The sequence below is a fragment of the Falco rusticolus genome, chromosome 12, assembly GCF_015220075.1.
Source record: "Falco rusticolus isolate bFalRus1 chromosome 12, bFalRus1.pri, whole genome shotgun sequence".
NCBI lineage: Eukaryota > Metazoa > Chordata > Aves > Falconiformes > Falconidae > Falco > Falco rusticolus.
The window spans coordinates 19,277,130-19,421,308 of NC_051198.1; the positions used below are offsets into that span (position 1 = coordinate 19,277,130).

The 144,179-nt window shown below is 39.4% G+C and overlaps 3 long non-coding RNA genes across 4 annotated transcripts; all 3 read right to left on the bottom strand.

The window, feature by feature from the left end:
• Window positions 1-9,647: 9,647 nt before the first annotated feature.
• LOC119155901 lies at window positions 9,648-16,085 on the bottom strand. The gene is made up of 3 exons (XR_005106907.1): window positions 15,160-16,085; window positions 14,921-14,991; window positions 9,648-12,052 (listed from the first exon to the last, which is right to left on the bottom strand). It is a non-coding gene; the product is annotated as an uncharacterized LOC119155901 (long non-coding RNA).
• A 12,843-nt stretch (window positions 16,086-28,928) lies between these two features.
• LOC119156124 lies at window positions 28,929-88,967 on the bottom strand. 2 transcript variants are annotated; one of them, XR_005106979.1, is made up of 10 exons: window positions 87,762-88,967; window positions 81,086-81,313; window positions 78,322-78,399; window positions 78,002-78,143; window positions 75,892-76,086; window positions 74,776-74,962; window positions 54,500-74,576; window positions 51,899-52,010; window positions 33,928-35,037; window positions 28,929-32,161 (listed from the first exon to the last, which is right to left on the bottom strand). It is a non-coding gene; the product is annotated as an uncharacterized LOC119156124 (long non-coding RNA). The 2 variants fall into 2 exon arrangements; XR_005106978.1 differs by having other exon boundaries at window positions 54,500-74,962.
• A 33,407-nt stretch (window positions 88,968-122,374) lies between these two features.
• LOC119155976 lies at window positions 122,375-138,056 on the bottom strand. The gene is made up of 3 exons (XR_005106939.1): window positions 137,973-138,056; window positions 126,523-126,595; window positions 122,375-122,497 (listed from the first exon to the last, which is right to left on the bottom strand). It is a non-coding gene; the product is annotated as an uncharacterized LOC119155976 (long non-coding RNA).
• Window positions 138,057-144,179: the final 6,123 nt, after the last annotated feature.

A 144,179-nucleotide genomic window follows, 5' to 3' on the forward strand; every position in this document is an offset into this window, starting at 1 on the left:
TAGCACACATGCGGGCCTTCTTATCAGATTAGCTACAGTTGTCACAGATTAGTTCACCCTGTGAAGGAGCCGCAAAGGTACCTTTGACCATCCATTCAAAAGAGCCAGAATGGTTTTTTTTCTTGTCGTTGACCATCAGAGTGCAAAGCAAAATACAGGGAAACTCTCACTCTCTCTGGTAAAAGGATAACTAAAGGATAGGTGTTCGGGTGGACTACACAGCTACACAGAGAGACATTAATGGATACCTAATATTCATCTAGACAATATTTATTTAACCCCTTAAAAACATTTATGTGTTTTCTTTCCTTACCATTGTCAATAGTCTTTTGAAAAATGACCTTTCTGAAGCTCAAAGTTGCTTTTTTAATGTTTTGCTTCTCCTTCACCCCCCCCCCCCCCTTTTTTTTTTTTAAATTACAGTTAATTTGCAGTGTGGTTCAGTGATCACTATTCTGCAGATCAGGGGTAGGGGAGAGGAAAAGACTTGCTAGTAACTACTTACAGTATTTATTTAAACCATCTTGCTCCTTAAAAGGTTGTGATAGCTGGTAAAACAAACAATGACTCAAAATACCTTCAGCATGACTTCCAGTCTACCCAGGCGTTAAGACTGAGCCTAGAGAAGACATAACACCTTGGAATTGTAGTAATAGCAGAGATTTCAACAGTCTGTGAATGAACTTGGTGGTAAAGGAGGTCTAGAAAGTTACAAAAACATATAGCTGAAATCGCTGGTTAGCATTCACACCTTTGGCACAAAAAAATTATGGAAGGAAATTGTGGTGAGGAAGGAATGAAGCAATTCCTTACACCTCTGTGCTTTCTAGGGGAGGTGTTCCACATTCTTGCTGCCAGGTGTAGCACATTACTGTGCTCAGCTTGAGCTTGCCCACCTCTGCAAATGAGCTGTACTGCCTGTTTATGGGAGACAGAGGAGATAAACCTAACTGGTATTCTCTTTGTCATACAGGTGAACTGTGAGAACAGACCTGTGACCTCTACTCATTGGTCTGGTGCAGAATGTTTTACCTAGGAAATGAAGAAGTCAAAAACTGAACCGTGACTTCTCTGACTGCAGGTAACCAAACTGCATTATCGTTAGTAGGACTTTAATTGATAACTCTTCATTCAGCTTCTTCTGCAAATGCTGGAGCACAATCTTAGCGGTATTGTTTACCAGTATGTTTCTCTGCACAGGCTTAAACCTGGCTGATTTGATGTGCTCTGTTTGTAAACAGTAGAAAGTACAATAGATCATTTGTAAGGGCGCTAGCACATTACTAGAGGCTGGATTTCGGTGCTTCTGAGCAAACAGCCTGACTATGTATTCTCGAGTGCATGCAATCTTGCTCTCCTAAGACTACAACTTTAGGCTCAGAGCAAGGACTTTTTGGTCCTGGAATGATTTCTGACAGCTAAAGCCTAAAATACTCCCAATCTAGTTTGACTTGCTTTGCAGATCCTGTTGAAGTGCAACAATATTTCTGCTACAGTAATTTTTATTTTATTGTTTTGAAATCATAGTGTCACACTAATAAGAAAGGACTGTGAAGGATGGGGCAAAACCATCCCTTACAGCCCTATGTCAAGAAAACTGATGTTACTGATGGTGCTTCCCAGCTCTAAATTATAAATAACTCCAATTTATGGTCTAGATACTGAGACAATAGCCGTAACAGCAAAGTGGGGCGTATGTGGGAGAAATCAAGCAGTTGCACCTTCCTTTTGCTTTAAGTGGCTGCATCTTAGTTGACGAAAACAGTCTCCATGCTATAAAGTTACCAGAAAAGTTCATTGTGACATCTGTTTCTTCTTTTGTCAGATAGGACAGTAAAACCTTACATTATTAATTTCCTGTGTTGTTTTCTGATAAAAAACATCAGTGTTTATATTTTTATATTTCCACATGCACCTAGTTCAGTATGGTCATTTTAAAATTCTATTTTTTTTATTTTTATAAATATATATATCTATGGTATTTCCTGATTTGTTCCAGTTTTGAATTTCTCTTTTGTAAAGGTGTGATATGAAAACGAGCAGTGAAAGTAGAATTTTAGTTTTTGAATTATTTCCCTATCAATCTAGAAATTATTTTCTGTGTTTCTCTGAAAAATAGTTTTTCAGTCCTCCACTGACACCTTTCAAACGCCCCCACTGTGAGTGTATGTAGTTTATGCACTGACTTCAGTCGTTAATCTGAATTTAGCAAAGCCATTTTGTTGACGATCCTTGTGTCTTTATCCCAATGCAAGGAAATATCTGCAGAGCTAAAGGCATAAACCCACACTAATTACATCTCTCCTGCTTCCTTAAGTAAGCACATAACAAGTCTGGCCCAGAGTATGGGTCTTCTGTTTCTATTAGCTATTGATACTGTGCTGTCCCAAGTGTCACCTGCCTTGCCAGTGTGAGTAAAGACGAGTCTGAGTTCAAGAGACCCTGTTGAATGTGAAAGTGCGTATTTTCACACAGTCCTCTTGACTAATTGAGTGTGTGCTGTCTGCACGAATGTATTTTGATGCTGAGAAAGTAATTCAGAGTATTTTCCAGAACTCGGACTCAAATCCACAGTAATCTTCCATGCTCCTAAAGAAAAACTCAACCTCAGTCTACTAAATGTTTGATTTTGAGTCTAAATGATTAAAAAGTCTGTCTTGCTTGCCTTGAGCAAAACAGACTAGAGTTGAGACCTGTGGCATTTTATGCTTTGATTCATGTAACTAAGTCCCTGGCAGCCAACCCTGCATCTCGCTTCTTTTATGACATGACAGCTTTCTCTCCTGCAATCCCAGGCAGCATGGCAGCCTGGTCTGTGAGTTACCGATACAGTCACAACATATAGCATGGGGGGTCAGAAAATGGTGGGGAGGTAATGCCATTTCAGATGGAGATGGAGAGCTGCTGCCTGCTGTCATCTGTGCATGGAGAAAGAGCAAGGCTGGACAGCATGCTCCCTGGCAGGAGTCAAGCATCATTGCCTCCCTCCCTTGGCCCTGTCACCTCCCTACTTGCTTTTGTCACCTCAACTGGTCTGGCACACTGGTAGTGAAGCAACTCGACATGTCTGTGTGACACACAGCTTTGACCCTTCTTCAGTTACTTGATGCAGCTTATAAAAGAAACTTCTTGGCTTTGGTCATTTTATGACCTTGTCAAAAGCAACGCACAATTTTATTTGAAATATTCATGAACTTTAAAAAACTAATTTCTATCAAAATATTAACAAAACATTATTGATATTTTTTGTTGTTGTTGTCCTTACTTGTTTCAACAAGAATCTCCTTTATTTTAAGACACTGGATTAACAGACTTCATCAAACCTGAACAGTAAATCAATTATTTTAAATACAGGAGAGCTGCTTCACTTACAACAAGTCTTTCCCATGTTGATGAACGCCTGCAGGCTTCATGGCTGCTGGCCTGGTCTGGGGAGTCTTGATCTAATTGATAATGTTGCTTATTTTAAGAATACTGGCTATGCAAATCCTGACGCTCGGTGTACAGATTTGCATTCCAGTACTTGGGGTGCTCTGTAAGGGTGCACATGGCTGGTATGCTGACTCTCAAAGCACAATGGGAATTATGGATATGTGTCTCTGGGCCAACAATTATTTCCATGTGCTTGCTAAATGAGTGCAGGGAGGGAAAGCTTTCCTCTTGTTTAGTCTTTATCACTGATTTCAGTGCTGTATTGCATTTTAATGCAAACCTCCCCCACCATCACTACTTCAACCCAGCCATGTCAGATATCTATTTGCCTGGCTTTCATTAAAACACTAGTGCATGCATGACTAGCTCTAAGTTCACAGGGCCGGAGGGCATCTTTGCTGAAGCTGGAGTTGTTAGTAAATTACTTGCTGCACTTTGTGAAGCGCTAGAAGTAACTAAGCACCTAATGAATGAGTACCTAAACAATACAGTTGGTCAAACTATTCCCACTATTCTTTTTTGCTAGTGGAAGTAAATAAATAGTAAATGTTTTTTTCAATTGCTATATATTGTTGGCAGCTCAGACTCGCTATCATATGTGTGTAGGTTCACAGGGCTAAAGAATATCATACTAGTGTTAGTGCCCTGTCTAGCTATCAAAAGCAACAGGTCTGTAGGCAGACTTAGGCTTTCCCTTCTGGCAGAATAGGCTGGGCTACAAAAATAACAGTATGAGAGCAACAGCTGGCTTAGTCACATAATACTCTGCTATATAGTCTGGATTTCTTGTTTTCATTTCACTTTCCTTTGTTTTAGAGACAAAAAAGGAAGCCCTTGGGGGAAAAGACTTCCAAGTTTATTGCTTGACCAAAGTTAGCTGACTCCAACATCAGCAGCCTTTATTAACTGGAGCTGTAACATTTCTTTCTCTGAATGTAACATTGACACTGGCCCCTCTGTTCAGCCGCAGAACCAGTACCAAACAGACTCTGGTGCAGGGCAGCAGGCTTTCTCATGCAGCTTTCCCAACAGTTGTAGTGTCATCTGCCATGGACTACCCCTAGGGTTAATAGATAAATCACTCTGTACAGGCATAAACATCCTAGACTCTGCCTTTAGACTGCCCAATTAGGTATCACTCTGTGCTGTGTGGCTTCTATTTTAGGAAACGGTTTGAGATCACCAAACTGTTCTTCGCATGGAAGCAACAAGCATTTGCAAGTGCCAGCTCTACTATGGTTTGAAATCTGTGGCCTCTATCAGAGACTGGTAGAGCTACCATATGCATGGGAAAGGGGAGAGCTGGATTTGCAGTGGCAGCTCCTCTGTCAAGTGACAAGTACTCCTACTTATCCCACTCCTACACTGGACTGTGCTAGCTGAGGGCAGCCCAGTTACTGAGTCAGCTGCAACAGCCATCTCGGTTTAGTGCACCGTTCTTATGGAAAAGAAACAGTGATCTCCTGATCAGCCATATCAATAGGTAAAGCAAGATAGCGAAGAAAATACTCCCTGCACACATAAAGCAATTTAAAAATTATTGCTGAAAAGGACACTTTTTAGTTCATAACACTGGCCCCAAATTAGACTGTATTACTGTCGCTAAACAGGCCATTTCTATTGCTTCAGTCCTTTGATGGAAGATCACATAAAAGGACAATGAAATGCAGAGTAACACTAGAAATTTTATCCAAGGGTATACTGTATATTGGTGATAGATGACTAAAATTTTTTAAGCCTTCATAGCATTATGCAGCTCAGCAGAGTGTGATACACTGTCTTCTTTCTTTTGCTTTTTATGGCTGAGCTATATGAACAGCCACCTGGGTCCCTGGAGCAGCAAGTTAGATATTTCGTCTATAAGGTCACTTTTGTTATCATATATGGTGTTGCAAGGAAATTTCCAACTTAGTTTCAAAATAGCTTTAGCAGAACATAAGATTCAAGCCAAGAAAGCCGCCTCCTCCTTTTCCCAGCTTCTGTCAACACCCGATCAGGGGTCTGCAACCTAAACCCAACTAGTGTAGTTGGCTAGCTCATTTTTTTTATTTCTCCAGGGACAAAAGCAGACTTCATCACTAAGGTAATGTCCCTCCCTTCCTGCAGTGATTGAGGTCTAGAAACCTTCCTTTTAGGTGCATCACATAATCTAGATTTTTGCTTTCTGTACTTGGGTTAGGCATGCAGCATATATTTCAGTTAAAACAAACACTGCTCCCAATATATCCGGCTTGTTCTTTTGACACAGTTTCTTGAACGGATTTTACTTGCCAGCTAGCCATCAAAAGGTTGGGGAAAAGATAAATGTTTATTTGGCTAAGCTGTACTGTGCTAGATACTTCATAGTGGAGCCACTTTTTGTTTTCTCATACTAGATCTAAAGTGTTTTGCTATAAATTTATCCTTATAGGTTTTTTATTTGTCTGAGTCTATGTTAAAAATAGAAACAGGTACTGATCATTGCCTCTATAGATCTGGTTGCTGACAAACTGCAAATAAGTCTTCATGCAAGATCACAGATCAGGCTCCTCTTCCCTACTCAGCAGGCAGCTGAATCTGGATGCAAGTACTGGATCCCTGAGCCCTGAAGTTTCCCTGTGACTGGTTAGGCTCAAACAGTTTTCTTTGGCCTTTCAAAGACTTCTTGAAGATCTGTCTTTTTTCCTCCCTAGACTTCAGTCATGATACTGTTTGAGGTGTTCTTATTTGGAGAGGCAGCTGTTCATTGATTTTCAGGTTTTCTTTTCTCTGATACCAATCAGCTGATTAATTTTACTCTGACATCTTCAATAGTACACCAGTTTCATTAGATACATGAAATTCAAACTATTTTATAGAGAGTCTACATTCACAACTGCCCCATCACTCGACTAGAGGGTCATAGAGACAAGCCTAGTTTTTAGAGGAATTGAGTATCAAAGAAATCAAAGGGAGCCCTGAATTTTCTAATTTGACATTTTACTGATATTGCAGGATAAAGAGCACCACGTTCTTGTCCTTGCTCAGTTTTGTAAATAAACACCTCTATATACAAACTGAAGTGCAGAAGCCGGACGTTGAACAAAATTGAACTCAAACTGACTGTGACAGTGGAGGAAGTTTAGGAAAAAGTAGAAGGTTTTGGGGAAGATAATAGGTAGTGGCAGAGATAATTTATAATGCATCTTCTTTCTGAAAAGAATTTTTAAAAAATCAAAACAACAAGAACAAAAAAAAAAACCCAGAAAAAAAAAAAAAGATTGCAGTGGAGAAGGTTGCTATAGTGAGAGTAATCTTACGACCTAATGTGTGAGTGCTCTCAAAAGACTGGATGTTCCAGTTCAGTGAAGCAAGATGGCCCCCTGCAGTATTGTTAGCCCCCTCACAAAGAAATTTTGCTTCTGATCTAGGAACATCACTGTACAAAACACTAACAAATCTGCTGTGGTTTACCATTAGTTTCACTCAAAACACAAGGTTAACATTCTTTGCTTTAAAACATCAGTCAAAAATAGAAGTCCTTGGTTACCAACTTTACTCCCTATGCTTTCATACGCCTCCTGCATGGTTCTGACATGAGACTGAAACAAAATTGGTTTTAGAGTAATACCTCCTTTGCTCTCTCAAAGTTGTGTGTAAAGTTTGCAATAGGGTAATAGCAAAGACTAAAAAGAAAGTCTTGCCAGAGTTCTGAAGCCAGGAGAGAAGTAAAACTTCTTCATTCATGAGAAGGTGAATTTCTGAAAAAAAGTACTGTGCTCCACATGCATTTGGAATAGGAATGTTGATGTGCATTGTGTGCACGAAAACCTTTTTATTTCTTCCATCCTATTACATTTCCCTGACATTAGTGAGAATAAGATAGCATACTCTTTTGAAAAGAGGGTTTCATAGTATATTGGTATTTTGGTAACGTTTGGGGCTTTCCAGTTATCAAATTCTTTTCATGGACACAATAAATCAGTATAAATCATGTGTATTGTTTTTTCTGCTTTAGAACTTGGACATATAATGAAGCTGTATATATATAAACAATATATATCTGTAACCCGTGCCTGATAATATGCAGCAAAATGCAGAATTTACTGTTTGTTTAGTTATGAAGGGATACTCAGTTAGCTTCCCTCTGAAGTACATGAGATTTCTTTGACTGCCATCTGCAACTTAAAGCATCGATCCAGGTCACACATTTCAAAAGCTGGAAAAAGGAAAGGAGGACCAGATAAAAAGGGACTCAAATATTTCATTAGCAATTAAATGCAATATTTCATAAGGTTTGTGGAGTCAAATAAATTCCTTCCCTAATCTTGTTTCCTCTCCCCCCACCTCCGCCCCTGCTTTCTATGCCTCTATGATTTCCATCACTATTACATGCAAGGCAGTAATGCTATGCCTAGTGTTTGACAGAGACGTGCCAGATGACCAGAAGTAAAAGCATTAGAAAAGAAGGCTGTCTTATAATAACTCTAATTCATGCTTTAGCTTGTTCCCATCAGATTTCCAACCTAACTTGGAAAATAAAAATGGGCTTAGGAAGTTTGAATGAGTGTAAACTTTAACAAAAATTAATTTCCTCTCTACCTCTAAATGCTGAACTTAACACATCGCTCACAGAAACGCACCCAAGCTCTAAAGAATCAGTGTTGTGAGGTCTGTGTGGCCTTCTGCAGGCTGCTTTGGTGTGGGAGCTTGGATTGTTTTTGACCCTGTGACACTGAATGGCCAAGAGCTTCCATGCAAGCACAATGGTGCTGTTAGTGCCCATTACTAAAAGCCTTCTTGTTTCTTTCAACTGCTCACAGGCCTCCTAAACAATGAAAGAAATCCATACATCATTAATAAGGAGATTTAATTTAAATTCTGCTCTAAGAGAATTCTCAGATATCCTCCTCGTTTATTTTTTTTTTTTTTTAAGTGAAAATTGCTGAAGTCTGATGTAAGGCAGAATCTTAATTTAGAGAAGTGTTGGGCCTTGTTTAGGAATGCCTGGAAACTAGTGGGAATTGTAATCATAGAGCAAACTGGAAAGCAGTACTGGTATACCAGTGGGCAGCTCCCATGGAATGAAAGCTTGCTGAGCATGGAGATATGTCAGCTAGTGAAAAGAAGTCTGTGAGCCTTCCTGTAAAATGATCTCTTTTGGCTTGAGGGATTCTATGACTTTTGTATTTCTAATGATGGTAACTTTATTTTTATTGCGACTACTTGTATTCAGAATTTCTAACATCCATTTGTCCAAATGGACTCATTTTCACTAAAAAAGGAGTTTTCTAAATTCCAACAGAAAGTTGACAAAAAAAAAAAATGGAACAGGATAGCCCATATTCACCTTTGTACTGAAAGGCCATTAATATACACATCAATAATTTTACTTCTAATTGTGAATACTTGACACAGTTAAAAATCAGCCAGTACAAAAGAATCAGGGTTATCTGTCACATGAAAATAATGTGAGTTAACTTTGCCTCAGCTTTATTTCTACTGTCTTCACTGGAATTAATTACATGAGGAATGAATGCTGATTAGGGATTTCAAAAGGTTTTATTCTGCTGTCGCTTTGAATTTGAAACCATTTAGTCATTTTGACATTTTTTAGGAAAATAAATATCAACAACAGAAGATTTCAGAGAATCCTTTAAGTTGGACTATATTGCATGAGAGATTAGTTTATATTGTTAGGATCAGTCCATCTGCCCGAGTAAGGCCAGAAACAACTAATGCTGTCTTCAGTGTAGATAAATGTTAACATCTTTAAAAGTTTAAAACAGATTCTAGCGCACATGTAATCCAGAAGGAGCCAGAATACTAATTATTAGGTGGAGAACAATAGTGCCATGCTCATTCTTCACAGGTTCAAATAAACATGCTCAATTCTTCGAGTGTGTTTTTGTAATGCAGCAGATATCTGTCTGCGTATCTATCTATGCACGCACACACACAAATATATATGAAAATGTTTAGCAAGAGACAGAAAACTCGAAAGAGAACTTCCTTTGCCATTATATTTAATTGAATGCTGTTGAATTAGAGTTATTCTGTAGTTACACTAGACTAACTCAGAGCAAAGTTTCTGTTCTAGCAGGCAGAAATTTTGTTATAGAAACTGAATTCTTACTCTAAACACATTCCTAGTACAGCTGATACATAATTCTTTTTAAGTTAGATGAATCAAATGGCTCATATAAAGCTTTTTTATATATATACAGTTATCTATAATATATATAAATAAATACAAATTTGGACATATGTATTATAGGTATCTCTCCAAGTCTGCTCTCTGTTTGTATTATGGCTTCCAACGAAGGTAGTTGCCAAAAAATTCCAGAGATCTCTTTAAGGCGCATCCAGTGATTCTTTTACCTCAGCCCCCCTGGTATCTGTAAACCTGAGCAGGGTCTTATCAAAGAAGTCACATTCAATTTAAAGATTCTTAAATTCTTTTGCAGCTGCTTTTAACATGATATGAGGGGAAGACACATCCTCAGGCCTCTGTGGAAACCTTTCTGTTTCTGGGATTCTGGAGCTTGTCTCTATGTCAGATTTTCATGCTATAAGTTAGCAAGTACATGATTACTTTACAGAGCAGTGAAATAGGATTTCTTTGCCATAAATCAGCTTAAAACAGGGAATTAAGGATACTCCTTTGATTTAATTTGTTTTGGAAATTTAGGATAGGAAAAAGTATATATACTTTTGAGGATTAAATAATTCTTTGGAATTTAGGTATGTCTGCATTAACATTTCAGTGTGGGTCAGGACAGTGCTTTTAAAGTGAGTATCTCACTTGTCGCCAGCTACCATGTGTTGATTCACATCAGAGATACCACAGACTGAATTCTTTTAGGATGTCTTTAAGCCAGAAGATACAAACATAATACACTCCAAACCACCAACTGGCAAATCAATTCACACTTGAATATTCCTTTGAATGTGTAAATAAGTTCATGTTGAGCATGTATAAGTCCTTTCTATGTTTGTTTTCACAAATATTTGAGCAACTGAGCCTCATTAGCTAGATCAGTATCAGAGCCTCGATCACAAACTCACTTGAATGAATATGCATGAAATCACCATTAGTTTTGCATTTAGAGTAATTATTCTGCACACATATTTAACCAGGAAATGGACAGTAAAGAAACCACTCAACTCATTCCCTTGAGCTCAAGTGAGAAAGGTATTTCAGGCCTGATTTCTACTGCCTTGTATCTTGTATATTTCTGCAAAATGAGTGTGAAACATTATCCATTCTGTTTTGAAAACATTTCACAACAATGAATAATGATGTTTCAGTAAGTAGTTACTTTATTCATCTGTCTGTACCTAATTCTTGCTTATGCTTAGAATGTAAACTTTTGAGAACAGGGACATACCATACTGGTACTATGCCGAGCAGAGTAGGATCTTGTTCAATGTCTGGGACTCCTATGCGTTGCTGCAGTATTACAGTGTAGTTTTGCAATGTTCAAGATGCTGGAGAATCAATCATCTCATATTTAGAATCTTGCAAATTGTAGAGGATTTATATAATCAAACTATATGTTAATATAAGACTTAAGAGAATACTGTTCGCTACAAAGGACAATCACAGATATTAATTCCATGAGTAGAAAGAAAGGCAAAATTTACCAAATAAGACAGAAGTTAGGAATTATTACCTATGCTCTGGTAAATACGTATAAGGGATGACAATATGATCATGTAATACTGTGACCAGAAATGGAGATTCTAGTATGGGAAACATTATTTTCTGCTCCCTCCCTTCCTCCTATCCTTCTCCACCCCCACTCTTTTGTTCTTTGCCATTCAGTGTTTTGGTTCAAGTTAATTAAAGATTCCTGTTGCAGCCTCCTGGAGTGAAATTCTGGCAGTATGCCCAGTGCTGCCATAGTCATGTGTAAGCAGCCCCTCCAGCGAGCTCCATAATGTCTCTAAGAAACTATACAAAGAGGAAGAAAGAAACTGAATCCAGATGGAATGGGAAATCAGATATTTCTTCCATTTGTGCTGAAATCTATGAAGGCTGCCCCATAGGCTGAAAGAAGGTAATTCACATACTCTGCAGTCTCAGGGAAAAGCATGTTTTCTCCCCCACCCCTCCGCCCTTCATTGAAGATGAATCTGTGAGAAAGCTTACAGTGAGACTGCAAACTCAATAATGCAAAACATGTTTTCTCAACTCTGCTTTACTTTGCTAGCTACAGAAAGGTGTAGGATAGACCTGTCAGGGGAACACAAAAAACAAACAAAAAAACTCAAGAGTGACTCAGGCACACAAAGACTCGTCCTAATGACAGGGTTAGGAAAGAATATGATATCCAAACCAACATTTTGACACACAATTCATATTGAAAAGAGGACTTAAGGCATTTTAAATGTCCATCAGGAGAGTAAACATGTCTAACACCCTAAGCAATAACCACATCCTGAACTGCTTGTTGTTAAAAGGCCCATTAAAAAGATTACAAAAATGTATAGTACATGCATAGTAATTTCTTGTATCTCACAGGCATAACAAAAACTAGAAATATCCCTGGAAAAGCACATATGTGGTGTACTTTGTGCTTGTGACTCTTCATCAACTTCAGTGCTTGGTTCTTAAAACGTAGCATGACACTTGGTTGGTAATTACGGAAGAATTCTCCTGTGGATTAACAACAGTATCATTAGAAATCAAAACTGTGGATATTTGCAAGTATATTTCATATATAAATTGCAATTTGCTTCATGGCAGATTCTGTGCTCGCTAGGGATATTCTGGAATTTGGTGGGGCAAAGGAATAAATCGTGGAGCAATCTGCAGTATTGCTTGGTTTCTGTATGCTTTTAATTTTATTGTCAGCACCATGTGAGTTTGTTGCTCTCTGATGGCCTGTTTAATTTTTCAGGGTTTTGATTGTTTGGGGGTGAGAGGTGTTACATGAAGGTTAAACTTTGGCAGGGCAATTATGGAAAATAAGTCTTAAACTTAACAGCTGATTTCTGTGTTAAAGGACTAACTTTTAATTGTAAAACATCAGAGCAGAGTGATTTCTTGGCAGAGAGAACAGCCTGTCGTAACAACAAGAGATGCCCATTTGAAGTGCAGACTTTGGGCAGAGGTTACGATTCAAGGTAGCAGAGTTTTAGCTGACAGTTTAGAGCAATACTTCAGGTGAAATGAACCCAATAATTGCAGTGCAGATTTCCCCAAATAGCAGGTTGACTGGAATAGCTCTGGTTCCCTGTGACAAATTGGATGTTGTGTTACCACTTTTTTTTTAAAGCAACAAAAACGGTCTAAAAAGCTGTCCAGGTGAAAGGGGTAATAGATGTATGCTGATACGTGTGTGTGTTTCTTGCCCTTTCAAACCTTTGAAGCCTGGCTGGGGTCAAATTACTCAAGCAGAACAGCTCTGTTGACAAACATGTGGTCTTCAAAAAACAATCCCAGTATGAGAGGTGCTGCTAATTTAAAATAACTGGGGGGAGGGAAAAAAAAAAAAGAGGGAAAACCACACCAGCCTACGTGAAACCCAACCCAACTGCCACCTTCCCTGCTAGCCTCCTTTTGTAAGCCTGCCTTCCCTGCCGCGTGAATCAGCCATGGTTGGGGTTAAATGGGTAGCTTTTGTCTCTTCACAATGGCCAAGAGTGACAGGTTGAGCTAAATGATTTACTGGTGGAGATGATTTGAAGGACAGAGCTGGGCAGCCTTGGGAACACACGCACAAGAAAAGGACAGTAGCGAATCAGCCTCTCCTCCCCCTCCCGCTTTCACGGTTTTGACTGAAAGATCACAGAGCGAGACTCTGACAGACACAAGGACCATTGAGAAGCTATTTTTATTACTTATCCATGGCAGCCTTGCTTTGCTGAGAACAGACCTGAGGTTAATTAACCTTTTCTTTTTTTTTTTTTAAACGTTGTTGTTTTTCTTATTGGGGATGCAAGCCTGTAAGTTGGCAGGGTCACATGCCATGGACAAAGGGAAAGTCTCTGTGTGAGACTTTAGTGCAAGAAACCTCAACAAACCCATCCCCAGCCAAAACAAAGCTCTCCACACAGAAAGGCGATGCAGTGGGGCTGCAGCAAAGGCAGCTGCTCAGAGTGGAGCAGTCCCAGCTGTTGTCAATTGGAATGTGCTAGAAACAGTGCCATCCCCCCCTCACCCCATTAAACTGCCCCAGCGGTGATGGTACCGAGCGCTAATATGGATCCCAGATTGTTTCCTGAACACTGTTTGATCTGGCTGTGTGGGCGGGAATGAACTGGTCTGTCGGGATGCGGAGCGTAGTGGAGCGCTGGCGTGCTGTGTTTTGCCTGTCTACCCACAAGCAGGCCAGGCACTCGGGGACAAGATGGCGGCCCAGCCGTGGGCCCTCAGCACCAGCTCAGGGGAAGGCAGCTGTGAGCCTCCTCTCTGCCTTCAAAGTGGGAGTGGGGCAGGTCGAGCAATCAGCTGGCAGAGCCCCTAACACAGCTGAGGCTGGCAGGGAAGAGACATGGCAGAAAACAGCTGGGAAGCACCCACTGGCCATCATGCCCACCCTCACTTTGTTGGGGCACCCACTGGGTCCTGCGTGCGGCCTACTGGTCCAGCAGCCCCCAGCACCGTCCCCAGGGAAGCTCACCTTCTCCCACTCGCAGCCCCGCTGGCTGGAAGGGACCAGCTGCAGGGCAAGCACTACTCGCTGTCCAAGGCAGTGGGCAGAATGAGGCCCAATCTATAAAGGGGACCCACAGATGGCAGCCCTGTGGCCTTTCAGTAAATGCATTACAATGCTTTCTTCAGAAGCTGTCCCTCTGAACAATCGCAAGGAAAAGTGAAAACTTTTCTTAATAGGAAAAGGACCTTTTCAGACAGTTGCAGTGAATTAGTCTGGAAAAAACCCCAAAGGCAGGGCATAGAAGATACTAAGGTTGGGTCTATGGGTAAATCCGAACTCATAAGAACCCTATTAGTTGAAAAAGGCAATGCTGTCTTCCTATTCCATATTTCATTTGGTCAGCTATTTGTGAGTTATTCCTCAAGTGCAGTGGAATAATGCATCCTGTCACAGCTTGTAACCTGAAATTGTCATGTCATCATTTGGTTCTGAGAAACCGGTAGCAACAACAAAAATTCTTCAAGTACTAATGCAAAAATGTAATTTTTCTAGTGTCTAAAACCTAATGATATCCAAAATCCTGTGAGTTGCATCCTGTGAATGTGCAGCAAAGCTTTATTCTGATATATTCAGCTAACTTCAAAAAAAGTCACTCAGCATCTTTGCTAGTTAGGGAAGAAGTTTTGAACAGTAAACCCACTGTGGGCAATAACATAGCTTTCTGCTGGCTAGCTTTCAATCATATTCTTATTTTTATAGTAATTTTAATGAAATCTTGTAGTTATTCAAAAGAAACAATAGGAACATGTGAACATGATGGCAAAGCAGCATTTCATATCAGGAAGTCTGAAAGACATGACTTGATTTAATGGAAAAGTGAAAGGATCTATAAAATGGCAACTTTAGAGAACAGAAGTGCTTACTGTTAATCTCTTGTACTGTAGAGTTGTAGTGTGCTGTCACATGATACATTTCTAATGGCCTCTTTAATGCTCTGTTGAAAATAAACACGTCTGTTTTAAAATACAAAGAGCAAAACAAACTAAATCTAAAAATACAAGAAGGAACTATGGTTGGGTTTTGGTTGTTGGGTTGTTTTTTTTTTTTTCTGTGAAAGAGAACAGTGTTCGCAGAAGATGAAGCAACTCTAAAAAAAGCTTACCCGACAGGCTTCCAAATATGGGTTTGCCACTGTAAGGATAATGGCAGGTGAAAACAGAAGAAAACTTTCTCTTCCATATCCTTCTAGCCATAATCTCTGTCACTGTCCCAGTGTGCATGGGGAGTCCTGGAATTTACTTCCTTCTTGATATCCCAGCAGACTAGGAGTACTTCAGTACATGTTGAGTAGTAGAAGGAATGGGTTTCATAAATCTTACTCTTGACCGGCTCTGTATTAACAAATGCAGTCAGAAAGATCTTGCAATTATATTTTGCAACGACTTCTGTCCAGGCTGACTTTCTGATGTTTCTCCAAGCACTTTTCTCTCTCAACTTCTGCCTCCCCACCTCAAGTCCTAGAAATGCTGCTATAAGTATCATAATCTCCAGAACAGAGTAGGTTCCCCATTTCATTCCTTATTATCATGTTATGCCAGTAGCATCACAGTTCTGCTGCTTCTCTGCTGTTTGTCCACGCCTGATGAATGCCGTGGCTGACCCCAGCTGAGTGACTAGATATAATCTGTTGGCAAACAAAAAGCATGGAATAGGACTGTATTGAGTCACCTAAAGGAGGAACAAGACTGAATCCCTACAGTCAGGGGGACGGAGGACAGTACAGGCTTCATGGGCTCTGTACTGCAGCTTCCCCCAGGCAGCTGGGCAACAGAGACCCCTCCAGCCACCTGGTGCTCGCCAGTGGCATTGGGTGGCCTCTGATGCTGACATGGGACTTGCAGGTTGGTCTGTTCCCAGCAGGGCATAATCCTGGAGCACTGCTTGGAGCCAGCACTTAGTGCTTGAGTATTACCAGCCACTTAGTTTCTTCCCATGTTCAACAATTATTTCCTTCTAGTAGATCTTTCAAAAGCCTTTCTTTACATTACAATTCTTTCATTGCCTTATAAGAGGTTACGTCACATCACAAGACCAAAAAGCACAGTGCAGCTTAGTGTAACTTGACCCTGATCTGGCATTTCTTTGTGATGTGTCATGTCAGAAATGTAAAGAAAAAGACATTGTCCTTTTCCTATTAGTTTGGGCAGCCATGTCCATTACAGGTTGCCTTACCTTCTGCCTAGAAGATGTGTGTGGTCTATGAGACTAATGAGGATTCTGTACTGGAAGTAGGAGAAATCATGTTTATGAAGCTTTCTGGAGAGTTGCACGTGAGCTTAATAGGAAGCGGACTCTGAGTTAGCGCTGCTGGGGTGGTTGTGGAGAAGCTGGCAAGAAAGGTCAGCATTTACAATTGTTGCTAAATCAGAATCAAGAGTGACGAGGGAAAATATGATAACACACTGTTTTGTCATTTCTGTAGAGTTTCTTTTTTGGCTTACTGAATTTCAACTCCTTTTGAATACACATTTTCCAAAAGGGATTTGAGACAGCCAGGAAAGGCTGAAATTACCCATAAGAATTTGAAAAGCAAGAAATTCTAGAGCATCCTAGACCCAGTAACAAAGTTCCTCCTTGTAGAGAGCCTAAGCAAGAGCAGACAAAGAGGACCTGTTATAGCCTAGACCCAGGCCTGATCATATTAAAAGGAATCACATCTGTATTAGTTTTTTCATGTGTACACAAGAAATTATTATCCCAACTCCCAATGCACAAAGTGCTGACCTGTTGTTGTTTACTGTGAGGAGTCTGTCTTTTATGTCCTCGTAGCTACAGTTTATTTACATTGAAATATCACACTCTCAAGAGCCTTGCTGCTCCCCCTGCAAGGATCAAGTACTTCTTGTTTTTAAAAGAAGACTTATCACTTTATCACCTTAGGGATGATGAGCACAAACCCCTGTTTTAAAAGGCTTATGTGATAGTAGGAATTGTGGATGGCTTTGCAGAAAAAGCATTCTAGGGGGGCCTCAAGTGCTCAGTTTTCAGTCCCGCTACTAAGCTGTTGAGTGACCTTGAGCAACTCACTTCACATTGCCGCAGCTTTGTTTTCCCTTTGATTCTTTCATTTATTTGTTTAACTTGCAATGTGTTGGAAGCCTTTCTATAGCATCCTGTGAAATAAGTCCTGATCTTATTTTGGTTGTTAGATGCTGGTACATTAAAAACAGTAAAGATAGTTTTAAGCACGTTATTAACTCTTTCCCATGTCCCTCTATCTTAGCAAACCACAGTGTCTTACTGAAGCATGTGGCCATTTTTCCTGAAATATTCTAGCAGCACATCGGTCATTTTGGGTTTCTGCTGACAGAAAAGCCTTAGGTCAGTCACATTCATTATAAAATTATGATGCAGTTGTACATATATTTTACAGCTTGAAGTCATAGGTAGTTGGATCAGTACAAGCAAGGTACTAGTAGGGCACTGGCAGAAAGAAGTAGCTGGCACAGGGGAAAGCAAGAATTTCTGTGGAGGTCCTCACAGGGAAAATACCCAAGTAAGTATGTAACAAAGCTGTACTGCGTGGGTCTTTAGATGCAAGGGGAGTTGGAGCACGATGAGTTAGGGGGAAAAAAACCAACCACATAGTCCATTAAAATAATATTTTGAAATGTGTACAAAAGTGGAAATTGTTCTGAGTTTCCATACTTACCTTCTCTGCAGGGAATAACTATTCCTATAGTCCAATGATCCAATGTCCATAGTCCCACAGGTCCAATGGTTAGCAGTTCTTCAGCTATCGGGTCTCATGCTTTTGCAGAAGAGATTATGCTCTGTATCATAATCTTCTCTTATCATCTATATTTTTCTCGGGAAGCTCAGGTATATAAGTGTACGTGAGTCATACCCCAGCTTACAATGGTATTATTAATTGAAATGTCTTGCTTCCAGTGACGTTTGGCCTTTTTCTGTGGAAAAAAGGTGAGACCTTTGTGGTTGCTACATATTACAAAAAGTATTTGAATGAATAGGACTGTTGTTATTTTGAATCTAACATCTAACTAACACTGGGTGCTTTATTTGGTAGCTCTCTTGGCCAGAAGAGGGGAAAAAACAAACAACCCCCCTCCCCCCATACCACCCCCAAAAAAACCTTTATATAATGGGTATCACCGCCAAAAAAAATTATGAAAAGCACCTGCCAGATTGCTTGTGAGACCAGGATATATAAAAGGCTGGACTTATGTAATTGGATGTTCAGTGGACTTATTAAAGTTCTACTTTAACAGGTGATTAATGTTACCCCAGAAGTGCTATTTCTCTCCATTCACTATAAAGGAAGAATAGATGGTTAATCCAGACATAGACAGCAGCATTGCAGATGGCTGTGTTTGATCAGATGAATTGACCAAAATACTCATACTTCAGACAATAAATTCCCAAGAGGTGTGTGAATTTTTTGATTCAAAAGCCTGTTAAAGTCTCTAGTCATCCTTTATTATCTCTGAAAATATCTATTCTTAAGTCATTCAAAGTAGAAACGGGGATTTCTTAGTGTTTTTCTACCTGTTTTCTAATTGTGAGTCATTGTCTCCCTTACTCATGGGGTCCTGTCCCCATTTAGCTCATTTAAGTGCATCTATGCATATGTGTACATGTGTGTAGGGGCAGTAGTGGCTCAAAGCTGCCTCAGGATTGTGAACAGAATTGATTTCTTATGCTTTGTGGATGGGGCAGCAAGAAGGGTTAGAGGTCATGCCAGAACAGGATGGGAGATGGTGCCAAGCAGGAGGGGAAAAGGGTTCCCTTTCCTTTCTCAGGTGTAACTAAAAGTGCAGCACCCTTATGCCCTCCTCAATGGTAGCAACAGCCCAGTGACCACTTTTACTGGGACTGGAGCCAGCCTGTTGAAAGTGCATGTCCATGGGCTCTGTAAGCATAGCTGTACAGGTATTTTTAGTCCTAACATACTGTTTTCTCTGTTACTCTTGGAATAAGTAAGGATATTACAGCTTTTTCTTAACATTGAAGGATTTTGACATTGATTATTTTCTGTATCAGAAGATTTAAATTAAAAATCACGCTGTCTTCTTAGATGTCTGTAATGATGGCCATGGATTGGCACATTTAAATTCTGTCAAGGACAGATGCGCTGGCTGCATATTACTCAGGCCTACCTGGACATAGAAAGTCCTAAGTTGCCTTTTTGGGCCACAGAGTTCCCAGGATGTCTAAATACAGATTTGCTCTCATGTTCAGAGATGTCCCATTCTGAGCTGGCAGTCACAGAAGTACCCCCTCACCTCTCCTGTCAGAGCTGCCCCGCTGTCTGTTCAGGCAGGTAATGCAGAGAATGGAGACAGCCTGCATGGCAGTTGGGATGGATGTGCTTGAAGTGGATTCTACTGAAAAGTAGCAAACATTTCTATGATTCTGGCTTTCAGTTTTCAAGGTGTAATGAGATCCTTTTAGTGTGAATGTGCTATAAATCCCTATGATCTATTTTAGCTGCATTACCAGAGGCAACATTTTAAAAGCTGCAAGTCAATCTGAAGTTACATCAGGGATATCAACAGTATATGAATGTGCACCTTTAAGTTAGCATAATTAGAGCTAACAGGTAAACAAACAATAGGTTATGTTATTCTTAGTGGGCTTAGAATATCTTTCAATCATTAAATATAGGCTATTACGTTATTTACAAATATTAAACAGTGATATTTTTTAAAAAGCCTGCCCTTCAGTTAGAAGTAAAATGCTTTTTTCTGTATTTTTTTAAATGTTAAAAAATAAGAATGACAAGAGAAAACTGGCTGAAGAACTCCAGGCTGTGCCCTTCTCTGCACAGCTTGAGCTCTCCCTATATTTATCTGAAGCAGATGTTCCAGGCAGGATGCACACTGCAGCCAGAGGTGAGGACAGAGGTGTACAGGACTTGAATACATTTCAGTACAGCTCCCACATCCTGTTTACACACAGTCGCTGGCCTGAGAACAACACAGGGATAAAAAAAGGAAGGTGGGGGGATGTGATAGGAAGGAACGGTTGATTGGAATCACGACACTAACACCACTGCTAGGCATGCATATCGAGAGTGCTGTACATTTGTGGTTCTCTTTGTATGTGCCGTTGCCAGCAACATTTTCTCTGCTACTTTTGCAGCTGCTGATAGGCATGCTGTCTTCTGTCATAGGGAAGGGAAAAGGAGGAGAGGGAGCAATTAATTGAAAAAAAACCCCAAAAAACAGACAGGTCACCTGCAGAGAAACTATACTTTCTCTTCGATTCAGCAATGCTACCCAGAGTCAAGAAAAAACACAGCTGGAATTCACTGAACCAACTTTTCTGTCTCATTAAAATCATGGACTGATTTTTAATAGTAGAAAGGCACTTACTGAATCACTGGTGGGCAATGAGAAATATTAATAATGCTAAGCCCCATTTAAACAGTTATCCTGCTGGAGGATGGATTTTTTCAGGCTGGAGGCTAACAGGTATTTTGATTTCTACACACATGGAGCTGTTAAAAACCCACTTTCCTGTGCACTGGACATGCATTTTCATTTTATGCCTCATTCCCAACCTACTACACATCATCCACATGTATTCCTGTTTAATGCTAGGGAGATAAGGAAAGGGCGTACTTTCCATCTCACTCCTGCCTGCCCACCCCCCCCCCCCCCCCCCCCTACATTTAAGCAAGATCACTAAGGGACAAGCTTTTTGTTGGCAAAGATTCATAAAGCTGTGAATGGCAAAAAACCAGCAGTTTTTCAAGGTTATTTTTCACAAAGTTCACAACAGGGGCTGGGAACACTGTGTATCTGTTAGATGTCCTGTAATACTATATTCTGCAGAGACTGGCTACTGGCTTCACATCTACACGGTCATGCACACATACAACATGGTGTAGTTTGAAGGACATGTACTTTCCTGTACTTAAGTGGTTTGAACTTATCAACACCACAGATCGACTGGTATCTCATCAGCTCATGTTTTAAAATGCTTGAGAGGCAGAATGTATGTGAGACGTGTTTAATGACAGAAATAATTAACTAATTTGTTTTCTTGGAACAATATAAAAGAAGCTCAAAACTTATTAAAAAGTCTGGAAATCTATAGTATTGTAGGTTATTTATTTATTTTATCTCCTACTACTTAGAATTTAAAAATGCTAAAATCCCAGCGTGAAAGTTTCTATCCTCTCAGACCAGACCATATTAATTTCTTTACCACTGCCTTTTTTTTTTTTTAAAAAAAAAAAAAAAGAAGAAAGAAACCATCTTAGAGCTTGAGACTCTTAGAGCTTGAGACTCACTCCTCTTTTTTATACATCAAGTTCCAGCAGGAGACAGAAACTTCTAAAGTATGCACTGAGATAAGCTACATTTCCCTGGATGCCTTGCTTTTCTTTGCCCTATTATATTTGGATTATTCTGTTATCAAAGCAACTACCATGGTATTAGGCCTTGATTTTCTTATGTCAAATCATCTAAAAGACCTGAAATTTGGGATCAAATTGGAAGATAGAAGGAAAATTTTAAATTCTGCTTTATTCTCAAGCATTTCTTCTAAGCTTCAATCTATTTAGCACTTGAAATCCAATCTTCAGATAAGGAACAGCCGTCAATCTCTCAGTTGCTTCCCATTTGTTTTTGTACAAGACAAACTATCAAGTTCCTTTTTCCCTGAAAAGACTATAAAAAAAAGATGAATTAAGATCTTACTGTATTATTACTAGTAATCCCAGCTCACATTTACATAGCTTTGTAATTACAATGTTTGTTAAAAGCTTTTCAAGCTCTATGTGGAAAAGGTACCACATCTATGCTAAAAAAAGCACCTATGCCAGGGTCACGCAGAGGCTGCCTGAAAAGTGATTAGTTTTGTGTTACAAAAAGGTTTAGAACACGGTGAAGCACTGTAATTGCAAGCACAGACACTATTTGGGGAAGAAGTCTATTTTATCTTTCTTGATACTTTCTGTTTCTGTATCTTTTACAGTATTTCATTGAAGAATCTGGTCTTTTGCACCAGTTTGGTGGTGGCGTCTTCTTCCTGCTGGTGTAAACTCATTCTTAAAGTTAATGAAAACTAAAAAGTCATCAAAGAAAAAATTATTACTGGCGTTACTGGTAGACAAACAGCAATATACTATTTTCTAACTTAACCTTTGGCCTTCAACCAGGGGGTATGCTTAGCAGCTTTGTGTATTACTATTGCCACTTGGAAATATTCCCAGGATGATCCCTAAGACAAAGACCTTATGAATGACAACATAATATCAAAGATGTGTGGCAAATGGAGAATGACAGTCATATTAATGGTGTAATACTAATAGCCCTTTTAAGTCAAAAAGACACTAAGAGATGAAAAAGCACTAGGGAGACAACATGAGTATCAGCTTAGTGTTGTAACACAAGTATGAGTTTTAAACCAGAATCCACTTCTATTCATCTTTTACTGGCATTTCCAAAAATGGTAAGATCATTTAGGATAAGATGCTTAGTAAAGATATGCAAGATAGCATTCTACCTATTAGTAAAAAAGGAAACTCGGCTAGGCAGCATGAACTTTGGAAATGGACATTTTATAATGGTTTTCAGCAACTGACTATCTAAAGCAATCCTCCTCATTTGGAATAAAATAATGAATCATAGCAAGATCAGAATACAACCATTTGCCATCAGAAAGGATTTCTATATCATTTGCTTATGGCAAATAGAGAAGATAATAACAGCAAGATATCAATATTTCTTTGCTGTTTCCCATTTCTACATTGCATGCCCAGAGGTCCTAGTTTACAAAGTAGAAGTTGAAAGAATTTCAGAATTGGCTTCTATTACTGTTTTGACTTTTATTCTTACCTATTTATACTGAAATGATGCACTATGGCCAGGATTCGTACCTGACTGTGCTGACAATCTTATGAGATATGAGATGGATCATTCTTTTGTTTCAAGAGCCCTGTTTTCTCATGGTTGGAATAGTTACTGAAAAGTTTCCGTAACCACCCTATCGATTCCAAGTAAGCGTCTTTGTGTTTAGCATTATAGGAAATAACTTTAATATTCATATATACCTCAGGACATCTTTCTCCTTTTTGTATTATTTATCTTGCTTCACCCAAGCTGTGTCCAAACAGTTTCCTGTCTTTGTTTTTATATCCAAGCTGATGCTTGACCTGTTGTCAATTCTCTGTTCTCTCAAATTTTTCTTATGTCTCATACTACCAATAAATGTAATCAGCTACAGTATCTTCTTGTAACCTCTTTCTCTTTGTGACTCAGTATTAATTTTTTTTTAACATATAAACCCACTTTCAGTCCCTTTTCTTGATCATGATGTTTTTTTCCTTTGTCACTAGGGCTTCACGTCTGAAATCTTCCATTTCTCATACAAAATAAAAAATGTGAAAGTGGTGAGGGAATGTTATATGGCTAGCTCATGCAAAGGGAGGATGAAGTCTTGAATGAGTCAAACATTAAGCTGGACAGTTTTGTTGGCAGAGTCTGACTGGGGTGTGCTTTATGGCCCGCAAACAGTGTATATTCACCAAGAGGTGCATCTCAATGTCTATGGCAGCCTGAGCTATCTGAATCACCTTGATCAGTAGCCCCACTTAAACACGGGATGAATTATGTGAAATAGTTTACGTTTATATTTGAATTGTACAATAAATACTTCAGATTGTAGAATTTTTGAATATTCATTTTGTAAAATCAAACCAAATTGATTGACAGTTGGAGAAAATAAGTGTTTTTACCAAACCGAAATATACTATCAATGTTTCATGGATAAATACTAGCTAATTATTAACTCTCACGTGTCCATATAAATTTGTTCAGTGAGGTTCCTGTGTAGTTGATAACACCACTGAGGTAGAATATAAATATTTTAGTAGTCCAAACAGCCACAAAAGCAATAGAAAATTGGAGGCGATTGTCCCTTACCATTGTTACCCATTTCCTGGGTAAGCTGAGGAATTCTCTTGCTCTTTCTTCAGTAGCTGAGGTGATGAGACTGAACAGGGATAGCCATCACTTTGGTGGAGGCTTAGTAGTTACAAGTTATGTAGAAAACTCTAAAAGCATTTGGCATTCATACCAGTCTGCAATAATACTGAATATTCTTCATTCTCATGAAGGGGATAACTGCTTCAATAATGCTTAATGTTCAGTTTACAGTCATTATTCTGGAATGGGAATAACTCAGAAGTACAAGTATGAATCTAGCACATCTGATGACAGCTTTAATTCCGTTAATAGCGAACTTGGCTGCTGTGAAAATTTCTTATTCTTATTGCATTTTTTCTGCAATCATATCAATTGACAGTGCACTTGACTCAGTTTAAGTTATGAGCAATACATTATTCATATTGCTCACACCCTCTGCTTGGGAACTTTACTTGTAGACTTAATTTCATGGTTAGTGAGTTCACTGTAAGAACAGTAAGGACAGATAGACAAAAGACAGAATAATTTCAGTGTGTTTAGCCTTGAAGAGCATTCTAAAATATAAAGCAAGGAAAGTTAGCAAATGCAGTGCTGCAAGTAGAAGATTACAAGCTCTGCCTGCAAAGTTTTCCTGTTTGATTGTCTTACAATTTTAGTGCAGAAAAGACAGGTTATATTCTCAAAGCAAAAGGAGTTGCCACTATATTATTAATTCTGATGAGCGCCCAATATTTGCACTTCATAAATCCAGAAGGAGGGTATGACCTCAAAAGATCATCTATTAGTACCCCATTTTCTGCCATTTCAATTCCAAGCCTCTGTCCCAAATGCAGAATAACTAACTAAATGTAGCTGATCTCTAACTTCGGTTAATGACACTTTTGATCTATGTGCCAGGAGCTGCCTTCTCTTCTTGCCTGATAAGATAAACACATCCTGTGAAATATATTAAGGTAAAACTGTTAATAGAGCAAATTATACTTACTATGCCAAGTCTTGAACAAAACCCTATTGTTAGCCAAGTATAGGTGCCTTTGAAAGAAGTAAATGCATAGTTTAAATGCACCATTAAATGTAAAGCTGAGGATATATACCAACCAGGTACAGTTACATGCATGATAACATTTTTGAGATTTATTTTAGTAGATTATTTTTAGAAAACTGCATTATAATGCATCAATGACTAGGCATTTTTAACAATACTGATCTTAGTAGTATTTTAAAACATGGGGAAATGTCATAGCTAATGGCATTGGATTACTTAGCTTTTTAATTAAGAAAGAAAAAGCCGTTGGTGGCTTTTGTAAAATTTGCATGGTAGGAAAGAGGAAAATAACAAAAAAACCTTCTGCAGTGGAAAGCTAAAATATCATAAAGAAAGAGGTCTGCTTTATATTTGTGATTTTAAAAAGATTAGTCTGTGTAGAGACTAGTATTGTTCAAAAACCATCTGCTAATTGGGGAATGGTACATGAAGGTCTCAGCCTCCTCTTCTGTGTTTTGTCATGCAGTTTTCCATTTTCTGTCCTCAGTACATTCCACAGTTTCTGCATATTCAGAGGATACTCAGCCATGTCAGCCTTCAACACACAGCTGAATTGGTCTTCACAAGGTGATCATTCACACTACACGCACCCTTGTCTAAATCTGTAACATCCACATCTATCTACCTGTACCTGTACCTAATCTGTCTTAGCTTTCCTTTAGCCACCTTATTTAGTTTTACGGATGAGATGTTACAGGCTGCCTCCTTAGGATGAGGAAGTAGATGAAGCCTTGTTTAAACAACTCAGGAAGCCTCTGTATGACAGACCCTGGTTCTTATGGGGCACTTTGCTTTCCCTGTTATCTTCTGGAAGAGCAACAAGGCAGGTTATAAGCAGCTATAGGTACTAGGTGACCCAAACAGGGATGACACATAGCTGCATCTGCTATTCACTAGCAAGGCAGAACTAGTATGGCAATACTCAGTTGACAACCTTGGCTGTAAGGACCACAAAATAGGAGTTCAAGATCCTGAAAGAGTAGCAGTTTACAAATCTTGAACTTCAGGAAAGCAGATTTAAGCTTATTCTGGAAACTAGTAGATGGGGTGCCATGGGAGGGAGCTTCACAGTGTAAAGGAACTTAGAAAAGTTTGCAGATCCTTAATGACAGTATCCTCCAGGTCTGGGAATAGTCCACCACAATACACAGGAAGGCAAGTAGATATATCAGGAGACCAGCTTGTCTAAGCAGAAAACTCATGAAAGAGTTCCAGGACAAAAAGAAGTGAAAGCTCAAATGGAGATGTCAAAGGGATGCCAAGGGGAAACAAGAATAGCCTTTAGCACTACATTAGTTAGTAAAAGGCTGAACAAGGAAAATGTGGTCTTGCTAAGCAGATGACTAAATGGGTAAAAAAATGGTTAATTAATCAGGCTTTGAAGAGCGTGAATAGTGGACTGGCCCTGCCTGGAGCTGACGTAAGTACATCAGGGTCTGTACTGGACCTGATCTGTTTAGCATCTTTAACAAGGACTTGCCAGAGGTGAATGGAGTCCATGTTCACTGAGTTTGTAAATGAAAGCAAAATGAGTGGACTAGTCAATAAAGTCTAGGGCAGAGCTGCCATTCAGAGAAACCTAGACAATTGGAAGAACAGACCGACAGGTACCTTCAGAAACTCAGCAAGGCCAGATGCCAAGTCCTGCATCTGGAAACAAATGAACTCCTGCAGCAGTACAGGATAGAGACTGACTAGGTGAGGATCATCTCTGCAGGAAAGGACTTGAGGGTCTTGGTAGCAAGATAGACATGACTAGTAGTGCACCCTGGCACAAAGGATACCAATAACATTCTGGGCTGTATCATCTGGAACACAGACAGCAGATCAAGGGAAGTGAAAGAAGTCCTTTGCTTGGCACTTCTGGGACCACATCTAAATACTAAGTGTGGTTTTGGGCCGCCCAATATGGAAAAGATGCAGTCTCTGTCCTTGGAGGTTTTGAACACCTGTCTGAATAAAGCCCTGAATAACCTGATCTGACCTCAAAGCTGAGCCTACTTTGAGAAGGAAGTTGGACTAGAGATCTCCTGAGGTCCTTCTCAGCTTGAATTATTCTCTAGTCCTATGATTAGGAGGGACAGAAAGACAAGGCTTGGAAACAGAAAAGAGAGGGTTCAGATTTGAAGGAAATATGTCCTCATTTCATGATTCTGCCTCCTACCTTCTGCACCCTAGAAAAAAAAGTGCAGAACTGACTTCCCCAGCTAGGTAAGCAGGAAAGACAATCGCCTTGCAAAACAGCTGCCAACCTAAAACCCCTCAGTAGGGGGGAGGTCCCAGGAGCACAGGGAAGTTCAGCCACGATCCCCACACTAACAAAAGGGAAATGGGTGGAAGTAAAAGCCAGCTACAGCTTTCCACCCAAGAAAGGTGTGAATAATCACTAGGAAAGTATTTCTTCCTCAGATATTTGCATATTAGCACCTTGATAACACTAAGTCTGTCTTTCCTATTAAGGAAATTTGCAAGGTTCCAAAATGCGATTTATTTTTAACACACCGTTTTATTTTGATTTTAGGCTGTTCCTGGGATTATACTAACAGTTTTCTCTTAATTTGTCTTTCAGTTTTGCAGAATGACTAACATGAACCTAGTGGCATCTGGCATAGTTCTACCAAATATAGCCTACTGATGGGATGGGAGAAAGAGATGCAGCATGTTACTGTATGTCAGACTTTCTTGAGACAGTTTCAGGTTTATTTAGCCCTTCAACGTAAACAGCAAGAAGAACGAGTAAGTGGAATCTCAAATTTTTAGAGGTAAATTTTCCTTAATATAGATTTTCCTTAATACTAGCAGCTCTGCTGTTATCTCAGCCGTGTATCAGAGGACATACTAAATCCTTGTTTGAAAACATATTTTCTACAGCCTAAGTTCAATGGCATAAAATAGAATAGAGAAAGAATAGCAGAAGGTAATGTGTGGCCAGCCATGTGATGCTATGAACAGTGTAGTTGCTTGTAAGTCAGCTGGGTACTTACAGCAATTTCCCCTGTGAGAAGGGCTATTGGTAAACACTACTAATAAAACCTTACAATAACAGTAATAATATCTTTCATTTTTAATAGTCTTCGATCCTAAAGAGGCAGCTAGTTTACTGCATGTTTTCCAACTAAAAAGGGCATTCATGTTTTATGGCCTTCATCCTATTCATCCTGCTTGCTGGCTGTTTAAGGAGAAGGAATAAACCTGCAGCTCTGGAAAACCTAAAACTGCTTCCCATTTCTATATTCCTTCTTTATTGCAGGGTCTCTGCAGGCTGTCCACACAGAGTGCTGTAGAGTGACTCTGTTTATCTCCAGTCATTGATATGATATGACACGGTATTATGTCTCTTAATGTTTGTATTATATTAGATCCTTTTATATTAAGATCTCCAGACAAGTAATCACATTCCATTGTGCTAGATGCTGTGTAGAGGTTTATCGGAATAGGCAGTCCACAGTCCAGAGAGTCCATAGTCTAAACCAGACAGGGCACTGGAAAACTTAGACATTTGATCCGATGAGAGCCTCAAACACAGGAATAGACTTTAAACAACTTACCAGATTCATACAGGAAGTCTGTGGAAGAATAGGGAACAAATAATTTCTGAACTCAGTTCTGCTTTCACACAGGATAAATTTAGAAAAGTTCAATTCTGTACTTGGGTCATGAAACAACAGAAAGTAAAGCATTGGGCTAGACTCCCTGAATGTCAGGATCATCCAAGGTTTATAAATGCTTGGCTTTAGACCAGAATATTCTAGACTATAGCCATTCATTTTCTAAAATAACTTGAGGAACCAAAAGATTTTAGCCCCAAGTTGATAGATACTCCTCTAGATAGTCCTCTAGATAGTAGTTTCTTATCAGGCTGAAGTCTATCCAGTAAATATAATATTTTACGGGAAAAGCTCTTCAAATTAAGCAGTATTTGCCATCTTTTCTTTAGATTGTTCAGCAAGATTTTAGACAGGTATGAATAAGGCTTACACAGTCTTCTCTAGACCATGTTGCAGTGCAAGCTTTCCTGCAGCCTTCACACAGACGAGAGGCTTCCTATGGCAATGCCTCAGCTTCCCCTGAGTGAAGGGAGTGAAACAGTGACACCCCTTTAGACTTCACTGCACCCCTTGTCCCAAAGTGATACCGATTGAGTCTGGGCTTTGTTTTCTTGGTTTCAGCACCCTCAAAGATCCAAACACTATGGCACACTTCTGTTTGCAAGAGGACCAAACCCAAAGTACATTAAAATGGTACAACGCTGCCTAGCAGTGATTCTGCCAAGGAAGTAACAAATCAAAGAAGGTCAGGAGAAGGTTCTAAAACAAGATTGATTTTTCAAATAAAGTGTATTTAGAAACAAATGGCCTGATCCTTTTGATTAGGCTTTTTGGGGCCCTTGAGGGAGCAGGAGTTTCTTGCTTCTGAGCTGATAGGATGGTAGAATTAGAGAGGTCAGGTGTCTCAGTTGCAATTTTCCATTTAGATTTTTAGGTCAGCCAGAAATTAATAGAGCAGATGCCACGCCAACAAGACTCACTTCTCTAAACCATATCACTGCTGCAGAAGGGTGTTGTGCTGAGCCAGCACCATTATGTTCAGGTAATTCTCCATGCAAAGAAAAGCCTCAAAGTTTTCTTTTGAAATCAGTCTTATGACTCCTGCAGCCTGAAAAAAGACAGAAGATACATACCATAGGCTAGGATCAGATCCCTATATAAATTCAATGTTGAGCAGTTTGAATGCTGACCCAGATCTTGTCCACAGTAACCTCAGTTTTCTGACCTTAGAAATCATTTAGGCAAACTTAGATGTCCAGCAGCATTCTGATGTCAGACTGGAGGAGGAATATGAAAAAGGAAGAGATCTAAACTGAATTGAACAGATATTTTAATAAATTTCAAATTTTAATGAGTTCCAATACTGAATTTCAACACAGCTATTAATATTAGTTCAAAACTCTTCCAAGTGGTGCATGTAAAGGCGATACACCTTTCACCTTTAGAAAAAGTTTTGCTTGCGAGTTTGCTGTTGTCTTGGCCTTCCAAATACCAAGTTATACCTTCTCAAATGTTCATGAGAAATGTGTCTGTAGTGGAATTTCTTTTAGATCAGACTTAATACTTGCTCCATCCAAATGAAAACAATCTTGTCTTAAGAAGCTTTTGAATTCTTCGAAAGTGGAGGGCTTTATAAATCCACAGCTGGAACAAAATGAATTGCAAACCTTTAAAAGACAGATTAAGTTTCCAAAACATGAGGACAAGTATGACCTTACTGTAAAACTATGTGTTTTAGCCTATGGGTAAAAGTGGTCATGAGGGGATTATTTATGTTTAGGTGTGTAAATAAATAGTAAGCCTTTGGACACCCTTCTCATATTTCCAGTGGAGCCTGCCAGCAGTCTTTTATTTCTGTTATGGCTTCAGGACATTAAGACCAGGAACATAGCTCAATTAGATGTTGCAAAAGCAAAAGTACCTGTGGTACCTCTCGCCTTCACATCTAAGGGTCTTGATTCAGTTGAATGTGCTTTACTTAAATATAGTGATAGTACCACAGCACTCTGGTATGCTGCTCCCAGACTAAACCATTGCTCTATGTAAAGGCAGCAGAACTGGGTTCTTGGTATTGTATCTATCTGATCATGAGAGAACTTTAATCCTACACTGGTCATGACTGTAGCTTGGAAAGAATTCTAGGGAAATTGACTTCATTTGTACAAATACTTTGCTTTGTTTTATTTGGCTGTAGAAGGAGTAAAACCATGTTGGTTATACATAGTAGATTTTGTAGAGACAAAATACTTCTGAAATAATTGAAGGTGAGCTGTAAAGACAATCAATCATGAGAAAGGCATATTCTTTTAACATTTAACTTATCCAAATCCCTTTCTGAAGTATTTTTCCATTATTTTGAAAATGTTAGAGCAATAACAACAAGAAATCCCACGCTATTATATCTTCTGAAATGACCATAACCAATCACAGACCATCATTGTTTTAATGTCTTCTGTGATGAGCATTTTTTTACACAAGGACAAGATTAATGCAGTCTGATATATATATATATATATGTATAAAATATTTGTGCTTTGCTGGAAGCTCCCTGCGTGTTTGAAAGTGCCTGCCCTAGAGTGTCAACCCTGTGCTATGCCCTGCATAGTACTTTTTTGTCCAAGTTTAGGCAGAGTGCCATAAAAATGCCACCTCAATCTTCTATGAAGTTAGATGTGATAGCATACAAGCACTTGGATGCTTCAGTATCCATCCTTTTGCATAATACTCCACTAACTCATCCAGCAATTAGGAGTTTTGTGCTTTCTTCAAGTCAGGAATGCTTGAACCCATATCTTTCACATGTTAGTGAAGTGCTTAGGCCACGAGGTATTCTGGTTAACTTGTTCTCCACTCTTTCTCTTGAAGTGCAGCCAGAAATGCTAGCATCATGGTCCAGAAGGAGTACAGCCAAGAAGAAACCTGACTCTAGCTTAAGGTTCAGATGTTCGGTTAGAAGGGGAAAAAAACCCCAGGGTTGCCAGGCACCCCTCCTTAATATGTGTGCATATAATATAACTGTTAAAACAATCTTGAGAGCAGAGTTAAGAAACATAAGGCAGCTTTCTTGGGCTATTTATTAAGGGAATGCAAGAACACTCATGTTTTATTCTGCCAACACCAAATACGATGCAACATCAAAGGTTAAAATGTGAAGCAAAAGAAGCAGTTGTGTAAGAATTTCAGAGTATAGTTATCAGAGTGCTTACAGGTATTCATTCACTGGGATATGAATGCTGCGTACTGTTCAAAGAAATAATTAAAAATAATCTTTACCCTGAAAGAAAAACAAGGAAGATTAGGAAATGAAGGTTAAGAAGAGGAAGATGACTTGCCTCAGATTAAAAAAAAACAAACCAAACAACCAGAAATAGAGTTAAAAAACTATCCCACTTTTCTGGCACCCAGCTCAGTGCCCAGCATGCCATACATACTGTATTTCCTTACCTGGATACGTTGTCATGTTTGAGATAAATTCCTGAAACCTCTGTTTGGACAAAGTCTACTCTTTCATGCAACTAGTCAAGCTATTAATGTTTTGCCTCGAGTACAGGGCTGCGTAGAGCTCCTCATCCCATGACGAGCCTTTTCCAATGAGAAATACAAACATTTTTTGACCTAGAAAGAGATTTGAGAGTTTAACCATAAAAATCAATAAAAATCTGTTTGTGGGAGAATTTTGAGTGGCCTGATGGTAAACAAAAGAACTGGTGATTTAAATCTCTAAACAGCTCCTTAGAATGGACTGTCACACAGACTTTTAGAATATAGACTATATACATATACATATAGATGTGTATATATACATGGGCAAATTCTGCTCTTCATAACTGAACAATATTCCCACTGAACAGCATAGCATTTGGCTCTTTCTGAGAATACCATTCTCTATGGAAGAAGTTAAATCCTGTCTGAAGTGCAGAATATCTTCTTGGACCTCCTTCAGCTTTATTGTATATGCAGCTAATAATTCAAGATTCAGAAAATAGAAACAAAGAAGAGGAAGCTCACCAAACATGGTTTTGCTTAAGAAACACAGAGAAAAAAATCTCCCTAAGGTATTACTAACATTGAAAGATGATGGAAATTCTTGACCTTTCAGCAGTCAGGATTATGGTTAGACTATACTGTATATGATATAATCTCTTAGTGGGACATCTTTTTAAGGGTCAGCTGCTCAAAGAAAAGGTTAATGTTTACTGGCATGCACAAAAAGGGCCCTACAAAACTTCAGCCAACTGGAAACCCTTGTCAGTTGGAAGTCTAATTAGATTAATTAAGTTTAATTATGTATAATATTTAATAACAGTTAAAGAGAAGCTAACTAATACATTTTAAATATCCTAGTCTTAAATTTATTCTCAGCCTAAAGTAGTCTATGTCATATGTACCAGTTTGAGTACTGCTGTTTCCATAGAATATATTAATACATTATGCCAAAACAGCCTTGTCTAGCATGAAAAATATGATGTGTCAATTGTTTGGTTCAAAAACTGAAAGAAAGTGAATAGTTGCTATAGCAATTATTACATCACGGATTATTTGATATATTATAATGATTCAGAACAATAACGGCTGAGGTTTTAAGCATTTTTGTCACCTGTAAAGTAAAAGCAGGGGAGGGCATATTCCTGAAAACTTAGAAACTACAGCCTTACTGCTAACACATGGTTTGAAATTGAATTCTGGACTGACAGACAGAAAATTTTCTGTCCTATTTCCAAACTGAGCGGAAAAAAAAATTCATATGGAAAGAAAGAATCAAACACATTTAAGACATATAACTATGTTTTCCAAGCTGTTCGTTACGGCTCTGTGAAAACACAGTTCTTCCCAGTTCAACAGCAGGTGTATGAGCTCTTCCTAGAACATTGCTACATTATAGATGTTTGACTTTGAAATTACCCAATGCAAAGAAAACGTAGAGCAATTTTTTGATCTGCTCTGTGTTGTGCCACACACCTTTGATTGGTATCATTTTTCTTTATAGCCCACTGGGCTTAGGTAGAGCTTACTGGAAAAACTACTGCATTTTTCCAACTGATAGGTCTGGACCAGAAAGGGCAATCTTCACTAATCACTTGTGAATAAAGTAACTGCTGTGTTAAGTATCAAACCAGAGAGGGATCTGGATCGTAACTTAAAATACAGCATGCACTCCTGTCAGAAGCTTCCTCAGTTTTTATCTTCACTTTTCCTGTGGATCTTAATAACTAAGTCTTAATGGTAGAAACCTGGCACTAACAAGTTTAAATTTATACAGGCAGCCATTCACAAAAGAAGCTCTGTTACTTCTGTAGGGAACAATAACACTTGACAGGGCTTTATGGATTTCCAAGGATTTTGGCACAAGTGGAATCTAACAGACAAGATGAGGCTCTGACCTGTACTTCTGATGTACTTCAGACCATCAGGGAGTGGATGGACACTGTAGGACAAAACATGACATTGCAGTTATCACACAAGATAGTTGAGAGGTATTGGTTCAAACCAAGCAGACTGCCTAAAAAACATGTGTCTTCAATTATTTTTATTTCTATACTATATTCAATTGACTAAATTATATATTTCATGTTATGTGTGCATGGAGGGAGAAAGCTTTTTCCATTTTCCACTATTTCCATTTGAAATTAAATGAAAACTTACTTGTTCTCTGGAAACATGCATGATAATATAAATAAAATGCAGCAGAATAGAGTGCAAGAAGTGAAAGTATCAAGTTCTCATGAATAGATGAAACCTCTTGTTCCCCCCTTTTCCAGTTCCTGTTTGGTTGATTTATTTCTGTTCCTTGGAAAATTCCTTACAACGTGACCATGAATCTGATCAACATATTTAGCTCACAGGAAATAACAGAAAGAAAAAGACTGAAAGCGATTTCTTGATTAGAAGAGCTATTTCTCTGCCACCCCTACCCAGATACCTTGTCTTCAGCCCATCCTAATTCAATTAGGAATAGCAGTAGGAATGTCTCAAATTACTGCAATTGCTGCAGTGAAAGGGGAGGAAGATGATAGAAAAGTACATACCCCTGACCTGTGTGGGACTTATCCAAAATAACGCAATACATGTTATAAAAATAGCTGTTACCTGTACTACTATGTAGTGGTGATAGCTGTGTGGGAAATGGCATTTATAGAGCACCTTTGACCACTTCACCTGAACCCAGATCACTAATTCCTCTGGCCTGGGGCGATTTCCAACACTCCCAATCTGTCAACAGTTCCAAGCAGCTGCCATTTCAAAAATAAAGCCAGCCTTTCAGACAAATGTCTTCTTCCTTCCCCCAAGATGTGACATTATGCTTTTCTTTACTCCTCCTCTCATAAATTCCACTGATGTGATATACAATCAGTAACCAGTCCTTGAAAAGCTGACTGAAGAAGTGGCAGATCCAGTAGCTGATAAACCATCTTAACCTGAGATGAAAAAAGTTTATTCACACTCACGATCTGGGACTCCTGATTATAAAGAAACATGGGAATCATTTCTGCCTGAAAAAAAAAAAAAAGAAAAGAAAAAAAGAAAAAAAAAGTAAAACATTATACTCAAAAATGCAAAAAGGGTACATAAAATCTAATTTTAACTTTTCCCCCCCCGAGACTTTTGTCTGTATGCTTAAGCAAATTCTGTGGGACGATATTCTATCTTTATTGTAACACTGCAGTCAGTGGAATTTAAATTAAATTTATATGTGAGAAATGATGACAAGGGACTGTTTAAGTGAGGAAGGGACAAAACACTCCTTTGATGTCATTTGCTCCAAATTTCCACCCACAAAATTTCTGTAATTTTTAATTCAGCCAGGACTATGTCTTTGGGAGTCATCTGGGAGTGAAACAAGATCAACCATAGGTATGGGATATAAGGAGGTTGTGAGACTGTGGACTTCCTTCACAAGGCAGAAGGATTTATATTTATTGAAGGCCACTTCCCTCTGGTTTGGTTCCTCCAGCACATCTTTGAAGTGGGAGAAAGATCCTGCAGCTTTTAAAATGGTATAGTTAGCTTTAGTACAGATCTCTGCCGTCCCTGCCAAACCGTTTCTATGTGTGGAACTATTTAGTTCAAATACTTCTGTACCATGGTCCCCTGCACAACTCAAACATGCCCTGCAACACAGTGTCCAGAACAACAGTTGACATCTTATGCTTTCATATTAGCCTATAGTATACTGTTACAGAGGATAAATATACGTACATTCAAGAGAGGAGTTTAAACTCCTGTAGACTCTCAATAGCAAAAATGTAAGATTTTTTTTTTTTCATGAAACAGGTTATTTTTTATTTTCTTCCAACTGTCTGGCATTTTCAACTTGAGGTAAACTGGCTATCCAGTTGCAGAGAGACAAAACAGCACTACCAATAAAAGTGTTTAAAATATGCTAAAAAGTTTTAAAATTATTTCCCCTGCATTCCTGAGAAACACTGTACTACCAACTAAATGATGGTTTGAAGTTTTACTTGTATTTATTTTTCTGTTATTTGAATCTTTAGGACATAATATGATCATTCCCAATGAGTGCCAGCAACATTTTTATGTAACACCAGGAATACAGGTAGCTGTAAAGGCAAATGCAAAAATAGCATATTAACTGCCGTGGACTTAATCTTACCAGATCTATTTAAATGGTCATTTTTTGCATCTGTGGATCACAAGGCATTGGATGTGGAACTCTTGCCGCAGCCAATTCTACTTACTTCTCCGATGAATTCAGATGGTTTGCAAGTACTCAGCTCTACTGAGGCTGTTAACAAGGACTTAAGCCTTTGGAAGTGGAAAAATTTCCTTTAAAAAGGGAATTATATAGAACTGGACATTTATTATGTAAATTAATAACATTTTAGATAAAGATCCTATAGCAACCGACAGAAAATACAGAGGTTTTGAACCATCTTACAGTATTTAATAGATAAGGCTATGTTTGGTATACAGCATATAGAAACTTAAAAAGAAACTATACAAAATATTTTTAATATCAAGTCCCCAAAATATGTTATACTAGTTTATGTGGGTCCTCATTAAATGCTAGTATAAATAGAACAGTTTCATTAATGTCATGCTATATCAGGCTTTTTCATCCCCAGGAGACACTATTTAGGAAGATAAATTTTTCTTCACAAACTTTTCACTAAAGCTGACTAAAAAGATTTTCAAGACTTCCCTGGAAACAATCTTTTCTCTTAAAGAGCAATTGATGATATGAGTTATCCCAGACCAAGTCCTCTTCTCACTTCCTAAGCTTTTTGATAGACCTGTTTGGAAACTCCAGTCTGTACTATCCAGATATTGTGCAACTATGCAGTTTATCTTGTTGTATTTATCTACCTAGCTGTGGATAAGAAAACATGGTTTTTCTTTTATCTCAGCACTAGTGAATGGAGTTACTGTATTAAAAAGAGTAATTCATTATCAGTCAGTTAAGTGAAATTACTTTAGTCCTGACATGTCCCAGTTTCAGAAAGGTCTAGTTGATGCATAAAGTTTTGGTAATTGGATAATCTGTTATTGAGTGGGAGACACATTAATTCACATGGGAGAGCGAAACCAGAAGTGGTACAAATTAGTTACTGCTTCTTTATACAACTGCTATGAGAAAATAAAACCTCTGTTTAAAAGAAAAATATCTTTTGATGTTAAATTTGATTCTGTATCAGCTGAGGTAGAAACAGCCAAATTTCTACTGGCTAGAGTATCTCAGGACTTCATTTTCAGTATTTCAGGACTTCAGAATCACAGAAGCTAATACTGTTAGTTATATGGTGCAGCAAAGTTGGCAGGAGGTTTTTTTTCATGAGCAGAGTCGGTTGTTCAGAATTTGAAAGGAGTTGTATATCTAACAGTGTTCAGTGAAACATCCTAATATGTGACTGATTTTCAAGAATTCACCAGTACTCAAAAATACTCCTGAGAATTTATTCTGCTTTTAATTACAGAGCTGAGACTATGGGGGTTCCTAAGGTGGCCACTATGATTTCTTGTGTGATAACCCTACATTCCCTGAAAAAGGAAAAGGTGTAGAATAAGCAACAGTAAGGTGTGGTGATGAGAGCCTGAGTGGTCTGCAAGGACTAGGGTCAAAATGGAAATGGCTTTACTTTAGAAGCTTCTTAGGTGACGAGATTAAAGAGCTGAAAAAAACAGTAATCTGAGAGAATTTTTACACCTCTCTAAAAATATAAGCATAGTCACTGTGGATTTATTATGACACCTTTATAACACCACAAAACCAAACAACATAAGACCGCCTACTTGGCCACCCTTTTTAACCTCTGAGTACAGCTGATGTATGCTTGATAGACACCAACTATGGAAATATTTCACAAGGGGCAGAGAAGTAAGGTTTTCCATGGAGCTTATTGTTTTCAGAAACTATCTTGGCTCCATAAATAACTCTGGTTCAAGTAAATGTAGAGGATGCTCTGCAGCTATTTACCCCTGTGCTGTAACCTGGGGAGGCTGCTGACTGGGCTGACAGTGCTCCCACACATGCCACAGAGGAAAAAAAAAAAAAAAGAGTCAAGGTACACAGCACAAGACCTCACATGAGGAAAGGCTTCTTAGAGGAAAGGGGGCTCGGTGAGTTTCCCACCCACTCCTCAGCTTCTGCAGTTGAGATCATACTTTGGGACACAGTTTGGAGAAAGTTTGTTTTTTGCTGCTGCTGCACTACGAGCAGGTTAAGAGGATGCCAGCACCTCGGAAGTGAGCAAGCTCACATCCACAGAGTCAGCAGAGGCATTATCTGGAGGACTTTTGATGTGAGGCCCCTTTTGCTTCAAACATGGATGGAATTATGAAGGGGACATGCTAATGTTTGCTAACCACAACAGAGCTGCCCCGTTTGACACCACACAAACTGATGAGACTGTAAAAAGTCCTTTGGGGCTTTATGAAAAATAGATCCTTGTTTTAATTCTGTTCTATTAGTTACTGCTTCGTATTTTTTTTTTTTTTTAACATCCTCAGGGGACATCCACTGATTTAGCTCACAATCCTGTGCAGTTTACAAGTCAAAGTTTACTTGCTGTTAGCACAGCGATACCACAATGCTGTGTGAGAACTCAAGGCTTTTTGTATTAGTGGTGCATACAGAAAGCTTAGAGTTTACCATGGCTCACATTGTCAAAGCCTTTTTTCTTAGCATTAGATCCACCAAAACATCTGTAAGCCTGCCCCTCTAAATAAAAGCGCCTGACTTTTAGAAGAGAATGAAAGCAGCTCTTGTAGATGCTGTGTTTATAGCATGTCATATGGTACAGCTTGGTCAGAATATTTTTGAAGTTAAATAGTGTTTAGAGAAGTTCCAAAACAAAAATGAATCCAAGAAGAAAATTCCAAATAAAAGATTTCTGGTTTGTAAAATATTGTCAGCCCTGCTTCCTTTGAGTAAGGCTAATCTATAAAAAATGGCTTTGCCTGTGTGACTCTAACATAGGGGATTGATTTAATTTTCTTTTCCAGCTGAAATAATTATACTTGTACAGCCATGGAGGCTTGGTGCTGCCTTATTTCAAGGGCAATCAGTCCCATTTGGGAAGGATAAATGTTTGTACTGCAACTTGTAGGCACACAAGGATACACCCCCCAATCCCCTCGTCCATGGAGGGAAAGTTTCCCAAGTGCTGGATTACATACTGAGATACCTCTACATCCAAGAAAGCTACTTGAACATGTAACTACAGCCTTGTTCCAGCTTTGCCACAGGTCAACACAGGCTTTAGAAAGTCAAATATCTTTAGAGGGAGTACTTTGACCATTCCATTCCTCAAGTACAACACTAAGCTAAACAAAAAGTGAATATCCTCATTTAGCATGTTTTAACAATCTGCCCAGGAATTTGATATTCCCTGAAAGCAGATGTATAGTTTTCTCTTTCTGTGCTTCTCTCATAAATTCATTCCCTTTTGTTAAGCTGAATGCTACATGAATTATTTTTTAAAGCTACAAACTCCCAAGCAGGCCTCTTATTAATCCCACTAAGTATTGGACACTTGTGCCCAGATTCCCCAGTCAAACCACAACTCACATGGACTTCTGCATCTCTCCTTTAGCGGTGATCTTGGGAGTTCCCATTTGTGTGAGGAAGGGCTATTTATCATGCATGTGACTGATAGTGCTTCACCTGAGGCTCATGACAGTGTTTTAACGAGATAACAGTCAAGATCTGTTTTCCTTAAAATGGCAAAACAAATTTCTAGCTTCTATGATTGCAGGAAATATTTTGAGAGTGTGGAATGTTCCTGAAAACTGCAGAATCCAGAAGTCCAATAAAATACTTTCCTTCTCTTTGTGTTTCAGGGTTTTAGCCAGTTTCTTTCTTTAGCATTGTTTTTTTCTGTAGAGAAGCTGGAGGAATGGAAATCAACTCATTCTTCTACTTAAACATTCTTTATACTTTTTGAGGCTGACAATGAGCTTTTGCTAGCCTAACGTTCTGACTGTAAGTGAAATCAGGGTTGTGCTGATTTCACTATAACTGAAACAAAGGGCAACTAGTCTCCAAACAGCAGCAGCTACCAACCCCTTCCCAAAAGCAAGTTAAGGTCAGTATGCCATGGTCTATCAGAACCAAAGTAACTCCTTCCTTGTAGTGCTGGAGTGAAAAGAAAAGGCTGGGGTGAGACCCTAAGAGGAGACACAGCCTGACTGACAGTCTGAGTAGTGTTTGGTGGATCAGAGGAATTTGCAGTGCATGTGTAAAACTATTTTCCTCTCTGTATTCCGAGAGGGGTGCAAGAGGTTTTCCTTTTCTCTCTTATAAATAGCCCTGCAGCCTGAAGGTAAGGGTTTAATGCTGGACATCTGAGACTGTGCATTTCACATTTAATTGTTAAGCAGCTTGCCTGTATAATTTTAGATGTAATTGTTTTTTTCCTCCTTTTATTTTTTTCTTTCTTTCTTGCATCAGTGGAAACAAAATATCAGAAGTATGGGAATATTGGAGCAAGTGGAAAGAGTGAAAACGGCCATTTTCCTGGAATATAATATTATACCATTGGGGGTCAGAAGCCGATGAAGCTAAACAATGACAAAAGAGAGTGCCTTTATACATACATTTCTTCTTGTTCCTTTTTGAGCCATAAAATGTTTGAAGCTACTAATTTACCGTAAAAACCCAATTATTTTTCTACCCTCTGGGAAGCTGGATTAAGATTTAAGCTACTGTTGAATGATTGTTTTTTTTTCTATTATTATTATTATTTTTTAGTGCTGTCAGTATATTCAGTGCCTGTTTAAGTAAGGCTCATGTTGCTCAAGAAAGATTGCAACAGACTTTTCTATTGGGTGTTTTGTACACCCAAGAAACTACTGCTTGTAGCTAGCAGGAAAGATGTGAAGGACTGAGAAGGGAACTTGCTAGTCTGTATTTAACTGTACTATTTTGAAATAAACGTTTCAAGAAACAGTCATTTACACAGGGACATAGGGACAAGAAATTCTAAAATTAAAAAGGCTTCAAATAAAACAAGTCATCCTCAGAGAACCCACTGGGAATCATTCATTTGAGCTCACCCACGAAAAATTACTTTAGTTATTTACAATGCCAGATTCTTGGATTACAACTTTGAGATATTTCTAGATATTTCTTTAGCAAAAGGTGTCCCCCTCCCCCCCTTTTTTTCTAAAAAAAATATTAAACAAGTTTCCATTTTAAAATCACAGATTTATTTTCTGAAGAAAAGAGTTCCTTACAAGTATAGCAAAGAAGTTAGATTTCTTTTTTATGGAGGAAAAAGGAATTAATACGTCTGAAATATGTATTCATTGCTTTAGTTTTGTGTGAAGTGGTAGCTTGAAGAATCACTCCTGATTAATTGCAAAGGCTAATGAAATTAGCAGGCCTTCTCACATGTTTCAAGTTAAATATATGATCAAGTGATCTGCTTGATCTGACAGGCTGTACTCTTCAGTAGTTCCATAAAACCTCTTTAGCTGGTTTGTCTTTTTGTTGAGAACAGATGTAAAGCCCAGTGAACTAAAGCATTTCATAAGTTCATTTCTGTTTTACCTTATTATTAATGCAAAAACCAAATATTAAGCAGAATAAAATGTTTTGTCTTTTTCTTCTCTTTTGGCAGGTGGGAGGGTGGAGGAAACAATTTTTCATTTAGGAATCTTCTTTTTTTGTAATTGTGACATACAAAAAGACAGTACTTAGCACTCTGAATCACAGGAGCTTTTTGTCTAACTTTGTCAGACATGATACGAATTTTTCCAGGCTATTTGGTTCCTAGAATTGTGTAGGCAAATCAAGATGGCTTGTCTGCTCCAATTTTACAGAGTAGTCAGGAAATTTGTCGTTTTCCTTTGTCCAATATTCCTTTTTATCTGGAAAGTCTGGTTTTGAATATTAGGAACCTGATGCTATTTAACAGTGTTAATAATTTACACTTCTTGGATCTTTTTCAGGTAGTTCAGACTTCAGACCTTGAGAAAGCAAACTTTTTCACTATTACAAATAAACTCCAGTTGACTCACCATCTCCAACTTCAGTATTTGTCATTGCAATAAACATTAAACAAAAGCATTACATTTTATTTACCCTACCTTTCTTCCAATACTATGAAAGAGGCTGCTCTGAACTACACAGTAGTAACGAAATTCAATGTTAGCAACTTTCTCCCTCAAAAAATGAGGCTGTAAGCAACAATAAAGTATTTACATTATACTTCCTACATATAATGTTCTTCCCTCGCAAGCTGTTTGTGCCTGGCAAGATGCCCCAGTCACCAGCCCATGAAATTCACAGACACTCATTCGTGCTACCACTGAGTAACTTAACTGTTTTATTTTGGCTGAGAAGAGCGAGTTTCCAGCTGGACAACAGTCTTTAGCACTTTACATATACTGGAAGATGCCACATAACAATGTAAAAGAAAAAAAAAAAAAAGAAAAAGAATTAAAAAGAAGTTACTGAAACTTTGGCTTGGTACCCACAACTTACAGTAGCTTGTTTTGTTGGTTACAGCACTCTATGGAGAGGAAACAAGAATATGTGAGGTAACTCCTCTGATATTTTTGAGGTCCGAATAAGAAATTAAAAATGAAATTAAGAAAATAAAAATGGCTCATGTAAAAATAATAGACCTCTGTGTTGTCACACAGCAGCATCTTTGCTGATCATCCTGTGTGTGACAACAAAGGCACCACCACACCACCTAAACTGATACCCAGTGATCTTTACCTTCCTCATGATTCAAATGAGCCACTCCAGAAATCCCTTTCTATGCATCTTTTCAACTTCTGCATTAGCTGCAAGTCTTTTCTTTTATGTAAGGCCTGGTACAACACATCGAAGCCTATAATACTGCTTTATGTTTTTTCAGCCTCTTGTGGTTTGAGAGACCTCCTAGTCCTTTTCCATCTTTTTCACATGCTGCCTTTGTACCAACTTATTTACTTTGTGTAAGTTGTTGATTTTATATTCTTTACATTTACAAAACAACCAATTCCAAGTCCTTTTTCTCCGTTCATAAAACTGGAGCTGCTGCTGCTTTCCAGTCCCAGGAGAGCATCTTGCTCACAGAAGTTATCTTTTTTCACCTAAAACCAGCAGCACACCAATTCTTAGTTCCTTAGTTCCCTTTCCTCTCTGGCCAGGGCGGTGAGGCCAGGGCATGCCTCCCCACCAGACTAAAGGGAACTCGCTGTGTACTTCTAACCTTCCCCTCTCTTGGTGCACTGGGTGCCTGCTTTACCGCCAGAGAATAGCTGGTAGTAAGGTTAAACATGGATAGCAGTGGTGACATGATTACGCTGCATTAGAGCCACAGGAACATTATAGTTAAGGTCTGTCATCTTCATTATGCTCCTTCAGCGCCCAGTAAAAAAAATAATAATAATAAAAAAAAATAATAATTCCCGGTATCCTACTGCCACTCGGATCTCAATATTTTCATCCATTCTCATTTTGCTGAGAATTTTTCTTTGGCCTCTTCCTCAAAATATACTTTTGTGACACTCCCATAAAACCAGAAAAGAACGGTCAGGAAGGGCCAGAAAGAAGGAACTTGCCCCACCCTGCCATCAGGCCCGAACAAAGCCAGAACCTGCAGAGAGAAATCAGAGGAGTGAATGACCTGACTGCTAACTCCAAACCCCCAGTTCACCTACTTGCGACTTGCTGCTCGTATGAATATTTTTTCATCTGTACCTTATGCAGTTTAACTCGATAGCAAGTTCTTTGGTGCAGGGACCTCATTTACAGATATGATTTTGGAAACCAATGATTCTGTAAAAACCACTGGCTAGCTGAGGAGGACCTAAAATGGAGCCTGTGGTTTTTATGGAAGCATGAGCATGTATCTTCTGGAAATCAGACTACTCAAAAAATTCATATTTTCCAGTCACCCTGGTAAGTTCCAAGACAAATGATAGAGTTTCTTTCAGGAGAAGATTTTAAAATGCAGATAAGACAAATACTTGCTTGGAATGTCCTGGGTATAAGCAGTTCCACTAGTGGTTTCCAAAGTAAGGCTTCTGTCTTTTTCCGTAAGATGACTGCGAGAACTCCCTCATAAATCTCATCTGCAGTTTCTTTACTATTTTTTAAATTTTGCAGAATGTCTGAAAAATATGAGAATAGATTACAAGTCAAAAATTGGATAATGTAATTACAAGAGGTGAAAAGAAATTCTGGAAATTATGACCTCACTCATGAATCTGATATTAATCATGTTCAGTAACAAAGTTCTGAGAAGAAAACAAAGTGATGGCTGAGAGATAGTTTAACAGCTATGAACAACAATGGTTTAACATCAGTAACAACCAACAAAAAAAAAACCCAACCCCCCAAAAAGGAAACAGAGCTAAAACAATCTCTATTTACAATTCCATTCCACAACAAGTCTCAGTGGAGCCTTTGGGACTGTGGTCCCCATATTTCAGTCAGCCATGTGTTTCTTGAAAAATTTAGATCGGAAGATTCACAGAGTCCTTAACTGTTCTTAGCATACTGGCTTTTGTTCTTGCTTTCATGCCTTTGCCCAGCACCTCAGCAGTTAGATCATTCTTTTGGGACTTGAAAAACCTGGGGTTTTTTTCCTCCCTTTGTCCAACAGAATTCTGGTTTAAAATTTCTCTCCAAAAATTTCTGGAGGGTGCCTTGGGGAAATCTGGGATGAGAGAAGCCTCTGAAAATTTATGTGGAAACTGATCCATTTTGAATGAAATAATTAAATACTTGTTAAGCTGTTGGCCTTGAGGTTAGGGAACTTGCCTGGAAGGGGAGAGATGAATATTTCAGACTGCTCTAATTAGTAGTTCACTACCTTATGTTAAACCAAGCAGGGAACAGAGCTCTAGAATTCTCCTTCCAAGTAACCCTTACTTTAAAGTGCTATTCACACATTTCTTTGTTTTCCTACTTTATGTGCCACCCCGACCTAGGTGAGGGGTATGAATACAATGTAACTCTAGGGAAAGATGGAATTTTGTGCTCCACGTTTCCTGTTGCTTGGCATCGGTGCCTCTCCAGGCGCTATGTCAGATTTTGCAAAGCCTATTTTCATGTGCTTAACTCTCCCCACACAGCCTTGGTACCTAACTAGAGTCTGGTGAATTAGGGTATTTCTAAGTTCTTTCGGTGGATTTCACTTCTAACTAATTATTTTCTTACTCTTTATCCAATCCCTATTCAACTAAAAATGAATCCCTTTGCTAATTGTAGCAGGACATGGAAAGCATTTTGCTTCAGCAAGGTATATACGAAGATTGGAAGCTGTGAGATTACCTTTCTGCAGGACCCTGTTTGGTCTAAAGGTAGGAACTAAAGTTGGAAGTTTAACTGCATATAATTCTTTGCCCTCTCATTGCATGTCAGTCACATTGTTTGAGGTCATTCAAATTCATTATGTAGAAAATACAATTATATTCTTTCCTGGGGTTTCCCGATTGCTGAAATAGCTTCCACACTACCATCTTCTGCAAAATCTTTCGTAGACACAAAGTATTTGGATGGGCTTTTTCTAGTAAAACTATAAATAGTTTTTCCTTGTTTCCCCCAAAGGCAAGGAAACAACTGTGCCCTCAATAGGTGCACAGTAAAAAGCCACTGAAGATTATTTTCATGCTTTTTTTTATCCCCACAGGTGTATAGTCTTGTGAGATGGTGGATCCATCTTCTAGCCTTTTTTTTTTTTTTTTTTTAAATATATGTATTAGATTACATTGCAGTGGCTGGCACTGCTAATATTAACACTGTTGGTTTAGATGTAGACGTCATGCTATGCAAAATCATTCAGTGTTAGATATCCTATGTTTCCAAAAGTTATGTTGGCTGCAGGAAATCTAAACAAATCTCTTTTTTTAACAAGTGTCGTTATGGACAAGGCAAAAGGACCTTAGAGGTCTGCAAAATTTTGAAGTTGTACCCATCAGACTCTGAAAAATAGAGCTATTTTGAACTTCCTGGAAAAACAGAGAAGATACAAGTATGAATTAACATGTTACTTCATTTGTCATCTCATGGGAATCTAATACCTGGGGAACATTAGTTATCTAGGCTGAAAGTAATGAGACAGGCTCCTTCATCCAGTACTACTTAGTTTATATTGTTGCTTCTAGCTTACAATGTTGCACTTAATTACACCACAATAAGAAATTACCTGTCATACAATAATCTTCATTGCCCTTCCCTGAAACTGGTCTTCCTTGCAGCTGTGTAAAGCCAAAAAGCTTGAGCAATTTGACTCTTGTCCTTGGATATCTCAAAGTTTCTGCTTACCAAGAGTTTCAGTTCCCCCTCAAAGAAAGACACTAAATTTCTTGGGTGAAAACAGCAATAATTATATCATCATTGTGGTCCCATGGGGATGCATCTAGGATCCGCAAAGCCAAGGAATCAAGAACTTTGACTGAGAATGAAAGTGATGACTCACAACAGATTCTGCCCTGTTGTCTACGTTACCTTGTTTATAAAACATTTTTCAAAATTTGCTAAGAAAGCAAACTAAATAATGTTTTAGTGGTGCTCATACTGTGAAAACCCAGGAGCCAAATTACTTTCCATCTTCAGAAGAGAAAACAAAATAAAGATACAAAGAAGAAGGTCTAAGGGTTCCAATATTCAAGCCTTCCTTTTTCTTCTTTCCCATTTCTTCAGTGATTCTTCCAGTTCCCACTGTCTAGTACTAGGTAATCAGTGCTTTGCAGAACTGCTAGCACTTAGAGCAGGGGTCCTCAACCTTTTTAACCAGGGGGCCGGCGCGTGGATGAAGTGGCAGGCAGTCATCTGCGGCTGCTTGGTTTCCCCCCCCCAACCCCCAGCGGTGTGTGTGTGTGTGTGGGTGTGTTGTGTTCTGTAAATTCCGGGGGCTGGACTGAGGACCCTGGGGGGGCGTAGTTTGAGGACCCCTGACTTAGAGGCTGATTTCCAGAGAAAAGGATGATATTCATTTCAGCTGAGGAAGAAGGCAATAACAGCTAGAAACCAAAAAATCTCGTCTGGTTCATTAATAACATTGTGACGCTGACATGAGCCACTAGTTATATGGAAGACTCACAACAAAGAATAAAGAGGTGGTAGACAAGGAGGATGGGCACAAGACCCAGAAGAGAGTTACTATGCATGTAGTTACTATCAAGCTAAAGCCAACTAGGCCTTAACATATGCCCGACTGCATTAAAAAATCGTGTTTTCTGAATGGCAAAATTCTGCTACAGACACAAAGCAAGAAAAACAGAGCTTCTTACTAGGTTAAAATGTCTCCAGATTTCTAACCTCTTCAGGAGAAATGGTATGGCAGGTTTAGAAGTGAAAGTTGAATACACAGTCACAGAAAAACAGTCACAGAACATTGTTTTAAAAAAATCGCTGAAGCACAGGACAGGAATATGTGACCACATCACTTTTTTTCAGACTGTGTTTAAGTGAACACTGAATCTTGGAACAAACCCAGTCAACTGAGGGCAAAGGGTTTCACAGCACTATTCTCACCACCAATCTGTTTCATCTTCTTTTTTTCTTTTTTTTTTCTTTTTTCTTTTTTATTTTCTTTTTTTTTTTTTATGACTGGGACATTTCTGTCTGCAAGCTGACCCATTCCTTAAGCATATGTATATGTCACTTAAGGATTTAACAGTCAGAGACACTGAGACACTGTCCAGATCCCTCTTTGACATTTCAAGAGACAACTCCAAGAGGCTGAAATACTACTGGGATTTGAAATAGCATGTGCAAAGAGCCTCCATTTCTTCAGCTAGTTAAAGTGGTTTGTTTCTATAATTTCCTATGCATTAAAAATAAATGTATAACAAGTAATATTTTAAAGTAACTTTCTGTTATACTGCTGGCATCATCTCCAAAACAGTCGTATGTCTTAATGACATTCCATTTATTTAACTGCTTTTCTCATTAAAAACACTGCCTGATGGTACTGATTGCTCAACATTTGACTCTCTAGATTATACAGATCTGCCTGTTCTGAAGAGACAAAAAACCCAGGCAGAGCAGCAACCCCAGAGAAGGGAAGTTCCCTGCTAAGAGTTTATCAGGTTGAGGAACAATGTGCGTTGCCCGATGTGCTTATTATCCAGGAAGTTACTCATCATTGTTAGTTATTCTTACTGAAAATACTAAAATAATTTCCAGTACTTCATCCAAGAAACTATGTCCTTCACCTAACAGTAGGTCCAGCTTTACTAAAATGGCCATGCATGATTCTGCACATAGAGGATTTTTTTTTTTAAATTAGAATAAGCTCAAAAGCTGAAGAAGTACTTTTTACTTAATTTTATTTTATTTAGCTGGAAAGCAAATTTTAGCAGTGCCCTGAATGGGTTTGTTGCAACACAATTTAAAACTATGCACCCTGAGAACCCTTGGTTTTTTTCTCTCTTCATAAAGCTGGTGTAACCAAGGCTTTGTACTCTAAGGGCAGGCCTCCGAGCTAGAAAAGAGCAGGAAAAAATGTTATAGAGCTTTCTTATACTCCCAGTATGAGAACGCTGTTTGCATTTTAGCTCTCCCCTAGCTAAAATTTCGGTTGTGCCTTTGCAATGAAGATCTTAGGCACCAACAAAAGTTGGTACCCTGGATTGTGAAAAGACTGTCGGGGTACCCTTCCCCACATGTGCCAAAGGATGGTGAGGATGTGAAGGCCCTGTGGTGGTCAGGAACCCTCTGAAAGCCTGCAGTGATGGCGCTGATGAAGAGCTCCCAGCTGCACCACTCTCAGGAGGGCCCTCAGGGGTAGTTTAGAAGCACAATATAGACCCAGTCATAATGCTCCAAAGATGGCTGCCAGGTGGAAATGCCCCTCCAGGACATGCATTCAAGGTTTTATTTGTGAAAGGTCCCATGTGCTATTAATTTCCAAGCAGTACATGGTGGCCTGAGGCTCAGTGGGGAGAAGAGCTGCTGTCAGCCCCCAGAACACTCTGAGCATGCCAAAATGGCGCCCCAACTCTGGGGGTCTCTGCTGCATTTTGCAGGAGACGCACCCTGAAAAACGCTCAGCAGAGTGTTTCTATCCACAGAACACACACTGTGTGTCCTGTTTCTTGCGTTCATCTTTCAAGGGGCTCTGCTGTGTTGCACATGACACATCATGACTTCACATGCTCTCTTGTGAAATCGCCTGATGCTGATACAAGGAAATTCAAGGAGCTGATCAAGAAATGGAGACTACAGGTTATTGCCTCATTTTCTGACTTTGTTCTGTTCATGGACCACTCTGTGTGCAAAGATCAGGGTTAAAATACGGTTCAACAGGTTGCCATTCGGTCTCAGTGATCTGCAGACCAGGCAGACATGAGTAACACCCTGAGACTGGAGCAGTACAATAATACAAACACTCCAGTGATGTACCAGGTGTTGCCTGAAGGCCCCAGCTTTCAGATGAGACCTTCAGCTCTTTATCTGAGCTCTAGTGTTTTGCAGATAAATGATCATGCTGCACTTTTGAAAAGAGCACAGGGACAACCATAGATTTCTAACATTCACTTTCTTAACACATAATATAACATGCAGGGCTGTTACTGACTGAAGCTTGGCTGTTAATGTTTGCCTACATAGTCACTGTACTTACCAGCACCTAATTCATCTGAAAGCTGTCTTTAGGATTTTGAGAGAGGTTAAATAAAACTAAATTACATTTTTCCATTCTCTCTCACATATAAATCTCTATAAGAATAAACCAATCTGGTGCGTGCAGTTTGAATGCAAGCTTTGCTCCTGAGTGATTTTAAATGAGAATTTTTCACACCCTTATTTAGATGCAATATCATTTCTGCCTTCAATGTTAATAACATAGTCAAAGGGACTGGAAGTTTTGCAAAAATCAGAGATCTGAATAAGGAATTCAGCTTGTGTACTTCTCTTGCAGCACTTTCCTGAATGTGTGCATCTGTGTGTAAAGCAAAGGCTGTGCTGGCAGCAGAGCTTTCCATGCTAACATTTCTATCCCCGTTTGTTATCATCAGACCCAAATGTTACTTCTGCAAGCGGCAGTTAACAAGCAGTGGTTTAATTCCTCTGGAGCCTGTAGGCTGTTCCCTGCAGAATGCAATCTCACGTTAGGACTTACTTATTTTAAGAGTTTGGAGAACAAAAAGATCTTGACAGCAAGATAAGCATGACCTCAGGGAACTGGGGGTCCCAGTCCAAGTCACTTTCCTCTGCTGATTATGGATTTGGTGAAAACCAGATTTAATTTCTATGTATTATCTTTGTAATATCTGACAGAGTGCTTGAATGCAAAGGCAAATAAAGAGGTTCACGTGCTGAGTTTGTAGTTTGCTGGGAAAATAATAAGGCCACCAAACTGCAGTAATGTACAGAAAGGAATAAGAGATGGTGTTTTGAGAAGATGTGTTTTCCAATTACCCAACCATTTATCACAGGGATTATTTCATTTTAATATGTTGTCTTACCTGACCAGACCTTTCATTCTCCTGAATGAAAATCTAAGTCATGTAAATCACACATATATGCATAATGTACAGAATGGTCATTAACTGCAAATCTCACTTGTGCGAAATTTTGTGTATCGGTCGATTTTAACATTTTTTTTTATGTTTCATACATTTTTTGCCTAATAATAATAATAATAATAATAATAATAATAAAATTTAAAAAAACCAACAAGCCCAACAACTTAATGAAGACAAACATTCAGTATTGATATAGAGTATCAGAGAAGCTTGGAGTTTTCAATGTGTGAATATATTGGCCTGGGAGTATCACTACTCAATTATTATTTGTTTCCAAAAACTGCAAGCAATAGAGCTGGGCAGAAAATAATGTTGAATGCATCTGCAGTCTGTCTCAAATTATTTTTGGTAATCGTATCACATCAAATTTTGGAATTAAAAAAACCCAAAACAAACAACCAACAAGAGGAACATAGTACATAGTGATTTTCCCAGAAAACAGGATTTATGTGTAGATTATAAACTGAAAATAATAAATAACAATATGTTATTTGATATAATATATTATTTCAGTGTACAAGTAGGTAAAAATACCTAAGAAACTACTTATAAATGTTGCAAACTTTTCAGCATGATGAAATTCTATGTGAGAAATGTTCAAAGTAACAAAATTCTTAAAGAGATCAAAAAAGAACAAAGAGATTCTGTAGAAACAATGGACCAAATATATCCAAGGATAACCCCACTGAGATCAGTGGAATTGCACTAGGGATATACTTGGCCCAGTGACTCCAGAAATGATGTTAATGAGGAACCTTAACACTACTGCTAGAAAAATCTCTATTTAAACCATGCTGTGGCAGTTCATGTGAAAAAGTAAATGGGACCTTCACATGAACTGCACAGCATGTGAGTGTGAATCAACAGGCTATAATAAATTGGTTTGGTTTCCTTCTCCCAGACTTAAGCAAATGTATTATATTGTAGCATTTGAGATGTTATAATGAAGGTTATGTCATTATTCCATTATATTCAAAAAAGCCTGATTGTCTTCAAAAAAGGCCTGATTTAGAAAAATATTTCTTAATTCTTATAATAAAGAATCTGTAGATCAAATATAATGAGTGATAAATCCCTATTAAAAATCCCTCGTTTCTCTAAAACTTGATCTCATGGATGTCAATAAGCTCTGGATAAGGAAATGTTTTGTAAAATAAAGGCCCCATTTTTTTTCAATGGAAAGCAAACCTGAATAGGTTTCTAACAAAATTTTACTTTCTTACAGAAAGAAGCAATGATTTAAAAAGTGTGAAGGAATGTATTATCTGACGTCATATGACATGATATATCCTGAAACTTCTTAAAAACACAGAACTTGAGCTACCAGAGAAAGGAGTGACCTTTTCAACTTAAACTGCTGATCATAAAAAAAAGTAAGACAGGATGAAGGTTATTTTTCATTTAGGGTAAAGTACTCACAAATAACAGAAGCTGAAGCTGCCTGGATTGCTCTGGCCTGCCTCGGACTGAGTGCAGCTCTTACAGAAAGCTGTTCACCAGCAGATTTGGAGGCACTTGACATTTGCTGTTCCTAAGGACAAACAAGCAAAATGAGATGCAGAAACATAAGATGGGCAGCATCCCCAGATGAGGGAAAGTAGTGGAGACAGGATCTCATGGCACCCACTGATGTGAGAAGCAGAATCCAGGAGCAACATCCCCACCCCTATATATAGCTCATCTACATATAACGTACCTGATCCTGCAAGCTGTTTTCTGTTTGAGGGCTCTTGGGCTTCAGTCTCCAGCAAAGAGCAAAATCTTGTTTCCCAATCTAGTGACTGTTTGCAGTGAAGTATTCAAACTTCAACCCCCCCCCCCCCCGCCCCCCCCCCCCAAATCCAAAAACCCCCAGCAGTCTGTGGGCATGTGAAAGAGATTATAAGATGTAGTGCCTGTGCACTGGGATGAACTTCACTGCACTGTACTCAGTGACCCCAGACGTCACTTCCAGTCCTCTAGCCCTGTGAACTGTGGTTTCATTCCAGAGATCATTGAAAAAGAAATGCAGCATTTCACAAATTTCATCTAGCACATTCAAAATTATCATGTCCTGACATTTCAGCTGTTGAAAAGAACCAGGATTTACTACCTCACGTGAAAAAGACCAGAAGGCTTAAATGCATAACAAAGTAAAGCCGTGATATGAGACAGATGAACTCATTTAGATAAAATAAGACAAGACTCAACCTTCCTCTGAACTTCAATTTGAAACTGAGTTAAACCTCTCATTGAAGGAAGATAAAAAGTTAGCCAATTTATTTGTCTTTCAGTTCTCTTTTATACTTAAGAGAATGCTATTGAAGTGCTAGCTGAGATTTTGGGGAGAGCAGTTCCTGCTGCTGGTACAGCTTCCTGAGTGATACTGAGCCAGGCACTCGGTCTCTCTTGCCTCACTTTCCAGTCACAGTCTGATGTTTGTCCTCCCTCTCCTTTCTGTCTGATGTATGTACTTTAAACAGAAAATTTAGAATGAGAGCTACCTTTTATTATGTGATTACACAGTGCCCAAGGTCCTTCTCTTAACTGTTGTGTCCAATGTGTTTGCAGTACAAATGATGTTGATGAAAATATTTTTCTCTGTATCCCCCAATGTCACCTAGATGGATAAATGTTTTTGATAGGGATATATTCTTCATGTGCTATCCCTTTGGTTTGACATTCTGAATATAACTCCTTTGAATTTAAAAGTACTAGGAGAAGAGACAGAAATGTTGCATGCAATTTTGCCTGCACTATATGAACCCCATGGTATTACCATGCCTTCATTCAGAAGTTAGAAGCAAGCAAAGGCAGTGACTACATTTTAATCCATACTTCATAGTAAGCAATTATCATTCTGCTATGTGTCATTTCCCTCTATATTGTTGCAACAATGCTCTGGATTTTTGCATGAATCCTTTGGGTTCTAAATGTCCCACAAAATATAATGGAAAATATTTTTACAGAAGAAAATGTTATACAACCCAGCATGATCCCACTCCTCACCATTTGTTCTAGGATTATTCAGAAATGTTAATTTCTCTGTCTGGATTTCACAAATAGCTCAAACACCCCCCAGCTGAGCATAAAAATAACTTACTTTTGATGGAAACTATCTTTTGGGTCCTTTAAGTGCTGTTTCTAAATTGGCTGTTTTGGTCCTGTTTTGAGTTGTCATGTATGGCACAGAAAGGAGCTGGCAAAACACCTTAGTTATTCCTACAAGTCTTCATTTGTGAAACAGTCTTTAAACAAAACCAACAGTATTTAAACAAAACCAACAGTCTTTACCATAGCTCAGGATATTAGGAAAAGTGAGATCTTGAAGACATGACATCTCTAGATTTCTTCAAAGGAAGGAAACACTAGTTCAAGCTTCTCAGTCTTTTTGTAGGGTTTTAAGAGATCTCTTCACCTTTTCTTTCCAATGCCGGTGTTCCATCTTGTCTCCCACCTCTAAGGCACTTAAGAAAACCCTTGCACTTCTGTCATTCAACAGATATTAAGCTGGTCAATAGACACGTGGCATAATAACATTCCAACCAGCAGATTCATGATCAGATTTATCAAACAAGCTTATTCATACTGCAGGAGAGGAGCAAAACCCAGTAAACACATAATAAATAACAGAATTTACACTCTTCCCAAGCTCCTCAGAGTAGAAGGAACAAGGGCAGCAAATTACTCGGCACTCTTAAGGGATATTAGAATTATAATCACATCTTTTGAACCCCACTTCTATTCCCTCTTCCTGAACAAAAAATATCCAAACACAGACACAGAATAAAGCCGGGTACAGATACTGAGGCTAGATTTTAGAAGAAATTAAGTGACATTTTGCATTCCCTATCAGTATCTTTAAGAGTAAAACAAAATATGCAAGAAAACAAGTCTGAAGATCAGCCTGAATATCACTATAAAAAAATTCAGTGCTTGGAGGCATTGCTGAAACTGGGAAGATAAGGCACAGAAGATCTATTCTACTTAGAATTTTGAATGGGCAAAAAGATTATCTAATAGCACTCATTACATACTCACATGATATATATGTAACAGTCGGTTGTATTTTCCAGAGTCCTACAAAAAAAGCAAGTATTCTCAGTGAAAGCCTACTGGAACAAGTAGTTAAAAGCCTGATGTTAAAGAGGGGGTAAAAAAAAAAGTAGAAAATATGAAAGAAAAAAAAAGATATTTGGCTTAAGGATCTTCAATAATTAGCATGTGTAGTGTGACACAGTACTGTCTCTGCTTGCAATGAAGTATTTATAGACTTTGACAGGTTTTTTGCAATTGTGCTGAACAATGTTTGAATGCTACCACCATCCAAATACAAGAAGTTATTACAATAACAAAGCGTTGTGAATCATACCGTAATTATCTTCTAGCCTGCTAATAGTAACTGTTAATAATTTAAATGTCTTGCTACATCTCCGTGCTTTATGCAGCAGTACTTAAAAATGTTCCCCTGGCAAAGTACACTGCTGAGTTTGTCCGTCACTATATAGTTAAATACTAATTTGAAAATGTATCAGAAAATGACTGTAAAGTGAGTAGGTCAGTCACAGTCGTTCATGGAAAGGCAGGAAATATGTTAAGGCAACAGAATATAGATTTTCTCTAACATTTAGGAAAAGAAGCATAAAATCCACTGTAGCACAGCATCTAAACCATTACAAAACTGTCTGAACTGTAACAGCAGGCTGCAGGGCAATATTTACAGCTAATTCTAATTATTGTTATTATGAGTATTCAACTCTGGTATTTTTGTTTCCTTGGAACGACTCCACCAAATGATTGAAATTATAAATTTCTGTTCTTATATAATAATTTCACCTTACACTATTATTAGGATGTCAGCGCTCATTCTTGGTCACTGCTTCAGTTTCTGGGTAGTTATGGGCAAATTAATCCTCACCTTTTACAAATGTTTTCCCTGTTCAGTTGAAAGAGTACACTGAAATAGATTTCATTTGTAGTGACATTAAGGAGAATATTTTCAGTTTCTGCTACATTCTATGCTATATTTTGTTTAATTTTTATTTATTATTGGGGCACTTGGTGATATTGTGCTGAAGCTTCACTCACAAAAGAAGAAACAGGTTTTAACTTCAGGAGAAATAGTAGAACACTACATTAGCCTGTAAAATTAGAGAGCAGTATCCACAAAAGGAAAAGATATTCTTGATAAAGGAGAAAAAAAAATCAGAAATTCCAACCCAGAACAGGATAGAAACGGATCTATTCTGCCAATACTGCAAGGAAAGCGAATAAAGGAGAAATTGGGAAAAAAAATTGCCTTGCTTCTCATAAAATGGTTGAGGTTAGAAAGGACCTCTTGGAGATTGTCTAGGCCAACTTCCTGCTAAAAGCAGAGTCAATGGGAACAGGTAACTCAGGATCTTGTCCAGCTGAGTTTCCAATATCTCCAGGTACAGAGACTCCAAAATCTCACTGGGCAACTTGCTCCAGACTTTGATCACCCTTGCAGTAAAAATGTTTTTTGTTACATTTTGCTTAATGGAATCTCCTGCATTTCAGTTTGTGCTCATTGCCTCTTGTCCTTCCAAAGGATGCAACTGAGAAGAGTTTGCCTCTTTCTTCTTTGCATCTTTCTTTTGCATATTTGTACACATTGATGAGATTCCCACCATGAGCCATCTCCCCTTCTCTAGTCTCAACAGACCTACCTCTCTCAGACTTTCCTCACACATCAGATGCGCCAGTCCCTTAATCATCTTCATCTCCTTTATCTGGACAGTCTACAAAGATTTCTTACTCAAATACATGTTGTTTATGCATATTGCCTACATTTATACATATATTACATCAATTTTTAAAAATAACCCCACACTCCCTTCAGGGGGAATACTGTAGGGAATGCTAGAATTAGATATGCTTGTACAACCCATGCGGTATACATATTATTATTTTTAAGCTATTTTGCGAGGGAGGGAGCATGAGCTGTCATCCATTCAGTCTACAAATGGGCAAGCCATACATATTTGTTTCCTCTTCACTGTTCGGTCTGTGGTTCAAGGCCCTATTTTAACATTTATAGCCAAACCTTGGTCTGAAAAAAAGACAGGTTTTTTTCCACAGACTTTTCAGTGTAACTGCTTACTAGTGTAAGTAGCTGTGCCACAAATGTTCACAGCACCCCTGTGAGGCAAGGTAGCATCTCTACTCCCATTTTACAGACAGCCTCTGGCCTAAATTTTTAGAGAACTTCACATTTAATTGCACTTTAAATGCCCCCACTGACTTTGGTTGCAGCTGCCAGTGCTCAGCACATTTGAAAATCCAGGCTTCTAGGACTGCAGACTGGCTTGTCCAACACAATTAGCTTAATCATAAAGCACAATGTTTTTATCTAGCGAGATAACAGTTTGGAACGAGGGAAAATCCTATTCAGTGGAATCTTTATGGTTACAGCTCCCCCGTATAACTGTCCTTTCCACACTCCTTTGTTTCTTAACCACTACGAGATAAACAGCATGTGGTAATGAAATATGAAATGCATGCATTTTACTGAGCAAATCTCTCACTGGAAATGTGAGGTCTTTGGTTTGAAAATAAACATGATTCAGGGCTCAGCTATGGAAGTGTATTTGCTGCTTCAACAGCCAGGTCCCACTACCCTTGCTCAGTCAGCTCTTTTACACAGCGTTAGCCTGATCTTACACTTTCCCTGTGACAAGTTTCCAGAAGTAAGTGTGAAAAGGCAGATCACTTTCCACTACCCACAGGAAACGAAATGACCCTTCTGTTGTCGGCTGGATGATACATGAGCTGTATCCCTGCAGAAGCCAAAGCTAGTACAGACTTGCTCTCATTAAACAAAGCTAAATATTGGAAGCACATTTAAACTGCAATGTAGGAGCTGCATAGGCTCCAGCTGAACTTCCAGAATTAATTCTGTTGGCTTTAAGCTATTCAGCCTTAAGGCTGAGATGCTGGATGATGCCACTACAGGCTTTACTTCTAATTCATAAAAACGAAAGGAGGGTGAGGCTAAAGTAGCTATAAACTGCACTTGCTTCTTCCTAATCTTGAGGCATGTCAGGGTTTCGACAGCCTATTGTAACAGCTTTAGAGAGCCGTTTGCATTTATGGCAGCCTTAAGACGGCTGCCCACCATTCAGAGAGTCCCACCACCTCCGCTGTGACAGCAAAGTGCAGATCTCCGGCCACGTTTAGCTGTAGTCTGTTTGTCCAGCCCACGAGGCTCAGGGCCTGTTGTTTGAGAGGCTGTGTCTTTCCTTGCTGTCACAGCTTAAATCCGTACCAAAGCAATACTTCCAACAAACCTTTCCTGAGATGGGATGAGAGGAAGGGGAAGGTGGTTTTTGTATTGCTCATTGGATGGCCTGCCTCAGCCAGCGTTTCTTTGACTTCCCAGGCACATGGCAAAAACCATCTCCGTCCTCATTCGCGCACTGCCCGTGCTGCTCTACTCAAGTTATGCCTAGGATGGTATATTAATAGGTCGCCCTTCTGTGTATGTTTAATTTCTGAGGCTGATGACCCGAACATGATATGAACACTGACAGACTGTAATTGTATAAACTTGGGGGGGAAGTTAAATAGTCATAACAAAACCAGTTGTCAAAAATAATAAGATTTTCTTTTTAGTGTAATAATAGTGTCATTAATTATTAAAGAAGAAAAAATAACAATGAATCATCAAGGCTAAAAGTAAATGAGCCTGGAGACTGCAATTCCTTCTTATATAGGAGTGCCCTCTGCAGTCTAGTTCCTGGGGAGTGATGCTGTGCCAGCTCACACAATGCAGTGCCAGGGGAGATCAGGAATAAACTTGGTCAAAGCCAGTGCAGTAAGTTGGGATTTGGAGCCATAACGAACACTTGGAGTATGGGATTCACAATACTAATACACCATTCCCTAGACTAAATGCTAACCCCTTTCCTCTGATGGACCAGCAGAAAGACCTGTGCACACTTTAGTGGTATTTTTTCAGATGTAAATGTTGCAGCTAAGAAGTAACAACTTTTATCGTTGCTGCTTAGACATGGGGCATTTTACTCTGTGTTTTAAAGCTTAGCAGAAACTGTAAAGTGATCTTCAGGAATGTTCCTCAAAGGGGACATTGTCTGTGTCCTTTCAAGATTTTAAGCTCTAAAGCTGGTCACATGCTGCCATAATATTTTAATGTCATTCCTAGATGGCAGGTAGCAACTTGCTTTTCATCAGTGCCTTATGTAAGTAACCCCAGTGTTAAGATGTGACCTCATTTCTAAACACACAGGTTTCTCCATCAACTGCAAACTTTACAGAAACATCATTTCTGCTTTTATGATGCTTCACAAAAATTACTATTTTTAATTAAAAAAAAAATAGTTAGTGCAAAAGAATATTTAATTTGGGAGGGGAAAAACCCCTAAGACTCTAAAAGTTTATACTGCCTCCAATTACTTTTCATGCTTGACTGTGTGGCAGGGAATACTTCATTATGCCAGGTCACCAACTTTGACATCTCTAACCTCACAATAATAGTCCTTTTTGTAATGTTTGAAAATTGAAAATCAGTTTAGTTTATGTTCTCACTAGGTTCATGGCTCCATTGCCTAATATATTGCTGACTTGTATGCCAGCATTACTCCCTAGTGAGGAATATTAAATAGCCACGGCATATATTAGAAGGGGTGAAAAGGTCCAGCTCAAGTCTGCTGTGTAGCTCACATTCGTTAGTGCTTTAAAAACTCAGTAAGTTGCATAATGTTTCCACTTATCCATGAAATTGTGGTATGATTCATATCATTGGCATCTTTAAATGATTTGTAGTCCACTATTTAAGTATGTATTCCACATAAATAAATAGTTCCTGGGTTTGTATACACGACTTGTGCTAGTCAGTATCATAAAAGAGGCACAATAATGCCTGACCTTTATTACTATAGCAAGAAGTTCTTCCATCTAATGAAAAAAGCCCAAACAGCCAACAGGAATGGCGTAATACAAGGCACCTCTGTTTGGAAAAGGCAATTTTGGAGCTTATCAAAAGGTGAATGTTATTTCCCTCCATCGAAAACTTCTGTTCTTTCCACTCCCAGTATTCTCTGTGCCTTCTAAGACATTCATGGACTCTGTTGTTAAAATTATTGTTAGTACATGCAATACAGAGTTTGACTGCTGCTACCTGGGTCGCTCATTGATGCTGCTAGCTCCTTAGTTCTATTTGTGAAACACATTAGACTAAAACCCCGGCTCTCCAGGAGACTTGCTTTTCCTCTGAGCATACCTGCCCTCAGTAATATATTGTCTTGTTGGCTTTTTTTCTATGGAGTAATGTTGCAAAATGTTACTTACAGCCTCCTGGAAGCTGAAGGATGATAGCTACTCAGAAAAACCCCTGCTATTTCCCCCACCATGTTAAGTTTCCAAAGTCTGGTAAATTATTTACAAGAAAACTGAGGATGCTAAGTTGACAAGAACAAAAGAAATGCTGCAGCAGACCCAACAATAGATGGGCTCAGCCAACAGTCTTCTAAAACAAATAATCTGGCCTGCAGCTTTGGACTGTTCCTGAGGAGCCCTTTGGGAATCACTTATTCTTCCAGTCACATTTTTGGGAATGCCAAAGGAAGTTTCACTGAACTACCATCAGCCAGAGAATTCAGTAGCTACCATGTTCTACTCTCAGGACTTTAACTGACTTTCTGGAGCAAAACATGTCCTTAACACTCCTTATTGTATGTTTGTGCGACCATAGCTGCTGCAGGCAAACCTGTGTGTGCACCTGGCCTGCAACTATAAAATGTGAAATGTGGAGTGAAGCACGGACACAATTTCTTTTATAGAGAGGTACAAGACACAGAATGGTCCAATATCAGGTTTTGGTAAAATAAGATACAGGTTCACTGTCTCAGCGTACGTGCATTTTGTGATGGATGCTACCATTATACCATGAGAGTCTGTGATTTCTCTGTGCAGACCCAAGTCATGGAGCACCACTGTTGTGACGGCATCTGTGGCACAAGCCACATGCTCCTCGTGGCACCATTCTGCAGGACAGCCAGCAAGGAGGGCCACCAACAGGAAGACTGAGGGCCTAATGGGGTGGTTTTGCCTTCTGCAGAGCACATGTGGGGCATTACAAGACAGCACTTGTGCCCGGTGGGGTTCCTGGTCCTGCCAGTCAAGAACCAGTTGAGGTCTGTTCTCACTACACAGGTGGGTGAAGGAAGGTCTGTGCTGCGTTGGAGCTGCCAGCTGTCATGGATGTCTGACCACGGTTACAGTGGGGACACAGCTGCAGAAGGGATGAGGGGAGAGACCATGCCTTCACCTCTGAGACCCCTGCTCCAGCCCCAAATCCTTGTGAATTCCTTACCCAGAATGTGTGACAGTTTCATTGTGCTTTTGCTATCAATACACTGTAAGATGCATATGGTATCTACCCTAATGTGGGTGTGATTAGATCTTTTAAAGTCATTGGCACCCTTAGCATAAGTGAAAACACTAACTATGAGATCACAACCTTTTAATTAGCTGTATGTTGTCATAAGCTTGGTAAAAGAATTACTGAGTGAAATTATACAAGCTGATGTATGAGTCAGATGAGACAGTGATCATAACAGACCATCGGTCTCAATGTCTACGAATCTGTAAGAGTCCCAACTAAATAAGAGAATAAGATCTTTTATAGTTCTAATTTCTCTGATATCTTTTGAAAAGAAAAATGCCTACGCTTAAGAAAAGGTACTTTCTGCAGAAAAAACCCGTTGCATACTGTGGGTTTTTACTTCGCACAGTAAGGTTCTTCTTTTTTTTCCCTTAACTCTTTTGTCTCATTTCCAAAAGGTGGAAAGCAAAGCAACAGACAATCCATATACACCACTATTTTGTTTTATCGTAATGATGGTGGTCATTTTCAACTCCTCTCAAAACATTTAAGTGTTTGTTGGAACTCTTTCACTGAAACAGACAGCCTAATTTGTCATATTGACTTTGGTATAGAAATTTATATTGATATAAACTGCATTATGCTCTTGAATTTTGATTCCAGGATGGATACACTGTTTCTTTGTGCTATCTCCTCTTTTTTTTCCCTACCTTTTTTTTTTAAAAAAAATGTGGTTTTCCTTTTCTCTGTTGTCCATGCTAAATCACTTCATGGACATACAAGTCATTAACATGCATGTGGGTCTCAACTGAGCAAAACAAGTTGCCTGGTATGCAGGCAGGCTTTTTAGCTCAAGTGTCCCAACTAAATCTCCTCTGTGACATTGTGTAGGCAAACCCTGAAGTCCTGCAGCATGTTCTTCATGCACTGTCCTGCACGGATGACCTTGTTCACTGCAGCTGTGCCCAACTGCGCTTCCCTTGCAGTCTGCCTTATATCTTCTGGGTTGATGGCATGCGGCTCTGGCCCCACCTCTTTCGTGGGAAAGTAAGTTAACTCTTCCCATGGAAAAAATTGCCACTTGTTCTAAGTATCCTGACCCAATTCTGACTTCCTTACATATGCGTCAGAATAATTTCCTTGAAAACTATGATTTCCTTGGTCAGCAAGGTGAGGATATGGTCCTCTTGCTCCCCCTTTTCACCGTCTAAAACTTACATATAATACACACAAACAGTCACAGACCAGACAGAGCAATGGGCTCTACATGGGCACAGCAGCTGCCTTTAAATGACACACTGGTTCAGGATATACGACATGGCAGGCAGAAATGTTCAGATATAACTACAAACAAATAATCAAAATCATTACTGCAATTTGAGAACCAGCTAGAGAGTACTTGGACATAAATCATTCTGTGTGAGCAGAAACACAAAGGAAATATTGCTCAAATGTTGGCTGGCAGCCATCTTAAAAAAGGTCAGATTTTTTTTTTTAGGTGAACCATATGTAAAGACACAACACTTCTGGCTAACATCTTTTTTTCCCTTGAAGATTGCAATATTTTCAGTCAACACTGTGGTTTTCCTGCACATTAGAATGTGTATTTATGAGATAGATAACAGCTCAAATCCTCATTACTCTTCATAATTTCACTATTATAGCTGCGGTACATGATTTTCCCAGCCACAACACTCCACTAATCTGCCAGTGAAGGAGTCCCCTGTCACGACGGAGCCCACTGAGCATTCATGTAAGGATTATTTGGGGAGGACATAGGCCTGAACAAGGGGAAGGACCGATTCCCAGCAGCCTTGGGATTTGGGGACCATGAGAAGGAGAATTAGTCAAAAGGCTGCCTGTATAAATTGGGACCAAAATCGCTGTCTGGTTCCAGTTTCCCACTTACCTGTTGCACTGTGCACGCTATGGCAACTCACACAGTCGGGCTCAGGAGGTCTGGTCTGCTGCGATGACTGCAGGAGCAGTATTGGTCCACAAAACTTGTTACTTTGCAGAACTTTATGAAGTTCACCATCATGTTTTCTTCTGTTGGCCTCAGGTGCAACACAGGGTTTTGTAAAGGAGCAGCCTAGGTCATTTGTAGGGGTCATCACTCAATGTGCCCCCAGGAAGCTCCAGCGAAAGTGAAGGGCAAGCAGGCATTAGCAGAGGGAGAAGGGGCCGGTGTCTGGGTCAGTCACAGCATGAGGGTGTCAGACCTAAACTGACAACATTATAGACCCAGTAGCTGCAAGAATACTTTTCTGTGATTAGCACTCTTTTTTCTGCTCCCCCCTGCTTCAAAGGGATAGAGGGGAAAGCTATCCCAGCTCATCCATCCACCCTTCTGGTATCAGTGCACAGGCAGGGACCCCCGCCCCCCCGGGGGGCTGTCCCTGCAAGGCAGAGAGGCAGGGAGCTGACTCCCAGCCCTGTTTGGAGAAGAGGATGTGCCCCAGCACCCTCTTTAGGGCAGGATGGCAAAGTCCCCCCTGGCTTTCAGCTGTGCCCAATATGCACAGCTCAACCCTGTTACTAGTTTGCAGAAGGTGGGATTTTTGCCTTCCTACATTCCTGTAATACACTACCCCACAGCAGAATGACGCAAGGTCCAAAAACCAGCAGCCTTCATATATTTGTCAAAATTAATGTTAAACTACGAAAAAAGTCCCCTTTCTAAGGATGTGGGTATTCTTGACATTTCTTTAAAGCAAACTGCAAAGCACTCTGAACAATGTTCAGAGTCCTGATGAGGCTTCAGTAACTTAATTACACTTTATTCTCTTTCTAACCCACCCACATACATGTTTTACCAATTTAAACTTTTTATAGATCCTCCTAAAGTCTTCTGCTGTGCTGAGCTCTTAGCATCACATTCGTTTTGTTTTTCTTGCTTCAGCCCTTGCTCAAGTACAGAGTGCCTTCCTATGTCTGTGTAATACTGTGCAAGACAGTTTCTGTACCTCAGTGTGAAGCAAAGCGAAAAGAAGGAGTAGGGAAGGAGAAACACCTCTGTCTGGCTCTTCTGTATAAACCACACAACACTGATTTAGGAGCTCTGGGTAGAGATAAAAGATGCTAATGGAATCATACACTAACAAAACTTAAAGCACTTACGACTTAAGTAACTTGTCACAAAGCAAAAAAGTGTCACAAAGTGCTAATGGTACAATTAGGTCCAGATATACACTCCTGCAACTGTAAAGAGGGGAGCTTGCTTACAGACCAAGGCCATATTCTCTGTGTTGGACAGAGTGATTAAATTAGCATATAAATATTAATATGATTATACAATGTACGAACATCTTTAAAATGAAGCATCTAAAGTCATACCAACTTACCTTTCAAATCAGGAATAATCAGAACCATTTTGAGCCCTATTATTTTCAGCTGTGAGACAACAGCTGATTCCAATGGGCTCTGTATCACTGAAAGCCTGTGCAGTGTTTTGCAAGACAAAGTTCAGATTCACGCTAAGATAATACATTCATTCATCTTTGAGAGCTTCTTCCCCAGCTAAAACTCTCTTTTGTATTTGAGTAGTATAACAAATCCTCATCAACTCAAAAGCATACTCCCTAGAAAAGCACTGAATTTCAAGACTAAGAGCAAAACTTGAAGTCTTAGAAAGAAAAATAAAACTATGAATTTTCTCAGTGGATAATTGCCACCTTCTTGTGAAGAACCTTGTGCTGAGTGGAGCTGATTATAAAATAAAAAGAATGAGTTTCCTGGAAATACAGAAATACTGTCTTAAAGGAAGATGTTTTTGAGATCTAAAATACAAGAGCTGAATTCTATTTTCAGACTGAAATCATAAACTAACAAGATTTACATAGGAAAGAGCAATGTGCAAAATGCGTGAAGTTTTTCTATTAAGGAAAATTATTTCTGGCGGTTGCACCACTTGAGATATGGGGCGATGGAGACATGAGCAAATATCTTGGCATCACTTGGTGTGAGCTTGGATCTCTGCCTAGCGACATTTTTAAAATGAATCAAAGCTCATCTGGCATTCTGCTTAATCTTTAGCTAATGCATACATTGGGGCTCGGGGTTCCCCTATGTATTGTGATGTTACCAATGTACTAATGACAGTTTCACTTCAGTGTGTCATTTAAAGTGGGAAATATTTGTGAAGTTATACCCACAGGTGGAATAATGAACATACCAGGGTGACATTCATTTATGTTGGTCCCGATTACGCCATAGGAGATCAGAATACATTAACAGCTTGGGCATAATAAACAAAGCACACTCCATGCTCTTTCCACCTGAGGACATACACAGCCCTCCACAAACTGATTTCCATTAGAGTTTACCGTACGTTCAGCTGAAGAACATAACAGTAGATTCTGCTGGAGGTAAGTGTTGAGTGGAAGATGTGAATGTCTGTTTCTAGTTTTACGTGGGGTTATGCATTTCTGAACTCCACCCAGAACTGCACTGGGATACAAGGAAATCAAACCCCAGAATTAGCTGTATGGTACTGGATGGAATAATTTGTTCATATAGAGGGCAGATTATTTTAGAAAATGGCATTAGTTTATTCCCTACAAAACAGGAAAGACTCGCTTCAGACAACTGAAGGAAGCAGCAATTGCCCTTTTTATTCTTTCTTCTCCCTGAGGGGATATAAGGCAATGAGTCAACTTTGATTCTCCCCTCAGTTCCACTGTCAGAGAGGCTGCCAAGTATATATTGGGTTCCCAAGGGCAAAAGGCCTTCAAGCAGATATTTGTGATACTTATCCCTGTGGCTAGTGCTGAAAATTAAAGACACATGATGTTCAAACCCAAAACAACAAGCAGAGCTTTCCAAAGACAACCAGCTGCTTCACTGGGAACTGCCAGAGCAAATAATTAGGAATTCAGCAAGGCTATTCACACGGCCTCCTTTCTCGTTGGATGGTTTGGTGTTCTCTGCCATGAGGGGGGACAACTCTGATATTTCAGAAAGATGATAAGAGTGATTAATCATCACTGGCTTTGTCCAGCTGGGGAGGTAAGGGAAAGGGTATGTATCTGTTTTGAAAGAAAAAATAACTGAAGCTTCCTCAGTCAGCAAGGCAGTTCATGAAAGACACATTTCCTAAGTACAAAATGTGACTGACATTCTAACTGAGACATTATCAATAAAGGAAAGCTGTTCAGGAGGTTAACCACCACTATCAAAACTGAGAGGAACTGGCACAATATGCTTTTTTTCAATGGTTTTCTAAACGAAACTGAGAGGGATGGACACAAATCAAGTTGCCAGATTCAGCTTTTTCCTGCTAAGCTTCATGTAGGTCCAAATACCACTTTGCTGCTGTGGACTAATCCGCATAATAACTCAATCACTGTAGTCAAATTAACACAGAGGCAGACTGTGGAGTCATCTGTGCTCAGGACAAGCACTCTGGATTTACCTGGGTAAGACTGAGAATTGAACCTGTTCCATAAAGTAATCCATCTCTTACACAAGCATGTGAATGAACTCCAAAACTGACATTGCTAGACTTCCCAAGAGTACAGTATTTCTGTGTACCATCTTTTCAGCTTCAGATGCACTTGTAAACCACTGTGCTTCTTCCAGTGAATATCACTTCTCATGCTTTGGGGCTAGGTAAATTGATTGTTATTGACTAAAACCTACAAAACTGAAATAATCCTAGAGTTCAATGTACAGTTCTTCGCATACGTCAATTCCTTGACAGAAATTGTAGAAAATGCTACAGAAAGAAGAACAAAACTAGTTGTGGGACACAGCTTTAAAGCTCCATAAAAAGTGTTGCCAGAAAAATACCATTTAAGCTGAAAAAGACAAAGATTTTTGAAGTGCAGTAGTTAGCAAGGTTAATAACAAAGTGAGTACCAGCTGCGTATCAGATGCTCAAATTCATATCAGTTTCTTCACCTATGGATGGCGAAGTATAAGGATGTGAACTTTGTCTAAACCTCGTCTAACTCTTGACCAAGGCAGTGACCAGACCTCAGCAGGGCATGACTTTCTGCAGTTTCTAAACTTCCTGGTTCTACCTGGGTTGAACACTCTCAGAAAGATAATCCTTTCTGCAAAGTTGTTAAATGCTCCTTGCTGTTTCACCGAGTGCTATCTTATCACCTGAGAAGTCATACTGAGTATTCCACCTCCAGTTTCACAAATAAGTCTAGTGCTTGGAAATGAAAATCCTATCTCAGATTTTACCAGAATATCATCACAGGAGCCTAAATGCAAATTGACAAGAAGAGTGCATATCACCAGATGTTTAACAAAAACAGCTTTTTAATTTCTAGCCATTCAAATACTATTGGTTTGAAAAATCATCTGAGAAGTGAGTTTGATGGTATTTGCACATTCCTTCAACAGAGATAAAATATGGGATTTTATAGCTAAGGGAGGGATAGAAAACAAAAATGTAAATGACTGCAAAAAATGCAAAATGATTGTATCTGTATCTACCTATCTCTAATCTATAATTTTATAGATAAAGCTAGGTGAAAAAAAGATTAAAAGATGTCAAGGAGAAAACTATATTAATGCTCAAGTTAAGAACAGGCATCACTGACTGCCTGATATGATTCTCCTGAAGACCAAGATTGTTGTAAGAGATCTCCAGTGAACTGCCCACAGCAGAAACTGGCAACTTAACCCCTCTTCAGTGTATATCTGAACCAGACTGTTACTGAGGCAGTTCTCGGTTTTGATCAGAATCGCTGTTTTTATTTCCCCTTCTGCTAATAATATTTTGCATACTGCTGAATAGTTCTATGGAAAATATGGGGTTTCAGTTACTAAAGGCAGGGGAATTGACAGTTCAGCTTAACTACAGATGTTTGAAAACCAAATGCTTTTCATAGAGGTTGTGTGAGAAGATACCATTTCTTAAGTTAGCATCTTCTTCAAGAGGGTATTTTTCCTAAGTTGACCCTTCTTAAGTAGAATCTTTTTGGTAGTCTTAGAAACTCAGCATATGACCAAACAGGCCTTCTTTTCTTTTCTAGAGTAGTACCTTCTGAGCAAGGGTGGAGAAATATGTAGCATTTTGTAAGGGATCTTTCCTGAATAGTGCAGAAAGAGCTGTAGGTGCTGTTATTTGTGAGCAGGCAGGGAATGATGGTTTCTAGCAAAGCTTTCAAAAGCTCTAAATTCACTCTAAGAAAACTTCTGAAACTTGGACTTTTCCTGTGAGCATGTGATACACATGCCTCAAAAACATAAAACCAAAGAACCCGATCAAAATCAAAACCACCAAACCAATAATAAAAAGCCATTCATTTGGAGGTATACTGTAACTAAGATCTGTTTCTGGAAAATGAAAACCAGCTTTGCACACTTTGTCTGCATGCATAGGCTGCTGAAGCATGCATTTTGGTTGCCTCTGTCTGAATACACTGCATTCTGGCAATATGGCAAGAAACCAATAAGATAAAACACACCATGAGATCACATTTTGTAAATCAGAACTTTCCCAAAGAGTACTAGTGACATAATAGATCTAGAAATTAGTAAAAAGTATCAGCAGTTTCCATCTTTAAAAGCTCAGTTTATCTTTTTTACCATAATGTAAATGTAAATGAAATTCATAAAAGCTGTGAGTGCAACAGTTAAAGCAGCGCTCAAGAACTGGTCAGGATAACCGGTTTAGGGATCTGGATGACTAAAGCATTAGATCTGAATACTGATGTAAATGGATAAAATTCTGCCAGTGTTAGGCAACCATAAATCTGGAGCAATGCTTCTGAGGCCCTTGGGAATTCTGAGATGTTATAGGAATATGGCACAGCTCAAGATCTGCCCAAAATCACTGTAATGCTATCACTGTTCTTAAACTACATGAGAATATATATGTATTTACAGGCACAGGAATGGCAACATTAGAGACAAATTAATAAAAATAATAAATTCCTTAACAGAAAAAGAAAACAAAAGGATATTCAAGCTTGAGTGCTTTGGAGTTATAAACTAAAAGAACTAACCAAATTTCCATTTTCTTTCAAACGTCCCACACACCTAAGCCTGCAAGCATGTTGTGCTCTTAAATTATCTCTGGGTGTAATGCTCACATAAAGACACAGGCTGTAAACAATGAAACATAATTAAATTGGTTTGAAAAATGCCTGTCCAAGTACTTATGATTAAATTATTTCATCTTTAGATTGGGGCAGCAAGTTTCCCAGGATTGCAAATACCTATATTGTAACATGGATCAAAGTGTTTGCCATGTAAAATGAGAAACAGGCCAGTGCAAAACTGACAGAGTTAATCCGTGGTATACACTTTTCCATCATAGTAAATGCTGTTTCTGTGCAGTGAGCCATCAATAATCTCAATTCTTTTTCCTGTAAGTAATGCGGCTCTGGTTAGATCAATTTGTTCTTTCAGGGTTACTGTACTTTAATTTGCCCTGTGCTTTATACTTCCTCTGCAAGCTGCAGTTTAACAGGTTTTATGAAGATGCAACTATGTTAGAAGAAAAATATTGTTATGTGTACATTGTGAAGTTCTTGAGACACAGAGCTTTAATCCCCTGTTGGCTATATAGATGAAACTTCACAGTTCCTGTACCGCTTCAGAGCATTGCTATGACATTTTAAAGTCACCATGAAAAAGTGTTCCTTTGTGGCAAATACTTACTCAAGCTAATGATTTTTCTTTTATTTTTTATTTAATTATTCTCACTGCAAAGCTCCAAAAACATGATAAGGAAGTAGTAAAATTACTGATTGCAATGTCTATCAATAGTGGACTGATAACTTAGGCCTGTAACTCCTGTGCAAACAGTTCGTGGAGCGAAAAAAATACTTCACATAACTTTAACTCGGCAAACACTACCTGTAGAAGCCTGAGCCCGGGCTTGCAAAGCTCATTTTAAAAATTAACATAGTCTGTGAGATACTGCACCTGAATTAGCTGTTGCTTTCAGAGCTCAGCAATCATTTGGTACAACCACTTGCACAAGCTCCTGCCAGCTCTTAGGCTTACCAACAAGATCTGCTCTTCTGGATGTGAGAGACTGTCCTGTTAACACATCATTAAAAGCCTGAGATTTACACAAATCTTTGCCAATGTACAAGCACAAAATGTGCTCAGTCCTCTGTGTGTGTTAGTACGTGACCTGGGGAATCCAAGATAAGGTCAGTAATTTTTCAGTGTAAGTAGGCTGTTGGGGTGACATTCACCTGCGCCAGTCCTAACTTGGCATATGGAAAGGCTATGTGTAAAACAGGGACTGCAATCTAGATTTCACCATACCTTTCATTATAGACCAGACTCTTCTTCCTCTCCCTATTTATATGAACTGTACAGAACAAACTTGTTTTTTTCAAAGAACAATCAAGGATCTTCCTCAGTTACCCACCGCCTCTCAAATCATATCAAAGTTTTCATAAATTGGCAAGAAATGCAAAACTATTAACAACATCCTAAAGAGGAAAAGCATATTTCTTGCCATCCCTCAGCGAGCTGGAGCCCATTTTGATAACATGGTTAGCTTCCAGCTTTACAAGCTATTAAAATTTTTTTGGCTCTGGACTATAATCAGACAAAATGAACAAAAGAGAACACAATTATCATAGCAGTTTTGTTTCTGGAATTCAAATCCTGCCAGCTCCTTCAGTTTTGCAAACTGACACATTTTCAGACTTCTTTGTGATAAAAACCTCTTTGCAGTGTTTCCAGTGCCAGCTGAATGGCAAATTCCCACTACAAGAGGAGCAATGGATAATAAAGCTTACTACCCTTCTCCTGCAGCAAACTGCCCACCTAGTCGTGAGCCTCCTCTGCAGTTTTGCCTTTGGCTTTATATTTGGATCTTTATTGCAGTCTAAATGCTCACTAAAGATGAAGCATTTTGTCTTGAAACTGGCAGAGCTGTTCTCATTCCTCCACTGGTTGTACAGAAAAAAATATTCTGCACTTTGCACGAAAGCTCAGTACCTCATTTGAAAGGACTTCCTCTCATTTTTGGGTCATTTGCTTTAAATATATGGAACAGTAGAGAGGGAGCGAATGAAGGAGACTGAAGAAAACAGTTTAAAATTAATTAAGACCTAGAAAATAATGAAAAAAAACCCAAAATCACATTAGAGATGGTTTTCTGGACATAGCTTCTGTTCAGTCCTTCTCCAGCCTGGATTCATTCTTCCAACAGCAGCCCAGTGGCCATTGACTGTCTGCTCCAGTGGCGTTCACCCAGATGAGGTGCCCAGTGCTCCCAGGCCAGCTTGCAGAAAAGGCTGAAACTCTGTGAGGATCTGAGCATTTTTGCAAAGGTCTGAGGATCCTAGCAGACTGGGCGAAGCCAGAGTCTCCTGTCCTGCAACAGCAATAGATTCTTATGTTGCTCGGGGCAGGGAAAGATCAAAAGCAGTATCTAGGCTGCCTCAGGAAGAAGGAGACTAGATTAAGAAGACACCAGTCCCATTTAAATTGCTAGATCAGAGTGGATGTCTTAGAATATTCATAGGACATAGGGCATGTTTTGCAGACAATGTATATGGAAAGCGCTGTCTTTTTCTGAAGCTTGAAGAACGTGGGGGTAGGTACTTAAAAACACAACATGCAAATAGCAAAAGCAAGTAGATCAAACCTAAAATAAAAAAGAGAAGTAGTGTGACTTTCTTTGTATGCGGTCAAAGCTGTAAGTTGTCTTACTGTTATCTGAATGGGATCAGACATTGTTGGCATAGTAACATGCAAAAATCATGTTATTATACACGCACACAGTCTGTTTTACAAGCTAATACTTTGCAATACTACAAATCACCATTTCCCCTCCAAGATCTTTCCTAAACAGTGAGTAATCTAAAAGAGTAGCACAAGGAATTTTACACCAGATGAGGAAATAAAGAGGATTCATGTGAATGTTCGTTCCCAAATTAAATGGGAGGGTGCAGCAGAGATACTGCAGTTTATTCAAGCTGAAACTCTGCTTCAGTCCTGTGTGACCTTTCTTGGGGAATTCACGGTAATTATTTTTTTTTATTTTACAGAAATAAATCTAATTTAAAGTGTTCTGAGACATTCAGAAGTGGAGCAAACAAAACTTCTGACTTGAAAAGCTCAGAAATTAAAATCTGTCAATCAGTGCTATTAACTAACAAAGTTAGAGCTGTCCTCCCATTCTTTTCTCTCTAATAAACTACTGGAAGACCAGGTAAAGAAGCTACGATGAAGGCATTTAGAAGTTACTTACAAACAACAGTGAAACCCACAGGCAGGTGTAATCCTGTGGACAAGGGCTCCCTCTGTGCAAAGATATTCCCTGTCGCAGGACAGAAACAGTGTGCCACAGTGAAAGGTGCCAGCAGTGGGAGGAAGCACATAAAACAAATTAGCCCTCTCCCCTTTCTACCAGTAAATCCATCTGGTAACAGCTGTTACCTATCCAGTTTATACAATCTCTTCTCCAAAATCTTTGATGTCCAGAAGACTGGAAAATCTAATCGTGTCTTGGGAAAGAGAATAACAAAAATATTGAGCAAGTAATAAAAACACAAACAATGCTCTTATTGCAATACTTGCTGAGAAAGAAAGTTCTTCAGATCTGGTTAGTTAGCAAACTCTTTTATAAACCAGTCATGAATGGATGAAATTTACTATTCATGGTTATGGAAATAAAATTAAAAACCAACTTGCTTCATTCAGCAGTCTTGAGAACAATGATGTATTTTAATTTGCTTTGGGGAGGACAACTAGAAAATGAGAGCATTGAAGCTTCCTCTGAGTCTTCAGCGTACACAGCCAGGGCATAGTTTAGCCCATTAGCCCAAGGGCCTGATTCTCCATTACATCAGCTCTAATGGAATGACACTTGTGCAATGGAGATGATAATGAAATAAATAAACAGGCTGCAATATCTCTGCTTCTACTGTACGACCAAACCGGCGGGTTACACTGTATGCCGGGAGTTCAGTGGTAAGGCACCAAACGTGGAGCAGCTTGGCTGCTGCCTGCCATGTGATGGCTTCCCAGCAGAGAGGTGGCATCCCCAGAGGGGCGTGCACGGAACTCAGCCCATGCTGGGAACACCTAACTCCTCTCTTCAGCGCTGAAGAACAGACTGGAGATGCGCTACCCATGACATATGCCCTACAGTAGTTAAATGAAGAATGAGAATCCTCTTCCATCCCTTTTGCCCCAGGAAAAAAGTGGCAGCATTACGCAAACAGGCGCTGCTCGGGGCATGCACGCAGGCTGCTGCGCATCACCGCTCACTCGTGCGGGGGGTACCGGGCTGTCTGGTGCTGGGGTCAGGCAGGGCTTAGCCAGCTGCGCGGGAACAAACAGTAGCTCCTCCTGGAAAACAGAGGGAGGGGACCAGCCTCCATGCAGCTGTTGGATCAAGAGTATAAGAGTTAGGTTAGGAATGCCAATACGCTTTTCCTGTGTGGATCCTGCATGCACACCCATGGTACCTAGCAGAGGCCTGAACCTTCTCACAGGGTGGACTGCTCTCACTGCTGCAAAATAGGAGTGGCACCCGTACCAAATCTGATATGCAAACTGAGAATCTGAATTTTAAATATTCATTTTAAAGCTCTCCCTGTATCACCATCCCATTCACCCATAACTCCTGTGCATGCAAACCACTCCAGACAGGCACCTTGGTTACATGTCAGACAATACCCCCAGAGAGTTATTGTTTCTCTATTTGGAGATTATTCAGTACAAACTCTCATTGTCTTATTTTTCTTTTAAATCGCTACAAAATGTCTCCCTTTTTGAGGGGGAGAGAGGTAAAAGGGTTTTTTAATTTTTACACATTTTAATTTTTAGAGGAAATAACCCCTCCAAAGTCCAAAATCTTTCAAAGACTGACTTATGTGGTTTGTGAAACTTGTGTGCAAATGCTCTTTATAACTTGTACCACACTCTGCCTCCTTCACCCTCTGACACGTAGCAATAAAACTGGATTCAAAATGAGACTGCACCATGGTGAATTCATTCCCTGAATTGCATCGTACGTTTCAGCAATACACAGCGTGGGAACACGTCGTTTAGCTCTCGCTTTGAAGAAATTGGATTTGCAAAGGTCAGCAGCGGCTCGGCCCATTTCTCAGCAGATCTTTGGCTTGCTTTTCATCCCGGGACTGGCAGGGAGGAGGTCAGAAAGGAATGACAAAAAGAGCGAGCTTTTTGAAGTGAGCCCAAAGAATCTGATCATGGTCTCAGCAGTGTGGAGGTTTCTTTTGCTCAGAGCTAATAAATAGGTAGATTTTAAACCACATTTATGGGAATAACTTTCTAGGTTTACTTTACGTATTAAACAATTCATTATTTTGGTATAAACTAAGAAATGCTTTCCAGTGTAACTTTCAATCTGGCGAGAGCTGCCTGAAGCTAATCCACAGAAACAGCCTGCTGGCCCTCCCTCATCCATCCCTCTTTTTGTGCAAAAGGGAGCAGCCAGCCTGGAAAAAAGGTGGAAAGAGGCAAAATCATCCCCCAGTGGAAGTGCGAAACCCAGGGAGTCTGTGCTCTGTATTTCTCCTTTGAAATTCATTTCCCAGTTGTTTAGCTTGCTCCCTGGCCAGCGTACTGAGACAGAGGTAGCTTCATTACCCTTTCGAGCTGGAAAACTCACAAAATACTTTGGCCACTCTCCACACCTTATTAACATAAACTGGAGTTTCCTCCCACTGCTGGCAGGGCAGGGTGCTGGGAATGTGTGATCAAGGCCTTTCGACGGCTGTCGCCAAGGTTCGCCTTGGGCCGGCAGTGAAGGATTACTCCTGGATCTTGAACAGGGGGTTGCTGCAGGCACTTGCACCGGAAAGCCACAAAAGAGGGAAGGAGGTAGGGAAAAAAGAAATGAGGGCAGGTTAGAAAGGAATCCAAGAATACCAGCAAGCCTGGGCTCATTCACAGGTCCTTCACTTGTAAATATTAAGCATCTCTTGCAGAAATATGGTACATCCAGACCGAAATGTGTCTTCTAGAAAACTGGGAATAATAGACTTACTTCCTCCATTAGTGTATGTTTTCAGCAGGTCCTTTTCATATGCCTTGATTTCTCTGGCTTTAAAGCCGTGTAAGGGCTTGTGGTGTGGGGAGAGAGTAGAGAAAATAGCTCTAGCTGCTGTCACAGGTGTCTCAGCTGTAAAAATTTGCTTTTCCTTGGCTCTTCCAACAAGTAATGCTGCAGCATTCTGGCATAAAATATAATTTAGAAAGTATCCAAATCACAGAAGGCCAAAACGTGATGCCCTGTAGGCTCCTGTTAAGTAGTCAGTACTAATCCAGGTGAATTTCCCCGTTATTAACCCAGCAAAAGCTGAACTCCAGCCTTTGCCCCAGCCAATTTATTTGACTCTTATTAATTCCCTTTGGAGTCCATCCCAGGGACTCCCAGAGATCTGCCTGCTGCAGAAGATGTCAGCACGAATACTTCAGATCTTGAGAAACCCGCTGGAGGGGAGCATTGGCAGCATGTGTAAAAGAGGCACAGGGCAGAGCATTTCAGGCACAGTTGAAAAGAGAGTGGCTATCGTCAAAGTGACAGGTGATTGATGTTTCTGTGACCTAACAGGAAGTAATAAACACCGGGTTTAGGCTTTTAGTGGGGAGAAATGGCTTGTTCACCTACTGCTTCATAACTGCATCAGGTTTCCACTAATATCTAATCATCTCCATGTAAAAATGAGTCTATGGAGGGCTTGCAACAAGGCTGCCAAGGACATCGTGCCAACTCGATTCACAAGTGTCACATTACCACAGACCCAGGCATACCCTGGAGTTTCTCATTACCTCACGTACCAGAAAGTCTTTAGCTGAGCCTTCACTTTCCAGTTACAGATGAGGAGGCAAGTAGGGGATCTGAGTAAGGCTCCCTGGCTAAGGGGATCTCTCTTCAGAAACAGTGCTTTGTTCTAAACATAAGATCCCATCTAAAGGTTTGGTTAGAGAATCCGTTCTAGGAATATAATTTTTAATTTGATTGATTTCCACAAAATTTGCCCTGTAGGAAATTGTCATTTATGGACACATACACATCATTTGCAAAGTCTGCATCTGTGTATGTGCAGGTAAACATGCATCTGACATGTAGCTCTTAGGCATTAGGAAGTGTCTGGATTACCTGTGCATAGCCATTCACGCTCAGTCATCACATCCCGGAACTAGTTTCTTCTTTATGTTTAGCATCCTTTTGTCTCTCTCTTTTCATTTTTTAATACACGTTTACGTGTGATATTTTTATCAACACTTACGTCAGCTTCCTTCAGTGGAGAAAGGTGTCCTTACTGCACCTTTCACATATGAAAAAGCTTCGTAACTGAAAACACAAAGTACTGGTTTTAGCTTTCTTTTTTTCAAAAACAAACTAAAGAAAACCAGAAGGTTAAACAACTACAGTTGAGGCTACCTTGCTGAGCTGCAATAAAAAAAAGAAAAGATTAGTCTGAACACACATTTTTTTATTAAAAAAGAATGTACCTAAATTACAGCTGCTGACCATGTAGTCATTCTTTTTATGAGGTGTTTCCCTATGCCCATATATGATTTCCACATATAAATTCCCTGTTGGTCTGAAATCTCCTCACATGAAACTGGTGTTTTTCTTAATAAATTGCCCACAGAATCTGTATTTCATCTCGGACGTAAAAAGTTCATTAGGGAAAAAAAGCATCCCAGTGTCCTGGTGGAAAGCAGTAACAGACACTATCCAAGCTAAAAAAAAGATTTGCCTGCTAACTGTATAGCATTTTCCCCCTGCTTTCTACTTAATTATTTTCCATAATTTAATAAGGTTCAATATAACATAGCATACTATAATGGTGCCTGCAGTAACAACCACTTAGTCCAGAGCAGAAAAAAGCAATCCTGTTTCACTGAGGATTTCAGCATGTTACATTTTGTTTCCTTTAAAATTCTCTTGGAGGGGGAATGGACACCTAGCTCTGAAACAATCTGTCTCCAAGTGCAAAAAACCTGGAGTCCTCGGCTTTGACAGAGCCTGTTTGACAGGATGCCTTTGAACCACGCAGCGTGGAAGGCTTGGAACTGCTCTGGGTCTGCTTACCAGGGTCTTCTCACCAGGGAAAATCACTGGAACCAGAATCAGATGTTCCATATGGGATACTCAGTTGTAAATCTGAGAAAGCATTAGAAATATGGAAATGTGAAAAAATTTCACCAGAGCACACATTGAAAACGAAAATCCACGTTCATCATTACCATTAGAAAGGAGGCAATGCTAAGCTAAACCGGATGGTTGTGCATTAAGGGTCATCTGCTGCTCTTACTGTAGAAGTGCAGCTGACTCCTGGAGAAACCAGTGAGTTCAGCAGAGACAGGGTGAAGAATGTGCTCCTAAGAGATTCCTCCTCCTAGAGAAAAACCTTGGTTTGACAAACTGTTGGATGTGTGTCAGAATGTGACAAATGGGGGACACTTTGAGCAACACTTCACTGAACTAATGTAGCAGAGTGTGGTCCCCAAAAGCACAGTTGCTTTCATTTCCATAATTTACTTTCATCTGTCTTTTTCAAAACCTTCCCTAATTAAGCTTAATTGCCATGCAGTCACACATTAGTGCAACATTCTGTCCACTTATGGACCACCCATAAAATGTTTCATAGCACTGATCCTGGAAAGTGGTAGATTGCTTGTTTTGTTTTGTTTTCTAATGTGCATAAGTGCCTATAATGCATAGTGATGGCTTTCTGGGACTGATACTTGACTCTGATTATCATGAAAAGATGCTCCGTTTATATCAGAAAATTAGAGAGGTCAGAAGGGTATTTGTGTTTTGGGAAAAAACAAGCATTTGTGATGATTTGGAAACAAATATCTTTGGTGCAGAACTCAGACACATGGATTCCCAGCTCTCTGTAATATTTAACTCCTCAGGACAGTTATGGGCCAGACAATAACAGCTTGGATACCCTCAGTTTCTGTGAGTTAGCTAGCTTCTCTGCATCACTTAAATCTTAGTGACTTAGACTCACAATAAGCAGTGATCAGATGACCTAATGAAACTCATGAAAACTTGAGAGATGGACAAAGGTCTAGCCTGGAGGACACCTCTAAATAGTTTGTAGGAGCTGATCCATAACAGAACATTTAGAAATAGCAAAACAAAATAACAGCAGCACAGAGTCGCAGGGAAGCCTACTGAAATACGAATGTAAGCAGCTGATTACTCATTGCTAAAACTATGGTTTATCTGACTGCAGTAGCTCTCATACCTTTGAAGCTAGGAAGTCCCCTGAATTTCTAGGGTGCTCAAGTGAAAGCAGCAGGTACCAGGTACCTCAGCAGAAAGCTGCTCCCAGTATGCTTACAGACAGAAATGCTCAGCCAAGCTGGGTGGACTCGAAATTTGCTTGACTAAAGGGACAACAAGCAAAAAGACAAGCAGAAAGTAGCGTTAGATAATAAAATCAGAATTTTTGGTAGCAATCAGACAACATCATATTTTCTAGCACAGAGGTATAACATGAGGGAATTCCAGCCTCATGCTGGTAAGAGTTGGAGTTTATACAATATGACTAAAAATTTCATTTACCATTTGTACTGGCTTCTCTTCCTTATGGTTTCTGAGCACTGTGGGATGATCCAAATATTTTTGCCACTGCTAGAAATACTTCTCACAGTCCAGAAATGAAAAAGAGAAGGAGAGGGGAAAGAACAAGATTAAGGTCCAAGTTATTTCTACATTATTAATAAGTGATTAAGTTACATATAGTCCTTTCCAAAGCTTTCAAGCTTTGTAGATGTATATGTTGGAAAGGGAAAAACAAAAGTAGGAATACCAAGAACTATCTAACCAGTAAGGACTAGTTGCACATGTAATTTGTTTGCTCGATTTGTCCAGACTACACAGTAGTAGAGATGCACATTCTTTGAAAAAAGTAGGGCTATTACATTATGCCTGCGAGACAAAAGCAAAATAGAGAACAGGAGATACACACATTATTGCCTGTGAGCCCAGAAACAAGTTCTGGTGATGATTTAATATTTTAAAGTCAGGGAAAATAATTCGTTTCAGTCACACCTTGAATTTCAATAAAGAGCTCCCCCCCCCCCCCTTCTAGCTTAATTGAACAATGTATAATTTTTATTTTGTTTAATAAAAGCTAGAAAATTTTAAATGACACAAAATTTCTTTGAAGTTTCTTTCTTAAAAATCACACATACAAACGCTCATCATCTGTGTTGATGGTATCTTTGTCCCTTTATTTACCACCCAGCCCTAGCATTCTTTCTGGGTGGGAAAAGTGCAAGGAAAAGAGTCATGGGCAAACTGAAGTGACAAGCAAGCTAGAAAAACAGAGCAAAGAAAATTAAAAGGGCGTGCTTGCTCTGCCAACTATGCTGCAGGATACCACGGATATCATAGCTGCATTGACTTAGTCCTACAGTTTTAATTGGTCGTTACAGAGGAAATCTGACATATATTAAAGAGAACCCCCCCAGCTCAGAAATGCTGGAACAAGTTAACATGTTACAATCCTACTGACACCACCAGCATCATGCCCAGGGAGAAACTGGTGTCATCTTTTGTTTTGTCAAACAGAATTCATTCCTTCAGTCCTGAATTCTCTTTCAGATGTTAACGTGTCTAGATGGCATAAACACGGCAATGCTGGAGACTGCCATACAACGGAGGCAGGCTTACCTACTACAGGTCCTCAATGTCTGGGGTGCAGCCTAATCTAAAGGGTATAGGGAGTAGGGCTAGGATATGTATGTTGTGGCAACGTACATACATGTATGATATGGCAATCTGGAATGGTCTCGTGGATATTTACTCAGAGAAAGCACGGTGCCACATCTCTCTGATTATTTCTATGCATCTTTTTCCTTGCCTTTAAAAATAAGCAAAATATCCCATCTCTAAAAATACCAACTACTCAAAAATATACAGTTCCTTAGGGAAATGAGGTTACAACACAATTGCGTTGTACGAATATTTGCCTGTCATCTGTTTGCTCTTTCCCCCCAAGTTTTAACTCCGTGTTACAGAAGGGCAGAGGTCTGAATGAGTGTCCAGTTCAAGTCCTGTGCAAAACGTGGACAGCCCATGACCGCGCATGCAGCGGCGCTGCCCTGGCTGTGCACACAGCCTCTCCTGCCAGGCACTGGAGGCACGAAGGACAGGGAGGGCTGGTGGTGGTGGGGAGCTGGACAGCAGACAATGAGGCTGAAGAGACAGAAATCCATAGGAAATGAGGCCTCTTTAGTTTGGCTGACTGTGGGTCAACTTGTTAACTGATTTATACCATTTTTCCCTCTCAGTTCTTGAGTTCTGCTGAAAATTATTTTTCTGCCAATGATGCTTTCCAGGAAAAGACTGCAGCACTCACTTCAAAACTGACAGTATCATTTATATGCTGAACAAGGGGGCACAGCAAACAAGCTTTTTCTTATGTTTTGCTTTAACCTTGCTGATGCCTTTTCAGTGAACTATGAGCCAAATCCTTCATTTCGCTGATTTAACAAGTATGTAGATACTGACATCCCCAATCCCACTTTTCCAGGTCAAGATCATGTTTCCTTAGAGACCAACTGAGCCTGCAGACCTCCAAGTCTATTTTCTCATAAGTGCTGGTCCCATGGGTTTTAGTGGGAGAGCATGTGTGGGTTGGGGGTTCGGTACCTACCTGTGTATGGTACACAGTTATATTTAATTCTGAGATGCAACTACCGTTGATGGTTATAACCCTCTCCCACAGAAAGCAATATTAAGTACAAGCCCTATTCCTATGGACTCACTTCAAGTGTGGTTAATCAAATGAATTCATATGCTGTAGGTTTCAGTACTCCTCAGAGTAACAAAAATCCAGTGACACCAACAAATTGTGATTAAAAATGCAGGAAACCTCATCAGGGAATGATTGCAGCTTTCCTACTTTCTTTTGATTAATATGTAATTCTGGTACAGACAGAAACAAGGGTGCAGTTGAGGCTGAAAACCCCATTTGTTCTAATGAAAGTATTTTGCTCACTAACACTGTTACTACTCTGAATAGGAAAGGAACGGTGAACTCCACTAATTTAAAGAAACCTCAGCTTTTTAGGAAACCAAATCCATACTTAGGGTCCTAGGCAACAAACATCAGTTACCTGATGTACCCCAGGACAGAAACACACATTGATGGTTACAGACAGTAATATCATCTCACAGTTTGTCTGGATGAAAATTTTTAAGTTTGTATCGTTGATGTGCAGATCACTGCAATCTAAATACATACAAACCTGGGAAATCTAGTCCAGACAAAGAGAAGCACCTTTCCACCTGGGAGGAAATAATAAATGCTGTCACTCACCCGGCAGGTGTGTGGGGTGAGAAGGGTGGTTGGGATACACGTGGTGCAGACAGCAGTCAGGAGTATGGCTTCTGGGGAGCCAGCTGTGCACCCTCCCTGGCGGTGGTAACTTGCTGGGAGCCCATGGTCCACCTCTGTGCTCTGCTGCTTATGGCACCTCAGAAAGGGAGAAGGGACTTCAGTGCATCCATTCATGTTTCTCACAACATCTTTAAATTTTTGCTTTGGCTGTAATGAAAATCATTCATTTAGAGTAACAATGCCTCCAGCCCAGTGACTGCCATCCTGCATCTAAAACTACAGTTTTAGAAAGATCATCTCAAATCTAAAGTCTGAGTTAGCTGCGATAGCAGAGAGACAATTTCTGCCATTGCTTGCTCAAACAACTAGGCAGAGTTACACTTACTGAAGGCAAACTGGCTGACGTAGTTTCTGACACAACTGGAAGTTTCTTTGCTTTCTCCTTGTTTCAAAACCAACTGAGATCAATAAATCCTTTCTATCCTCTAGCAAGGAAAAAACCACAATGAGCTGCTGTAGCTTGGGAAAATATAAACTTTGAGGACCTACTTCTGATACCATTTCAGAATTGCTTTAATGGTTTGCCTGCTGTCCTCATTGTAATGGTTTGTAACACTGTCCAGGAAAAATATACTGCAGCAGTGTACTTATTCGTGATGAAAATTCCACATGAGTAACACTCAGGAATATTAGAAACAGCCCATATGTATATGCACATATAGTTCAAGTTACAACTTTTTAAAAACAAAATCATAAAAAAACCCTGTCTTGAGCCTCATAGGCATAGCAATGCCACCAGACTAGAAGTGTATAATTTAGCATATTTAAATGTATCTTTATAAATATTCATCTGAATAATTTTATCTGCCTCAAGAATGTAAAAATTATTCGAACAATAGCTCTTTGGCCTTGAGGTAGACTTCAACAGTTAAAAAAAGGCCAGAATCAAAAAAACCCCACAACACCAACAATAACAAAAATATTTATTTTTTCTGCTGAAGCCATTACCCAACTTCCCAGAACTAATCCTGAACTCTGCTTACTGCTAGGACTGTGCTGTAAGTACGGCAAAGGGCAGACGAGAGCACCAGACAACATAAACTGAAACATTGACTTCAGTGTAATGGGAGAACCGAGCCCTGCCAGACCCTGGCGAGCCTGAACTGGTGCAGCTTTTACCGGCAGGTCACCAGGGAAGGCTCAGCTGTGGGTACTGCCCAGGCAGAGCCCAGGGTGCCCAGCACCCCAGTGCTGCCGTGCTGCCGTCAGCCTGGGAGGGGGAAATAGCGCAGTGATTGCGCTGTGTGACTTACAGAAAGAGCAGGCTCTGCTTTGGGAAGGGACAGATCCTCCGGACCCACGGAGCACTGTGGGAACCGCTCTGCCACTTTTATGCACGCTAAGCAGGCCCGTTCCCCCACACAGACCCAAGCTCTTCCATGAACGCTGTATAAATAAGGTTATAAAGCTACTAATGTTCTTTAACCATGAAGAGATAATACCAACCATGAAACCTGAGGGGCTTTTTCTTGTCTCCTGCACATATGAAAGATGGCATTAAAAGAGATTAGTTTAAACCACTTGCAATTTCCTTTATGCAATAAAAGATTTTCTTTGCTTGGAATTTTCCTATTTATGGTGTGTATTTGGACGCAGTCTAACATAATACTTCCCTCAGTACCCTGGCTTTTAATGATGCTAGCAGTATTTGAGCCATTCATCAAACATGACAATTGAAACAGCTAGGAGTTAATGGGAGCATGAGCAGTTTGACAAACAAAGTCTATTTGACAAGGCTGAGGTCAGGACCAAAAGAACTGCTCTTGGTTAAACAAACAGAAAAGCAACAAAGTAAAAGCAAAATCTTTGTAGCCATTTATCAGCTTTAAAAGCCGTTTTGTTATAAGAAACATAAAGTGAAGCTGCACACAGAGATGGAAATTAAATGGGGTTGGAAGAATTCATTTGGCTTCTTTTTTAGGTGCAATTAAAAAGCCCAGTTAAAACTGAAGAATTACATCCATAAAACTGACACACAACTACATAATAGCTAAACCTACACTTTAGAGCTACCTGCTTCTGAAATGACATTATTTAAAGAACCCAGCCTTTTCCAATATAAGAGACTGATTCAGGTGGCATTGAAAGAACAATATGACAAGAGACAATTTTCCTTACATCTCTGAAGCAGGAGAGCACCATGAAGGCGTGCTCAGGACCCACAGCTGAGAATCCATCCATTGCTGCTTCAATAACAAATGTACCTGATATTAATCTGTGCAGGGGGCCTTCCAGGAGAGTCTTTGCAAAGCATCAGGGTTTTGTGTTTAGGCACAATATTACCTGTAGGAAATTCCTGGATGTCAAATGAATCCTGGAAGCTAATAATTAGTGTGCCCACTAACTTCACCCCTTCACTTGGTTCACAGACCATCTTTTTTTTTTTTTTTTTTTTTTTATTTGGGGAGATTAGTTTGGGCTCATCTTTTCTTCTTCTCTCTGTCCTAGCCCCTGGAGAGTCTACGAAAGGTAGAAGCACTGAATCCATTCTTGTGCTCCCTGAGTAAAGTGGCTTTTAGAGCATGCAGCACACATATTAAAATAAATGATAATGTCTCTACCCTTTTAAGTGCATATAAGCATGCAAAATCAAATCTATACTATCTTGGGTTTGGCCTTGCATTTTATATACCAAAGACAGTCTCCATGCGTTACAGTGCTGAGTTCAAGGGGAACAAGACTGACTTTCCCATGATTCAGCTTTTCTGCTGTTTAAATTTGGGAGTGATAATATTCTCATGACTAGATAAGACAATACAGATTTAGGCACTCACAAATTCTTGGGTATTATATCTGTGCAGAGTACTTTTTAACCATATGCCTACCATCACCTTCTGTAACTGTTGATATAACTGTCCAGAAACCACCACTACCATTAGGGAACTTCCATCAGAAGAAAGTAATCTGGCAAAACTCAGTAAGCTTTTGCAGTCCTAAAGTTTCAGGAAAGGCCTTTATGGCTTTTGGGCTGGACCTGTTGCCAGATGAAAAATCCCTTTTCTTTTGAGACTTCTCCATCCTTCCTATTGCTTTCATGCTTTTACAGCTATTGGCAGTTTAGAGACAATAAAGAAAAAAGGCATGTATCAAGGCACAAAGACAGTGGAATTACTAAGAATAGTCATAAACTTACAGATTAATTTTGTGCATCTTATGTGTTTCTCTAATAACTTTTCATTTTTTCTTTCATAAAGAAATTTGTACAACTAATATATTTAAAAACTCCTATTACTGTTGGAAAGTCATGAAAGACTTCTTTTCCTGGAAGTGATTGATTATAGTCTGGACAAATGAAATAATTTTCCCTCTTCTCTTCTCATTATGCTTTGAGCAAAATACCCATTACAGGAGCACTGTGCAGCCATTTAGAGCTAGGAAATGTATTCCATTTAGTCTGTCAAAACCAGTTTAACTGCTGTCTTAACTCTGCCTCTTTTCCAAACCTCCTTTTCAAGACTACACTAATATAACCTAATTTTGACAGAGCATTCTGGACACTGGGCTGCTCTGACTCGAGCTCTTTTCCATCTGGAATGGGCTTTTCATCTGCTTAATCCCAGGGCTTTCTGGTTAGTTTTGTGTAGTTGTTTTGTAATATACAACCTACAGTGGTCTTATAAAATAATTTATAGCACTCATTTGGACCCCTTTTTGGAACTTTCTGCTGGGGGGGTGGGGTGGAGGGTGGGGGAAGAGAATTAAAAATCAGCCAAACAGAGCTCAATCCTAGTTTTACTTTTCAATAAAAATGTTTTTACCCAAAATACTGGCATGGATGTCTGAAGATTGCACCCTCCTTTCCAATGTCAACAACACAAATGCCTTTTCTAATGAACATAATATTACTTTGTGTCATGGTTACATTGTGTCTGAGTTTTTCCCTGTGTTCAAAAGCATATAAAAATACATTTAAAATGTTCAAAGTGACAAACATTTAATGATATGATTTTATCTAACATTCAGTAAAGCAGGATCCTGCAACCAAGCATAAGAAGAGTGATGCTAATTTTAAGATGAAAGTTCTAAGTACATGCAAAGTATACACAAATTACATTAATAACATATTGTTTTACTCATGTAGTCACAGAATAGCCAGGTCAGAATTCAAAGATTCAGGAGATCCTTTACAGTCTCATATCTCTTGTAATAAAATAGAAATAAAATGAAAATCCGCAAAGGTGGGTTTGTTACCTACTTAAGTATTAGTTGTTTGTTGGGGTTTTTCTAAACGCTTCTATGATCAGTGGTGTGCTAAACTGCTTAAGGAAATCAAGCCCATTCATGCTTTTACCCTTTTCTTAATCAAATTGAGTTGGTGCTGAGAGATTTTCACTGCAACAATAGCAAGTTTTCTCTTCGGTCTAGTCCTGGTGAGGTAGAGGTTTGGATAAAGATTCTACTTTAAACTTTGCAATATTATTGCAATAAAACAATAATAACAAAGTCATTATTATTATTTTTATTATCATCATCATCAATAGTAGTATTGCACTGACAGCCTACAAAAATCCTTCCCAGAATTCATCTTCACACCTTCTCCATAGCTGGTCTCCAAGAAAGACCGCTGAAGAAAAAGAGAAAAAGCAGTACACGAGGCACAGGGAGTAAGAGGGACAGGAGGACAGAGCAGTTTAAGAGTGGTTTAGGTGAGCTTTGCTTTGGCTAACTCCAGGGTAAGACTGTCAGGTGCTAATGACCAGGCTTTAATTATTCCCCAAACCAAGATATAAGAAAAGATAGATACTACAAAATATGAAGTGCATCTTCCTGGTTCTCAGGAAGCAGTATTCCAATTTTTGTTGTATTTTACTTTAATAGTAATCCTTCAGTACGCACCAAACACACTTATTTGCTATATCTATAATTGAGTTAGTGCATTACTAAAAAACACTACTTTTGTGTCACATCAGGTTATGCTGACTAATAAATCTTGTCTTTGGAAAAAGCAAATCTTTTCTTTTGGAAAAGCAAATACTGAAGGGAGCATTAGAAAACATCCAGAAAAAAGAAGCTGCTGGAAGTTTATTGCCCCTAATCCTGTTAATAAAATAGGGTACTGGGCTCATTCTTCTGCAAATTTTTCTTACAAGGAAGAGCAGTGGAGAGAGGGGAGAAAGTGACCTTCTGATCCAGAGGAAGGCCCTAGCAAACATGTGTTCCTCCAAAGCATTTGACTGTTAGTATTAATGGGGATATCCTTCAGAGAATGACACAGATGTAAGACTTGGGGCGTGCTGCACCATAAGCTCTGCCTTCAACTTTATGCAATTGAAATAGCAAATTTTTACCTACAACCCAGTAAATGGCTGTAAAAACTGCAAGGCAGGAAGAAATCAAGTCCTGATATCGTAAACAGAAAAAAAGTACACTTCAAACCAACAAATAATGAGGATTTAATCTTACATATTGCTTGCCTGTTCAATAAGAAATTCGGAATATAATCTGTATTCATAAAGAAATCAGATAGCTACTGTCCAGGTCTGTGTACGTTATCCATATATGAGAGAGAGATTGTGTATACCACACACATAGGCTACAAATATATTTTGCAAACTATTTGCAGGCTGGTCCTCAATCTTCTGCCATATATGAAAGTTACATGCCTGTTAACTCAATGGCTAAAGCTGTATTGGAAGAGAAAATATCAGGTTTTCTATCAGCATTTACATGCCTTGGCCATGTAAGTTCACCACTGTACTAGAGCTGAAAGAAATACCAGTACAAGAGTGTTCTATGTCAGATCTCAAACCACTAATACAAAAGGGTGTAATTTATCAGATCCAAAGGAAAACACTATCTGACAGTGTCCAAAGTACTACTATTCATTACATATCTAAAGACTGCTGATCAATAGACAGCACTATGCTCTTTTGTTCAATAGGTTCAAGCTTAACTGATTTTCATGGCTTCTTGAATGCTTTTATGACTAACAAGGCATGATCCACAAAGTGCTTTGTCACCGATGTACACATAATCTAATAAAGTGACAGTAATAAATCACAAGTATCATTAATAAATCACCAACAAACAAAGCAGCACGCTGGAAGCAGTGTGGAAAACACACAGATATTCCTCCAACTACTTTGATGAGTAAATGGCTTAAACACACAGTATTAGTTAAGAGCTGCAAGTTCAATTCATAGTAAATATATACATTTGAGCTGTTGGAGATTTTCTATTGTAGTTGGCAAACACTCCTATGTTTCTTCAGGGCGGGTTCATAGAGGAAAAGAAAAAGATAAAAGGAGAAAAGGTAAAAAAAAAAAAGGAGAGAAAACAAAACTCAAATTGAACAAACAAATGCTTGGAATGCAAGAATATAATGCAGTTTGGTGATGTTTACATGCCATTAAAGTCACATTTTATGCCTATTTACCTTATCATTTTGTACCTCATAAATGCCTACAGTAGCTAAACCTGTTAGTGGTGCCACTTCAAAGAGCAGTGCCCCTAGGAACAAGATCTTTGAGGTTTAGTCTGGCCACAGTGTGGTTAAGGTTATCACGATGTCTCTTTAAATCTAGAATCTAGTTGGCATAAGTCCATGAAAAGCACACATACCTTCAAGTATGAAATTCAGGATTCATTTACTTACCCTTCAGGTGTGGATTTAATGAAAGCTGGGCATTTAACATGGTAACAAGCTTCCGCAGACTTCACAGAGAAATCTAGCTCCAAGATACATACAGCAGAAGCAAAGCAGTCATTTTGAACTCATCATCACTACCAAAAATGCATACACTTAACAAGTATTTACTTGAGGTGGAATCCTAGAAATACAAATTTGTAGCTGTCACACAAGTTAGCTGGTTGGGGTTAATGCTAGAACTCAGCAGCACTTTCTTCTATAGTGAATGGAAAGCCAAATTACTTAGCTTTGGACCATCTTGAATTAAACCCAGAAGGCTAAGCTGTTTCTTTCTCTTTTAGTTCCTAAATTTAACATAGAAGTGGTAAAATTACAAGAGGAAGTCAGCTTCCCTGGAATTTTTGCCCTGACCAAAAACTTCTGTAAATACCACAAAAAAGCTTTTTACTACAGTATTTGCAATTCAATATTCTAAGGCTTTGCTTGTTCTGATAAAAGGGTCATCTGAATTCTTGAACAGGAATGTGAATCAAATTCCAATTAAAATCTGTAGGTGCTTTTCAATCACTTCTCTGGTGACCCTTGAGCAAATAAATGTTTGTGTCAGTGGCTTGAGGCAAAATACATAATTAGAGCCAATACTAAAACCGTCTTTCCTCTCACTCAACCTCAGAAACAAAGTCTGATTCAATACTAATAGCCATGGAAAAGAAATAAATAAGGTGGTGGCTAATACCAGAGTGAGTAAGGCCTTTCCCTCTGAAGACTAGAGGAGGGCCAGACCAGGTCTGTTGCAGTGAAGGGTACAGGTATTATGGATGGTTATTTGCAGGCAAAACTCCTGGACTCTGAAGTCAACCATTCCCTTTTCATCTATTATTATACACAAATCCTTAATAAATGCTCAGTATTTTCCCTTTAGGGTGGTCAGGAAAACTGGCGAGGCAGGGCGCAGGAGCTGAGGTAGGTGGGGAAGCCACCGAGCTGCGCGTGGGAGATGTGCACCGCTGGCACACCAGTACGCCCCGCTGCCCCCGCACAGCCGCCAGCCTTTCTGTGGCAGCCTCAAACAGCAGCCGCCACATCCAAATGGTGAGATCTGGGAGCTTTAAATGGTTGTCTGTGGAGCTCTCTTTAGAACAGCAGAATGCTGACAGCAGTGGGAGAGGGGCTTACCCCTCCTGGGAAAACGCTGCGGGTGAAACGTGGGACGTGGGGCCAGGGCAGCAGCTCCCACAGCCATGAGTTAGACCTTGTTACCTCTGTGTTTGTTTAAGGAGAGCAAAACACTTTTGCTAAATTTAACATGCTTCTACATACTATGAATTTTACCAAAAGAAATTATTGGACAAAAATGAACTACTTCTTGAGAGAAAAAATAAGTAATATGAAAAAGAACAAAGACATGCCATTCAAAAAGAAAAAAAGAGAGAGACATTAAGGAAGTTAGTGTCAATAAAACAAACCTGAGGTTTAAAGCCATGAAGCGTGACCATCACTCTCTCCTCTTCTTCAGCATGTGATTTTATTTTTGATCCAGAGGTCACTGCTTACTTTAAACATGACTCTGCCTCTTGGGCAGAGGTGGCCTTGTGGGGGCAGATACTCAGCTGAATCACAGATAGATACACTTGAAAGAGGGTATTTATAAAACTGCTAAAATGTCTAAACACTTTTGAAGGTAGAGTTAGGTTGCCTGCTGACATTTGGTCTGCATGAACTTCCCATACAATCATTTGTTTTAAAGTGTTGTCCTTCATTAGTTTAATTATTCACTTCAGCCACAGAATTACTGCCTGTTTTAATGCTTTTTTTCATATCTGCGTAACAGCAAAGAGCCCTCAAAACCTTACCACTTGCCTTCTCAGGACAAACCCCTCCACAAATGCTTCTGATTGCAGTTAAGTTTGCTAATGTTCATCTCTTCTTTTTCCTACCCTCATATGCTTGTCCCTTTCCCTTTAACAAAGGTTTAAAATAGAAGATGCCTTTGCTCTCCCCACTCTAAGACAGCCCTTCCCAACACCTTCCAGGCAGGCACAATATACAAAAAGAAACTTTTTCCTCCTGTGCAAAAGACACTGTAGGAACAAGATCTAATATAAGCAATACCATCTCCTTTCCGTGCCTCAGTCTCAATATTACCCTTTGATTTTTTTCCTTCCAGGATGCTTACTCACAACATCCCCCCAATGCCCGCGCCATCGCGCAGGGAGCCTGTGCTTCGCAGCTGCAGAGGGCAGAGGCTCAGCCCCAGAGATGCGGTGCAGCAACACAGCGCTGCCCTCTTTGATCTCCCGCTCGTGCCCCACCATCCAGCATGACGCTTGCCTTGCTCTAGGGGTGAAGCTCACCCCATGCGGGGGGGCCCACACAAGGCTTGCAATGCTGTTTAACCCCACGGTTGTGCCGGGGATGGAGGGAACGGCGGGAGACCTGGGAGGATCAGTGGTGCAGGCGAGCCCCCGACGCCCCTGCCCCATGACACCGCAGTGCTCGGTGGCGTCTGCTCTGGCTCCAATTAAGTCAGTGTGGAGGGGGATCTGAGAGGAGGTTAGGGGAGGGTCTGCTGGACCCACACTCCTGTGGCTATGTTGGAAACGAATTCCTACATACGGGGTGCAGATGGGCCACAGCCCCTTTTCCAGGCTGCAGCCTGCAAATAAACTTCGTAGCAGCTGGGGAGGGGAACCACCAGAGCCTCATGTGCTTTAATGGGTTCTGTGTTTCTGTGTATTCCCTCTCCTCACTAACCCATGCAAATCCTTCTGTAAAGTCCCATAAACAAAGCCGTGGATATAAATTTGAATGAGAAACTTGCCACCAGGGAAAACGGTGATCAGGAAAAATACAACATACCTTTTTCTCCAAGACGTGTGTTTTGGTGTGTTTTCTTGGATTAAAAACAGATTTTACTGGTTTGAGCAAGCAGGCAAACTTCTGACCTTTTTTCACATCATAACCTCCCCCTCATGCGCTGCTCCCTAACCTGTCCTAAAATAGCTGAGTGGAGCATGGAGCCTGTCAGCGAAGGCGACCTCATCGCCCGGCGCAGATGTTTGTCAGCACGGTACAAACACGTCCATCTCCAAGACCTTGTGCCCTGGTCTCAGTCCAATGAAGTAGTCAAATGTGTGATCAGCTTCACGTTTTCAGGAAACAGGACCTGAAATCAAATGCTTCCATGAATGCTTTTCTGAACCAGCCCCACAGAGCTCAGTACTTGCTGGTTTGAGATGCCAGCATGCCCCAGAAAAAGTTTGTTGCAGAGAGCAAGGATCTTCTAAAGCAAAACATGATTTTTACAGCTCCATATGGAGTTCAAAGTTAGGGGAATCTGCATCATTACTTTTCATTTAGCCAAGTGAAATCAAGCTGAAGAATACTTCCTACTTCCAAACCTGCACCCAAATGCAACCTGGGTGCCACTTTCATTAGTGAAATAAATTTAATGAAGTCAACATGCTGACTTCTTTTCAGAGGGATCTGTGCCTCTGAAATTAATCAATTTCAATCTGTCAGATTACCGAAATCTTTGAACCTGGAGTTAAATAGCGAATGCAAAAAATGAGGTACCCAGTATCTGAATTATATTTGAAAAATCATTTTTTAGGCAAACTGGCTGCATTCTAGCCAGGGGCTCTAACAACACGTGCGAGCATCAAGGTATGTCCTTGCATGTGCCTGCAGATATGAACAGGTAGGGACAGAAGAGAGTGGTTTGATGCTGCACTGTCAGTCTTTCTGTGAGAAACTACTTTTTTCTTCTGAATGCACTCAATTCTTGGTGACAACCAGCACACGGATTGATTTTATGTGGTTAATATAGGGTCACCAAGTAGATCTCACTTCAGTTTTTTTATTCAAGTGAATAGACAAATCCATGAGAGTCATCTTTCTGCTGTTCCAGATTTATGCAATAGCCTTAACTTCAAGTTCTTGTTTCTTTTTTCTAGATGTAAATGTAGTAAATATGTTATTGATAGAAATGTTGAAAGAATAGTAAAGACTGAATCCATTTGTTGTCAAGATTTCTTCAAAAAATAATGAATCACAGTAAATTTGAGATATTTAATCAAGCAGCAGTCTAGTACTATTCCTGACAATTACGATGCTGCTGGAAAAATCACATCATTGCCCACACTAATTCTGGTTGTTTTCTCTTTTAGCATTAAAATGAGAAGCCAAAAATATAATTTAATTTTTATAGCGTCTGTCAGTGGTTTATAAACCAGAGTAAAACAAAACTGATAATCCAACCTTTTGTTTGGTAGTTTGGAAAAGTAAGACAAAAGAATAGGAAGGGATGAAACAAAAAACAACTCCCCTTCCCGAATCAAACAACCAGAAAAAAGCAACAAGAAACAGAAAACATGTTAAGGTAGTACAGAATCTAGGGCCAGGCAGCTGCCCCTGATCCATAAGACTTGTTTTTCTTTTCTTGGTTAGTTTTAAAACCCATTTGGGATTTGCTGTGTACACGGGCCAGTGTCTGTGAGGATGCCAGTGAAATATGAAAAGGACTGAGGAACAAGCCATTTGAAGCTGTAACTACTGAGCTCTTTTCTGTTTGCTTTGGCTGTTGGAGCTGTGGTAGGTGTTTCCCATTTTTAGCCTTCACACCTTTATTACGTTTGGGTTGCACCCTCGAAATATTCCAGATGCTCTGGATGGAGACTTCCTCTTGGCCAAAAGAAGAAAAGGTTTCGGTCTTTTATGGATTTCCCCTCTACCGTTTGGGAGACTTCACCTACCATCACAAGGGCTGAGCAGCGTGGTGCTGGTGGTCATGCTTCCACCGGCTGCCATAGCCTGGAACCAGCGACCTGTGAGCCCAAGTCTTCAGATCCTTCTTGAAGAAGAAAAAAAAAAAAAAAAACAAACCCCAAAAAACCCAGAATTGGTAAAGGCTTTCAAACTGGATGCATGATAAAAGATAATCTTTTAATTTAGACCTGTAAGAACAACCCTCCTGGCTACTGCCACTTGGAAGTCAGAGGTAACCGAGATCAGCAAAACGGGTCCATGATTTCGCCCTTCCTGTGGCTCTGTGAAGCACTCTCTGCGCCATCTATGCCAGGAAAACCTTCCACCCTGCTCTCTGCCCTCAGCACGCTAGGGCAGGAGTCTCACTGTAACACACTTCAGTGCAAAATTTTTTCGCCAGCTCACCTTCACTCAAGAGCTCGCAATTCACGTTCTAAAATGTTACTTGTTAAAACTGCCTACAGAAAATACTTTGAAGCAGTGACCATCACACCAATGCTAGTCTTCTGACATGAAAATATGAGCATAAAGCTGGAGGGAAAAGAGTCTGTTTTACAGTGGAGCTTAAAACTGGAGGGAAAAGAGTCTGTTTTACAGTGGCTGCCTGCAGCTGACAGCTTACTGTCTGGTTCAGGTTGACCCAGCTTGTCACTGAAGAGGTGGGTCTCCCCTGCAAAGCCACAGCATCAAGCATTAGGATTGTTTATCACCCTCTGCAGCCATACAAAGCAGCGTAAGGCCTGCTGGCCATTTGTTCTGCAAAACATACCATCATAAGAGCAAACACTACAAGTACTGGAGGCCGAGGTTAGAACTGCAGAATGAATTAGGGATGTCAGTGTCCATACTGTGCCTGCTGCGCTCGATGGGGACCTCCTCGGTGGGGGTTGCCGTTAGTATCTGCATTTCACTTTCAGACACACATTACACGCTTTAAACATTTTCTCTTGGCTCTCGTTATACTTGGCTAAAAAATCTTGAACAATGTTAAAAAAAAATGGGGAAAAAAGAGACACTGCACCTCTATTTCCATCCTGTAGCCCTAACTGGCACGACTGCCCTGTGTTTACTTCCCTCTGATGTAAGGTAGCAACATGCATTACTTAAACACAACTCTCTCTTGTTTCTTTCCCACACTTTCCTGTTTCCTGTCTTCCATCTCCTGTTTTTATTTGGTTTTGTATCCTTTTATTTTCTCTTTCAGTTCTGCCTGATTAATTTTCCATCTCTCTCTGTTACTACCTTGTTGACCTTTTTTCATAATGTCGTAATACTTCTCTGAAGTATTACTACTTCATTTTACCTGTCCATCAGCTCTTTCACCATTTTCTCTCCTTTCATTTTCCTTTTCTTTCACTTCCTTTTTTTCTCTCTCTGACTTTTTAAATGACCCTTTCTCTTTCCCACTTTCCTTTTTTTCCTTTCTGTATTCACTAATGTGTTTCAGAAAATAGCATTTCACTCTCAGCTTCTTCCCTTTTTCTCTGTGGCAGGCTAGGGTGAACTCCTGCTCTTTTTCTGGGGAAAAAAAAGACAGTCGAAGGTCAGTGGAAAGAATAAGAATGTGGAGGTGATGCATTAATGAAAAATACTGGGTTACCTCACTATTCATGTAGATACTAGCACAGCTTTTTGCAAAAGCCATCTCTATAACATAACGATTCTTGTGTGTATTTTCACCTTTAATTTTGGAGCTATTTTGGAGCCATCAGCAGCTATTTCTTAAAGGATCCTAAACCCACCTTATAATTCATACAGACAGAACAATGGTGTTTTCTATAACAATGGTATTTTCTCTGGGGTTTTCCTGTCATTTCAATTATAACTGAAGACTGAATTTGGAAGCGCCATTTGTAGAATACAGTTATCTAGAGTGGAAGTTTGTTTAGGACAGTGATAACTCTTAAGTACACTTTGTAGGAATTATGAACTAACTTAGCTATGATTTGTAGCTACTTTCCTTCCTAAGTAGAACAATAAATTGTTTCTGTGACTGCTGCAAACTGCAGAATACAAGAGGAGGCACAGAATCCCTAATGCATCTTCGATACGCTTTCTTTCTCCCTCTTCCATCATGCCAAGCCATTTTGGCTCTGTGTCATTCTCTTCAATAACATTTCACAGATACTTGTGTTTTGACCATGGATGGGTAATCATCAAATGTTTTTAAGTTAGGGCAGCATTAGCACTGCAAAAGTGACAAACCGTTTCCCTTCTTGAAAGACTTCTAGTTCCCTTAGGCATCAGACAATAATACAAGAAGCTGTAGTTCTGACATGATCTTGCCCCTCTGGGGCACTTCTAAGCCTGTCTCCTTGGGATACTTGTTCTTTCTTCCCCTGGTGATACCTTCTTGTAGCATTTCACCTGGGTTTCAGTAGGGAAGCATTCTAAAAGTAGCCATGGAAATTCTATAGCTTTAAAATGCTAAGCAAACCAGAGACCACCAAGGGCAGTTTCATCCAGTTTAGTAGAGCTGGCTTGTAAAATCACAGCCATTTCCCAAACCAGCTGTTAAAGCCACAGACAGCAAATTCTGTTCTACATCACATTGCTGTCCTCAGCAGGTACTGTGCTGCCTGCACTTGGCATGAAAATGCCACCACCTCCTCCTCTGCCCGTTTAAAGTCTGTAAGAATCAAACCCCACGTGAAAGTGTGCATGGGGGAAGAAGATGGACCAGCCTGCTGGGGCCCCATTCCTGACCTGCATCCATGTCTTCTGGCCCCACACTTGGAAACAGCTGATAGGTCTTGGACAGCAGTGGTCCCAACCAAACCAGGGTGCTTCAAAGCTGCAGAGAGACTGGAGACATGAAATTTTTGAACATACCTGTTCACTTGTTGGTCACAAGCACAAATGATAATGAGCATCTTTAGGGTTTATTCAGCTCCCACTGAACTCCCAACTTTGACATTAACTTGACTGAGATCAGAATTTAACGTTAGCCTACAAATACCTAATAATTCGGTCCCCTTCTCCTTCCCCTCTTCACCAAAACTTGCATCTAACCACAGTACTTGATGGACTGCAATTAAAAATACAGTTATAATACAAATAACATGGGCACTTGATTTTGGGAAATAGAAAATTTTCACTGAAACAATTTCAGAAGTATAGGACAGAATAAAATGACAATCAGTTCTTCTGCAGGCTCTTGTTTAGGCAGGATAGGAATGTCAAATCATTGTGAAGTTTTCCACAGAAACTGGTAGCACCAGATTTGACAGTAGACTTGCTTTTCTAGTTGACAGACATTTGTCTTAATTTTTACCCTGTGATGTGTGTTACCAACCAATACAGCAAATAGAAATATTTCCAATTAATTTTCTTTTAATCTACTTAACTCCTAGAAATAAATTCAGATCAAATATGGTGTTGAGGCACAGCAATGTAACAAAGCATTGCTGAGCATAAAAATCTGTCTTTCAAGGTACATTTTTCTTCACCATTTTTTTCTGCAGCCAAAAAAATAAAATTAAGAGACTGGGAGGAAAACAGAGTGAGGGAATTAGTACATTTGACTCAAATACAAACAACCCACAAAATATGTTACTAATCAGGCAGATTCCCATCATCCTAGTTATCATCCTGGGCCATACTGCATGTGGCTTCTCCCCAGATGTGCAGGATAGAGAGGAAGCCATTCTAGGACTACACACAATGTTGATTCTTTGAGGACATACAAATGGGACCTAAGGACCATCCTGGCAGGGGCTGTGACTCTCAGCATCTGCATTTCACACAGTGCACAACTGAACTGTGGTACTCGCTGACACAGGATGCTGTAGAGACCAAAGTGGATTCAGAGAAGGATTAGACAATTTGATGAATCAAGATAAATCTATTCCAGACTATTTGACAGTCAAGATACATCTATTTCAGAAACTCCCTCGCAACTGCTGACGCAACCTGGAAGGGAACATAGGTTATATGGTCTGGTCCTAACTTTTTCCCAATGTACCATGTAACATCAGCAAGAGGACTCAGGGCCAGATGGGCTATTGGTCAGACATAGCTCGGTGTCTAAGTAGAAGAAACCAATTAGTCTTTTGTTTATTGCCTCCTTTTACTCACTGCCATTTTAGATTGCACTCTCTTCTTGCTCTGGTTGTGGGAAAGGTTTTGCTATCAGTAAGGGGTTATCATTTCTCTATCAGTTAGCTATCAAAGGTTATCGTACATGGGGCAGAACCTTTGATGGAGGCAACAGAGCTTTGCCAGCAGAGCATCTGAGATAATAGTGATATATGCAGGTTGGAAACCAATTTTATTTATTTTTTTTTTTAGGTGCAGATGTCAGTGACTTTATTTAAAGAATTCCTACATGTTTTTCTTCCTAAACTTGAACAAATAAAATTACTGGACAGCACTGATATTAAATTCCCAACAATGAAAGAACTGAAAGCCTTTGCAGAAGCTCTTAAAAGTTTATGTTGTTTCCCATTATAACTGCTAATACTACATGATTGGCTTGTTAATATAGCTAACTCACCAGCAGCATTCACATTAATTTTCACCTTTTACTATGTAATGGGAGTGCTATTTATTAGCCAGACAGACCACTTTTAGTAATATTATAGGAACAAAATGTGCATTACACAACAAAAGTAGGCTACACCTGCAGCTGACCATTTCTATATTTATGGATGTCTGACATCTGTAATGAATGGCAAATGGAAAATATTTGTTTTTTCTTTGGCTTTGTAATTATTTTTTTCGTGTTTTAAAAACAAAAGCGGAATGAAATACCTGGCATTAATTAGGGGTTTTAAATAACTGCAAGTCTCTTGCCAAGGTGCCCTGGAGAAACACAACGGATCCTTAGGGCAGTGCACAGGAAAGAAATCGTTAGCCAACCTTAACTTTCACTGGAAAACTTGACTGGAAAAGCCCAGATTACATTACAGTTCAATTTGTAATCACATCCAGCCCCTTTCACTTCAGGTCTCAAGCACTACAGCCCTTCATTGTATGTGTATAACTTTAAGATGGGGAAGGTACCATGTATTCCTAACAGATGACCAAATGTTTTGCAAACTTTGTAACAATCTGGTGGACTTCAAAGGTGAATGAAGTTAGGTAATTCATGCTGTAATGTTTCATCTCACAGATGTCATCTAATTATTATTAACATGCAGAACCTATTTTTTCTCCTCTTTCCCTCCCACCAATCATGCAACAGTTTCAGTCACCATACAAAGAAATCCTTTAAAAAACAAATTAAACTCAAGCTGAAACTGTTCCAAGTGGTCCATAGTACAAAATTCTTATCATTTAGAGATTTGAGAATTTCTCTTTAATTGTAGCAGTTGTTATGTAGCTAGTCACTGATGGGCTTCACTGAAAAGATACAATGATAAAGAACATGATTTCAAAAAAATTAGATCAAATTGCCTGCAGCATACTCTGAGATGAAGGAAATACATATTGAGATACACTTTTTGGAGCATGGAACAACCAAAGCCAAAACAGCCGTTCAGAACAAAGCTGGAGACACGGACAGTGAGTCTGAGAACAATGAGCCTATTACATAGACGCTCTCCTTCTGAATTGGAATTGGATATTTTCATTTTATCTTAAGGAATCCTTGATCAGGTAGAAATGAAATGATGCCCAGATTTTAAGGAAAAGTCACGCTGACTCTATTTGCTTGATATTATTTTCTTATATTTAACCAAGGACTTTCTATCAAAATTTGGCCCGTAGGCTTTTCTCTGCTCTGTGGAAGGGCAGAATATCGCTGTGGAAAAAAGCCATAGTGAGCGTGGGTTTCATGAGAAGCGCAAAAGTCTTTTTAGAAAGAGTCTGTTCTTTCTATGGCACTACCTTTGGTCAGCTGCAGGTAAAGTCATTTCAGGGAGACCAGAAGGAAATTTCCCCATTGTGCTGGGGAGAACCCAAAACACTTCAGCTCAATGGAATTTCACATCAGCTCTGCAGTACCAGCTTTTAAAACAAATCTTCCAAAGGTCTGCCTTCAGTTTCACTGTTTGAAATTACCAAGATATATTCTTCCCAGAGGCAAAACTAGGGGGATTTCCCATTCCCACATTCTTCTGCTATTCAGCAAAGCGCTTTGTAACTTACTGACAGGGCATATATCACCCTCTGTAAAGATGCCAATACTACAGAGATGGTAGGTTAATGTGACCATCGGAATCTTTCAATCACAGAGTGATTTGGAAAAATGTGAAATGAAAAAGAACAGAAAAAAATCTAAACATAAAGCCAGATTAATTGTTCCTCAAAGTTAGTAAATATTGTGTTTGTCCTCATGCTCTTTGTTTTAATGAAAGACATTAACTGACAGTGCCTTGCTTAGATTTTCATTTCAGCTGTTACCAACCTGCATTTTTAACAACTGTTTTAGTGTGCACCTTCATCTGAAGGATTTTATCGTCATTCTAGTGCATGGGAAAAGTATCACTTTCCATCAACTTCCTTTTCAAAACATCACATACGTGTTTCCCTTTGGTGTGTCTGCAGCACGGTATGAGGATTTGATAGACAAGGTATTAGCAAGGCTAATCATAATTTAATGAATGGAAACTCTGCCTTCAGCTCATCCTCATGGGGTTGGTAGTAGGAGTGGTTCTTTTGTTACTTCTTTTTGTTGTTGTTGAGGACATTCTTGTGGGTGCAATTAAATTGGTGCCAAATTACCTGAAATAATTTGTGGTTATTAAACAAACCAGTCTCTGATGTGGAAAGCACATTGTTCCCTAGCAGTCCAGAGGCTTGAATTTTAAATTTTATTTTTATTTTTTCACAAGAGATTTTAGTAACTGATCATTGACAGTAATATTTAATCTTAGGTGGTGGAAGAAAAGACTAAGTCGTGACACAAAACTGCAAATAAGATCTGCAGCTGGCACATCACATTACATTATAACTAAACAAAAACTATCTCATGACTTACAAAAGCTCTTTAAGGAGGCATCACTTGCAAGGTTAACTATAGCGGTTGACAAAAAAGATGAGGTGCAAACTATCATGCTATTTCCCTTAGACTGAATAATGTAAAAGTATTCTGTTTGCTCAATCTGTTTCTCCATTGGGTATTTGTTTATATTTATCTTATTTATAGAAGTGGGATTCTAAAATTGCTAATAATTTCTATTTTTTTCATATACCAAAACATGAAGCCTTTGCATTCAGTTGTTTGACCAACTGTTTTTTTTGTTACATAAGAAGGGCTCATTTCTCCAAAAATATGGGTTTTCATAAATGCAGAGTTGAACTAATAAATTATTCTACCCTTTTCTCACAAAACCTGCCTTTCTTGGCCTTTCAGTGCATAAGGATTCTGTGTCTGTACTCATAAGTATTATTCATCAGTTATGTGTGACAGTTGCTTATGGTTCCTACTGCTTGGCCTTTTGAGGTTCTTTAGATATCAGATTTCTTATTCCCAAGGGTTTTACCTCTTCCAATGTATTCAACTGGAGGAATTCTATACTCAACAATTTACATTAGTTAGGGCAAACTGAGGTGTGTCTACATTGGCCAGTTATCCTATATATCAGGACTCATGTCTTTTCTCATTTGTATAGGTCTGAGCCACAAGTAACTCAAGCAATATCAAATGGCATGAAGTCAATACAAAACTGACTTAAGAGAGGAACCAAAAGCCCGTGTTATCCTGTGGTATTCCTGGGGCAACTCCATTAGCACCAGTTATTTGAATCAGGTCTACACTACTGCAAAAGAGAATTGAAAAAATGCCCCACTTGAACACGTTTGACTGCTTGACAAAATTAGCTGGAAAATCCCAGCTAGTCTGTCAGGGATTTTTTGACATATCCCATAGGAAGTATCCATTTAAACACAGTCAATACCTTTCCTAGACACTTGTCAATCTGTTTGGCCAAACAACATTTACACAGTCAGCAAATTAAGACGTAAAAGAAGCTAATCAAGACCTCTCCAGGTACTTTCTTTCCACAAACAATGTACAATGCTTAATTTCCTACCAGGAAATTATAGCGTCTACTGAGATTTCAAGATCTGATTAGTTTCAGAGGCTTGGGTTTTTTTTTAAAAAACCCTGTAATTCAAAATAAAGATATAAACATTACAGCCACCCTATGCCTGAAATCTGGAGAAACCTGGTTACTGCAGCCCCTTTGGGGAAAGAATGGGACCCTTTAGATTTTTACTGATAAGGTATGAATAACATTCTCATAAAGCTCAAAGATTGCCCAGATATATACATTTAAAATAATTATGGTAATTAAATAGAGTTGCAAGCAGCTATAGCTCCAGGCAACACCAGTTAAATGTAAAGAGAAAACATCTTCTGCATATGTTTGTGATTTATGTAATTACATGCTTCTACAAGCTACACACCATTCACTGGCAAACAGCCATCTCTTCTTTCATTACAATTTAGCCACAGTAAGTAACATACTTCATCTGTTTGAAAAGCTCCACTTAATAATGCCACTGAGGATGTATACAACAACACTGGGGAGTGAATGTGAAAAAATTAAATGTCATTTGGTTGTGTGTGTTAAAAATAGCCTTTGTGGGCCTGTTTCTGATGTAAATCACGAATGACTCCATTTTAGACAACTAAATTACACCTCATGTCAAGAAGAAATGAATAAAACCCAAGGTGTGTTTCATGTATGAGATTATGTGTTTGCTCTTGAGAATTACTGTTTTTCTGAGTGTAGTAATTTTTGAAAATTAATCAGTAACTGGGCCATTCCGAGGCAAGTCCTTACCATGTCCAGTGAAAGGAGAACAAATTAAAATGTTACCTGAACAAGAACGGATTCAAAACTCATGAACCCTCCCTAGTGCACAGGCTTCTCTCTGCCAACAGCAGCATAGACAAAGGATTTCCCTAATATTTCTGAGATCTGGCCTTTGGACTACCCTTACACACTCACTAGAAAGTTTTAGTTAAGCTTCGACTAACATTTTCAAGGAGTTAAAAAGGAAAATGAAAAAAATACTTTCTTTTTTTTTTTTTTCAGATTTCATCAGACTTTCAGATTTCTTACCATTCACAATTACACTAGAGTCCATGGTGTTACTTATAAAGTACGCTCTTCAGAATAAAAGGCATCAGACTCTTGTGGTTTTATATAGAGCATTTCCTCAGCTCAACTAGTTTCACCAGACACAACTGATATTGCAGTTTTCTGTAAAGCCTGGTTTAAAGTATCTGTATCTGTAAAGCATAAAAAGGGATACACTGTCTGGTTACTAGAAAAGTAAAAACACCGTTGTGCCTGTAAATTTGCACACAATTGATGATAAATATGATGCTCTGCTTATGCAGTTGCTTTTCTATTTAGGTGTGCAATTGTGTGTTCAACTATTTCACATTTTAAATCACACAAAATGTCAATGTTGTCATTATGGAAAATATTTCTTTAGTATGCTCTGCTGCCCATGAAATAGTGTCTAAGTACATAGTTAAGAGATACAATATACTCTGTACACAAAATTTACTGTATACATACTCCATACTATAGTGTGATATCCAAGACCAAGCTGAAAACACATTTCTGCTGAGCTAGGAAATATACAATAAGTCATGAATATTTGTCCCCTCCACAACTTTTTCATTTCAATGCCATATGCTATTATTTGTAACATACTTTCTGGCTCTCCATTCGATCTGTAAAGGATTCCAGACTAAGATGTTTTGATTTTTTTATTTCATTCTCTGCCCCCCCCCTGACTGCCAGAGGTGAGGAAGCTCAGCACCTCGTGCACTGAAATGCAGGGGTCCCTGCCCCTCTTGACAGACAGTGACCTGAAAACCAGCGATCAGATGACTGAAAACCCTGTTCTGTTCCCACCACTAAATTCCAGAACAGCTCTGTAGAGTCAATCTGTCTCTTTTGCTCATGGAATAAAATAGTTATTCTTTTACTGTGTATAGCATCTTCAACAGAGAATGTGAAAATTTCCCCATGCAACTGTCAGTAGTCTGCCAATTGGGATATTTACCTATGACAGGAAGAACCAAGCCTCAGTTCTTGCTCCACATCACCCTGACATGAGACCCCAACACACAAGACAAAACCAGTTTTAGTTAAGGTAATTTCATAATTTTTTCCTCTATGTGTTGCTGCAGAACAGCACAGCAGTAGCCTGTGACCGAGCTCTTAATGCACTGATACAATAAAAGAGTAATAGAAAGTCACAACAAATTTAATTATAGTCAAATCTGTTACATGTATGCTTGGAGTATTTGTGCTCCTTACCTGCTAGCCTGCAGAACATGATACGTTACTTACAATTTCTGGCACTGTCTAAGGGCTCAGATGTACCAGCAATACCAGTTCTTCCCTGTGGCACTGCAAGACACTGCTCATGCTAGGACAGAAGGATGTGGTGTGCCCAGAAATCATGGCAACTCTGTGCAGCCCAGTCACAATTCTGCAAATTAGGACCTTAAAACCTATGGAAAAAGAAGAATTGAGGATGTGAGTCTCAAAAATAATAACAGAATTAAGAATTTAATAAGGTTGAGATGCTTAACACTCTTAAAACCTTATGAAAGTCATAGCTAAGAATAAAGCTTTGTGACACCTTTCTCTAGATTTGTCACAGAAGAGAAAATGGTGAAGAAGCGTGAGATCGTGACAGGTCAAAGCCTCCTTGAACATCCTGGACACTTCCTAACAAATCTAGCTATCTCTATGTTCAACATGAGTGGAAGTTTCTGGGTGAGGGGACTGGAGCCTGTAAGACGAAGTAACACTCAGTGTTTCAGTTGGCTCCCAAATTGCAGGCATTGGCCAGCAAAGACTCCCAAAGCTGGAGCTCACAGACACTGAGTGACCTGTTGTTTTCTTAGCCGAGACCACCCGTTTCTGGATTTTGACTCCAGGAGAAAATAAGATTCTGGTAACCTTGAGGGCACATTGCCATGGTTTTGTCCCTGTTGTGGCAAGAGAAAGGCAGTACTCTATTTTACCTTTTATTTTCTCCTTTGGTCTGCTATACTTTTTTTACCAGATCTCTGGGGATCCGAGCAATCAGGGACTTTTTGTAAATTAAGAAAGTAGATAAATAGAGGCTTTTAAAAAGGCATTTCCCCATCATTCTTTCTAAAGGAAAGCAGGTGTTTGGCTCAAAGGGACTTGTTCTCTCGATAGTGCAGTAGGAGAATAAAACGGCATTGTCCCCTAAAGCAAAAATAAATAACTTCAGAAAACATGAGAACTGAGCCCTTGGTGAGGAGGTGAAATGGGTGTCCACCCTCATGAACTAATTTATAACAGCAAAGATGTCAGGTGACATATGCTGAATGAAGAAATGATTTGTGGCTGAGAAAAGCTTTGCAGAGATCCCAGAGGCTTGGCCAAAGGCAACTGTATCTCCATAGAAGTGATCGACTGCCAAACTAAAGAGTATTGTTAAGAGTCTCATGTGGGAAAAGGGGGAGAGCTGCATTTTCCAACCATGCACCCAGTTATCCATAGCCTTTGTCAGACCGTGCAGCCAGGATGAAAGCATGCCAGGCATTTAGCCTATTCACTGCATGCCCTTTGGAAGGACACATAAATCTTTAGGAAAGGTTTCAGTACTTTAAATACATCGCAAACAGAAAAGTATCAGCAAGCCAACTTTAGAAAGTGTGCAGCAAATGGGCGTCTAGCTCTTCAGGTACTTGGCACAAAGTGAAACTTTACGTAGAGGTATTTAAAACTTGTACCCATGCGCTTATCTGCAAAGCTTCCTTACCTGTTTATTCTTCTAAGAACTCCAGTTTGCATAGTCAGAGCTTGTCATTCTCGTGGCAGAGGGAAGGCCATAGAGCCAGTTTGTGCAATTTAAATGAAGCATGCCATCTTACACATTCCAGTTTAGCGGTTACCGCTTGCTGTGAGATTGCCACGTTTGGGGCCAGATCCACAGAGCGCACAACCAGGCAGCTACACTGCTTTATGTCAGCAGAGGATCAGCCTGCTGAGTCAAGGCTGTGTGATGCTTTGTGTCATCCACATGTCCTCCTGCAATCAGAAAAGCAAAGAGGTGTTGCAACACAGCGTAGAAACACATCCTGCAATTCAGGTTGCAAGGCATGGGCAAAAGATGTCAGTAGTGATATAAAATTGACAGTTTTGTGATGTGAGTCTCTATCTATTGTGGGAAAAAAAAAAAAAACCAACAAAAAACCCCCACCCAACAATAAAAGCAAGTTAATATTCCAAATTTAAGGGTCTTACCATTCCGGTTTACAGAGCTATATTTCAGCCTACTGTAACGTGTTGCACACCAGAGGAATTTAGCCTTTGACCTGATTAGACACTAGAATCATCCAGTACCACTCTACGTGTGAAACTCTGCATAGCTCTAGTTATTGAAACCCTGAAGAAAAAGGCCAGAGGAGCTACAGAGCTGTCAGGTGTTAAAGTCAGAGGTATCTGCTCCTTATATTACCCTCTGCCTCCTGAGAAAAAATAGTTCAGAAATCATATACGCTTTCATGGGAAGACTTTCTAAAGGTGAAAGGCAGAAGAAAGAAATAGATTTGATGTCTAAATCCTATCAGTGATTATGAAAATCCCCCCTTTGTCTAGAGTTAAAGCACTCGAGAACCTAATGAAACAGATTTTAATTATGATATTTGGGAAATTACAGAGATCTTGTTATTGCTGTTGAGAGCAGCTCATTTTCTAATGATGTTGAACACTAACACACAAAAAAGGTAACGAACATGAATGCTAGTACAGCAATGAAAGAAAAGCTCAGAGTTAAATGCACTCAAGTCAAGAAACACCAAGACATATCCATACAAAAATGCTGAATGTCCCATACCACTGTATTGGTACTACACAACTAGAGAATAACAAATGTAGATAGACCCTGTCTTTCAGAATGGGAAGAGTGATCTGAGCAATCGCAGGTCCCATCCTGGGCTGTTACTCAATCACATAGAAAAACCTAGGGAGAAGTAGTAAGAGTAAAAACCATTCAAGATAAAAGGAAAATTTAATAAAACACACCTGAGGTGTGTCAAAGGTATGCTACACACTATTATATGACAAAGAAAATTATGTGGATTTCAGAAAAACACTGGATATGTTTCCAAAGGAAGAAATTTGTTTAATATGGAAAAGGCAAGTATAAGTACCAGCATTTCAATAGGTGTAAATCATATTAAAAAAAAAAACAACAAACAAAAAACAACAAAAAAAACAGACAACCTGAAGAACTGGAAGGTTATTAGAATAGCACATTAGCCTGGAGCAGGACGTATTTAATACTTTCATTCATGACTTTGGCAACAATCAATAGAAGTGCTCTAATGAAAGGTAGTAACCACACGAAACAGGGGAGCCTTGCCCATGCTGAGGAAGGCAGGAGTGCTGCACAGGAATGATGCTAACAGAACACAGCTGCATAGGCTGCAATGCTCTATCAGCAGGAAAAAACAGAATCTCTCTTAAAACCTCAGAGACCGTGATTTATGAAACAAAGAAGGAAAATGAGCATGGTCTTTTATTTGATCACAGTCAGCACTTAAAAAGGCAAATGCAACCTCACACGGCTTCAGGCAAAGTAGAAAAGGGAATTACTGAAACTATTGCACCATGCCCTAGTTCTAAGTCACCTGAGGCTGTGCATATAAATTCTCATAACTGACATTCAAGAAAGGTAAAAGGCTGCAAAATGTACAAAGAGGGACTATTTGTATGATAGGAATGGGTAGCCTCTCTTACGAGAGAAAATTAAGGGAACTTGGCTTATTAACTTCATAAAACGTAGGCCAAGAGTGTATGTGCTCAATTATTTTATCTCTGCAAGCTGAGATAGACAGCAAAGAGTTTGGCACAGCCATCAGCATGGCCACAAACTGGGAGAAAATTTGCAACTGCCATAGCAGTGTGCTTATGATACAGCTTTCTGGCAGAGCTGTGAAGGCAAGAAGCTGCCTGGTTTAAGATGGACGTTAGATTTATAAACAGGATCAGGATTATAAACAGCGATGCAGTTCTCTGCCACAGCAAGGGAGTTGAGTCAGTGAGCCCAGACTCACTTTTGCTAGAATTTTCTGTCAATCAGATTCTCAAACTGAATGCAGTGCTGCTGGTCTGTGATCAGCAGCTACAGCACCGAATGTCACCGCAGCTGCCCAGTGTGCCAGGAGCGATTGCAGCAGAAGTCCAGAAACAGAGCAGATCTCTGGTTTAACTCAATACACATCAGACCACAGTATCGGATGACAGTTTCCCCAACTGCATTTGCTGATATAAATTGAATACACATAGTTCTCATGGACTTTGGCTGCACTATAAAGATTTATGCAAAACTGTTTCCTTCACTGATTTTGATTTATTTTCTCTCCCTTGCTTTCCTCCTCCATCATTTTAGCCAGATCTTTTAATTCCACCTTTTAATCACATTCTCAGTAGCACCAGTTTTTATATTGATTTCATGATGGAGAACATCATTTTCCTCTGACATAAGAGATTAGAAATAATAAAGGACAAAAGGAGAAAGTTTAGTATTGAAACCAATATGCAGAACAAACTTTTAAGCAATGTAATTTGTTAAGGCTGACTCAGACTGCATTGTTGAGCATTGCGAGGGAGTGCATTGAAAGATGTTCTGATACTAGGAATTATTCTTCATATTGATATGTCAAAAATGTTGCAATTATATTATTTCAAAAGTATTCATCTTACTAAACTGTTGTGTCATGGCCTAATTGGAACAAATCTATGAATTCTAGCTTTGTTTTTCCCAGTCTACCCTAACAGGCATACAAACTTATTGAAGAAAATAGCAGATACAAAATGCAGTGCCATGACCTTCATTAAAGAGCAGTCTGAATATTTTTGTTCTCTTCACTTTTTCCAGGACCCAAAAGGGCCTGCTGAAAGGAGCTGATGCATTGTGCTGTCTGTGCTTTCTGTAAAACTTCCTAGCAGGGATGAATGAGGGAAAAGAATGTTCAGGGGTGGTTTGGTTCAAAGTATGAACCAGAGGTCCTGCTAAACTAGAGGCACAAATCTTGATCCAGTTATTCGCTTTAACCATTGGTTACATATGATCCCACAGAATTAGTATGATGCAAAGTTAAAGGGGCTTAGCTTAGTTATGTTTTCAAAACTGTCACAGCCTTTGAAACGTCACTGTTTTATTCAAAGAGAGGATTAAGAAAAAGTTACTATTCTTTGTACTGTTTCAAATACACTGGAAAGCTGCTTCAAAGCATCAAATCCCTGCCTCAAGCCTGCTGCTCTGTTTCATATCCCACAGAACTGTCCTATGGCCCTTTGTAAATACTTAGATTTCTTATGATAAAGAATGAGCATTGAAATAAGACACTTTTCCCCAATTATATTGTTTGCTATTTATAAACGTGGCATTATTACTTTTACAGTTTACACAGCCTTTGTAGAGAAGTGAGTTTCATTTCATTTCCTAAGAAGGACAAGTAAAGATAGAGAGTAATCAACAGAAATGGGAGATTATTTGGAGCATATTTTTAAATAAGCTTTCTGATAATTATCATATGACCCAAGGTTAAATAGAGGTTTCCTATAGCATCTGGTTCATTTGAATCCACTAGTTAACATAAACATCATAAACTCTGTAGCTGGTTTATGATGATGTAGTCTTCAGAATGAAATAGGAAGACAGTGTATGGGCAAGCGCATTGTTGCATTGCACGCAGTGAACAGGCCAAGTTGTGTGTTCAGGATTTATATTTCTGGAAAACTTGTAGAATTTTGTACTATCTAGCCAATTAAGAAAATTTTACATTTTTTCCAGTGAACTGCAAAGAAGGGGCTGGGTAGAAAAAGTACTATATACACACAATTACCAATCCAAAACATCAAAACACTTCAGGAGATATTTAATATACCACATATTCATTCGCATAGTCCAAATATAAAAACTCAGATATGATAGATTGTTCTGAAAAATCCCTCTTTTAGTTTCTTTTGGTTTTTGACAAGTGAGCCCCATGTATGTTATTCTAAAGCAGAGAAGGTAAGAAACTGTGACAACAGGACTCACACTAATTTCAGTATGTCTTCTCCTGAAGCTTTCTCTATTGATAACGTGTTCTAGAAACAGAAATACAAGTTGTAAAACTATGACAGAAGTTAAAAAAAAAATCAGTCTGCTGCGTTAAATTTGTAATTTTCTTTGAATTCTGTCAGCCCTTCAATTTACATTAGTTCCTTAAAAGTCTTTAGCAAGGAACATGTGAAAGGCTTTAGTTCTAGCTTTAAGCCCTTCTTAATTTTACGATGGATAAAAAAGGGATCGTCACCTCAATCTATCCAGATTGGGTGTTCTTTTTCTCTCAGATCACTGGATTTATTTCTGCCTCTAATTTAAACATGAAATTTTAGTGGGAAGGTCTTAAGATCTGTTAGGGCAACTAAGTTGCATATTGCTCAGCAGCTCAATGTCCTATAGGCTTAAACAGCATTATACATGCAGATTTTTATTATCTTTTTTTTCTTTTCTTTTTTTCTCTATTTTTTTTTTGTGTGCCAAAACTGCCATAAGTAATTGTTAAAAAAAAAGTTTGAGAACTGTACTTTTTTTCCCCCCAGCAGAACCAGAAAAAAAAGAATAATTTGTAGTTTAACATTGGAACACCATATGTAATGCTATTTTTAAAAGGTGGAAAAAACGTTTCACCGCAAAAAACACTTTCCTCTGCAAATGACAACACTTGTCACTTATTTCTACTTCAGTGGAAATTCTGTGAAAAGTGACCAGCCATAGGCTTGTATGTATATATAATGTGTTGTCTTTTGAATTTAAGGGAAAATACCCTTCATCAGAAAAGCATATTGATTTCTGTGGGTCTTAGGTGTCCCATAAAAAACCCTAATTCTAATATGACTGGCCAGAATTTTCACTATACATTAGCAAGCTTGTACTTCAAGAAATAGTGTTAGAACTAACATCCTCATTTGTAAAAGGGAAAAGGAGACAGGAATCTCCACTACATGCTGGGAATGTGGCATGTGAGCTAAATGATCTTGCCTTCATCAAATACTCTGCTCAGTCCTTTAGTGGGTTATCAATAGTTAGAAAGCAGAGGATATTTTTACTGGTATTCTTTAGTTGGAAACAGTTTAACAGCTGGTGGCCTTTTAAAGTTTTAATTTTGCTTTAATGCTGTCTTGTATCTGACTTATGTGTTTGAGGAACCCATTCTGACAATATCAAGATACTGCATCTAACTTTAGAGTACATTAATGGTTTGCAGACAACTTCTCCTTCTTTGTTTATTATGCAGGGAAGTGGCTGTCTTCTCATGGGACACTAGCCCATCTGTTAGACAGCCAGACAAGATCAGCAACAGAGCTGTTTTGCTAGATTAAAAATGGCGAGATCTTATTTTCTAGTATTGTTTCCTATACCTTGTAACAATGATTGACAATACTACACCAAAATGGGTCAAAAACATACCAGAAAGTAAAAAATATATATAAAAAAACCGCACAAAACAACTAATCTGGCAAATTAGTAAATCTACTGCAAAACTGTGCATTTGCAAACTCTGCAGAGCAAATACGGAGAGCTTAACTGAAGGAAATAATTCATTTATCAGTTAAGAGATATTTATAAAGCACAGCTGGACAAGACTTTAAAAAGAGGGTCACCCATAGCTAAAAGTCTTGAAAGAGTAGTCTTTTGGCAAGCAAGTGGGTTTTCAAAAGCTTAGATTTCTTAACATCAGAGCAGAGCTGCACTCACTCTGTGAAACATCACTGTCTCAAAAGAAATTATCTCCTCCATTTTGAAGAAGAGCCAGTGATGAGGAAAGTAAGGATAACTGAACTCCATACACTAAATTTTTTCTTTTGTGAGAGTGGGAAAGTTTTCCTCTGTAACGCAGCACATCAGTTGTAAAAAGGCAACACTGGCAACACTGGTACTATTTTTAAAAGAGAGATCTGGGGAACTTTATTAATAATTTACAAGCAGCAAAATATCAGCAAGGAATCACACAAATATTTGAGAAGTACCTATTGCACGTGTCTTTGAGATGACACCTATTACCAGCAGAATAAGAAATAAAAAGATGTTGTGAGATCAACTCTGTAAAGACCTATATTGAAAAGCACTTCAATACATGCTTGTCGATTCCTATCCAGAATCATGTTTTATCTTGCGCTCAAATGCTTTTCTTCATAGTGATTTTTTTTTTTTCCAATAAGCTTCACACTTACTAAAGGAGTCCTGAAAGTTTTAACAACTTGAAATGCATTTAACATAACATAACTCTCTATTTAACCCCTTTAGAGCAGCATAGATGTGGGTGGGGTACTGTTGCTGAAAACTTTCTTAACTCTTCCAAGTTTGAATACTGTGAGTACTCAAATGCTTGTGGGAAAGCAGGGTGGGATAAATACCTTCTACTGCCCAACAAAACCACTTCAGGAAAGACCCAGATCTGAGATGTGATCTGCTCTGATTCCCCTACAAAATTTATTCTGAACAATGGTAATTGCTCAAGAGGAAATTAGCACTGACTGGAAGAAGTCAAACCCAGTGTGCATTGGCTGAGCTGGAGGCAACCTCTTACGGCATTTGCATACAGAATACGGCAATGTCAGACAGTGAAGCTAAAGGAACCAGTTCATGAACAAAGATTAAAATTCTGCAGGGCTTTGAAAGCAGAGCTGGAGAAAACTGCAAGAATATAAATCCAGGACCAGCAAGGAGGTGGGCTGGGTGCGTTTATCGGTGGTGGGACCATAATAATCTTATATAAGCTGTGATGTGATGGTCTACAAATTGTAGAATTTCAGCTGAGAAACTAAAATCAAAACCACACAGTAGTCAGAACCCAGCAGGAACTGAAGGAGGATGAAAAGAGTAAGAAACTTTCCCAAAGCCTCCTCTTTCACTACAGACCCTGTGTTCCTGCTTTCCTGTTTCCAGCTAAAGTGCAACTCCTGACTCTTTCACTTGGGGCAGTTCCCAAAACACAGACCACAGCATCCCTTGAGTGCAATGAAGAGGAAGACAAACAAATAGAAGGCACATGATGAAGGTACAGCTCCAAGAGAAATGCAGAAGAGCCAAATCTTAACCAAGAAAGAGCACTGTGCTTCCCCAGACAAGGTCACCAGGTTAGCACTTGCCACAAGCACTGTCAAAGCTTCATTCAAATCATTATGCAGAAATATTTGACAACGCGGATGTGATCTGTAGTTACTGTACCAAGCAGCAGGGGACATCAGAAATCTGGAACTGTAGCAACAGACGCGGAAGACAGAGTGAAAAATGGGGACTAAAAGTATCCAACTCGGTAATAGATAGCCACCTGGACCACAAAGATTTCTCCAGAACAAACAGCAAGGCCATCCAAGTACTCTACTGAACCCAGGGTTCAGCCTTAGCCAGAGGATCCCAGCCCTGGAAGGTCTTTGCAACAGAGGTTATCCTGCTGTTAGCAAGGGGTGTTTGTGAACATATGATAAACTTGTACTCAGCACCCTTTGCCACATCTCCTTTCTCAATGCCATGCTCTGGTTTGCATGACAGAGTAACAGTGCGTTGCTGCAAGGCCTTCTCGGTGGTGTGACAGCATGAGCAAACATAACCTAAACATCGCGCTTACTGCACAGACTTCAGGCCATGCAGAACAGCTATCACCCGTTAGCTGCTCTGAGCGGCTCTCAGGGTACAGCAGCGAGAGTCGCAGACTGCTCATGGCACAAAGACATCATTTGTGGAGAAAAATCCATTTCCTAATTGGCACAGAGACTGCCTATCAGCTGGTCACATACGCATCTCATGCCATGGTAAAGATTCCTGAAAGTGGGATTGGTACTTCTGCATTCTTTTCTTTTACTATGCAAAAGGTAAATTGATTTGAGTAACCCCAAAGTGTATCGTTAACCACCCCCACATTGTCGGTGTTCCTGAAAGCACCGAACAGAACTAGCACAGACAGTAGCTGCTTTAGTATATAAGTACTTTTGGAATCAAGGCTTTGGCATCTCTTTCATCAGAAAACCTATTCTAAGGAATGCTGCTCTTATCTAGCAGATGTTCCGCTAAAGAATTTGCTTTGTCCTTTGCAAAATATGGCTCAGAGCCCACATCCACTCCACAGTGGAGATAAGAGTGTTTTTTTAAGGTAATGAGTGGAAGTCTCTTCCCCCATAGAAAAGCTCTTTAGGAATCTTTGACTGTGAAGAAATAAGCATTTCCCAGTGAGGATCTGGAATGTCATTTGTAAACAGTTCACATTTGTATGCAATTTTTACTACACGAATTACTCTTTCCTTAACTGAAAGAGCAAAGTTGGACATATAAAAGTATAATTAAAAAAATTGCTGGGTAAAATGTTTGCAAGAAATAGCTTGTTTAATGGATTTAATCCCTTTCTCTGCTCAGAAATTATCTACAGTCAGTCTTTTGTTATTAATTCCTTCAGTACTTCTCTTTGTTAGTCAGAAGTTTTGTGCAAACAAATTTCTCCCTACTCATTGCACACTGAATGCTGACTGTAAGTGTTCTCTTTAGTATTTTAATATGCTTACTACTTGATAGGTTCAAGCTGTGCAATTGGGTGTCTAAGTCACATGGCGTTGTTTATGTTCTCAGAATCCTTTTGCCCCTAATGATTTTCATATGGTCGAGACATACATTTTGTTTTATGATTAAATGAAACTTGGCTCAGAGGAGCCAAAATTAATTTTTCAGGAGCATTTTGTACAAACAAATCTCCACTGACATAAACACATTAAAAAAGGGTTGTGAGCACAGCCAGAGTAAAAAAATCTATTTAGAAGATGCCAAAATGCCAGAATATTTTTTTTGTCCTAACAGGCCCAAAAGCCATTATTTTTTCCTCATCAGTGCCTAAATGCCATAGAGTGATTGTAAACTTCCTTGATTCAGCATGAGCCTGTACGTAATACTTGTGTTCTACGTAATTTAAACCTTCATGCACAGCAATTTTACTGAAAACATAAAGGAGAATATATAATTTCACACCACTGTTTGTGTATAACTATTTCCAGGGCCAGCTGTCCATCTGCCAAGTGTACACAATAAATAATTTTTTATTTCCACTCTCCTAGGAAAGCACTTTTCTTTAAACGAAACCTTCACAATATGTGTTGTTTGCTACCATTTCAGGCCTGCTACACTAATGGAAAAGAATGTGCTAAATGTAGCATTATCATGCAGGTCAGGCAGGGCAGCCCGGTACACATTTTCCCACAATCTCTGCTCATTAACATCTAGTTCGCCTATTGTGCAGTTTTTTGGCTCTGTTCCATCAGAGCAGAGAAGAAAAATGTTTACAATATGCAAACTTGGAGGGACACACACAAAAAAGGGGCTTTGAAATGTCAGCCCTTTGGGATGAAAAGTTTCAAAGGGGAAGGTAAGTCAAAGGTTACTAATGGGATGTCTGCAACACCTGCTTTTAGTGGAGGTTTCATAAACAAGCTTTACTTCTCAAGAACAGCTTGGCCTTGACAAAAATACCAGCTAAAATATCTGTGGCTAGCTTGAGCAGGCTGGTACCTATGAACAGAAAGGTCAGGTTTGTTATATCCTAACGTGGCCTCTCACCCTGTTTTTATTGATAGAATGAGATCGTCTTGGTGGCCAGCGTTGCTTTTCACATTTTAAAGCGGAAGGCACCCACTGGCTACATCGCATTCTCAGCCACCGCAGGGGAGGAGGAGGAAGGTGGTGTTCAGCATCCCTGCTGCAGAAAGCCCTGCTCTCAGGGGAAGAGCCAAACTGCCACACATGGGAGTGAGTTTTGCAAACTTCAGAAGTCTCCCAGCTTACCTCAGCGGCCCTCATAAGACACTTTCACTCACTGTGAACATTTCACAACCATCGTAACAACTCAGGACCTTCAGTTATTTTTCCCCCTGAAAGAACTCATGCACATTTCCAAGATTTTAACATTGAAAAGCATGCAAGAGAAGTGAAATCCTGCTAAATATTCATCGGGTCATTACAGAAACTTAAGACTTAGCCATTACAAAAGTCTTTTACCCAGAGAACATTTGTGAAACTGAAAAGCAATGCCTTCATCTCAGAGGCAGCGACCCAGGAACAGAGCTGTGTAAACTGCTTGTCCTACAGCAGAGAGATCCTGCAGCAGAAACAGCATTTGAGTCTCCAGAGACAACTTCGGGGCTCTCTGGGAGACACCATCCTTCTTGTCCAGCAAAAAAGTGTGGCAGCTTGTACAAAAGCTCAGAAAATTTCCATTTTAATATAGAAGCAAGGAAAAAGAAGTATGGCAGATAGGGCCACAAACTGGCATTTGGGTCTCATTAGACATAAAAACTATAAGCCATAAAACTTTCTCTTTTTTTTTTTTTTACCACAGAGTAATTACATTTACATGAAGTTGGTATTGAAACAGCAAAAAAAGATGAAATTTTCCCCACAGTAAAATATTACCTGCTCTCCTGTTATTACCATTTATAATTTCTAACCCATAGCAACTAACAGAACTGCTTCAGCAGGAACTGTGTTATTAACCATTATCAAATCAAGACCTTTTTAACACTGTATTTATCACCAATGTTGAAAAGAAGAAGCACCAGGATGATGAATAAGATGGTGGGTGTACAGTAGATACAGGCACAAACAGGATCCCAGGAAACTTCAGGAAAAATAATTTCTAGGCTTGGCTTGACTTTGAAATCTCTTTGGAGCATGGCTGTTTGCCACAGATGATGGAAAATCAAATCTGTTGTGTTCTGATTCCTTCAACTGAATTTCATTTTTTAAGCTAATAATCCTTGTTTCTATTTGTCCAGAGAACTGTCAGCACCATTAGCTACCTCACATACCATGGCTGGGCACCAGGGACATACCTGTTTGTAAAGGACACAGATGTAGCATGAAGTTTTTTAAAGTTATTGTTAAATTTATTTCTGCGCATTATGCATTTCTCCAGGCAGAAAAAATTATCTTCAAAACTTTTTTTTTTTTTAAAGATATAACTGTCCTAAAAAGAAATCACGTACACTAATCTAGATACATCTTTGTGGTAATGACAATTCAGTCACATTATTTCTGAACTGGATTGTATCTGGCCAGCTCAGAGCACAGGCAGAATACAGAATACTTTAGCCAAACAGCCATGAAGAATTTAGTATCTTTAAAACCATCAGACAACGTATGCTTTTAGTAGTTTAGAGATGGCAAAAAACATTTGTTTCATATGAAAACATAGAGCTGGACAGCAAAGTAAACAGAGAGTGGACTCTGTATGACTTACAAATATAATCTAAGTTTATTTATAAATACACCAGAAGCTGAGAGATGTCTTCAATAAACTCTTTGCATTTTTCATGTTTGCAGATAGGCAACTTTAGAAGTTCAACTGGAGAGCTACAAGAAGGTTTAGATTAAGTTTGTAAGGATGACTCTGCTTCTTATTTCACATAAGTTTTCCCTCCCATAAATTCACCAAGCTTTTGCTGTGTTCAGTGGAACTGTTTCTTTTTACACTGGGTTGAGATCAGAATAGTGCCTTTCGTAAATGGTATGTCAAGAAACATGCTCAAGTCAAATGTAAGCCTTTAAAGTAAGGGTTCTGCTTTTGGTTTACCTAATGACATGCTATGGAGAATAGCTTTCCTATTTTATATTCTTTTCCTTCTTCTCATACCACCCATGACTGTTCTCTTTATGTACTACTTTGGATCTTCTTGCCATTCCTATTATAAACTACATTCCTCTTGCACCCTTTAAACAGCATATCAATATGTTCAAACTTCCTGGTTTTTGGCTGGAAAACCATACAGAATTTCTGGTGGGACTTTCAGTTGGGCAGATGGCTGTATGGAGGCTGAACAGTTCATGTTAACTTCTGCAAAGTGACAGAAGGAAGCACTGAAGAACCAGCACCGGCTGCATCAGTGTCGGCTCAGCAGGACCCTCAGCATAAGAAATTGCTGCTTTGTCCCAGGTCATTCCAGGGAAGTCAGGTACAGGTGCTAAATCAGAAGATAACCTCCCCAAACAACGATAAACAGAGCAATTACAAAACAATGTTTGAACTCCAGTTTAACTGTAAGGAACTAGAGGAGCAAACAACTAGAGGATCAGCATGATGTTTGGTATCACTCAGGCCTCCTTCACACCTTCAGGCTTTACACTGGCGTGCATAACAGAAATGCAGCCGTATCAGTTACTTTATGCATGACTGCTCACAACTAAAAATTACTGCTCAAGCAATTAAAAGCATTGTTCATTTTCTTGTCACATTTAGCATCTGGGCAATATTCATCTGTATCAGTTCTTTCAGTAACCTGTTTCTCTGTTCAGGACTGGATTTTTGTACCAAATCTCTTTGTAAGGGTATGGCTCTGGAAATGGGCTCAGCAGAGAAACATGAATATGGGGTAGTGGAAGCCCACCCCCCTTAGGGCAAAAATCTCAGCTAAAGCACCTTGGCAGCATATTAATAGCTATAAAAGACTCTTTCTTTGCTGACCACAAATATGCTGTGGTCAACAAGAGGTCTACTCACTGTTTTGTTAAAAACAGTGATGATTTATTTTGCTTCAGCCATGTGTGAAACTAGTCACCACATTATGAATAATAATATCCTCTTAGCCTCAATGGAGCTCTTTTTATACCGAAAGATCCACAAAGCATTTAACTAAATACTTGGTATAGCAATCTACTGGCTGACCACTGAAATATAGCCATATCTGGGATGGAACAGTGCAGCTGTTTAACAATGCACAGCAGCAGAGGAGACAAAAAGTAGAAAAAAAATCCATTAGAAACCAAAACAAGAGCTGAAGTAAAATATAACTACCTTAATTAGGCATGAGCGTCAAGCGGAGCTAAAATTATAAGTTTGAAGAGTGCCCTGGAATCTCTATGCCTACAAGAAACAAGTTTACACAGTTCCTTGAAAGGATGAACTCCAACTGCACAGTGCCCTCTACTGTGAAATTCTATCTGCAGAGGCTCAGAGGGGAGAAAATTACGTATTAAATCACTCTGCCTGGTTGGTTTCTGCAGCACTGTCCTGAGGTTATAAAATCTGAGGAGAACTGAACGCAGGTGGTAAAGGTTCAGCCTGGGCACACAGGACCAAGCTGGAAGCTGTGTGCTGAATAGCTTGGCATCTGCTAAGGCAGCTCCCTGTAACCATTTCCAAAATGGCAAGTGGGATGAGTAGAACAAAATTTAGTGATTAAGTGCCTTTTAAACATCTACAGTTTTAGTATTTTTGATATTTAGTGTGATTAACCTCAATACTTAGATATTATGATCCATCTCAATAAGTTTGCAACACAGGCAAAAATTATGGAACTGTACTCTTTGTTACACCTTTAAGTGGCAAGCATTCCCCAGTTGGCTAGATCATGCTATGTGAAAAAACACAAGCATGGCTTTAGGGGAAAAAAAATAATAATAATACCCCCCCCCCCCCCCCAGCACAACTCATCCCTGATACTGCAACACATTCATGCTAAAATTATCGAAGTGCTAAGGGCATATTATTTTGCTTTCTTAATGCATACTAAATACATTCTACTGAGTAAAAATATAGCAAGTTAAACTCAGGGTTTCCAGCAGAGTACATGAAGGGACCCAGGAAGGTTAAAGCACAGGAAACATCTCAGAAAGCAGAGTTAGTTCAGTAGCAAAAGGCAGATCCTGTGACAAATCAAACCTCTATTCAGGAGGCTCATTTGAGCCCTACAGTGGTTTCTTTCCTTTTGCTCCTGCAGTAAACCCTGCCAGCAGGTTTTATTCCTCCCTATCCCCCAAACGCACACATGTATACACACACACTGCAGCTCGAGAGCTGGGAGACCCCAAGAGGTTTGCAGCTGGTGTAATGTTTTTTCTTAACACCTTCTAGCAACCTGCAGGAAACAAAGCTGCTTCAGGGAGTTTGCTTCATAAGCAGACGGCCTTTCACTCCAGCATAAGGCACATTTCTTTAACCCTTATATTCTTCAGCATGAATATAAACCAAGTATGTGAACATGCATTGATTCCAGAACAGATACCCACATGTGCATGGACAGGACGAAGCTGCAGCAGAGAACACCAGTGCTTAATGTCCTACAGAAAACGTTCAGACAGGACCGTGGTGAGTGTGGAATAAAAACCTGTGCAGAGCAAAACAAATTAATTTTCTGAACGAATCTCGTGGAAGAGAGGAGACGCCCAGAAGTGCTTTCTGTTCCAAAAACCTCTGCTGACCAGATGGGGCAAAACTGCTTGCACATAGCTCTGCGCGGTTTTAAATAACGCCAGGCTGAGAGAGTGACTTGTTGGCCTGGCGTTGCCAGAAGACTCCTGAGCCACACTTCACATGCTGCTAACTAAAGGAGATGCTTAACTTGTAGTTCAGTCCTAAAATATAGTTTTGTGCATTTCTTTGGGTCATGGTTTTTTAAGCAATTATCATGACTTTTCAATTGCATATCAAGCAGAACTCGAGTTAAAAAAGGGAAATGAAACAAAGTAAATAAATCAAAATTTCTGGAAAGCTGTAAGGAATAATTTGGCAACATGGTTGTTTTCTTAGTTGTGAAGTTTTCCTATGAGAATCTGAAAAGGATTACAAGATTTACACACCCTGTAAACTTCAAGGAGTGGTCTTAGCGATCTGACTGTATCTGATGGCAGCGATTTTTGCTGGAGATAGGCTATACATCAGCGGAGATGGCAAACAGTTTCAGTTCTAAAAGCCACCTGTTGCACTCCCTCTCTGAACACACATATACACATTTCTGCTCCTGTCTGCATGCAGAATGTTTAAAATCACTCTTTTTTTGCCCTTTTTTATCTTTGGAAAGTCTTCATGGTCTGGCAGAGAAACACAGAACTGGGGTAATGCAAGGAAAGGGAAATGTGTATATGTGCTGCATATAAATAATCCAAGAAGGTCAGATTTCAGCTTGATTTACCTTGAAAGGAGCAGTGTTTTGTACTTCCTGCTTTTTGAGTCCTCCTTTAAAATGCTCACCCAACATCACTGTCAAAATTCTAGATCATCCATGAGTTTTATATGTAAAGTCACTGTCAGAAATACGAAATCTCTTCTTCATTATACTTCAAAAATATAATGGATACCTTCTTATATTACTATCTCTTGGCTAACCGATTTCATTTAACTTTCTACTAGCAAGGAAAAAGAAGGCTGAACAGAAATGCAGATGTTTTATAGTTTAGAAAGGCTTTGAAATAAACCAAACATTTGGTGCATTCAACAATGTACTTTCACTGCTGTTGGCATAACCCACTGAGCACAATAGCAGTAGAGGTTTTGGATAAGTTAAGAGCCTTTTTTTAATACAGAAAAGAAAAACAACTTGTTTATACTTTAGCAGCTGCTTAAAGATAACAAATGAAGCTTAAAAAGGCACATGCTAACATCAACACAAGATGTCCCTCAGGCTTGAAAATAAGAAATCAGAACTCCATTAGGCTTAGACATTGATATTAGATTAGAAAGAAAAATAGTGTTTTCCTCTTGCATTTCTGGAGACAGACATTGTTTGCTGAAGAATGTAAAATTCAATGCCCCAGGGAATGCCAGAGGCTTTTTGGCAGACTCTCTGAAACTCAAGTTGACTCTATTCTGTAACAACTAACATTAGAAAAGAGAAGAAAAGAAAAAAAAGAAAAAAAGGAAGAAAAGGAGGAGAAGGAGACATAATTACTTTCAATGTTTACATGTCTCTGGCTTCTTGAATCTGAAAAAAAGTATGACTGCAAAGACTGGACTTAATCTAACTTGATACAATTGACAGGTGGACTTCAACTACTTCTAATTATTCTAAGTGGGTAGTTAGTTTGTTATCTTAACTCTTTTTAGAGGAACAATGGGAAAGAATACTCAAGTTTATAAGAAAAGAAGAAAACATGCTCTCATATTTGTACTTGTTCAAGCTCTGTGCCATCTAACAATGTCAGCTTTGTGCCTAGAAAGACCAGTTAACTAGCCTAACATCAGGGTGGGCATGCATTTTACTGCCAACATCCATCCAAACACCGTTTAACAAATGTTCTCCATTCAAGCTGAACAGATGGAAGAAAAATTACTCTGAGGAATTGCAGTCCTATAGGCATAAATTATACAGATGCTTAGCAATAGGAGCACTCAGGCTCAGGAGGAGAGAGGTTGCTATAAAGCTGGCTTGCTTGCTTGGCCATGCAAGCCAAGGCTCTCTTCACCCCAAGGAACTATAGACTACTAATGCTACCCCCATATTTCTGGGGTATACATAGCCTTGTTGGTAATTTTCTAAATGTCCTCTACTGAAGGAAATTCTGTATCAGTGTCAAAGGAGATTAACAAACCAAAGAGACTCCGATTGCTCTATCGTCCCCATAGTTCTCTTTTATATTTAAAGCTTTGAAAGTAAAATTGGTTTTTCCTGTTCTTCCAGTATACTTTTCCATCCACAGATTTATTTATGAAGACTGGGTATTTAATGTTTTTAACTGAGTAGTGCCCCCCTTTTTCAGTCAACATTATAAATACCTTATTTAAGCTATATGAAAGTAAGAAAAAGAAGCTCTAAAATTATGTGGGCAAAGAGGAGAAACATTGAGGCAAACCTTAGGTTTAGATCTAATCTGTTGTGGCTGGGAGTTCACAAACAATTTTTAATAGATCAGTAGCAAATGCATTAAGAATTCCATCCTTGAAATCCGATTTCTTTTAGTCCCATCCCTGAATCTTGCCCTGGAATCTTCTGCTCCATGTCTATATTTGTTTAATTACCTATCTGTATGCAATACTGTGACTCCTTCAAGCACTGCTTTATCAGAGGAATAAAATATTCTGCAATTCCCTCTTCCTCCACTAGCATCACCTGAAATGCCTTTCATATTCTGTCCTTTTCTTCCAAGCTGTCGTTTTGATTACACATGCCAAAAACAATTGTAAAAAAGATACTGCACATGTGAGAGCAGCTCTACGGTAAAGATGCTGTGGGTATGGAGACTGAGGTTATCGGAGGACCTGATAAAGGGATAGATAACCAATTCAGATCCAGTCCATAGGAACAGATATAAACTGACCTGCCACAATGGCATTAGTGAAAAGATTTGTTCATCTGAGTTTGTTCCCTGGTGAATAGATGGTCTTATCACGTATTATTAATAATAGATTACATACATCAATATGAAGGCCTTAGAAACAAGTATGCAAGCATATTATTTCAGTTCACTCTGTATATATAACACTGATATCTGGCTTTACTTGATTTCTTCAGTCAAGTGATCCTTTTGATTTGCAATGGTGACCTAAAGCAAAGCTTTTGGGATTACTTGTGGGAAGGTTCAAGCAACCCCAGCAAGCTTGCTGTTCAGTAATACAGTCTAAGTCACTAGCTAGATTATTCAGTAAGAATACCCATCAGAAACAATTAAAGAAAAAAAAAAAAAAAACAAAACCCAAAAAAACCAGCTCTTCATGCACAGAATGAGTACCTGAACTGTCGCTCACAAAATTTAAAAAATTTAAAAATCTGAGTAATCTTTGCATATAGGAGGAGGTGGTACACTGGTCAAATAACTTGCAACAGGTAGTTTGCTGAAGGGCAAGTCAGAGAAACATAAACCCCAGCTGCAACAAACTAGGCTTTTTTGAAAGACTGTGTGATTACCCTTCCAGAATGACCAGTTTCTGAGGCATTTTGCTAAAATGCTTTGCACAAACAAAACAAACAAAAAACCCAAAAACCCAAGGCAACAGAAAAACAGTTGTTTCATCTATCTGTATTTCTTAGACTACTCTGAAGCATCTGTTGCCCAGAAAAGATAACACAGGGAATTATGTAGTTTCACCCATCTTTCATACTAACCTAGGAAGAAAAGAAACAAAAGTACTTTCTGAGAAGCCATACCAATCTTCCTTTTGGACTGTTGTAGAAGTCTGTTGTAGAGGTCCTAGTTGGTGATTTAGCAGCATCTTTTAGCAAAGACAATACAGCAGCACGGACAGGCAACTCAGATAGTAGGAGCACAGTAGTAATCTATAGGAAGAAAGAAAAAGGTTTTCACAGATTCTGAGATTACATGCCTATCAGTTATTCTAAGTACACGGTAAAGGTTACTATGCTAGGGATTCATATATTTATCAGTTAATCTGTCCCAAAGCCGTGGAAGGTAATTAATGAAAAAGATAGTCAGGCATGGCTTCAGGCAGTAATTCAATATTACTTTAAATCTCTGCATGAGCAAACCTGTGAACCAAAGAGGAAATGCATACTGTACAAGGACACTTGTGTTCTGAAATGTGATCCCCCACGGAGTTTTCAGATGAAGCACTTTTCCAGTGATTAACTCAGTACATTTGAATTTCATTATTTAATGTTTTGGGTGAGTGGTTATTTGTGGTGCACAGAGAGAAAAACAAATTTTCCATGAATAAAATCAGAGTAAAAGGCAGATAATAACTAAGCCATCTCAGGTCACTCAGAGCCCCATTGCTCCTTGCTGACCGTGTGCTCTTATGGCTTTTTTGATAATTGAGACATACTTTTCTTACATTCTGGTGGCAACAGATCCATACTAAGATACATAGAACGTATTTTCCATACTGGTACATCTCTTCCTATAGGGTTCATCAAGGATCAGCAGAGGGAGGCTTTTGGGCTTATCAGAATTTGTCAACGTGTGCGGAAAATGCCCCGGTTACACCAGCTTTTGCAGTGGTACAGCAATCTTCTGCTCCAGGGCCCTGCATGCCAAGTGCAGCCAGGCAACTGAGATCTCATCAATTTCATAAAGGATGAAAGCCCTCAAAGCTGCCTTGCAGGTACAGCAAGGAATATGGTTGGCACACACTTCTCCAGAAGATGACTTGTGGAGAGGCACAGAGTTATTTGTCTCTCTGTCAACCTGTTAGTAAGCAAGAATCAGCTAAGATACATCTAGGGTTTTCATCAAATTAAAATATTGCTCTAGAGAAATCCACTGGATTTATACAGTCTTTGCCAAGAAATTATTTGTTCTGCCCATGCTTCTGGGAAAACAAAATGCCAAGGATCAGATAATGAGACTAGAAATCCAGCAAAGAAATTTTGATAAAGGTTAGATAAAAAGTGAAATCAAATTTCAGAGCTTTGAAATTGTCCCTTTATTGCACCATAAGTCTCTCTGTTGAATTCACTGGGCCCTGGATTTGGTAGGATACACTCCATCAGAATGTCATTTCACCCTCTATCAGAATGTGGTATTTTAAGCTTGTTTATGTTCTTTTAGTTCAGCAGTATTTTCATGGGCTGTCTTTCTCTCTTAGAGATCAAAGCCAAAATTCAGACTGCACTGACAAACTCAATTCTGGATTACATATGGATATGAAATGGTGTTTCTGTACCATGAAACTTTTTCAGCTTTCAAGAAAAATCTTTTCCTGTTCCCTGTTCGGATAAAAATACGGCCTTTTGAAGTTTTACGCAAAACCCCAAAAACTCAGGAGACCCCCACGTTGTCCCAGTTAAAAGCCCGGTGGTCAGAGCTGTCCTCTGCCTCATTTGGACTAAAGACTTGTGCCTAAATTTCCCTCAGCCCAGGGAGCACTATTGAATAAAGGACTGATGAAATCTCTGTCAACCTCTCTATTTTTGGCAGAAGAGTCATGTTAGAAGTCTAATCAAAATCAGCAAATTTGTATTAAAATTGTTATGAAAGAAAAAATCAGACTAATCGAGTTTTTATCAGGACCCTCATTAGAAGCAAAACATGCATTAACCACAGATAATGAGACACTTCAAAACAAACATCAAGAAAATCCCACTCAAACCCAGAAAAGCATCAGCTACATGGATTTCTGCCAGTGGTTCTGACATTCTGGTGTGTAATACCCTTGGCTTCCTAGATCAGTGAACCAACAGGTAGCAACAGTTATATTTTCACATTATAGATAAAGCTTTTCAGATTTTGGAGGTGAATTTTTCAAAGCATTATTACCTTACCTAAGGGCTTCCAAAGTCTGGCACTTAACATACTTTATGTACAAACAAAAAAAAAAATAATTTGACCTTCTGACCTTAACTCCTGAGGAGGTCAGTACTGGAGGAACACCTCTGCCCTCTGCCCGTGTAGCCCCTAAGAAAGCCCCTGCACAAGGCTGTGCCTGGCTTTGCCCCCACTGCACTAATGCAGCACAACAGAGATTTTGTAGGATACCGGTACCCAAGCAAACGAAGGTGAGCCGCCTCTAGATAAGAGCCACATCTGTGTTTAATAAGGTGGTACACAGCAATGTGTTTGTATTCCACACTGCCAGTATTATTTCAGGTGACTTGGGGAAACAGCCCTATATAAGGTTGTAGGCAAGGGATCATGGTACCTGTGTGGAGACAAGAGGAAACATATGGAGAGAGGTGTATGGCAGAGCTGCACCAAAGCCAGGAGGTCAGGAGACCTTCTGAGTGAAGGTCACTGCAAAACTGAGACTGCTGTGCCTTCAGGACTTGGTTTCCCCTTCTGCTTGCAAGCTGAGCGCAAAAGCACTGCACAGGCAGACAGTGGAGTTTTGGAAAAGATGGGATTGCTATTTTGTATTGCTTATAACATGCAAGGCAATTTCTCCATTGTGTCATCCTCATTCCCCGCCCCCCCCCCCTTCCCTTTTCCCCTTCTTCTCTCTTTTTCATTTTCTTTTCTTTTTCCTTCTGTGCACTAGATTTTCAAAGCTGCTCCTTGCAGACCACTGTAGAGAGACTATTACACAGTAACTACACCTATGATTTCCCCCCTTATTGTGTCAACAGTGGATTGGGAAAGCTTGTTCCATCTACCTTACACTGAAAGCTGACATCAGCCACAAGGACTACATGGAGACTTTTGATGAATAAAAGATACATCTAGGGCTTTAAAATCTTTAAGGTTTTTATACACTAGGCGTTTTGACAGTTACATTCAATTCATATTTTTTTAACCTTCAATTAGATACCACATATGCAAGAAAATTTCTTTTTTGAATGAAAGTCATCATACGACACAAGGTATTTAAGCTTTCTGTGACATATTCCAGACCTGGAACCATTGAGCCAAAACTTTTTTAATGTGCAAGTGATGATCAGTATCAATTTGTATCATTCAAACTGTAAATAGACCAAGATAATTGTTTAAATAGAATATTAATTAAAAATACTGCTGCAATTTTAATAAAGGTATTGTTTTTTAATAAAAAATCTGAATGTCAGAGCATAACTATTGCAATGACTGTATATTTTCCACATTGTAAATAAAATACATGTGTGTTAGAACAAAAACTAGAACATGCTCCACATACTTCTTCAGTTGCTGCTTAACATATCTGGAATACATTAAAAATCGCATTCGGTTATAACTCAAACAGTGCACACATCTCATGAAATATACACTCTTTGTACAGAGGACTAACATGTAATCAGAATCACTTTTTCAAAGGGACACATTCACAGTGTGAGTGCCATTGAACCCAGCGATGAACAGACACACCAAATTGTATGTTTGACTTCTACATTAGATGAAAAGTCCTTCCCTAAATTCAACTTCCTTCACTGAGTTGGCATTCCAAACATTATCCTTAGAGTAAGAGTTGCTAAAAGCACAGCTTGCTTTTAATATTTTGTTATGACAGCTTTACTCTACCTGAGGTTAACAACATAAACTGGAATTACAAAATTTCTGTGAATTAATGACAGTAAGAGTTTCCCTTGTTCATAGGCAGCTCATTCACGCCCTTCCAAGTCAGTGACAAAGATTTAATTGACTTTACTAGTGGCAGACCTTTACCCATATGAAACACAGGTTTTGACCCCATCTTTAGAATGCATACATATTCTTGCAGTTAAATATTTCACCACAAAACTTTGGCAAATAGGTTGTATAAAACCACAAAAAATTATCTGTATTTATCTCTCTGGGGCAATTTCTTCATTTAGATGCACAAAGAGCCACAAAAACTATAGGAATTTGTTTATTTGAATAGGAATATGCTTGGTCTCAATTTAAAATCAGAGGCAACACCTAAAAGAAAATGAGACACCAATGTGATCAATCGTACCTTGTTTCTCTTTAGTGCATCTTGGCAACACAGATCAGCGACATGTTCCCCTTTGGGCTTTATTCAGCTTCCTCTGAAAAACAATAAAAGAATCCCAGAGACTCAGTGGTGATCTGAGTTTGGTCATATGATTTCTGAGGTACAGCTAAGAAGTTAGTGCTTCATACAGGGTTTGTTTCTTAAATGTGCATTTGTACTAAAATAAAATCTTGCTGCCACTGTATATCCGTTCAAGCTAAGTACACCTTCAGTTCAATCTTGGGAGCCTTTTTATACTCAGAAGAAATCCACCTTCTTGCCAATAAGATGCAGTAGAGAATAATTCTCTGATTTTTATCAAGAAGAAAGACTAAAACCGCTACAGACTTTGGAAGTCTGGCATAAATATTTATTTGTTCCTTTCAACCGTTTTATTACTTCCTTGCTATTTAACAGCAAGTTCCCTTAACAAAGGGTGCAAGTAATAAAGCGCATTCGTAATAACTGCAAACTTTTAACATTAAGTTGGCAGAAACAATCCATTTTTAATAACAGTCTGTCTTGGTAACCTTGTATTTTGACCCAAGGTGAAAGGTGAAGATTAAATCTCTTCCACCTTTCTGAATGCAGCTGCTGTGCACACAGACTTTAATTGATGTGAGACTTAGCTTTGTAACTCAAGACCATCTCCCGCCTGCAGCACTGAAAACGTGCGATTCAAGGCTCAGTTACTGCTGATAGCAGGTCCCTCCCAGCTGATAGTGTGGACAGGAGAATGAAGTCTTTGTCACTATCTATTCTCCATCAGGGTGACTTTTTTTCTTCTTCATAACTCCAGTATTCAAGTCAGGCCTATAATGGTGGCCTCTCAGCAAGGAATGATATAAAGTGAAACAAACTGAAAAATGACACAAACAACCCACAGGTGACCAAAGTTGTGATGCTGGAGCAGAGACCCGCTTGACACTCACTAGGCAGGGTGTGTGGGAGTTTTTGTGGGGAGAGGGTTTGCACAGATGTAGTTCTTTTTTCTTTCCTTTCTCTTTTGCATCTGAGCACAAAGATATTCCAAATAATAATAAATAATATCTTAATTTTCTCCCCAACTACAAGTACCTGTACATTCAGGAATTATGTTATTGGCCTTGGAGTTATAACAGGTCTAGTTAAGTTATTCTTTAGGATATTTAACCAGATCTTGGGGATCTAAAAACATAGCCTTGACTACTTGAACAATATTCATACTCTTGAGTACTGGCCTAGAAATCCCTCTCTGAAATCAGGGACCAAATCAAGACACTACTTATAGACTGACAGAATGGATAAGATTCCTTGAGCCTTTTCTAAACTTACACCAGATCTACTCATTTGATAGGGTATCTAAAAGCATCAGGAGCTAATCAAAACCATTTTACAATTCTAACTTGAATTTGAATAAACAAATAAAGGCTTGCTGAACTGTGCTGTGCAGTCTTCTCAGAGACTTAAGATATTGCCCTGCGTGAGGCTCTAGTCACAGATCAGCACCTCTCACACATGGCAACCAAACGCACATGCTGAGTTTAGATGGAGGACCAGTATGTCATATACACATTGCACTTATTACTTCAAAACTAAAAGAAATTGATTTTTTGATGTATACTGGCAATGATGAAAATCGTGCAAAAATATTCCCACAATACCACACTAACTTTTTATATACAAGACTATAAAGTTAACATGCATTATATATGCATGATCTAAACAATCTGCATTGTTTGCACTGGAAAAAGAATTTAAAACACCACCACCACTGCACAGAAAAACCCCAGAGCAGAACAAAAGAACAGCATGTGCTTCCTATTTAGTTTTCAAAGTCATATCTTTCTGGCATGTTTACTTATTTCAGAGAAACTTGGCTTCTATCGCTTTGTGATTTTAATTCCAGTATTTGGCAAAATATAATTTTCTAATTGCTGGCTGACTACTGCCTGCCAGGGCCAGGTAAGAAAAGCAGGTCTGTTCTGGGGTTTCCAGAACACTGGATCATCTGCATAACTAGATAGCATCATGCTTAAAGGCTAGTGCAGTATAAGCTATGCTTGAGCTAGGGGGACATTTCTGATGATCTCAAACCACTCCAGTAACCCCCTGAGACTCCAGATGCTTTCACAGAGCAGCATTACCAGAGGATCACCAAGTGCTATAAGGTTTAGTGTATGCAGTTCAGAGAGTGGATTTTTTTTCTTCCCATCCTGAATAAAGCATTTTCATGTGGGAATTACAGACATTTTCTTATAAATCACTCTCAGGTTATGCCCTGTAATTGATTAGCATCTCAAAGGGGAAAATATTAAAACTGAACTTCACACCTCAGAGTTAAGCTCTTGAGACAAGAAAATGAAGATGCCTAAGGATGCTGAGCATTTGCTGAACAGTGCTGGATTTGACAACTTTTTAAGGGCTCCAGGCGATAAATTTGGTTATTTGCATTGTTAATACTTGCATTTTTTGAACAACAGCAGGAACCACGTTGCTGAGGAACCTGGAGCAAGGTCTGTGCAACAGTGGTAGAAATTGTTTGCAAAACTTCATTCCTGTGCAGCTGGTAGGTATGTATCAGCACCAGCTTGCAGTCACAGCTGGAGCCTGACTTCTCCCTGCTGTCCGCTGCTAGTTAGAGAATCATAATTATGACATCAAAGTTATTGCTTCATGAGAAAATATACTTTGGGTTTTCAAAGGCTGTGGTATTTTTGCACAATTATCTCCACTGCATCCTCAGAGCTAACTGCTAATCAATACCTGACAGAATACAGCTATGGATATTTTTTTTCAAAAGGAAAAACGGTACCTTTCTAAAGGACTCTCAGAAGTGTATCTTATATGAAATGTAGCTTACTGTATATATTGATTCTGAATGACTCGCTAATTAAGCACCAGGTTATCTGTTAATAGAATTAATTACAGAATTCATTACACACCTTGAATCATATTGTTATTGGTAGCCTGAAATCTGCTATCCTCCTACATTGCACAGTTGATGATGTAACTTGGTCTAGAGAGGCTAGAGATGGGGGTGGAGTGGGAAACTTAGCATCACTAACCTAGTCCTAAGTTATCACCTGAATCATTATTGTATTAGCTAGTTTCTGGGGAAAAAAAAGAAAAAAAAGAAAAAAAAAAGAGGAGGAAAAGGAGGAGAAGGTGGCAAAAGTAAAATAACTAGGAATAGCTCCTATTTTAAAACAAAAGCTAATCCAGGAAATAGGCCGAGTGCACAGAGACATTAATACATTATTGTCCTGAACTCAGGGTCAAAAGGCAGCCAGCTACAAAGAAAAATTGCGTACCTATAGGATATAATATAGTCCATCTGTCACAGCAGTTTAGCATGTAAAGCCACAGCCCTCTATAGTGTTGTTATGTGACACAAACTAGCTACATTCAGATCAAAAAGTGCTTTTCCCTTCTGTTTTCCTGGGGATATAACACGTTACATGACAAGATTTAGCTCACAAGAGCCCTAGATAATTGTGGTATGTAAAATCAGAATCGACTCACTTCTCCTTTTACTCACACCAAATGGGTCTGCCTCTTGTTTACTCCTTAATTCACCATAGGGAATTAATTTTAGCAAGGAAAAAAGTCTTGAGAAAAAAAAAATGGACCATCAGCTTTTCAGCACAAAAACTGTTGCATGAAATTGGGGGGGGGGGGGGGGGGGGGGGAGGTATTTTTACTATTCTGATTGTACTAACTGCAGAAAATTGAGGCCTCACTTCAGTTTCCATGGACTTGCTCAATTCCATTTCTCCTGATAAGGATCAGCGATGTCTGCTATCAGTGTGTATATATACGCACTATATGTTGCCAAAGAGCAAAATCCCATACAACTTAAATATAACTTTCATATACCTGCCCCTACATCTGTTTATTTGGCTGAGAACATTTGAATTGTTCTTGTAGCTTAGACGATTTTAAGCAACTCACATCACGTCTGAATACCAAGGGCTGTACCAAAACACTGGTACAATGAGACAGCAGTTTTGAAAACGTTAGTCTTGTTCTCTCCAGAGTTCCAAGCCCCTTCTCTGAAATGGGAATGTTTGCTTAATTGCCTATACCTAAAAAGAAAAAGCACTACTGGCAAGTGTGCTCTTAAACAGCTTACAACCCCTACCGGGAGCATTTCTCAGAGCAGCAGACCATACCACCACCTGGTCATGTGTGTTGCACACAGCCTAAGACAGGAGTATTTGGACCTTGCTGCTCATACACGCTGCATTTGCATCAGTAAGTACAGGAGATACTGAGAAAAGAGGTACATTGCCATCTGCTCCACTATTCTGGCCGGTACAGCCAGGTTTATAGGTCCTACAGAGGCAGAGACATCTCCCTTCCAATGTGAGCAATAAACAGAGTGAAAGACATTTCAGACAGAGACTTCGAACAAGGCATCACAAAGCGTGGAAGAAGTTGCCAAGGGGAAGGTTAATTATGAGACTTAGGGAGTTGTTATTGGGTTTGATAGGCTAGAAGTAGAACTTGAGGTCCTTCCAACTCATTAAACAATGTCTTCCAAGGAGGCCTAATTGAATAAGATTTGAGATTATTATTGTAGGATCTTCTACTGAACCTTACTGCCTCACAGATCCTATAAGAGGTCAAAAGGACTCAAAGGAAGACAACTGCAATTAAGAGTATTTATTAATGATCAGAATAGCACAAGTAGACCGTGAGGCTTCAGTGGGACTCACAAGCACCTAAGAAATAAAAATGTAAATTTGACATTATTGTGCAGATTCAAAGTTACTTGTGAGGCAGACAGAAACAAACACACGCTCTTTCCCAGGAAAAATCATTGGTGAACAAAAAAGAGACTAAATGTAAAGACCAGATGTTGTCTATAAATGTGGCTCTGTATGAAATAAAATCTGTCAGTTTAACCTAATAAAAAGCACTTCTCAGAATTTCTTAACCCTGAGATAAAACATGTATGATACAGAATATGAAAACTTCCAGCCAATAAAGCATTGGTAAATTTCTTGTATATCAAATTAATTTGGCTACAGAATTATTTACTATGCAATACAGTGTGAACTAAACCCTCTTTATTCATCTCATGGACCCAAGTCGCCAGATTAATTTAAATGCTTGTCTCTCAGTGGGAGTTGTCTGCTTAAAGTACTTTTGAGGATCTGGGCTATGGCTCTCAGCTCTTCATTGACTTAAAAAATGTGGTGTGGCTGCTTTATGCAGAAAGGGACTTTGACCCAAAACAGCATCTTTGTAAGAGGATTAGAAAAATTCCATTCTTTTAATGACTGGCTAGATGTTTGCTCTCCTTTACTTAATACTCTTTGTCTGTTATTCTTAATTATCAGCATAAATGCTTTAAACCAAAGTTGTAAGTAATCTGTCATTTTATCCAGGGTTTTGTTAAACAGTTCTTTTGGAATGATCTGATTATTGATTTCTTTAGGAGGCCATTCAGCTAAATTCCCATGCTTGCCTGTATAATGGCACCTCTGCCGCTTCTGGGGGGTTCCACCAGGACCCATGGTGCTGAGTTTACCTTAGCACTGGCCCAGGCAAATCAGGAGCTTTGCTGGAGGGGTAGATATACTTAGGACTGCCAGGAAAGACCGACACAAAACTTATTTTCTGATATTAACGTTACCTAGCAATTTGTGCCACAATTTATTTATTTGTTTTTGTTCTAAACACTAATGTTTTCCTAGTGCCCTGATAAAGATGGGAATTTTTCCCCCTAAATTCCTATATAGGAATCAACTCCCGTGGATCCTAAGTATTTTAAAACTAGGCTCAGACATCAGCACCTAACATAGCTCCTTAAAAATCCTGGCTGAGGACTAAATTTCACCCTGCTAATATAGTCCTATGTTACAGGGTAGTGTGTGACAGCAGGCCTTTTCAAACAGCTAAGATGTATTTTGTAATTTAGAAAATGACTCTGAGGAACCATTTGTCAGTTTAATGAAAATTTGAAACTACAGGTTTACATAATAGAATTAATTGTAATGGCTCTGCTGGAATGATTTCTTTCAGATGGGTTATTTGAAGGATTGAAAGAGGGATTTCACAGCTGAAAGAAAGAAAGGATTTATCCTAAGACCCATGTAAGCAAGACACGTTTAAATTTCATAATACAGTGTCTTTGACTCTGTGGGACTATTGTTTTCACATATCTTGAGATGTAGGAGATACTTCTATTCAGAAGTCTATTCAAGAATACTTTGAAAAAATTTGGTGCTCTCCTAATGCAGGTGTTCATCACCCACAGATGGCAAAGGAGTGAGTACATTTACTTATTAAAACGTGACCTTATAAAGTTACAAGGAGTTACATGGAGTTGTGCTACATCCCTGCCAAGATGGAGTTATAGAGCAAACAGAAAACCTGTTTCTAACATGGGAATGATTAAGGCATCAAACAGGTGAGATAGATGAAAAAATTACAAAAAAATATATATATATATGTCACCCAGGAAGCTGCAGTGAACCATCAGCCTCTCAATTCAAAACATCATTTCACAACAGGGATGGTGACTTTACGGGAGAAAAAACATCTTGATAATCCCATATGCAAGTTTGCTCTTGAGGTCCTGAAACAGCATCATTATCAGCAGTATCTTACACCTTTCATTGCTCAATATCAGCTCCTGAGCACACTGTGTCTGCATGTGCCTGTGAGTGGGGACTATGTACAATACTTTGGGTTGGGGCTCCCCCTACCCCCATGATCATTCCCATTCAGTCCTTCAGATAGAAGGTAATTTCCATTCCTCATTTCATTTCTTTCTCCACAGTTGGAATGATTTCGTCAGCCATTTTCTGGGGAACAAAATTATTTTGTATTCTGACAATTCCACCCTAGCATCCACCCCAGTACCAGAGCCATGTTAACATCAGGTCCCAGAAACTGTTTCAGATAAACATTGTTACGAAGCAGAAAAACAAATGAGTTTGATTCCATATGGCTTCCACTCTCACCGGTGACTTCTTGGCCAGTAAGCTGTGCCCGGGACTGGAGAGCGGCTCTTAACAGACAGGAACAAATTACACGGCCACAGATGCAAAAGCGCATCTGATGCACTGAGAAAAGGAGCAGGTGGGATGAAGGTCCCAAAGCTCTGACCAAAATTTCAACAAATAAACAGCAACAGTAGATAGTGTGACATGTGTAAAGGGTGAGAAGCAGCACAGTTTGACATCTTTGCCATAAGGGCTAGCTGGGCCAACTGACAGCTCATATCCTTCCCTCTCACAGCTGCAGTTACCATATTGTACCCATTCTTTCCCTAAAATACTGCTGAGTATTCAATATGCAAACACTGCCATTTCAAATCATGGCAAGAAGTACTTTTTTAGTGCATGGACTATGTAGGATATTTAAACATAAAATTTAATATTGTTACAGGACTAATTCCCCACCCCTTAGTTTGAAACCTCGTCCACCTTGCATAGACTCCAATTCAACTATGCAAATATATTTTCCAGGATGTGCAGCTATTGCTCTGTGTCCTGTTGTAATGCAACTGCCAATGTGTAAAGTAAGGTGTTTACTTGCCTTCTGCTACTTAGGCTATAATTTTCTGGGGGGAGGTGGGGGGTGTACAGAGAAAATAAAAAAAAAAAAGGTTAACCCACCTTTCTGAACTAGAAGCCTAAAGTGTTATTATGGTCATAACAACACTAGAACTATAAGAAATGTAGCCATCTCCACTGTATGATTTAAAACAAAAACATAATTATCATTGTCTTCTGGTAGCTAGGTAGATAATTATGCATTGCATTTGTGCCACTAGTAATACTACACAATTTGTTCCAAATCTGTTATTTGACAAGTGTCGGAAAGCACAACCAGCGGCTGGTATTTAAGGGAGTGTCTTGGGAACTGCCATAAGATAAATAGATGTCAGTGAATCCTTAGCCCCAAAGGCCAAACTACAGAAGCTGAGCAGGGTTAAGTGCCGCATACTTGCCAACCTGCAAGCCACCTGCAGCTTCCTCTCACAGCAGCAAACAGCAGTGCTCAGCAAACCTCAACTGCACAGAAAGCATATAAATGTCCAACCTGTTTTCCCAGAAGGGTGGAAAATACTGATTTGAAGTAGCATAACAAAGTGATAATAATAAGATGTTATCTCCTCGGCACAGTTCTGCAGCTAAGGAGGGAATTTTCGGTTCAGCTGCCTTCTATGGGAAAAAAAGGTTGCCTCTTAGATTACAATTTACCCTGTAATACTTTGTTTATAACATTTCTCCACCCTCCATGCCACCCAGACTGAAAGAGAGTTCATGACACTTTTGATGTGTATTTTACAAAGAGTGCATTTTAAATAAGCCAGGGAGGTTAACTCAAGATCCTTTAATCCCAGCATATATCTTTGTTAAGGAAACCTAGACCAAACCATTGAAAGCCCCAGCTAGAAAGCGGGTTTGAGTAAACCCCTCACCCTGAAAAAGCCCTCTCAGACCAAATTCAGTGAGGTACATTCAGATTCTTTCTGCAAAGAAATAAACTCAGTGGCTGCCGAGGGGACTGTGCCCCGGTCAGCAGGGGCTGTGTCTCCTCTCCCCCGCGCAGCAGCAAAGGGTGCTGTGCCTTCGTGGGTTTGCTGAGCCTTCTGGGTGCCTTGGGTGTCCTGCCTTCCTCCTGCTTCCAGCACATTCCCGGTGTGCTGCCCTGCAGAGGAGGGCATGGGATCTGGAGACGAACAGCAGGTCTGACAGTGGAGCATCCCCTCCCCATCAGGCAGCTCTCTGACAGGAGGGCTCACAAAGATACACAGGCACCTTTGATCAGGATTGACTGAAATTAATTAGACCTGTCCCTCTTCCCTATCTCTTTGTAGTATAATGTTTTTTCACTTAGTTAAAGGACATCAATATTTATGCATGCAAGTAGGTGCTGCCCTAGTTGACCTAGGTTGATGTCGACCCTAAGCCCTGAAAAAACAACCCATTTTGGTTACAAACGACCTCCCTTACCTTCACTGACAGTTAAACGTATGTCTTCTGTTCACAAAGTGAAAATGACTGGGCTAACGGGCTGTCCTACCTGGCGCTGTTGTATCTCTGCCTGAAGAAGGGGTTTTAGAGCCACCAAACATTCCACTCTAGTTAAAGTGCTCCTTGGATCCTTAGAAATCTCAGCGTTTCCTCCTTCAGTATTTGCCTTCGTTTTGGAGCCATCAGTCCCAGAGCAGAGCAAGGCATTACTGCACAGTGAGTGGAAATGTTTTGAGTCTCCAGTTTAGTTACTCTGCAATGTTTTGTTTTTTATAGAGCAAAGTACCATGAAGACTGAAATAGGTAGCAGGCAATGAAAGTGAATAAACACCTGCTTATACAAAGGACCTTGTAAATTTATGTTTAGTTTTGAAAAAGAGGAGTGTTTGTTTGCCAAAACCAAAAACAAATTGGCTTGTGCAGAACGGAGACTTTTTTTTTCTTTTAACTAAAACCTAAAACATTTTAATAAAAACATCACCTTACTCGTAGAAATGTTTGTTTTCCAAAAAAAAGATCCAAACCCAGTTTTACTGTCCTTGATTTGTGATTTCCCGCCCCACACACACACAGGCTTGCTCATTTTTCTCTGAACTATAGTGAAAAGACATTTTAAAGTAAATACAAGTCACAACCCAGAACTGAATCTAGTGATCCAGCACAACCAAACCAACAGCTCATAAAAAGGTTTTTCAGTCCTCATTAGAAAGTCCATTTTTAAAGCAATGACATGTTCTGTTATGTCAACCTGAAAAATCCAACAGTGGAGAAAGCAGTAAATATCTTCAGCAGTATATAAAATATGATAAAATAGCTGGTGGAGGAATTTATCAACCTTTTGAAGGTTTTTGGAAAATGAGTGGAGCTAAAGTAAACTGCAGTCTCTACCTGCAAAGAAACCTGAATTCCTAGAAATATTTGCATGCCTATAGGCAAGACCTTATCCTCTGCTCTGGGCTTGGTAATTTTCTCCATTGCAAATGACATGCTGTCAAGATAAGATAGTAAATTTTCAAGATAGCCTTTTGTGAAGTACTGATTCAGTCTTTAATTAATTAAAATGTTTTTAGTAATCCAATTTACATATCACTGGAAATTTGGCTTGGTCTTTTTACATTTTGTTTCTCCTAAGAAATGTCACTGGTTTGCTGTGACTTATTTTTTTTATTGGGACAACTTCTAATGAGTTTTGCTTTCCAGTAATTTTGCATTAACATTATTTTGTGGTTTTCCAGAACCGATGGAAAGTGTTTACAGTAACAAAATACTACCCACTTAGAGTTGTTTTTTCTGTCTGGAAGTTGTGTGCCTCATCACATTTCACACAACCCCTAAGATTAGCAAAGGCCAGACTCCTCGCAGAGCCAGGAAACCCAGGAGAAGCTCAGGGTGACGATTCCCGGCGTGTGGCCCTCCTGACAGGTGTGCAGCAGGGAAAAAGGCCGTGATAACTTTCTCAGGGTTGCAGATTACTTGCTGCCGTTTGCCAGAAGCATTAAGAAATGGCATCACAGTTCCTCCTGCAAACCAAATTAACCTGCCTGCGATGTGATTTACAGGAAGGGTTCATAAACACTAAACACCACAAATAGACAGCAGGGCAGAGGACTTCGGTTTCAAAATGCAGAAAAGGCAACAAACATGGACCTGAGCTAAAACAGCTCCCTCCATCCCCTGCCTTCTCAGTCCCTGCTCAGCTGTGGCAGAACACAGCCTAGGGGAAAAGCAAGAAAAAACAAAAAAGGCCAAAAGTTCCAAGAAATCCTATTTAGAAAGCTGTTCTTTCCGGTGCCAAATACCCAGTTTTAGGAGCAAAGCACAGTGGTCCAGCTAAGTTTGAGGATTTTTGGACCCACATGTGGTAAAGTTGGAGAACACCTTGGATGAGCTGCACAGGGCAGGATAGCTCCAGGGAGGAGAAGAAGCAGAGGCAGGGAATGGACTATGCCATTTTGATACTACCATGATTTTTGACAGCCACTTCTATCATACCAGACTGAATTTCTTCTGATACAGCATTACTGGAAGGACGGCTCTCTGAGATGTTAGGATGACTTAAAGACTGAAGAAAAAATGAAAATATCTGCATTTCTTGCCATAGTACCTGAATCTTTTCTGCGTTTGCAGTTGTGCCAGGGTTTAGGCTCCAGATGTTCCCGGTCTGTTGACCTGTTCTGGGTCACCAAAGTCCTATGTGCACAAGACACCATTGTGCATAGGTCACACAGAAACTGAGCAAGTCCTGTTTGGAATGGGCCTTTGCAATATCTGACCAGAGCCACTCAAAACTTGAATCATTGTATCAGATATACATCCTGTATCCAATGATAAAGAAATAGCCCCCCAGATTTCAGATAATACCTGTGATTCAGTAAGCCTTCTTTCATAGGAAATAAAGGTTCCCAAAAGTCAAATACTCAAGACTAAAGTAAAAATTTTCACAAGAGCACTTACCAGGAGCATTTGCTTTTCTTTAATTTTAGTGTGCCTCCACTTTCACTTGGGGGTCTGTGTGTGGCCTTCATCTAAGTTCTGCCTTTAGAAATGCAAACAGAATTTAAAATATTTGTTAGTTAATGATTCCCACTGTCTTTTTAAAATAAAAACACACATATCCTCTGTGGAAAAATGACAAATTCATGTTTGCATCAATGATATTTCCTCCCTGCCTCACCCCCTCCCCCCTCCAATCCTTCAAGGAATATTGTCTAAATACTCTCCAAGGATTTTCCCTGCTCCTGGCATGCATATGAATCTCCTATTAGTGTCACTGAGAGTTATGTCTGCATATCGCAAGAACAGATACCTAAATAATTCATTAGGCCCTACACCCAAGTATGTTTCCCTTGATGAACAGTTACTATCAACATTTGTAGAAAGGTCCATTTCTAAATATTTTTAGAAACTAACCAACTGTTTCAGTTATTAAGACTGCTTACAGTGCAAGTGACTTAAACCAGAGAAATGCGGGCAGCACTGATTCCTGAAGATTTTCTACAGCAGCATCAGTTACTGATGCTGACACAGGAAAAATATGAGGAAAAGGCAATCAATGGGGCTACATTTTGATTTGACTTAATTCATTAATATTTGAAAACAAGTAAGACTGGTTTACCCCAGGGACTGGTAATAGGATACAAGCCTTTCACCTCTAGGTCAGCAGTTCAAAGCCAACTTTGGTCGGTACTGACTGAAAGTCATTACTATCTATCTCAACACTCTTCAAGAGTATATGTAAAATAAGTTGGTGGTCTCTGTTTATTTCCTAATGGCTAAGGCCCTGATTCAGCAAAGCTCTTAAGCATGCACTTAATGAGAAGCAGATGTTTAAATCCTTTTGAATTTGAACATCTGATTACAGTTAAGCACGTTCTTAACAGCCTCACCAGCATGGGCAGGCTGGAGCATACACTTAGGAAGCTTTACTAAGAGCCTCAGTGTGCCGGCTCATCAGTTGTTTGTGCACACGCAAACAGAGGCAACAAGCAAGCAAGCCCATTTCTCCTTCCCCCAAATATTACTCACACGCTAGTACTGTGTGCTAAAGATGGCACAGGCATGAGAATAAGACTATCAGCTGTAGAAGAGTTCCCCTTTTCATTCACCCATATTAATGGGACAAGGTGAGGGAAAAAATAAAATATGTTTGAACTGTCATTATAAAGCAGAATATAAGGCCACAGAACTGTACTGCCTTTCTTGCTCATCAACCTAGCAGCTTTCACAAGTATGGAATGTGCTTTAAAAAGGAGTAGAATAGAAACGTGGCATTTGCACAGCCTTCCTGGTGCTTATTCATGCATGCGCTGTGCTAAAAATGTGTGCTTATATGAATCTAGTCTGGAAAAATGGAAGCCTCAAAGCCCAGCCATGTTCAGTATTTATCTATAGATCAAACTCATTTCTTATAAGATAAGGCATTTCAAAGGGGTAAAAAGTTATTTGGGAATTTAATGTTTTCAGTTCTTGTACTTGAAAATCATTAGGACTGGCACATGGGTAGTTTTTAAACACTGCTGTTGAAGCCATCATCTCTCCTACTAGATTAAATACCTTCTAAGATTACCAGTGGATCAGATTTTGTTTTGCTTCTTTTAAAGAGAATTGTATTCTGGGACTTTTCCATGGTGCCGCTGCTTATTGTCTTGCATGATCAAGGTCAACTGCTGTGAAATTAAAGCTAGTGTTTCAAACCACAGCAGGCTGAGAAAACCACCATTTCAATACCACGACTGTGATGTTAGTAAGGCAAATAGAATTTCATCGGTTACAAGCGCTACTCCCTGTCCCGAAAGACCTTTGCAATGCTCTTAGTTGTACAACCCAGTAAGTACTCTCACAAAGAAGTGATGGTCCCGGTTTTGCCCTGCTTCAGTTGAAATCAGTGGACTGAATTATATCACGGAACTGAGATCAACATCTAGTGCAACATTTGGTAAATCTTCTGGCAGGTTTTCGCTTGAATAACAAAGAGATAGCCAGCAATCAAATTGGTTCATAATGAAATGATCACACCCAATTTCCTGCAGCTTAAGCAACAGTTTGCCAAGTATCTAATCTCAGAAGATTTCTATCTCACAGAACCTTGGGTAAGGTTTTGATAAACATCCTTTACTATAATGAATGAAACCACTGAAGTCTATTAAATTTACCCATTGCTAGTGGAAAATCAGCCCAAGAAGTCATCATTAGCCAAATGTTTGGCATGACTAAGAACTCCTCAGCCTGCAGGAATTCTCAGAAAACACTTCCTAGAGCATGAGTGCTTGCTCTTCTTCTGGAACAATCAGAAAAGGCTATTCCAGAAACCCTTTCCTCACTTGATAACGGGATGTTCCATGATGATCCCAGTACGGGGACTCTAGTGCTTTGTTAGGCTCTCCAAGACAAGCCTTGAACTCTTGTGTTTCAAACACACATGCGAAATTAATTTGCTTCTTTCTCTAATTGTAAGGTACCTACAGTTTTGATTATGATGACTATATTATTATACAAACATGGTAATTTCAACTCTGATTTCAAAAAAAAATTACATTGGCTGCTTTTTGGTTTTTCATTAGTTTTTGGTTTTTCAGCCTGTGATTAACCACCGAGTTTTGTAAAACACGTTTAAGTAGAATGCAAATAGGTGCCTGCCATCATGACCGAACTGAGAAACAAATCAATATTCAGCCAAGCGATGCAACAGTTTTCCTTACATTTTGCACAGTTCTGTGCTGTTTACTAGGAGAGCTCCATAACTTTGTGAAAGGAGTTCATATTTCTCTGGGATATTATTACTGTGCTCTGGGGCCAGAGCTCTGCTTATGGTCCTTTGTTCCAAGAACTTTTTTTTTTTTTTTTTTTAAGTCATAGTAGCCACAGGAAATTTCAAGTACCACCAAGACACACTGATGATAAATAAATGTTTGGAGCTGCCTTTCCTTTTCCTCCCCCATTTATGGAAGAGCTTTATCTACTATGACAGTAACCACTAGCAGAACCAACTTTATTCCAGTTGTGTAGTGTACATTCAACTTTGCTGAAAACAAAGGGGAGGTCCTGGTTCATTATTTAAAATGCAGTGACTATAATTTAAAGTAGAAAAGAAAGCATAACAATAGGTGCTCAATAAAGGAAACACCTGCTTTTCGTTTTCCTGTAACATTCAAATGAAGCAAATTAAATAACCTAATTGAGGACAAAAGTTTAAATCCAGGTTAGAAATCTGAGCCATGTTACACTGTCTTAGACTGACAAGCAGGATAACTGCACGTTTGATTCAATTTTTGGTGGTTCTAATTAAGTTTAAGAACTTGAATGGAAAGTATGCTGTTACCTGTTAGCAGTCCCATGATAGAATTTCTCACTGCAAGTGTATCATACCAAGGTGGTTTTGTCACTTGTGTAACAGAACCGCCACTTAGACTAGATGAAGGACTTACTGGATAAGGTCTATGCGAAGATCTGTGTGGCACAGTGGAGTGCTGCAAAACACACTCAAGCACACTGAGATAGGTGCAGGCACGGTTTGGCCTAACCAGCTATGCTGACAAATAGCATGCACCAGCCTGATTCCAGCTTGATGCCAGCAGGCTCCCCAGGAACAAGTTTAGTTTACCTACACAGCTCTATATGGCATCACTTAGCTTTCAATAAGATGCCAGCAAGAGCTGTACCTTGGGGAACTCCAGCATCCTTAAACACGGTTTCCTAACAACACCAAAATTGTTGAGATCTGAGATCTGAGCTTTTAAAGCAGAAGTAATTAAGACAGATAAAGCATGAGATGAAAAGCCATTCAAGTACACACTGGAGCCAAAAGGCTGAAGAACAAAGGAGCCACACTTCCCAACTTCCAAACCAGCACACGGCGTGCTGGAGCAATTGACCTTTGCTGGTATTTCCTCTGAATTACATCCAGCCCATGCTCCAGAAGCTGGTCACAGGGCTGGAGGCAGAGAGAAGTTCATGTGCAGGAACCTCCTTAGCTTGTGGAGGAACACTGGGGCTCCTCTGCAGCTGAGCACGCTCCTGAAACTGCAACAGTGACAGCACAGCCAGCAGTGAAGTAACGTGGCAATTAGACCACTGGTTCCCCCAGCAGTTTGCCCCCACAAGCAACGAGTGGTCCTGCAGTCCTGTGGCCTTGGGCTTTGCAATGTGGCAGGGGCAGCCAGGAAGGTGGCTGCAGCCCTGCAGAGCTGGATGCTTGCTGATGCCACTTCCTTGGCCAGGGAGGAGAAAGAGGCAGACTGAAGCGCAACACCGTGGATTTGTGCAAACCTCACAGAAGACTCTTGCAAAACGCAGTTTGCTATGCAATTCTCAGGGTTGAATGCCGTGCAGTCAGAAAGTTACACACTTATGAGCTAATCCTTCGCTGTTTGGCGATAGGTTTCATGTTCTCTGTGCTTTCCTTTCTGCTAAGTGGGGATGGTGAGAGAAAAACTATTTTTACCTCAGAGATGCGTTTTTCATGTTTATGAGGGGATACCCCAAAAATGGCAAATTTCCAACAAAAAAAAAAAAAAATGTACATCAGTAGTCCTTCCCTCCCTCCTTCATAAAATTTGGACAATTTTCAAACATAATGAAATGTGGAAAAGATTTAGGTGTGAGAAGTTTTGCCTTTCATTAAGAATATCTTGCATGACATTAGCTGGGAATAACACAGTTCTGTGTGTTTTTCTTGGAAAGCCAAAGTTCATTTACTACAAACCCCTGAAGACAACACCTGTGCACTCTCCCACCTCACTCCTATCCTTCAGCTTCCTCCAGAAGTTTCCAGACCCCGGATTCTTCTGTTGGATGTTTTTCACAGGGTTTCTGGGACCTGATTAGAAAGGGACTCCCCTTGCGAGAAAGTCTTTTGGGGATCTATGGAGGGTTGGCCAGCATGCAGGGACTTCAGCCAAGGTGTTAAAAAAAACATCAAGCCAATGTTGCAAGCACAGAGTTGTTCTCTGATAAGAATCCACGTTTCTTAAGCAGGAAGGCATTTATGAAAATGACACTTTTAGGCAAGTTTTCTATTTGAACGCTTAACCAACAATATTTTACAAACAGGCACTTGTAACTTAAGCTGACAGCCAGGGCTCGGAAAGAAATCTCTTTCATCTGTTTCTGCCAGTCTTCCAAGTAATATCTGCAAATGGAGCATGGGGACAACATATATTTCAAAAGGTTTTATTTCAAAGCTCTTGCCTTTCTCCTGCCTGTTGGATCACCTTTACCAATAAAACAGGCTGGATGCACAATGACTATCAGTACTGAGAGAGTCAGGCAGTTACCATACACCCCCATAAACCTAGATTTTTCTGATGTTTGAGTATATCAGCAAAGAATGGTAACCCCATTAAATAAAAGCAATGAAACCCTAAAAAAACACCCAGCAAAAACACAGCATTAGATTTCATTCTCTGGGTTCTCAGAAAATAACAGCTTACTTAGATATATTAATAAATTCAAAGAATCTCGCCAGGCTCGCTTTGTGTTCAACATTATCAGAAATCTCTACATAGACCAGCTCTAGGGCTGCAATCAGCTCAAGGGATACAAGCAGGTATGACTACACAAGATTTCCAAATCAACTTTGAAGATTCAATAAGGATCTCATCCGAAGCCTACTGAAGTAAATGGAAAAAAATAGTCTTATATCTTACTTTAGACCTATTCAGTTTGGATACAGTTCAGAGAAGTACTTTTATTTGGCAGCTGATGTAAACTAAACACATTAACCTATCATTAGAAAAAAAAAAGAAAAAAAAAGGTGCCAGAATAGATCTATATAAGGCTAAATCTATGAAGTATTGCTTTATGGTCTGTCTAGCTGAACACCTTAACAGCGAGGTAAAAGAAATTTTTGGTTGATTTATTCATATAGAGTGGCAATTAAAATCTGAATAAAAATCTGATCTTATCCTTTTTTTCATTTATAGCAACAGATAAGTGCAAGTCTGCAAATAAGTAATGACTCTAGTGAAATTAGCGAGGTTACACATAGTGCTGTTCCCAACACTATTTTTTTTTTAATTGCTATTCTGTGACACTTTTCTTCTGTTTGTAAAGGAACAAAGAATTTATCACATTAATGAGATAAAACTCCATGAACTCATTCATACCTTACTTGAATATTTGTATTTTAATGGCTAAGTATAACAGAAAAATTATTCTTAAACC